This window comes from Podarcis cretensis (assembly GCF_951804945.1).
Source record: "Podarcis cretensis genome assembly, chromosome: 12".
Lineage (NCBI taxonomy): Eukaryota > Metazoa > Chordata > Lepidosauria > Squamata > Lacertidae > Podarcis > Podarcis cretensis.
Window position 1 is genome coordinate 49919281 of NC_137181.1, and position 111851 is coordinate 50031131.

Genomic DNA, 111851 nt, shown 5'->3' on the forward strand with positions numbered 1-111851 from the left:
CATCGCCTTGCAGAAGCTAAGTCAGAGTCTAGATTGGTGGTTGCCTAGGACAGAGGCGGAGCTAGCTGCTCTGGAACCCAGAGCGGCACACATGCTGTGCACCCGGGGGCGGGGCTAGCCACCCGTGAGGGCGGGGCTAGCCACCCGCTGCAAGCGGTCAGCATCCTGGGGGGGGCGTCTGTGATGGGCCGCCCCCACTGCAACCACCTTCCTCCACCACTGGCCTAGGAACCACAAGTCTTCTTTTTTTTTTTTGAATATTTTTTTATTAGGAATTTCAACATAACAATTTATCAAAAACAAATCTTCCTCATTTCCCTCCCTTTCCCCCTCCCCCCAAAAGAAAAAAAAAAACCCTCCCACCTCCACCCCAACTTCCCTCAGCTCCTCCCTCTGGTTTTTCAGCATGTGTTATTCTCTGCATGTTATAAAATTATAAAGCTCCTTAATTTATCTATCTGTATGTTATCAATAATAAATTTGTGTATGTGTATTCAAAACCTGCCAAGGAGTCCAGTACATTTTGTTGTTTCTTTAAGTACTTGGTAAAAGGTTCCCGTTCTTCTTTAAAGTCACAGTTGTCCTTATCACGTAGTTTGTACGTCAATTTCTCCAGTTCCAGGAACCACAAGTCTTCTGCAAGGTTCCTGATGAAAGTGAGACGGAATACAAGGCAATAATATATATAAAAATAACATTGGGGAAGAATGTCCTGACCCTTTCTCAGGACTCAGATGAACACCTGCCTTCCTTTCTAGGGTAAGAAACAGAAGGTCCCATGTGGCTTCTCCCTCCTTACTTGATCGAGAGATGTAAACAAGATGAATGTCAAGAGGAGGCAGAACATTTTGTTTTCTCTGACCCCTCCTTTTCACTCTGGAAATGCATACATGCTGCTAGTAGGTGACCAGCGAGAGAGAGAGAGAGAGAGAGAGAGAGAGAGAGAGAGAATAACTAGTACTTGCAGATTCTGTTTCATGATGTTGCTAAAGATCAGCCACCCCCCAGGATTTAATAAAGATGTTCTAAGGCTGCAGTCCTATATACACATAACTGTGGAAGTTAGTCACAATAGGACTTAATTTTGTGTAGACATGCATAGGATTGCACTGAAAGTGACTTCTCCATTTCTCCTTAGATATGCAATGTAAGAAAGCTGCATCCTGGCTTAGGATCTTATATGAAGTCAGGGGTGGCCCATCCTATTTTGCCACCTGAGGCAAGATGGGAAGAAGCTGCCTCCCTGCCCCCACGCCTGGCCAAAGCCTCACTTTCTGGGGTCGGCTCTGGAGAAGTGAGAAGAAGCAGTGGCGGTGATGAAATCTTGTGAGAGTTCCACATGATCTCACCAGAAACCTCTGCTGTTGTTTCTTCTTATTTGTCAAGGGGTGGCGGCAGGGGCAGGCAGGGCACACATGGAGGCACTGCCCTTAGCATTCTGCCACCCAAAGCGACTGCCTCAGTTCGCCTCATGGGTGGGCCAGCCCTGTATGAAGTAGACTACCAAGCACAATGGATGTAGGAGAGAATGCTTTCTTTTTGCTGCAGGATAGCTCTGAGCCTCTAATCCATAAAAAGAGGGGAGAAGTTTAAGAAAAAACTATATTAAGTGTCTGGGAATCTTGCTCAATGCCAGGTCAGTTTATTTGTTCATCTGTTGTTGTTTAGTCGTTTAGTCATGTCCAACTCTTCGTGACCCCATGGACCAGAGCACACCAGGCACTCCTGTCTTCCACTGCCTCCCGCAGTTTGGTCAAACTCATGCTGCTGGCTTCGAGAACACTGTCCAACCATCTCGTCCTCTGTCGTCCCCTTCTCCTTGTGCCAGGGTCTTTTCCAGGGAGTCTCTTCTCATGAGGTGGCCAAAGTATTGGAGCCTCAGCTTCAGGATCTGTCCTTCCAGTGAGCACTCAGGGCTGATTTCCTTATTTGTTCATCTACACAGTATTAAATCTATTCTGATTGGAGTCACTTGTACTGGCTTGTATTGGCTCTCCAGCAGAGGTCTTTGTCATCACCATGACCTAAACCTGGAAATGCCAGGGACTGAGACCAGGACTTTTCTGCTGCCAAACCTTCAGCTTGAGCTGTGGAGGAGACCAGGCAGATAACATTTGCTTCTGGGCAGGAAACATAAGCATGTTTTAATTTCTGTGAATAGTCATACCGGAGAGTCGCAAGCTGCAATCAAGCTGTTTAACGGCACTGGAGATATTGGAATGTTAAGGCATTTCTTCTGGGCATCATTTACATTTACTTTTATTGTCACCATAATTCTGCTCCTTTACTAGGCTGTCACAAAGTCCCTTGTGAAACAATAATAAGCTGAGCAAACTGTAGAGCCATTTCTTTTTGCAGTGGCTCAGGTGGTTACAAAAGAAGTCAGATCTTGGGGGTGGAAGTCTGGGTGAAAACAATGTAAGTTTACCTTATCATTTACCCTCTTTCTAGAGGTTTCAGGTGTCTTGGCTACTCTGGCAAGGCATAGCTGGGATAGCTCTTAATCTGAGGGTCATGGGTTCCAGCCCTACACTGGACAAAAAATCCCTGCATTTCAGCAGTTTGGATTATATGACCCACAAGGTCTCTTCCAACTCTACAATTCTGTGATTTTGTGATAGCTGTGGATCATTGTTGGAAGGAAGAGTTCATCAGGTACAGAACGAAGAAGGGAACGGCAGTCAGTTTAAGCTGGGGAAACTTGCAGAACTGTCCAGATTGGATGCCATTTTGAATCAAGATGGCAGACAGAACCTTTCAAATCCACACTGATTTTAACTACTGATTTCAAAGCTGCAGTATTTTGGGGGTTTCTCACAATTCGCAGAATTCAGCCTCGGTCCAGTATGCCTAAAGGAGCGTCTCCACCTCCATCGTTCTGCTGGGACACTGAGGTTCAGCTCCGAGGGCCTTCTGGCGGTTCCCTCATTGTGAGAAGCCAAGTTACAGGGAACCAGGCAGAGGGCCTTCTTGGTAGTGGCACCCACCCTGTGGAACGCCCTCCCACCAGATGTCAAAGAGAAAAAGAACTACCAAACTTTTAGAAGACATCTGAAGGCAGCCCTGTTTAGGGAAGCTTTTAATGTTTAATAGGTTATTGTATTTTAGTGTTTTGTTGGAAGCCGCCCAGAGTGGCTGGGGAAACCCAGCCAGATGGGCAGGGTATAAATTATTATTATTATTCGCAAGCAATGCCAGGACTGCTAGTTATAAATACACCTTTGTTAAATCTATTCCATATTTTGCCTTCCTTCTTTGGTCCAAATGCATCGGTTAATTTAGTGTTAACAGCTTATTTGTGCATTTGAATCTCCCATTCTTGTACCATAGCTATTGCTTTTACCCTTCAATACTGAGCATAACCTGCATGATAGCATTTATTTATGTTCTCACCTAAGTCAATAAAAAAATAGCAATAGTTCCAGGCTTACTGCCATTCTAGTTATTCTAGCAATTGCTCTATTTAAACTGGTGCAATATTTTTGAGCCCATAGGCGGTCCCACTAGAAATTCTTAAAGGAATTGTGGGCACTGTAATTAACCCCTTCCAACTTACAGTTCCAAGCCACCCTTAACAAACAGACCCAGTAAGTGAGGCTTTTTCCAGATGTGGAGGCAGAGGCAGGAAGGCAGCCAAAATTGTACCCTCCAGTTTTTTTAGACTAACACATCATCCCTGGCAATTTTCCATGTTATCTCAAGCTGAATGCACACCTGGAGGGTATCAGGTTGGCCTATGCAATGAAAATGAACAACTCCCACCAGGAAATCTATGTCCCCACTGTGGAAGGATGTGTGGATCCAGAATTGGCCTCCACAGTCACTTACGGACTCACTGCTAAGACCATGTTTTGGAAGAGAATCTTACTCGGCCAGAAGAAGAAGAAGACCTTTACTGGATCCTTGGGAGGACTAGTTCCCCACTCCTGCCTAGATGAAATGACAACGGAAATCTTACTTTCCTGTGATCAAGCAAAACTGAACCCAGTAGGGCTCACTTTACAGTAAGCATGCATGGGTTTATATCAGGGTCGGCAACGTGTGGCCCATGGGCTGGATGCGGCCTACGAAGACCGTTTTACTGGCCCATGAGCCACCCCTGAACCAAGTCACCTGCTCGGTGAGTCCCCCACATGCTGCACTAAACTGGTGCAACGCTGCGTGGGGACTCGCCGAGCGGTGCTGGAAATCGCATCTGCGCACACGCAGATACCAGAAATCACATCTGCACGTGGCCAGATGCCGAAAATCGCTTTTGCGCAGGTGCAATTTTCGGAGTTTGGGCATGCGCAAAAGCAAACTCTGGCATCGCGCTGCGCCAGTCCGGCCCACAGATGATCTCCATGAGACTGATCCAGCCCATGGCCAGTAAACCTTGCCAACCCCTGGTTTATATCGTAACCCTACTAACAACACGGAGGGAAGAGAAACTGGACAAAATTTACCCCTTTGCCTCTAAGCGGCTGTTGTAGAGTTCACATGCGCTTCAATAGGGAAATACAACAAAATTTGTAATAGGCAACAAATGATACTCCTAACACTATAAGTTCTCTGTGTGTCTACACAACAGAACTGTGCTTTATATTGGAGACTGATGCTCTTCCTCTTAAGAAAAGAAAATCACAGACCCTGAGAGATGTTGAAATCTTTGCCATCCATTTAGGGCGCCTATTGACATTGTGATGCATGGGTCAATTATTTCAAAACATTCAATTTATTAGAGGAGGTTCACAAAAGGTATGGCCGTGCCTAGACACAATATTCAGAAGAACCCTATGAATCTTGACTCAGAAGTAAGGCCTATTGATTTCCATGGGACTTCCTTCCAAGGAAGTGTGTGTAGTAATACTCTAATATTGCAGCCTTCAAATGAGTCTTGGCAATAGAGTCTTGGATGGCACTGAACAAAAAGACGCCATGTATATTGGTTGTATTTCTTCTTCTTCTGGTATATATTGCTTTAATCTTTCCTCAAATCTTGGCACAATTGCTGGTAAAGAGAATGTTTTATGACAGGATTTTTATTTGCTATAAAGCAAAAATGCAGGACTGAGAGAATGGTGCTCCAGCTCATGTATCAGGGGAGGTAAATGCTTGAAAACAAATGAATTTTTTAAAACTTAGGTTTTCTCAACAGCTATCTTGAGATCAGAGCAGGCAGTTTTGGACCTAATTAGGTTTACAGAATAAAATGAGAGCATGTGTGTGTGTTAAAAGATGAAAACAAAACAACAATGTTCATTAAAACTAATAAGGCACCAAGGCAGGCCACTGTGACTGGGGACATTAATGCTATATAAAGAGTTGTCTTTATTGGGGAAATTTCCTGTTTCATCTTGGACAGCCCTTATCTGATGCCCACCATTTTGCCAAATGCCCATGCCATAGGTAACTCGCAAACAGGGATGGGGTGGAAATTTGATACTGTTCACATTTAAAGGTGAATATTCCTAAGTCAGACTTTCCAAAACACTATGTCATTTATGTCCATTAATTTTTATGGGTCTACTCTTGAGTATGACTAGTATTGAATACCACCCAGTATATTCAAGTCCTTGGCACACCTTGTTTTTCGTTGGTGTTTAATGCTATTTTCGAATGATTTTTGAAGCTTGCATTGATACTATTATCTTACGGTAATTTTAAATGGGGGGTAGCAGTTGACGTACTGGTTCAGGAAACGTGAATTAGACAAACTTAATGAATTTCTCACCCCATACTTATATAACAACAACAACAACAACAACAACAACAACAACAATTTATTATCTATACCCCGCCCATCTGGCTGGGTCCCCCCAGCCACTCTGGGCAGCTTCCAACAAAACACTAAAATACAATAACCTATTAAATATTAAAAGCTTCCCTAAACAGGGCTGCCTTTAGATGTCTTCTAAAAGTTTGGTTCATGGTTCTTACATTCCATGTAAGAAAGATGGAGGGCACAAGGAGAAGGGGACGACAGAGGACGAGATGGTTGGACAGTGTTCTCGAAGCTACGAACATGAGTCTGACCAAACTGCGGGAGGCAGTAGAAGACAGGAGTGCCTGGCGTGCTCTGGTCCATAGGGTCATGAAGAGTCGGACACAACTAAACAACAACAACAAAAAAGTTTGGTAGTTATTTTTCTCTTTGACATCTGGTGGGAAGGTGTTCCACAGGGCAGGTGCCACTACCGAGAAGGCCCTCTGCCTGGTTCCCTGTAACTTGGCTTCTTGCAGCGAGCAGTGGCGTAGCGTGGGTTGTCAGCACCCGGGGCAAGGCAAGTAATTTGTGCCCCCTAACCCATGGATTTGCGCCCCCTAACCCTAACCCCCAGATGTTGCGGCCGGTGCGGCTGGCCCCCCCTGCACCCCCCACGCTACGCCACTGGCAGCGAGGGAACTGCCAGAAGGCCCTCGGTGCTGGACCTCAGTGTCCGGGCAGAACGATGGAGGTGGAGACGCTCCTTCAGGTATACTGGACCGAGGCCGTTTAGGGCTTTAAAGGTCAGCTCCAAGACTTTGAATTGTGCTTGGAAATGTACTGGGAGCCAGTGTAGGTCTTTCAAGACCGGTATTATACGGTCTCGGCGGCCGCTCCCAGTCACCAGTCTAGCTGCCGCATTCTGGATTAATTGTAATTTCCGGGTCACCTTCAAAGGTAGCCCCACAATGGGTCAGCTATAGGCCTGCATCTTAGCCGCTTTTTAATGTGAGGATTTGCCTTGCCTCAGTCATAGATTTTTAAAGAATTTGCAACAAGATACTACTTTGGTTCTGTGACCAGCAGTGAATTTCAAGGGATTCTGTAATGTTAAATCATATAAGATATAATGTAATGTTGCCTTAGTACAATTTTCGGTGTCTTGAGTAAAGTTTGCATTTTCCCATGCAGCGAGGTTAGGAAGTGGGCCCATAAGACAGGGAAAAGACATTGGGGAAGAATACAATGATTTTACAAAAGTATGCCTATGGCACAGAAGGGAAAAAAGCGATAGGTATTTCTTTTACAAATGCAGATTAATTCTATATAGCTTACCGTTCTCAGTGGAGGAGAATGAACAAGCGCCAATAACAGTGGTAGATTTCCCAAGGGGAAAAGATGAATATGACAGTTTGCTAAAGGAACTCAGAGTCACAGTCAAAAATATTACCAAGCTTCAGAAGATCGAATGGATGGGCTAAAATGAACTCATTCCCACAGGTGAGAAAGAAATGAGACAAGATTCACTCCTGTATTGATAAACTACAAAGGAACTCTGGACAAAGCAAGAATGAAAGTCACAAAAACTTACAGAATGTCTAAGGGGGTATAGGGAAAGAACTCATAATTACTGAAAAAAGTGTTCAATATTGCAGGTGAGGGGTAGATGTTAGGAGCGTGAGATTCAGATTGGAAGATGTACATTTTCTTGAAATGGGGTCAAGTGTTCATTCACTGTGGGGCGTCTGCATTTGCCAGCCTCTCGCATGAAACCTGGGGGTGTGGGGAGAAAGAAAGCACAAATCACTTACATTTCTTTGGAGGCAACTTCCTATGTATTAGCAGCCATGCCTTTTGTTATGTATTGGGTTTAACACATTTTATGTTACAAGGAGCGTTCTAACCAATCGTAGAAGCATTAGCAGACGAACGTTCTAATGGCAAGTAAGCGCATGCTCTTTCAACTGTCAACTGTCAATGGTCAGTTCATGCTTGGGATTATTATCGTGTTGTCCAGTCAGTTTGGTTCTTGTGTTCCTATGAGTGAGCTGTTGCGTGTCAAGGTCCCCAAGCCACCCCAAATAAACACACACTTCACACAGAATTTTGTTTAAGGTTTTTGGCATAATTTTAGCCACAGCTTTATTAAAATACAAAAAATGTGAGTGGTTGCTTAGGCATTGGTTGCGACTATCTGACCCCGGTGGGGACAGACTGACATTTTGCACGCCCGCGAAAATCAGAAAGGGGAATACATTTTGGGAATAGCGACAGAGCAGGGAACCTGCCCCCAGCCCTCCCCAAATGCACCCAGGGGCTCTTGCGTGGCCCTAGCTCCTTGACAGGTTTCGGACAAAAGCAATGGTGAGCCCCTGTATTCCTTTAATGGAATCCCTTGCTGCAGCAGCATTAGAGGGGCAGGCACAGCCAATCCATGCCCCTCGACCAACCAAACCAAAAACCAATCCCTAACTGCAACCTTACAAGTTGTGACGATTTGCTACGTGGTAGGCGAAAACCAAATGGGCACCAGCCAATCAGCCAAATGGACAAATTTCCCACCAGGCCCCTGCCCCAAGAGCAGACGATCCTATGACAGGCATAGCAAGGTCAACACTAACAGCTCGAAATATAGGGAGGGAGGGTGGGCAATCCGATGCACGCAGCAAAAAGAGGAAGCTCAACGCTGCGCGCAGGGAGTTTTAACATTTCTGGCTGTCAATCACAAAATGGCAACATTAACTTCTCCCCAACAACAAGGGAAGCCCAATCACAACAGTGGCCAATGACTACTTAGCCCGCCCAAGAACTATGGGGTGTCTTGCCAGCCCCCACCGCAACACGTGGTCTCCATGAAGGAGAACACGCTTTGTCACTGACAAATGTTGAATAAACTTAGTTGAGGAACTTATACTGCCCTGGGCTTCTGACTTTTCCCGAACATTTAACACCTTTCTACATACAGGCCACTCTCCATGCAAACAGATAAATGGATGCAAATCTGACATCAGAAACAGCAGCATTCTGAAACCAGTGGGCAGACATTTCCAGCTCTCCAGATCACCTGGTTACTGATAAATTGACCACTACTGAAGAAAGGACCTTCAAAGAGGGATTCCAGCATGAATCATGGCAACTTATCAGGAAGTTCCATTCTATCACCTAAGGAATGGAGATAGAGTGTTAATTGGCTAAATGTGGAACATGCCACCTTAAACATGCCCACATTTCATTGGATGTCTCACTTCCATTCTGAACAGGTTGAGAGAACTTCTGACTGTGATCAAGTGCAGCAGGGGAGGCCAATATAGGTGCCCTTTCCCCCATTTATGGAGCATGCCTGCACCACTTTGGGGCCCTGTCTTTTTTCCTGCTCTTTCAGAGGTGGCAGCCATTTTTTGTTATGCCATATCACAGCGTCAGCCATTTTGTAATCAGAGCTCCCAACTCTGTTTGAGCATTCTAAATGTGCCTACTGGCACAAAAGGTTGTGGTCTCTGCTTCACAGAGCCATGCCGTATTTTCATGCTTCCTCTGTTTTTATTTTTGTGGCCCTTGGGGGAGAATGGAATAATATTTTCTTCACCACACAGTGCTAAATAGCAAACAAGTGATGGATTTACATTTCCCCATATTTTATTTATTTTTATGTTCAGGTGCATTGTCATAAAAGGAGCAGGGGTGAGAATAAATCCTGTATCCTTTGACACAAGGACTGTCTTAAGTAGAAATTACTTCTTTCTTGTTTACTTTCCTTTCTCTCTGGCCATCAACAGGTCTCTTCTTTCTCAATTTGCTACTTTCCCACAGTATCTTGAAACCAAAGGTACCCTTTAAAGATTGTTCCTTCATTGTCTTTAAACTCAAAAGGTATGAAAGTGACTGAAAGTTGGAGATTGCACATCTAGCTGTGTACACACACAGGAGAGGAATGATTTTTCTTTTTTGGCTTCTGGGCAGATATAGAAAGCTATTCTCAAGTTTCTTTTATTTGTTTCCTTGGGGAATTGATTGTGTCCACCTCTTGTCACATAGTGTGCAACCTTATTCCTTTTTTTGCTCAACCAAGTTGAGAAGTTCCATTACTAATAGGGATGTAAGACATTGTTTTCCATTCCACTCTGTATCTGTGGCATGCACCACTGCTTCCATTCCACTGCAGTTTATCTTCTGCCAAAAACTACATCATGCACCTTGCTGTCCACTGTGTTGAAATGACGCCATTTATGTAACAAATTACATAAATTATATTATTACTTTATTCCAACCCCATTAATTTCGGTGCAAAGGAAATGCAGTGCAAACGGAGGCAAGGAATTTAATCAATTACATATTGGTGATAAACAAAACCTCCAGGGTCAGTAGCAGTATGCCTTTGAAAACCAGGTCCTATGGGTTAAATAGTGCCCAGAATAATTGGTCTGGACATTAATGGAAACAAGAGGATGAAACAAAGCATCCTCAAGCATTTCAGTTTGCCAGATAGAACAATCTCCAGTCTCCTCCTCATACGCCGACAAGGTTCGTTGGGTTAATTCCACCCTATAATTATTTACATTTCTCAGTAGCTATATACAAAAGAAAGAGTCGCGAAGCAACTGGACAAGATTAAGCAGAGTTCTTATGAGTCTTTCCCCACTCGTGCTGATTTGGGAAGTCTATGGCACCTTCTGATCTTCTCAGATCTTTCTTGTTATGTATTCAGTGGTCCGTAGTGTCTTGCCTCGAATGAGTCGTGGGAACCCACCTACACTTAATTTCTTACCCACAGAATTGAAGTCGACGGAAGCATGAATATGAAATTAATGCAAACACTGAGTCACTAGCTTGCTAGTAACACTACTGAGAGAAGGACTTTATTTAGAATTATGCATTCAGCCTGGTTTGGTGCATGTTACTTTTATGTTTTTCCAGTTACTCATGCTTCCCTGAAGGAGATATGAGAGTGGTATCACTTGGTCACACACACAACCCCACACACATCAAGCAGAATAATTTCTGGGAAATGTGACAACATTTTTGTTTGGAGAAAGATAGCAATTAGATGATTAAAAGTAAGGTGTCAACTGCCGAATTTGATGAAATCCACTCAGACAAGGTTTGGGATGAGCAGGATATTTTTTTAAACTGTCCTAAATAATAAGCTATAAAATGGAAGAGTGATTTGGGCTGTCAACTTATACGGTTGTACCTTGGATCCCAAACACCTTGTGAGTCGAACATTCTGGCTCCTGAATGCCGCAAACCCGGAAGTGAGTGTTCCATTTTGCGGACGTTATTTGGAAACCGAACACCCGATGAGGCTTCTGCAGCTTCTGATTGGCTACAGGAGCTTCCTGCAGCCAATTGGCAGCCGCGCCTTGGTTTCCGAACGTTTTGGAAGTTGAACGGACTTGCGGAACAGATTCTGTTTGACTTCCGAGGTACCACTGTATATACTTACCTGAGAATGGAACTTACTTCTAAGGAGACACATCTAGGATTGTGCTGATATTGAGGCAACCATGTGTCCGAATTTACAGGAAAGAGACCCCTGTTTGGAGGAGTCTTCTATCTGAAGGCCTATCTGGTTTAAGTCCAGTTTAAAAGATAAAGGAACTATAAGAAGGGAGAGATGGAGGGGATGGATGTTGCCTGTTGACAGCAGATTGAGTAAGCACATAGGTCCCCTGTTCTCAGTCTTCCCCACTATGGAGAGAGGTATTGTCTTTCTATTGAAATTCATAGAATCATAGAATCATAGAATCATAGAGTTGGAAGAGACCACAAGGGCCATCGAGTCCAACCCCCTGCCAAGCAGAAAACACCATCAGAGCACTCCTGACATATGGTTGTCAAGCCTCTGCTTAAAGACCTCCAAAGAAGGAGACTCCACCACACTCCTTGGCAGCAAATTCCACTGTCGAACAGCTCTTACTGTCAGGAAGTTCTTCCTAATATTTAGGTGGAATCTTTTTTCTTGTAGTTTGGAACCATTGCTCCGTGTCCGCTTCTCTGGAGCAGCAGAAAACAACCTTTCTCCCTCCTCTATGTGACATCCTTTTATATATTTGAACATGGCTATCATATCACCCCTTAACCTCCTCTTCTCCAGGCTAAACATGCCCAGCTCCCTTAGCCGTTCTTCATAAGGCATCGTTTCCAGGCCTTTGACCATTTTGACCAAATTACAGTAGTTATTTCTCAATTTGCATCTCTCTATATAAATCAACACACGAACACTTTATGCAAGCCTATACCTTCCTTCCTTCCTTCCTTCCTTCCTTCCTTCCTTCCTTCCTTCCTTCCTTCCTTCCTTCCTTCCTTCCTTTTAGGACCAAAAGCTAGGTCTGAAGAACTGTGGTCACACAAGCCAAACAAAGCCCATGGTGGCTTACCAGGGATGGGCAGGGGGACATTCTGTGGAGCTGCATGAAGTATTTGGCACAATACATGACTGGCTGGCTGATTTGAGCATGGGGAGGGGGATCAGATGCTGAGGAAGCAGGAGTGGGAAACACCAACAAAAGAATATAAGCATAGATCTAGTGAGCGATAGAGAGCGGCTGCAGAAGTGGGAGAATTGTACCAATTAGGAAATGAAGAAATGCCAAGAGGAGAGGAGCTTGTAGAAGTGTGTTGAGAGGACTGAAAAGTGACGAGTGTCACCAGCTCTGTCTGCGCAATATACATTCAAGGCAGTATCATGTCACTTCAAAAAGTCATGCCTGGGGATTGTAGTTTATGAAGGGTACTGAGAGTTTTAAAAAGGGTAAAGGACCCCTGACAGTTAAGTCCAGTCGCGAACGATTCTGGGGTTGCGGTGCTCATCTCAATTTACTGGCCGAGGGAGCCGGTGTTTGTCCGCAGACAGTTTTTCCTGGTCATGTGGCCACATTGACTAAGCCACTTCTGGCGAAACCAGAGCAGCACACAGAAACAGAGACCATTATTCCCCTTACGGAGTTACAGTTCTCATGGCGCTTTAACAGTCAATCCCCCTTCCCAGGGAACTCTGGGAATTATAGCAGAACAACTAATATAAAGCTGAATGATGTGCCGATGATGGAATAGAAAGTCAACACTTGCACACTATTATTGCATCAACGACATGTTGCAGAATACACCCGCCAGAAAACCCACCAGCTTGGAGGGGCCCCAAGTCAAATTCTGCTGCTTTCGGTGAAAACGAAAATTTGTGCATGTGGGAAGGGGGAATACTGATGGTGTATTCCACTGATTTTCCTCAACTTCCTCTGGCAACTGACTCTTGCTTCTTTCCTGGTGTCAGATTTAAAGGGAAAGGACCATAAATGGCATACAGGAAACTCGCTCCATTATTCCACATGAGTATACCCCACGTGAACTCCATGGAAACATTCTGGGAGTTTAATTCCACCAGCCATGCTGCGTGCATTAATGCTCAATTCCCTGTGAAGTTAATTTAAAAAAGCAGGACTTTGCTAATATGCTATGACTGTGTCAACAGAATGGAAAGAATTTCAGTATCACTGGCCCTCAAGTGCACTGAGGAATTTTCTGTGGGACTCTCGGAGGACAATAGGAGAGGCCTTTTGCACCTGGAGATGACAGAGGTTGTGAGAATGCTGTAGCAAAAACCAGGGAGGCAGCACCAAGCATTTATTTAGGCATTCCAGTATTGGAGAACCTGATCCTAAAGAAACAGGGTGGTCTTGTGTTCTCCTTTATGAAGCAAGTCTTCCATTTGAAGCAATGGCACTGCCTTGCCCCTGTGATTGAGGGGGCCAGAGCCATGTGACGTCAGCACGTCATGTTCTCAAACCCCGTGGCACGTGCGCATGACGTCAGCACACCCCGTGGCATGCGTGAGTGGTGTCAGCATGCCCTGTGGCATACTCGCGGTGCACGCCCATGCCTCACAGTGTATTGATGTTACTTGCGCATACCACGGGCCATACTGATGTGTCGTGTGGACGCCCCTCTGTCGGGATTCACAGAATGCTGTGTGAGATAGTAAGTCCACAGGCTTGTGCAATCAGCCTGCAATATTTTCTATGGAAGTGCTGGGTCAGAATGACTCAGCAGTAATGTGCTGTCAGTTGATTGGCTGTCATCGGTTTAAAAGGGAAACCTGTCCAGCAGGAAAGGGGTGGTGTAGAAGAGTGTGGTCAGAGAGAGATAGAAAGGTCTTCCTGTTTGCCTTAAGGTGCAGCCAGGTATTCTGTTTGACTGTATGAACTGCCTGTAGATATTTGTATATATAGCTCACAAGAAATATACGGCACTGAAGAACCTGGAACTCTGAGCATTTCTGCTAAAGCGCCGCAAAGAATTCACGACACCTTTGGTGTGCATTCGCAGCTGCTGCAGAACTTGGGAGGCAGCCCTTTTATGAGAAATATTGAAGGGGCTGTGGCTCCTGGCCCCCTCCCACTTGACACCTATGATTTGAAGGGTTGTCCCATCTGAGTCCAGGTTAAAAATACCTCAGGTTAAGAACTTAATTCGTTCCAGAGGTCCATTCTTTTTTATTTTTTATTGATATTTTATTAATTTTCCATACATTCATACCACATTACAATTTCTATTAAATTTTCCATTTTTGACTTCCTTCGGCTTCTCTGACAATCATCCAAATTCTAAGCTCTTTAATTCACATTTCCAAATTTTGCTATTGCCTTTATACCTACCCCCCACTTCTATTTTGCCTTTTTACAATATTTCTTAAACTGTTACAGAGCTTCTCTGAATGCCACTAGCGTTATTCCATTATCACTTATACATTCCCAATATTCGACCAATTTTCCCCAGTCCTCGATGAACTTTTGATCTCGTAGATATCTGATCTTCCCAGTCAGTTTATCAAGTTCTGCATAGTCCATCAGCTTCATCCTCCACTCCAACGTTGGTATTTGTTCTTGTTTCCATTTCTGGGCCAGTAATATTCTTACCGCTGTTACTGCATATTGGAAAAGTTTGTGGTCCTTTCTATTTATTTCATTACCGACAATTCCTAAAAGAAGGTCCAGAGGTCCATTCTTAACCTGAAACAGTTCTTAACCTGAGGCGTGCTTTTGCTAATGGGGCCTCCTGCTGCGGCTGCACTGCTGGTGCGCGATTTCCGTTCTTATCCTGGGGCAAAGTTCTTAACCTGGAGCAACCACTCCCTGGTTAGTGGAGTTTGTAACCCGAAGCGTCTGTAACCCGAAGCGTCTGTAACCTGCGGTACCACTGTAAAGATTTATAAGAACCGTTAACATGGTCGGCATTCTTTGGCACAGAGTCAGAGTTCTTTAGATGCTGTGCGAGCCATGGGGTTGAGTGCCACAGTCATCTCTGCTTATGTGCTACAGAGACTATATGACAGCAATGTGCTTGTAAAATATAAAAACACGTAACCTTCTACAAAAAGCCTGAATTCTTAATAGACTTTTCTCCAATTCAAATCAAAGAGAAATGGTATACAACTAATGGTTTATGAGGACGTTTGCATATAAAACCTGAGTTAAACATGAGTTTAGACATCCTAAAAGCTGCTCAAATGTTTGGCAAGTTCATAAATTCCCTGAAAATGTTAAATAACTTGTGAAAAATAGCAAAATGTCACTCTGCTGTTAAATATGCATTGGTTCAGCAAAAAACATTATAAACCCGAGGAAAGATTATTGATTGTCCCAAACACGATCTCAGCTTCCTTGTTAATAATTGGTAGATTGTTGAAATTATGAGCTCTTCAGAAAATAAAGTTTACTGCAGGTTTTAATCTTTTTTTTTTTATTATAACAACTGCATTTAAAGACCATTGGGGGAGTTGTCTGCTGTTTGTTAAATGGTCCAGAGCAGAGATAATGTTTGAACTTGGAGCCCATAGGAAGAAGATATGGGGTGGGGATTTGATTCAGATCACAATGAAAGGAGAACCTTCCTAATCCACACTTTTCAGACAATATGCAACTGAAAACACACCCATCCTTTAAGATTTGCACACCTCCAACTTTTCAGTGTTGTTCTCCAGGTAAAGCAATGTGTACAAAAATACTTATTGCTGCAAGCCACCCCAATCTCTGAGTGGTGCAAGTTTCCAGGTGTTCTAGGCACACTTACCCAGGGTCTGTGATTCTTTTAGGAAATGAAGCACAGTGGAGACTGTGGTGTCTTTATGATATATGATTTATTTACACTGAGCCTACGATAGAGGGATTCATGGCATTAATAAACCAAGATTATATTAGAGGCAATTGCTTTGCAAAAATAGGAATATTATGCATATATTAGGCAAAATTTACACTAAAATACTGGTGATTTTTCACAAGAACATTTTTTTTAAAAAAAATGCAAACTTACCATATTTTTCGCCCTATAGGACGCACTTTTCCCCCTCCAAAAATGAAGAGGAAATGTGTGTGTGTCCTATGGGGCAAATGCAGGCTTTCACTGAAGCCTGGAGAGCGAGAGGGGTCAGTGCACACCGACCCCTCTCACTCTCCAGGCTTCAGGAAGCTATCCGCAAGCCGTGGGAGACGCAGCACTCCCACGGCTAGCGGAGAGCTTGCCTCCAGCCAGAAGCTTGGGGTGCGCTTGAAGCGCACCAGCCCCACACCTGGGGAAAAAATAATTTCCCCCCCTTTATTTCCCCCCCAAAAAACTAGGTGCGTCCTATGGGCTGGTGTGTCCTATGGGGCTAAAAATACGGTATGTGGAAAGAACTGAAGACTAGTGAAATGGGAAATTGGGAGAAACCAAAACTGTCAGATTCACTCATTCCTAGTAAGAAGATCTCCATACTTTTATCTGTTTTAGTATTTTAACTTTTGTATGTTTTAAAGTATGGTTGTGAATTTCCATCAGTTTATTGTTTTAACTTTTTGTAAACTGCATGGAGGTGTTTTTTCTTCTTTTTTCAATCAAGCGGTGTATACTTTTAAAAAAAGAAATACATACGTACACTAGCAATGACTTGCGGAGTTCCCAAACATTGTGGCAACCATGATATCCGACAAATTATACCTCTTTTCAGGAAGCTAAATTTATTCCTTCCTGTGAGAATTGGAATCTAGTTGCACAGAATTCTGCATGAATTCTACTCGGGTTCCATTCTAACTCTGGTGAAAAGAAAGTCTCTTCCTCTACAACCAACGTGGAAACTAGCAGAAAGGAATGGATTGCTCTGTGCCTCTTGCACTAGCCTAGTTGGTTGAAGACAAGTATTTTTTACTAGCCTGCTAAGAGGTAGGAGCCAACAATTCTGCACTGGCTGTTGAAGAAGGGATGCCCCTCCTCTGCAGACAGCATTCAAATAAATTTATAAGACCCTTAAGGCAAAGGGACACCTGACCATTAGGTCCAGTCGTGACTGACTCTGGGGTTGCGGCGTTCATCTCACTTTATTGGCCGAGGGAGCTTCTGGGTCATGTGGCCAGCATGACTAAGCTGCTTCTGGCGAACCAGAGCAGCGCACGGAAACGCCATTTACCTTCCCGCCTATTTATCTACTTGCACTTTGACGTGCTTTCGAACTGCTAGATTGGCAGGAGCAGGGACTGAACAATGGGAGCTCACCACGTTGCAGGGATTCGAACCGCCGACCTTCTGATCGGCAAGTCCTAGGCTCTGTGGTTTAAATTTTCAAGCAAAAATATAACACCGGCTCCTGTTCACAGCCTAGGTTTTAATTTGAGGAAAGAGAATGAGATGAATAAGGGTGTCTGCACTTCCCTCAAAGAAAGGCATGGCCCAAATTATTTGTGATGTGGTGCTGCAGAAAAAAGTTGGCTAGACTTCTGAGCACATTCTTGGTTCCTGTGCAGGGACCATGAGGCCAAACTAGCCTGATTCAAACTGCCCCACACAAACTGAATGCATATTCTAGAACATTCTGCAACTTCATGGAATTTGCACAACAGAAAAGTCGTCAAGGAAAGAGTTCCCTCCAGACAGAAATATGAAAAACTTTGGCCTAGAACAGTCTACACCATAAGGACTTAATGGCATTCCTCTGTCTTGTTTTTGTCATCTATTACAATATTCGCCAAAAATTAGAGCTTCAAAACATGAATAAAAATTAGGTCTCTTTCTGCTCATTATGTAAACAAACACTAGTTAAGGCTCTCTATGCCCAAGAGAATATTTGTTTTAGACATTTACGAGAACATAATGCCATCACCAGCAGATGGTTATAGTCCATATGTTACAGCTGCAAAAGGGGGAAAATATATATAAAACAAGTTGAACACTGTAAAAGTTTCTCTCTCATTTGCAAGCAAGGTCAAAAAAACAAGGCTCAGGGGAACAGCTGTTGTGAGGGACTAGTTTGCAAATTAAGTAGAATGATTTTCTGGGGGTAACACATTCTTTAATTTCCACTCAAAAATGAGCCCAAAATCAACTTAGTTCCCTAACAATGGCATCCCCCTGTCCTCAAGCTCTAAAATTAGTGTGTTGCAAGAGACAGTTGCTAAAACCTTTGTTCATAAAGGTAACGTAGACAAGAGACTCTCTCACTCGCTTGCCCACTTCACATGGTTGTTGTATATAAATATATACAGTGGTACCTCGGGTTAAGTACTTAATTCATTCTGGAGGTCTGTTCTTAACCTGAAACTGTTCTTAACCTGAAGCACCACTTTAGCTAATGGGGCCTCCTGCTGCCGCCGCGCCGCCGGAGCACGATTTCTGTTCTCATCCTGAAGCAATGTTCTTAACACGAGGTACTATTTCTGGGTTAGCGGAGTCTGTAACCTGAAGCATGTGTAACCTGAAGCGTACCACTGTACAATCATACCTTGGGATAAATACGTTTCAGGATAAGTATTTTCGGGTTGCACTCTGCGGCGACCCAGAAGTAACAGAGTGCGTTTCTCTGCTCGTGCATGCGCAGATGGTCAAAATGACATCACATGCAGGTGCGGAAGCGGCGAAACACGACCAGCGCACGCGCAGATGCGCAGTCGCGTCTTACGTTCTGTTCAGGATGCGAATGGGGCTCCAGAACGGATCCCGTTCGCATCCCAAGGTACCACTGTACAACATTCCACCTGAATTTCGTTTTCTGCAAATATGGGTAGCAAGACCCTCTCCACCCTGTGGAAAACCCTAGGTCAGGTGAAAGCAAGAGAGGTTGCTGATGGCACTGGAATTATGCGATGAAAGTTACGGATGATACTAATGGGAAAATTGCCTTTGGCCACCATCACGTACCCTGGCGAGAGCTTGGATGTCTGGCAACATCTGTATCACAGTTGGTCCTCTGGTGTAAAAGGCAGAAGAGAAATGGTCTTGCCTGTTGTGGCTGAGGTGAGGAGGTGGCCCCAAATCCTTCCCACTGAGCGAGTGCCAAGGTTGTGACTAAACAGTTCTTGCTCTTATTTGGCTCCCAAATTCAATTCATGGGCGTTGGGCTGGGGGCTGGGTGTGCACTGGGATAAAAGAATGCAATTGGCTGTAATGATAATGCTGATGATCATGATCACAAAATTTTCCCAGTCTGTATATAAAATAGTAGCTATAATGAAACCTGCCACTTTATAAATGATCGATGATTTATGTAATTCTTCACAATTGTATGAGTCCAGATCTAATGGCTTTGATTCCTCCGACAATAGCATGTGCTTATTCAGTTATGACACATTCTATTATAGTCATCTTCATTTAGCTCTGCTTTTCTAAATGAAAGCAGGATGCAAACCTAGATCTGTCACAGCTGATGAACTTATTATTGGGCATATAAATTTCTGCATTTAATTTCTCACTGTATGTATCATCTATTGGTTCCTCTTTCTTTGCATACATTTGCCCTGTCGTTATGAGAAGGATTAAGAAAGGACCATCAGTACCAGAAGCTGTGAGTGTTGCTGGACTTGTTCTTGTTTTTTTGTGTTAAGCTATCTCTACCTCCGACTTCTTTTTCTTTGCCTTTATCATTTATCTGCTTTGATGTCACAGTGACCCTAGTTATGCAGATTTGTCACAGAACCACCTCTGAATGCCATTGGTTTATATGCTCTGATGTCATAAAGAGGTTTATCAACTTGGAGCAGATGCACATGGTAGCTAATGAACTTCTGAGAGTGCTCTGAATACTGTGGTCCATGAACAACTTATAGGAATGAACATCCTCATCTCCGTGTTAATATCCAAAGTGCCTTTAAAGGCTACTTTGGAGATATTCAATAGTTCTGGCATATTTTGATGAAAATAAATCCCAAATGCTGAAGACAGTTTGGAGACTTCAGCTGGAGCAGAATTTGGCGACCACGTTGTGTGTTATTTCACCGATCCTGGTCCAGCTACACTGGCTGCCAATTAGTTTCTGGGCCCAATTCAAAGCGCTGGTTTTGACCTATAAAACCTTAAACAACTCAGAACCACAGTACCTCAAGGACCACTTCATATGAGCTGATCCAGACCCTGCGATCATCACGAGGCCCTTCTTCATGTGCCTCCTCCACAAGAGGAGGTCCAGAGGGCGGCAAGACAAGATCATACCTTTTCTGAGGTGGCTCCCCAGGGAAGCTCAACTGGTGCCTTTATTACATATCTTTAAGCGCCAAGTGAATATGTTTCTCTTCAGTCAGATGTCCAGCTGATTCTATGGCCTTCTAAACATGTTTGTGGCAGGGGTGTTTTGGGTTTGTTTGGTTTTTTTAATGTATTTTGTATTCTCCTTTTGTATTTTTCTGTTGTGAACCACCCTGGGATCTTCAGATGAAGGGTGGTATAAAATTTGTTTTTATATATGCTGGAAGCCACCCAGAGTGGCTGAGGCAACCCAGTCAGATGGGCAAGGTACAATTATTATTATTATTATTATTATTATTGAAATAATTTTTATTTGATTTTACAAGTTGTCAGAGCTGCCTCTAGGTCCCAGCTCACAGAGGACCAACGCTAGGCTGTAGTTATGTACAAAAGTCTTTATTGAGGTTCAGTTTCCATTTTAAAGCCGCAGCGCGCAGCTCTACGTCTCAACCCTAGACCGGCGAAGTCCCGTCTGAGTCTCCTCCCCTTCCACACCAGTTTAAGACTCTCGCTTTGCTCCACCTCTTCCTAAGTTCCTTTCTCCTCTGGGCCCTCCTGCCCGCTAGGGTTTCATCCTTTCTGGACTCCTCTGACGCTGACCCTGATGATTCTTCCCCCTCCTTCCGGCGGGCTTTAGGACCTGGTTCCCTATCCGGGCTACCTTCTGTGCCGCTCGCCTGTACATTTGAACTTGGCGCGCGTGCCCAGCCTGCAACTTTCCTCTTGACCGTTCCCTCGCTCTCCGATGGAGGCGTGGCCACCCCTGACTCATCTTCTCTCGCTGGTGGTGAATATGTGGGCTCTGATACCTGGGACTCCTCCCCCCCACTACGCTCAGGTGGGGAAGCTGGTCCTGATTTCCAACTGCTGCTCTGGGAGTCCCCGCTGGCCCCTTGTTTCTGGGGTGTCCCCCTTGGGTCCCCCCTTGCCCTGCCCATTGGCGCCCCCTTCTGTGAATCTTCCGATTCGCTGGAGAGGCTCACGGAATCTATCGGGCTGCTGTCATCCTCTCCTACGCTGCCCTCAGATTGCTCCCCCTCGCTCTCCATCTCCTCTCCTCCCTGCGCTCCCGCTGAGTCCCTGACACAAGTGTAGAGTTATAACAATACTAAACACATATCCATATTTAGAGATTTCTCTGAATCTCCAGACTTCCCACCCTCCTCTCCATGTCAACATTTGTCAACCTTTTCAACTGCATATTATTTCATAAACCATATTTTATGTCTCTCCATATTGTCCATAACATTTGTTGCATTACAAGTGTTATTAGAATCCTGCTAATGTTTTCATCTGCTTACAGTGCTCTCCTAAATAAATTACAAATTTTCCCCATTCTTTCTTGAAGTTTTGTTCTCTTGCTTCCTAAGTTTTCCAGTCGGTTTTGCCATTTCGGCATTGTCCAACAGCTTGGTTTGCCATTCCTCTCCAGCATGTATGTTTTGACCTGGATGATTCACTTGAACTAGAGAGGTATCTCTTTGGAAAGGGTTAATGTATGAATGAGACTTGCACTCTCCCCCAAATATTTTGTTGTTTCCTTTGCTCTTTGCCCCTCTGCCGACACTGGAACCACTCCCGGTCTCCTTAGATGTGAGTCAAATCAGCAGAATGAACCTCAGTGAATGAAGTGTTGCTTAAATTCTGCTATCAGTATTCCCCCCCCCCCCCCCCCGTTTAAGAAAAGGATGATTTATGAGCTGTGTGACATTTGGTGACAGATTGCCTCTCTTTGCTTTTTAACAAAATCTTTTATTGCTTCCCAAGGATACTTCAGTGACCAAGTTATCACTCTTATATTTTATCCCTAGAGCTGCTCATAGTTGAATTCATTATTCCCTAGGGAACTCATTATAGCAGAGGGGTTTTTTTCTGGTTGGAGGAAGCAAAGTGGCCACTGTTCATTCTGCTCTTTCACATGTGTTGCATTGCAGCAGAAAAAAAAATACTGCAGTATTGCAAATGGAAACCGAGCAATGAGACATCTTGAATGGTTAAGGTAAAAGGTAAAGGTACCCGTGCCCGTATGGGCCAGTCTTGACAGACTCTGGGGTTGTGCGCCCATCTCACTTAAGAGGCCAGGGGCCAGCGCTGTCCGGAGACACTTCCGGGTCACGTGGCCAGCGTGACATCGCTGCTCTGGCGAGCCAGAGCCGCACACGGAAACGCCGTTTACCTTCCCGCTGGTAAGCGGACCCTATTTATCTACTTGCACCCGGAGGTGCTTTCGAACTGCTAGGTTGGCAGGCGCTGGGACCGAGCAGCGGGAGCGCACCCCGCCGCAGGGATTCGAACCGCCGACCTTTCGATCGGCAAGCCCTAGGCGCTGAGGCTTTAACCCACAGCGCCACCTGCGTCCCCTTCTTGAATGGTTACTGAAGCCCAAAGATCTGAAAAAGGAATTTGTTTCAAACAGCCTGTATTATGAACCTTTTTACATATACAATAAGCTAGATATAATTCAGTCTTGTCTGTATTAGGCCACAATCACATGCACATTCACCTTGGAGTAAATCCCATTAAATTCGGCTGGACTTGCTTCTGAGTAGGCATGCCTAAGATACTGCTATCAGTTAAAAAAAACAAATTCAGTTCCAGTGCTCACAAAAGAAAATGGATTTTTAAGGCTTTGCACAGTTATCTGGGAAATAAGTCCCACTTGACTCAATAGGACTTAATTCTGAGTAATTTGATTCAGTTCCCATTTAAAAGCAAATCTATCTAATTCGTACTCGCTGAAACAATACATGAATTGAAACACAGCCATCCTTTGAAATCCCCACTTCTTTGAATTTTGCTCCAGCTAAGTAATGTGTACAAAGATACATATACTATCGTTAAGTGGTGAATTTTCTTGAGGATTTTAACAAACAATAGTAAACTGATGTGGAAATGCAGAGAACTGATTTTAAGACTGGAAAAATGAGAAACTGAGAGAAACTGAAATGGACAAATTCGCCTATCTCGGCATCTGAGTAAACATATAGGGAGAGAAAGAAACGTTGCTATTATTTTTCTAAAAGGAAAGAAAACCTAATAACCAATGAATGTAAAATTCTTTCAAAAATGTATAAAATACTGTTGGAATGGAACATGAAAGATGAAGAGGTTAAATCGGTAATGTTAAGTTGTGGGTTGACATAGCAGACGACACAGCGATTTCTCCAAGTAGCTCTTTATTTTGTAAGCTGGAATAGAACTGACTGCAAACAGCTCAGCCGGCCTGCTTTTATAGGCAGCCGGCTGTCAACATTGTAGCAACAACAGCCCAGAGTTTCCCGCCTAAAATAACTGACGTGGACCTGAGTGAAAACTATCTAGAGACCTGAGTGAAAACTATATACAGTATCCCCCTGCTGGCCCAGGGTGAAACTTCACTACATAACACCCCTCCCCACCGAGATAAGGCGTTAGTTACAATCGTAATGGTTTCCTTATATACAGCACTACGCGTAATGGTTCAATTAGGCACAAAAGCATATCGGTTACATTTCCCATACTTAGACCAACAGTGATACATGTCCAACAACATAGTCCTTTAAATAAGTTGGGCGCTTGGAAACTCTGCCAGACCGCCGGGGACTGGTAGCCAAGTCCGGAGGGCCACACAGTTCTTGCTGAGGCTGTGGTGCGACCCTAGGTGGCGTTGGAACCAACTCCCCTGGATCCGCTGCTGTGGGTGGAGCCTCCGCAAGTGGAGTGGTCTGAGTCTGTGGTAAGTCTGGCAGACCCTCTGAAGCGGCTTGGTTCGGCTCCACGCTGGCAGTTTGTGAGGGAGGTGTAGGTGGGGCCTCGCCATCTGTATGTGTCTCTTCTGGAGCCGCAAGCGCAGTTGGGGGCACCTCGGTAGGGTGCAAGTCCCCAACCCTGCGCCTAAGCTGGTCTATGTGCCGTCGCCACAAGCGTCCGTCTTCGAGGGCCACCTGGTACGAGCGAGGTCCAGTGACTCCCACTACTGTGGCTGGCACCCAAGGAATGTCCCTCACATAGTTCCGGGCAAAGACCTGGTTTCCTGGGACAAATGACTGTGGCGCGTTGGCACAGCCTGGGGGTTCAGCCACGGCAAAGTCCGGGTGTAGCCGGTCGAGCGGTGACCTGAGGCGGCGGCCCATAAGCAGTTCAGCAGGACTCCGCCCTGTGGCCGCATGAGGGGTGATGTGTTGCACGAACAAGTATTCGGCGACCCGTTCATGCCAGTCTCCCCGGTCCAGGCGCGCCAGTGCCTCTTTTGCCGAGCGCACCATTCTTTCCGCTTGCCCGTTGCTGGATGGATGACAGGGTGCTGTTAGGGCATGGCGGATGCCCAGTCCCAAAAGATACCGCTCAAACGTGCCTGACGTGAACTGCGGTCCGTTGTCAGAGACAAGGACATCAGGACACCCATGCATTGCAAACAGGCCTCGCAGCACCCGGATGACAGCTTCGGTAGTGGTGGAGGGCATCAGGGCGACCTCCAGCCATTTGGAATAGGCGTCCACCACTACCATAAAGGTCCGGCCGTGAAAGGGGCCAACCAGATCGATGTGCACCCTCGACCAGGGTGTCTTTGGCGTCTCCCAGGTGTGTCCCTTAGCTGCCGGTGGTGCAGGCCTCGACTCTTGGCACGCTTGACAGGCGGACACCCAGGCAGTGATGGCATCGTCCATATTAGGCCACCAGACGTAACACCGAGCCAACGCCTTCATTTTGACAATTCCCGGGTGGCCAACGTGCAGAGCCTCCAGGACGCACTGACGGAGTCCCTGGGGAATCACGACACGGTCTCCCCACAGCAGACAGCCGTGATGAGCTGAGAGTTCATGTTGTCTGGTTGCGAAGGGCTGGAACTCCGATGCAAAAGGCCCTTGTGGCCACCCCCTCCACACCCAGTTGAGCACCCGGCTGATGGTGCGATCCTGGGCAGACGCGGAGGCCACAGTGGCAGCCGATACAGGCGCTGCCGGAAGATCCTCAATCAGAAGGAGCGATGAAGCTGGAGCCGGGTCTTCCACAAATGCTGGAAGAGGGCAACGGCTGAGGGCGTCGGCATGGCCCATCGATTTCCCCGGGCGATGGATGAGCCGGTAGTGGTAGGCAGCCAGGAAAACAGTCCATCGCAGCATGCGTGGCGAGAGGACCGGTGGAGTTGGACGATCACCGGCGAGGAGGCCCAGGAGTGGCTTGTGGTCAGCGATGAGGTCAAAAGTCCTGCCATAGAGGTATTCATGGAACCTCTTCACTCCAGCCACAAGTGCCAGTGCCTCCTTGTTGAGCTGGCTGTAATTCCGTTCCGTCGGAGATAGCGTCCTGGAAAAGTAGGCGAGCGGTGCTTCTCTTCCGTCTGGAAAACGGTGACTAAGGACAGCACCGATGCCAAAAGGTGAGGCGTCGCAGGCAAGGATCAGCGGCCTGGATTCACTGTACTGTACCAGCACACTGTCTGATGAAAGGAGAGCCTTGACCGCGTTGAAGGCCGCCGTCTCCTGATGACCCCAGGCCCAAGGCGTCTTAGTGCTAAGGAGTCGGTGAAGAGGCTCAGCCACTGTGGCTTTGTGGGGCAGGAACATGTTATAAAAGTTCAGCAGCCCCAGGAACGCCTGCAACTCCGTCTTGTTCTTTGGGGTGGGGGGATAGCGTGGATCTTGGATGTGGTCGGGTGAAGGCCGGAGGCATCGATAAGATAGCCCAGGAACTCTACCTGTGGAACGGCGATCTGGCACTTCTCCCTCTTTACCTTGAGCCCGGCCTCTTGGAACCTGGTCAGCACGGCACGGAGGCGCTCGAACAGCTGCTGGTGTGAGTCTGCAGACACCAAGACGTCATCAAAATATGGTACCACGCCTGGAAGCCCTTGCAGGAGACGCTCCATAAGGCTTTGGAAGATGCCAGGAGCCACACTCACCCTGAACTGCAACCGGCGGCAACGGAATGCCCCCCCGGTAGGTGACGATCATCTGGGCTTCAGCAGTGGCATCATCGACTGGCAGTTGTTGATAGGCTTGGGCAAGGTCCAGCTTAGCGAAGACCTTACCCTCACCCAGGGAATGCAGCAGGTGTTGGACAACAGGAACCGGATAAGCGTGCTGCTGAAGTGCCTTGTTGATCGTGCACTTGTAGTCAGCGCAGATTCTCACCGACCCATCTGGCTTGACAGGCATGACGATGGGGGTTTCCCACTTGGCGTGGTCAACCGGCTCCAAAACTCCTTGGGCGATCAGTTTGTCCAGTTGTTCGTCCACCTTAGCCTTGAGAGCAAAGGGAACCCGGCGTGGCTTTAGCTTGATGGGGGCGACTTGTGGATCAAGGCTAAAGGAGATGGGCGTACCTGTATATTGCCCCAAGGTGCCGTCAAAAACCTCGGCAAAGTCTTTGACCAGACCCTCAGTCTCTGCGTTAGAGATGCAGTTGATGCCGGTGACTTCCAGGCCGAGGGCATCAAACCAGTCTAGCCCTAGGAGGCTTGGCCGCTGACCTTCGACCACCACCAACCGGAGCAGGCCCGAAAAATACTTGAAGGCGATCCGGAACCGGCCAACGCCTACCACGGGAATGTTGTTTCCCTGGTAGTCTCTCAGGTGTACACGGTGAGAGTCGAGTTGCCTTTTGGACACTCTGGGTACCAGTCTTTTGATGGTGCTCCATGACACGATGGACAGGGCAGACCCGGTGTCGATCTCCATGTCACATGGAGCTCCTTCAATGAGCACCGTGACGTTCAGCTTGCATCGCGTAGGCGAGTCGGTTTGGCCAATCGTGGTTCCAGACGGGCAGTGGCAGTTGGTGAGAGCGAAACAACTTTCCTTGGCAGACTGGAGTGAAGACTTGGACTTGCGAGTCGATGAAGGGGGGGTGTCAGACGGAGCCGATCGGCAGACCTTAGCGATGTGGCCCCTTCTGGAACACTTCCTACAGATGGCGTCTCTGAATCGACACTTGGCACGGGAATGGTTGCCTCCGCAGCCGGCACATTCCGGTTGGCCCTTGGACTTCTGTTGGAACTTCCTGCGCTCCCGCTTTGTCTGGTGCACGTCATTGTCTTCACTGGAGGATGCCTCATGACTGCTGGCCTCTTCATGATGCACCGGAACTGGCTCCCTAGCAAGACGCGGGCTGCTGGACTTGCGGATCTCCTGGGCGGAGCGTTCAGCAGCTTCTGAGGCCACAGCCTCCTCAATGGCTTTCTGTAGCGTGAGGTCTGGCTTGGCGAGGAGACGCCGTTGCAGATGGATGTCCCGGACCCCGCAGACGATTCGATCCATCAGGGCATCGTCTAAGTCTCAGAACTCACAGTGCATTGCAGCCTGTCGCAGGGCGGTGGTGTAGTTGTTGATTGACTCCCCCTCTGCCTGGTTCTGGTGGTAGAACGCATGGCGGGCAGCAATCTTGGACGGCTTTGGTGCATAGTGGTTGCGGAGCTTCTCTTGGATCGTGTCCCATGATGTTGCCTGGACTGCTTCAGGCGCAACCAATGCTCGGGCCGTCTCAAACACCTCAGGCCCACAGAGGCTGAGGAATAGGCCCCGCTTCCGATCCTTTGATACTGCTGTCAGCTCATTGGCTTGGAGGTAGCAGTCGAACCGAGCGAGGTAGGAGTCCCATGATTCAGAGGCTGGCGCAAATGGCGGTAGAGGCACAAGTGAAGCCATGATTCCGATGCCGGCGTGAAGGGCGATGGATGGAACACAGTGCTCTTAGCCAGAACAGTCAGCTCTGAATTGGTTCTGTCCAGTGATTTCGCTCAGTGATTTCGCTCTGTGATTCAGCTCAGTGATTCAGCTCAGTTCAGAGGCTGGCCGCATCTGGCTGTGCTCTGATGTCCATCGATCCCATCCTCGTCGCCAGTGTTAAGTTGTGGGTTGACATAGCAGACGACATAGCGATTTCTCCAAGTAGCTCTTTATTTTGTAAGCTGGAATAGAACTGACTGCAAACAGCTCAGCCGGCCTGCTTTTATAGGCAGCCGGCTATCAACATTGTAGCAACAACAGCCCAGAGTTTCCCGCCTAAAATAACTGACGTGGACCTGAGTGAAAACTATCTAGAGACCTGAGTGAAAACTATATACAGTATCCCCCTGCTGGCCCAGGGTGAAACTTCACTACATAACAGGTAATGATACAATGGGCCAAAGACTTTGGGTATAATATACAATTTGATGATTGGGAAAAATTTTGGAAAGAAAATTAGAAATTTACTGCATGTACTGCGTTGAAGGAAAATGTTATGAAAATGTTTTGCAGATGGTACATCACGCCAGTAAAATTAGCAAAAATGTATAAGACATGTAATAAGTGTTGGAGATGTAAAGAAAAAGAAGGAACATTTTATCATATGTGATGGGAATGTAAGAAAGTGAAAGGTTTCTGGGATGTGATTTATAATGAATTGAAAAAGGTGTTAAAATTTACCTTTGTGAAGAAACCAGAAGCCTTTCTTTTAGGAATTACAGGAAAAGAAATAAGAAGAAAAGACTGTAAACTCTTTCTGTATGCAGTTACAGCAGCAAGGACTTTATTGGCTCAAAAATGGAAACAAGAGGAAATACCGACAATAGAAGAATGGAGAATGAAATTGACAGATCATGCGGAATTAGATAAACTAACTGGGAAAATCAGATATGCCCGAGACCAAAACTGGGGAAAGTTTGCAGAGTATCTGAAAAACGTATGCGATATACAAACAACGCTAGTGGGGTTTCGAGAGGCGCTGTAAAAACTGAGAGATATTGTCAAAAAAGAAATAGAAGGGAGAGGGAAGACAAATGGCAATATGTATAAAGGGAATGCATAATTAAGAGATAAATATGGATGATTGCCAGAGAAGCTGAAGGAAGTCCAAAAGAGATGCTTTGTTATAATTTGGATAAAAATGTACAATTGTATTGGAAAATTAATAAAAATTTATTTTTTTAAAAAAGGAAAGAAAACCTATCCTTTTCTGCTCTGAAACTGCCAGGGGCTCTGAAGTGGAGCTGAACTGAGTGAATAGATTTCACACACACACACACACACACACACACACACACAGAGAGAGAGAGAGAGAGAGCGCAACTCTAAGCTTTTGAGAATAACTGTTCCCTTTTGTAGTTTCCATTGTTTTCCAAGGCAACTGTGATAAAACACACAGTAGGGGTTTTAAAAGAAAAATATATAATTTGTGATTGCATAAAACAGTTCCTATGTATTAAACACTTCCCCCTTTTTTGAAGTCGGTGCATTAGCTTCTTGAAAGAATATGCAATGCATGCATAAACTGAAACCTGATATTCCTAGAGTAGATGCTGCTAGCAGCCTACATGCCAATCTGCACACTGTTCCATTAATATTAAAGACTTTTTGGTATAGATTTTCAAGTCTCAGCTTACATGCCGGCTAAATACACAGGCATTAGTTACACAAGTAGATGGGCTGGGTGTAAACAGAAACAACAATGTTTGTTTGCTTTCCAGATATATATCACTTCAGAACAGGGTTAGGAAACTACAGCCAAAGTGCAGCAGCTGCTCCTCTGACCAATTTCATGCAGGTGGGATGGAAAGAGAAGCAAGAGAGGGGGAAGATGGAACCAGAAAGTGGGAGGGAGAGAGAGGGATGTATATGAATGTAATGAACCAGCCCTTCCTCGCCCATCTGGCCAGTATTCAAATTGGGTTTCTTCCAATGTAGATGCATTCAACCCTAATTTAGACGAGTTGCATTCAGATCAAAGCAATGCAGATAAGTTGTGTTCTTCAAGTTCATCCCATCTTTTGCCTCGGGGTTTCATTTAGGTACATTGCTGGGGGGTGGGGAGAAATTTGATTCAGTGCACACTGGTGGGCGAATCTAACTAATTCACTCTTTCTGAAACAATTCGCGAAACAAAACCCAGCCTTTCCTTCAAAATTTGCACCTCTCTGAATTTTGCAGTGCAGTTCTCCTGAAAAGTAATGCGTACAAAAATTCATATACTAGGGTAAAGTGTGAAAATTAGTGAACAAAGCATAAAAATAATTGTATAAGGGGGATTTACGTTTTTTGCAAAAATGTGTATATTAGGCAAAATGCGTACAAAGATATTAGGAGAAATTCACACTAAGATGATGCTGAATTTTCATGTAGACTTGATTTTGTTTTGTTTTGTTTTTTTAATTCATGTGAGGGAAAATATCATTTTGTTTCAAAATTAGTAAATTAATATTTGCTGTGACTGTTTTAGCTATGGGATCACAAAATCAGTGTTGGATGGGGGAGGGAACACAATTTTAAGCTGATCTAACTTGGACAGGACACTTGACAATGTGTGTATCTTTGCATAATGGTGATCAATATGCTAACATTTGCATTGTTCTCAAGCATGAGATATGTATTGATATAGGACTGTCATAAACGATGGATGATGGTTCACAGGATTAAAGAGCTAAGGTAAAGTATCCAGGTCTTAGTTTGTTCCTTGCTTTGATCAATTGTCCTACATGATGAATGGGAAAGTTCAATAGTAAAGGACATCTATATTCTATAGTAATATTGTTGGGATAATTTAGTTACACAAGTAGATGGGCTGGTTTACTGTTTTTTTTCAGGGTGGGAGGCTGGTTTACTTTAATCACTCTGGTTATTCACTTTAGTATATACCTCGAAAGAACCATATTATCCAACATTCTACATGGAACTAGTCGAAATAAGATTACATGCTACAGTGGTACCTTGGGTTAAGAACTTAATTCATTCTGGAGGTCCGTTCTTAACCTGAAACTGTTCTTAACCTCAAGCACTGCTTTAGCTAATGGGGCCTCCTGCTGCCACCACGCTGCCTCCATGCAATTTCTGTTCTCATCCTGAAGTAACCCAAGGTACTATTTCTGGGTTAGCAGAGTCTGTAACCTGAAGCGTCTGTAACCTGAAGTGTCTGTAACCCAAGGTACCACTGTACTTGTAAGTATTTCATAACATTTGAAAATGTTCATTGACCATGGTCTGTGGCAAAAACAGAGGCCACATTTACATGGAAAGAAGTTTTAAATGTGCACCAAGTAATTCAACATTAACTGTTTGGAGATGCCAGAATTGAATCTGAGACCTCCTGCATGCAAAGGAGATGGTTTATCACGGAGCTGCAGCCCTTTCTCCATGTGGAAAATGGCATGTTAGGAACATCATTCGTATTATTTCCTTCCATAATTTTGTGACACACCCACATAATTGTCAGGAGCTCGTCCTACTCTCGAGTAGGGACCTGGCGAAGACACATGCCCGACTGGCATGTTTTCTCCCTCCTGGTCGATCGTTTGGAAGCTTCAAAAGCTTTCTTCTGCCCAAACATCACAGCAACCAATGCCAACAGACACCGGCATACCTAGGGATCCACAGAGTCTTCGCAGCTTGCGTAACAGACCTCAGCAACTCAGCATTTTGGCTAATCTACTTTATTTACATATAAACACACACGGAGCACTGCAACATGGCTCCCTCCCTCTCTAGCATCAGACAGCAAAGAAAAAAAGAACAAAGGACAATAGTCCCACTTCATGGAACACAGTAACACAAAACATCCTGTCTCCGTCACTTCCCACTCTGTGGAGTCAAAGCATATATTGTCATGTGATAGACAAAAATCCCATGACTGCAATCATGGAGCAGGAATTCTAACAATAATATTCTTTTGGAGGTCAGAATGATGCCCACTGTGAAGAGGTTGATCACCAGCAGAAAGGAAGGCAAGAAATGGATGGAAGAATATAAGCAGCAGGATTTATTTGGTTGCCCTCCCTTGGGCACCCATGTTTACATGGGGGCTGCTTAGCAGGAGTGTAGCTCAGCAGCTACTCACGGGGACACCTAAGTAATCTGGAGAACTGGGAACAATCAAGTAATCTGGAGAATTGGGAATGATCAAATCTGTTGCTGCATCCCTTCCCTGATGATAAATCCTGAAACTGGCAACGTTGAACTGCTTTCTCTTTCCTCACCACTGTGGAACCCACCAGCACCAAAAGAACATTTGAGGCATAATGGCCAAAATATTGCACCATTAGACTAGCATAGATGGTACTATAACAGAGAGTTTATAGGCTCAAATCTCTGTTGGGGATTATTTCCTCTTTGTTTAGCATGGCAAATCTAACCATAACTATTTCTGAATATTTGAGCATCTCTTGTCTAGGCAAAATTGATATATAGCTCCCTTTTCTGTTTCATTTTCTTACTATTGTGTTTTACCTGCAATTTTGTTTTCATTTTATTGCTTACAAATTATTATCTTACTTATCTTTTTTAAAAAAAAAACAGAAACAAAACAGCTTTATTAAATTTTAAAGAGTTTGCAGAGTAAAAGGAGGCATTAAAAAGAGAGAAAGAGAGAGAGCTGTTTACTTTAAATGGGAGCCATCAAAGCACGGCTAGTTTTCCCCTTAGTTGTAACTATACTTCAAATTTAGAGAAATGCGTCCTTCATCATGTTTACAGAACAAGATACATTCTAGGGAACGACTACTATCAGGGGAAACCAAAAAGTCATAAAGAACAGGGGAAAGAACATAACAAGCACATAAAAGTTTTGTTCTGAAGTGATAATTTTTACCTGACAGAGCTGTAGAAATCAGTTTCACCTGCACTATACTTTTAAAGCAGCATAACACCACTTTAAGTGGTTGTGTCTTTCAAAAAAATAATAATCCTGGGAACTGTAGTTTGTTATGAGTGCTGAGAGTTTTTAGGAGACCCCTGTTCCCTTTACAGAGCTACAATTCTCAGTGCTCCCTGGAAAAGGCATTGATAGTTAAACCCAGGCTTTTTTTCCAGCTGGAACTTTCTGGAATTCAGTTCCGGCTCCTCTCAGGTGGGCACCATTGCCATTCTAAGAGAACGAGGGAGGCATTCATGGTGAGTTCCGGCACCTCTTCTTCTAGAAAAATAGCACTGGCTAAGCACCTCCCACATTGCAGCATCTGAAATGAGCCCAAAGTAGCATACAGTTATAACTCATGTTACATCTGCTTCATGTTACGTTCTCTCAGGTTACCTCCTGCGGCGACCCGGAAGTACCAGAAAAGGGTTACTTCTGGGTTTTGCTGCTTGCGCATGTGCAGACACGCAAAATGACATCACGTGCATGCGCCGATGCGGCAAATCGCAACCCACGCGTGCGCAGGCGCACCGCTGCAGGTTGCACTCTTTTCAGGTTGCGAACGGGCCTCCAGTATGGATCCTGTTTGCAACCAGAGGTACCACTGTACACCTTCAGTGAAGGTTCCCTATGTCATGAAGGGAGGGAGTCTTCTGTCTCAAGACAGAGAGAAACCAGCTCCTTTAAGTAGTCTGCGAAATCTCAGTACCTGGGGAACAATGTTTCTGAAGCTAAGCAGCCTGAATCGATCACCATTGGCCTTTCCATGTGAGAGTAGGATATGTATATAAACACATATTCCACATCCTCCAGCATTTTAAGGGTGACATTAGATTAATTAATGGTATCTTCGACCTGGCTAGAAGGAAAGCAGTGCACTGGGAAGCCAGAGGTGTAGATTCCTCACTTTCTGATCACAAGGTTGGCGGTTTGAATCCCTGCAACGGGGTGAGCTCCTGTTGCTCTGTCCTAGCTCCTGCCAACCTAGCAGTTTGAAAGCATTCCAGTGCAAGTAGATAAATAGGTACCACTGTGGCAGGAAGGTAAATGGCATTTCTGTCATGGTGTCCCGTTGTGCCAGAAGCGGTTTAGTCCTGCTGGCCACATGACCTGGAAAGCTGTCTGTGGACAAACGCCAGCTCCCTTGGCCTGAAAGCGAGATGAGTGCCACAACCCCATAGTCGCCTTTGACTAGACTTAACCGTCCAGGGGTCCTTTACCTTTTTAGAGTCCTCACAGAGCTACAATTCCCAGAGTTTCTTGTGAAATTGATTGTTAAAACACTTTGGGAACTGTAGCTTGGGCAGGGAGGTAAACAGGGGTTCTCCTAATAACTCTCAGCATGCTTAACAAACCACAGCTCCCAGAATTCTTTGGAGGAAGCCATGGTATCGCAATGCTTTAAATGTATGGTGTGAACACACCCCAAGAGTCTCTTTTGGCTAAAGCTGCAATCCTATGCATATTTACCTGGGAATAAACTCCACTAAAGTCAGTGGCATTTACTTTTGGAAATTTGTAGGACTCTGCTGTAAAAATCGACGTGGTCTACTTCTGTTTCCTCTTTAGGAGCAGTACTGGGCAAATTTCCCTTTTTTATTGTTTTAACAGGGACGGCTATTATTCCACAATATCACAGATTTACAATACATGGTGTCATCTTCCAATCACTGATGTCTGCAGTTTGAGCGGTCTAACAAACACCAGTTCCAATTCATGACCACAAGATGTATTGTTGGTCACCAGTTTGGATGACATTGAAAGGAGTTCCTGAAGGATAGTTCCATTGGTGGATGCTAGCACAATTGCTATGTTCCACCTTCCTGCTGGAGGCAGAACACCTCTGAATACTAGTTGCTGGGAATCACAACTGGGGAGGGAGCTGATGTACTCATGTCCTGTTTGTAGGCTTTCTATAGGCCACTGTGAAAACCTGAAGGAGTGTCTCCACTCCCATCGTCCAGCCTGGACACTGAGGTTCAGCTCCAAGGACCTTCTGGTGGTTCCCTCTCTGCAAGAAGTGAGGTTACAGGGAACCAGGCAGAGGGCCTTCTCAGTAGTCGTGCCCACCCTGTGGAACACCCTCCCATCAGATGTCTAGGAAATAAACAACTATCTGGCTTTTAGAAGACATCTGAACTTCCCGTATAGGGAAGTTTTCAGTGTTTGATGTCTTGCTGTGTTTTGATTTGTTTGAAGCCCACCAGAGCGGCTGAAGTAAGTCAGTCAGATGGGCGGCATATAAATAAATAAATTGTATGCTTGTGAAATGTGGACCACTTATAAACGCCATCTCCAACTCCTCGAAAGATTCCATCAACCGTGTCTCTGGAAAATTTCACATATCACCTGGGAAAACAGGTGAACTAATGCCAGTGTACTGGAAGAAGAAAAGATCACCAGTGTCAAAACAATGATTCTTCAACATCAACGTCAACTTCAGTGGACTGGTCATGTTGTGTGGTTGCTTGATTATCATCTTTCAAAGCAACTACTCTACTCTGAACTGAAAAATTGAAAGTGTAATGCTGGTGGTCAACAAAAGAGGTTCAAAGACTCTCTCAAGGCAAATCTTTAAAAATGTAGTATAAACACAGACAACTGGGAAACACTGGTCTGTGAGCACTCCAGTTGGAGAACAGTTTTTACCAAAGGTGTCATGGGCTTTAAAGATGCTCGAACTCAGGACAAAAGCATCCTGGTCACTGTCTCTTCGAGCTCCTGCCGTCGGGACGGAGATACAGGACGATGAAGACAAGAACGAGCCGTCTCAAGAACAGCTTCTTCTCCAGAGCGATCTCGGCCCTGAATGAGAAACGTGGACTTTGAAAGTCATCTAATCTTCCTTGCTGTATTATATTGTATTGTTTTAATTAGGGTTTTTATAGTTGTTCTGATTTTGTGTGGAGTGCCCTACCTGGGTGGATGGAGCAGCCAAGTAAATTTCGTTGTCCCTGAGAGGGGACAATGACAATAAAGATATTATTATTATTATTATTATTATTATTATTATTATTATTATTATTATTAAAAGGGAGAAACGTGCTAAGAGGAAGGCCCGCTTAGCAAACCCTCACCGTGATCAACTCCTGCCCGGAGAATTGGCCTCCACAGCCACTTACGGACTCACTTTTAAAACCGTGTTCATGGAAGACAATCTTACTCGGCTACTCATGATCGCCAAAGAAGAAAGAAGAAGATATAAATAAATAAGTTGTTGTTGTTGTCACTAGCACCATCACTATCGTCTAGCTGGTCTTGTCTTATGCTCAGTGTAGAAAATCTCCCTTTTAAGATTGGGATCCAAATGACTAAAATGACTAAAACATAAGTTTTCCTACTAATTTCTCTGCCAGCATTGATGCCTGGCTGCCTTCTTTTTTTCCTCTTTTTTCTTTAATACATACATTTATGGAATACAGAAAGCCAAAAAGAGAATAAAGCGAGGAATAACACACAAAACCCCGCCATATATACATAAAGTGCTTGGCAAGGATAAATCCTTTTGTATTATTGTTCTCATATATTGCCTATAGCAAGACCTGCTGAATTCTAAGAACTTCTCCCCAGAATGATTGCATTCTTAACCATAAACAGGACCATAGCAAGTCTAAAATGGCAAGGCAATAATACCTGTCTATCAAATGACAAATTCTGCGTGGCACAGTTTAGCAGTAGGAAAACAGAAGCAATCCTCTGGGGCCTCAGCACTCTCCTGATGGCCTTGACAAACACAAATATTCAGTAATAGATTTGCTGTCTCATCCTATTACACTAAATTTTGTTTGACAGCTTCTGAATTTAAGAATGTTCACCTGCCGCACTCGTAGAAGGAAGAACTTATCTGAAGGGTCACAGCAGAAAGAAGCAGAGCACATTCCATATGGCTCTGATCTTTGGCCAAACTTTTCATTGGCTTAAGATACAATATTCCCAAGACATAGCTTGCAGGTCTAGTGCTAACCTCAAATCCATATACAACCATAAACCATGTTAAGGGAGTCAATGAGATACAGCAGCTTGAGCAGGCGTGGGGAACCTGTAGCTCTGCAGATGTTTTTGGACTTCCATTAGCCCCTGCCAGAATGGCCAGTAGTCATGGATGATCAGATGATCAGAGTTGTAGTCTAGGGCCACAGGTTTGTCACTACTGGGTTAGAGTGTCAAACTAGGACCTGGGAAATGAATGTTCAAATCCCCATTCAGCCATTAAGCTAACTTGGGCCATTCAGTAATGCATTCTCAGCCTACCCTACATCATAGGGTTGTTGCAAAAATAAAATGGGAAGAGGCAGTGGTGTAGCGTGGGTTGCGGGCACCCAGGGCAGGGCAAATGTTGTGGCCCCTTGGTGGACTGTGCAGCTGGGGTTGAGGAGCCATGAGCGGCATGCACAGAGCCCATGTGGAGGGTGAACGGAGCCTCCTCCAACAGGCCCCTTGCGCACTGCCCCTGTTACACCTCTGGGAAGAGTGGCAAATGCGTGTGGCACCTTGAGCTCACTGAAGAGCTGGCAAGATATAAAATAAATGAACAAAACCTCTTTGTGTTTGAGGGAATCGTGTCCTCATACCTCGTTTACCAAAGGTGGTCCTGAGAGCATGAACACTCACAGCGAGACAATCTTTTAAGTGAATGAGAACCCGTGTAAGTAAATTATGGTGCAAATGGTCTCTGTTCACTCAGATCCTTCTGCTGCAAAAAAAGGGGGGGGGACACTCAGTTCCAGGTATGGACTGTAGTTCATGCTAAAAGCGATTGCACCGTCAGGAAAGAAAACCATTCTAAATCAAAGCCTAAAATGTGCTGGAAATGTAAAGAAAAAAAGGGTACTTTTTATCGTGGTGGTCATGTAAGATGATAAAAGACTTCTGGGAAATGATATATAATGAACTGGAAAAAAATGTCGAAAATAACTTTTCCTAAGAAACCAGAAGCTTTTCTTTTAGATATTATAGGACTAGAGATCCTGATGGACCAGACAAAACTATTTATGTACATGACGACAGCTGCGTGGATTCTCTTAGCCCAGAAATGGAAAGATGGTACAACTCTGACCAAGGAAGAGTGGCAGACAAAATGGATGAACTACGCCGAGATGGCAAAACTTATAGGAAGAATTAGAAATCAGGAAGAGGAGGTCTTTAATAAAGAATGGGGGAAAGTTTATAATTTATTTGAAAAGCTATTGTAAACAACTACATACATTGGTAGGATTGACTTGTAGTAAAAATTTGAACTATGGATTGACAAAGGATTTATAAAAATATAGTTATGACAGAGATGCAGAGAAGAAAATCATTACATCAAAATCCACAGTTGGGGGGGGGGGAGTCAGAGGGGAATCGGAAGGAACTATATGTCATTTCTGGTAACTGGTATTCCAAAGTATATTGCCTCTGAGAGTAGAACTAAATATGGACTCTTAAATACAAATGAGACTGTTAATGTACAGTCACAATGAATTAATCCCCTTCTGTAACTTAGCATAACAGACTTACAGCACAAACCTCACAATTCTAACTGAGCCATAAATCTTATTGAATTCAATGGGGCTTACTCTTAGCATATAGGATTGCAGCCTCAGTCAAATTTGCTGTTTTTTGCACTATTTCCTGGAAAGTTTGTCTAAAATTGAGTTTAAGCAGTACTTTCTTCTTCTTCTTCCGGGGGTACTCAATGGTACACAGTACTAGTACCTCTTTTTTGTTGTTAAAAAGTGTTAGCACTTACTGTAACAACTTCATGGTGAGTACCTATTTTCCTAGGGGGAAAAGCACTGGGTTTAAGTATGCTGACTTAAAAATATATATTCGTATTCACACTGTGGCTTGGGTTGCTTGTATAATAATGCCTTTGATCTGCTGGGTTTCTTAGCATTTGCTCTTGTCATGCAATCTGTCTGCTTACATTAGAATTTTCTGTTGTCTTTGTTGAGGTCTTGGGATAATTCAGTTGCGGCAGTTTGACATTTTCTGTTCTTGTTTTCATTTAGACTAGTGAAATCACAGCTCAGAACAACTTTGCTTTGGCTAAGATGATTTCCTTTTGCAGCTTTGATCTGGCTTAGTTTTGTTTTTTTTTAATCAAAAAGAAGAGCTTCAGTGTGGGTAACAAAGTTTGTTCTATAATCACAAATTCATAGCCAGCTTGTGTTTGGATTTCCCCGAGTACACAAGACGCCTGGAAATGGACTAATATTATGAAGCAATGGACCATCATATTATGAAGACATATAACTTTTGGATTAAAACAAAACATAAAAGTTAGCTTTCAAAAATGTTTCTACTGCTTTTTGTTAACACAAATAAGGGGTTAAATGCTGATACCACAAGCTAATAATAACTCAGGCTGCAATCCTAATCCCACTTACCTGGAAGTAAGTCCCATTGAATTTAATAAGACTTACTTCTGTATTGACATTGTGAGGATTACAACTTTGCTTGCCCCCCCCAAAAAAGTAGTTAAGCAGGCTAATAGAGTTGTCAGGGGCTTATTGAAGGAAGGATAAAAGATCAGTAATAACAAGGGAGACATGTAGCGAAATATTCTATTCAGATGTTCAGGTAGTAACTCACAAGCTGTGTGAGTGGTTAAAAAACATTGTTTCTGATGAGACCTGCGTACTGTCAAATATTTCTGCATTAGAAATTGGGACGTCCTATTTTTATTATTATTATTATTATTATTATTATTATTATTATTATTATTATTATTATTACCCCGCCCATCTGACTGGGTTGTCCTAGCCACTGGACGACTTCTAACATATATAAAAACATAACAAAACATTTTAAAACTTCCCTATACAAGGCTGCCTTCAAATGTCTTCTAAAGGTTGCATAGTGACTTATCTCCTTGGCTTGCAGGTTGCATAACTCCATACCCTCCAACATTTCTCCAATGAAAATAGGGACGTCCTAAGGAAAAGCAGGACATTCTGGGACCAAATCAGAAACCAAGGATGGCTTCTGTAAATCGGGAAAGTCCCTGGAAAACAGGAACGTTTGGAGGGGTATGTTATGTTATAGGTGGGCTCTAATCAACCTGGAACAGGAGCCCCATAGTGCTCCTGGCAATGTGGAGTTTCAGAAGGGAAGGGAAGGGAAGGGAAGGGGTAACAGTAGATGTCATCCTCAGCTGTGCTATCTAACTTCATAGATGGGGTTCCTGGGAAAAGGACAGGGCCCTTCTGTTCATGAGGCAGACTGAAGCAGCTGCCTCAGGTGGCAGAATCCAAGGGGTGGCTGCAGCAGCTTCCAGGTTCTGGTGAGATCTCCTGAGCCCCATGAGATTGTGAGGAGGACTCTGAGAGATCCTGCTGGAAGTTGCAGCCCCATGACCCCAGTAAGCGAGGCTTTGGCAGGGATGGGTTCTGAGAACACAGGGCAGCAACTTCCCATTTCACCTCAGGTGGCAAAACGGGCTAGCCCCGCCCCGGAAAGGGAAGCAGCATCCTTTTCCATTTCCTTCCATCTTCTTTATAATGCAGGAAGAGTGGCATGTCTGAAGGAGCGTCTCCACCCCCATCGTTCAGCCTGGACACTGAGGTCCAGCTCCGAGGGCCTTCTGGCAGTTCCTTCCCTGCAAGAAGTGAAGCTACAGGGGACCAGGCAGAGGGCCTTCTCAGTAGTGGCACCCGCCCTGTGGAGTGCCCTCCCATCAGATGTCAAAGAGAAAAACAACTACCAGACTTTTAGAAGACAACTGAAGGCAGCCCTGTTTAGGGAAGCTTTTAATGTTTAATAGACTATTGTATTTTAATATTCTGTTGGAAGCCACTCAGAGTGGCTGGGGAAGCCCAGCCAGATGGGCGGGGTATAAATAAATTATTATTATTATTATTATTATTATTATTATTATTATTATTATTATTAGTTTGTTTTTTACACTACTGATATATATCCCCAGTGCTATTTTTCCAGAAAAAGAATTTACCATGAACGCCTCCCTTGTTCTTTTATAATGACAATACTGCCTGTCTGAGAGGTGCCGGAACTGAGTTCCAGCAAGTTCCAGTTAAACAACAACAACATATGCCCCAAACCCTGACTTTCCCCTTCAAATTTAATTTATTAAGAGACTGAGCCGATCAATTAATTCCTTCCTCCCCTATCCTCCTGTTTTTTCTACCACCTTTAAATCCCACTTACAGGTCCAGTCAGATTGGGGAGGTGTTTAAAATGTCTTAATTTACAGCCATATGCTTCTGTATAGCCAGGGAACCCCCTAATTATACAGAAACCACTATCTTATTTTTGGACAGTCCTGGTTTGCTTCCCAACCGATAGGAACTCAGCCACCTGAGTTCAATGTTAGAGAAACTGTTGCTAGCAATAAATTCATAAGGAATCGCAAATGCCAGCCTCAGATGTGCAGACACATCGCCAAATTATTCGTATCTTTTAAAGTCAAGCTCAAACACTGAGAGACAAATGAGGCCTGGAAAGTCCAGTAGTGTTAGAAAAATGTTGGAATGAAATTACACGGCTTTAGTAGAAATGATATAAGGAGTTAAGTACAAATAAGTTTTATGGTATTAATGGTAAGATAAGGTTAAAATAAATTAAGATAAGAATGGATTTGCTGAAATAATTAATAACTAGAATACAAAAAAGGGAGGTGTGAGGAGGTCGATGAAACAAGTAAATGAAAGACAAAGAAATGGAAAAATTGGATGTGTTTTTAACTGTTTTCGCTTTTATTTTTGTTTTGGATGTATTGGGTTTTTTTGTTTTTTTTGTGTGTGTATTGTAATGTATTGATTTGTTTTGCTTAATTTTTTTTTTTATTTCTTCTTCTTTCTGTAATCTTTAAACATTTAATAAATATCATTTTTTAAAAAAAGGAAAGTCCGGTAGTTTCCTTTGAATGAAGAGCAGCTATAGTTTTCCAGACTCATCGCGTGCTCCGTACAGTATCTTTTCGCACAGCATCAGGCAATTATGTGCTTTTTAAAAAACCTGTTGAATGATTTGTCCTGGTTTCATAATGCTATTTGGAATAATTGCTTGCCAGCGCAATGCAATAGTATACTGAGCATCTGTCTGTTAATATCTTATTAAACGATGGCCTGACTTACACAACAATTCTTCAAATAGCTGCTGTTTTCTGTGATGTTTCATTGAACTATTTTGGGGAGAATGATTGTGGCATTTATGCGGTGCATGGGAACAGAACAGGGCAGGGAACATTACAGGACAAACTGGAAGTGTGAAGTCCTTATAAGTTTTCTTGGAGGCTTTTTAATCCAGAAAAGTCCCTCCCATCTGCATTGAATCAGCCTTAACCCAGTTGTGTCATTTTATCACTGTCGAGCTACCAAAAAAAGAAGAAAAATGGAGCTGTCTGGGAAAAGGGAAACCACACTACTGAAAACCTCCACAAAACTGCTTCAATCGTGTGACATTTGCAGACAGAAGAATCGCAGAATTGTAGTGTTGGAGGGGATCCTGAGGACAACCTAGTTCAACCATCTGCAATGCAGGAATATGCAGCTGTCCCTTGCAAGAATCGAACCTGCAACCTTGGTGTTATCAGCGCCATCCTCTAACCCAGTGTTTCCCAACCTTGTGCCTCCAGCTGTTTTTGAACTACAACTCCCATCATCCCTGACTAGCAAGACCAGTGGCAAGGGATGATGGGAATTGTAGTCCAAAAACAGCTGGAGGCACAAGGTTGGGAAACACTGCTCTAACCAACCATCCTCATGACAATGTTATTTTATAACTGTTTTTTATTTTTATTTTCTGGTGCACCGCTTCATTAACTTTGGGTTGTGCTTTATAAATCTGCAAATATGTAAAACAAAACAACCCACTGTTCTTGAAAGGAGGACCTTTCTTGATCAGCCCTGTGAATTCCCCCTCCTCACCTGTTACAAACCCATATAAATATCTATCATAAATCTCTTTGGTTCACGGAAATACATCTTTTAGTTCTCCTAGAAACTTGCAGGTGGGGTGGGGGTGGTAAATGAAGAGAAGTCTGCATATTTCATTCATTATTCATTTATTCGTTCATTAAATTTATATCCTGCCTCTCCTCCCAAAGGCACCCAGGGAAGCAAACGCAAATAAGTTAAGACAGTACAAATGGCAACAAAATAAAAACACATTTTAACTACAGTGGTACCTTGGTTCTCAAACGCCTTGGTTCTCAAACGCCTTGGTTCCCAAACACCGAAAACCCGGAACTAAGTGTTCCAGTTTTCAAATGTTTCTCAGAAGCTGAACCTCTGATGCAGTTGTCGGCTGTTGTTCCTGGGGCGCCTGCACCAATCAGAAGCTGCGCCTTGGTTTTCCAACATTTCGGAAGTCAAATGGACTTCTGGAACGGATTAATTTTGGTGCTTTTGTTTTTGCTATTTATATTGCGTTTTTCTTTTTGAGGCTTTTTGGTTAATTTGTTTTTGTGACTGTGTGGAACCCAATTCAGCTACTGATAGATTGATTGATTAATTGTGTGACTGCAGAAATGGATAAAAGCCCCCCATCTAAACAATGACGATCATCAGTGCAGGTAAGAAAAAAAAATAATTTTAATTTTTATCATCTACAATACTGTCTTATTTATTTTATAGTACAGCACATTGATTATTGCCTTCATTTTATGGATCAATGGTCTCATTAGAAAGCAAAAATCATGATAAATTGCTGTTTTTAAAAGTTGGAACAGATCAATCTGTTTTTCATTACTTTCTATGGGAAAGCAAGCCTTGGTTTTGGAACGCACTTCCGGTATGGATTAAGTTTGAGAACCAAGGTAAATGTAAAGGCACCCCTGACCATTAGGTCCAGTCGTGGCCAACTCTGGGGTTGCGGCGCTCATCTCGCTTTATTGGCTGAGGGAGCCGGCGTACAGTTTCCGGGTCATGTGGAAAGCATGACTAAGCCGCTTCTGGTGAACCAGAGCAGTGCACGGAAACGCCATTTACCTTCCCACCAGAGTGGTACCTATTTATCTACTTGCACTGTGTGCTTTTGAACTGCTACATTGGCAGGAGCAGGGACCAAGCAATGGGAGCTCACCCCGACGCGGGGATTCGAACTGCCAACCTTCTGATCAGCAAGTCCTAGGCTCTGTGGCTTAACCCCCAGCGCCACCCTTACCACTGTATTAAACACATCGAAAAACAACCAGACCCCCGCAGTTCATTAGAGTCATATGAACATAAAAGAGCCTGCTGAATCAGGTCAATGGCTTCCTTTTCTCACACTGGCCAACCACGTGAGCCTGTGGGGAACCCGCAAGTGGGCTCTGAGTTCAAGAGCAGCTCTCCCCTCCTGTGTTTTCCAGCAACTGGTGTTCAGAAGCTTTACTGCCTCTGTGGAAACTTCTCCCTGCTATGCACAATGCATAATGTTATAAACTTCCACAGTGTGACCTTTTAACTGGTCTTTCCTTTAAATGGAAAAGTCCCAAATTATGCAACCTTTCCACCCACTTCATCGTTTGGGCTGCCCCTTTTCAGCATGTTCCTTGCTGATGCCCACATTTTGAGGGGGGGGGGTGGAAACATGGCAAAGACTAAATTCACCCCGTCGACTGTCAAAGAGCACAAAGAGAACAGAAAAAGCTGGATTTAAAGGATAGGAGAGCAATCATGGACTCGGAGAAAGGAACAGCAACAAGCTACGCATCTATCTCTTGTAGACAAAGCCAGCTAGATGTCTGCCCCTTCTCTCTTTCATGCCCAGCGGCCTTTATCAATTAATGTTTTAAAAGTCTCATTGAGACCTCGCTAAATAATTGAGCATGGGAGGTGATCTTCCTTTATATTTTACTAGTAAATATTTCATGGGCTTCCTTGGATTCAGAGCGAAACGGAGAGCGAGAGAAGGAGAGAAAAAATAAAGAAAATGCTGTTTGTTTTTTTACCAGCAGTACTGCTTCTTTGAGATACTTGGCCCATACGTCTCTCATGACAGTACTATGAAAAAGAATAAATTTTCCAGAGCTAGAATTTCCTATTAGACCTATTTATCTAGCTATCTTGGGTTTGCTCTGTAGTGAGGTCTTGGCTTGAAAATCTTTCAGCAAGTTTTCTGCAGAGTTGTGTGCCAGAACAGTGTTGTGGTGTGTCTTTCTCATGTGCGGTTAAAAGGAAGAACATAGATCAAGCACCTGGCTCCTCCACAGTACCTTTTGCAAGAGACTTCCATCTTGTTTCCCCAAAGGTAGCGCAGTTTGCCTAGAGTTATCCAGACACATAAAACAGATTTGCTAAAAGCTTTTCACTGAACTCTGGCGAGCAGTCCCTCTGAAATCTCCCCAACACGCTCTCCTTTTTGCCAAGAATGATGCTGTTTAAATTGTATACCATTTCAGGGTTCATGAAACAGATGGAGACATTAGCCTATGTGTACACGAATTGAGAATGGCCCATTTATAGGACCACAGGCCTTCCAGGTGTCCCTATTTTCCAGGACAGTCCCAGATTTACAGAAGTCGTCCCAGTTTCTGGCTTGATCCCAGAATGTCCCAATTTTGCTTAGGATGTCTCTATTTTCATTGGGAAAATGTAGGAGGGTATGGAGTTATGCGATCCCCAAGCCAAGGAGACAAATAACTGTACAACCTTTAGAAGACATCTGAAGGCAGCCCTATATAGGAAAGATTCTTAATGCTTAATGTTTTATTAAAGAGTGGCTGGGGCAGCCCAGTCTGATGGGTGGGGTGTAAATAATAAAATTATTATTATGGCATAGGATGTCCCTGTTTTCCTTGGAGAAATGTTGGGGTTATTTATTTATTTATTTATTTATTTAATATACTCCGTTGGGATGCTGTCAGCAGCTCCCGGCTGGTTGCCCAGGAAAGTACAAAGACAAGGAAAAGTTTATTGCCGTCTTTTTATTTCAATATTACAGAGAGAGGCTATAGAACCCAGCCTCTTGGATAATGGCATTGTCCCAAGTGAATCTTCACCTCCCGTCTCTCCCACTTCCTCATTCGTCATTCTCATCACCTCCTCTACAGGTACTGCTACGTGCCCTCTGTCTTTGAGCTCTTTGCTCTCCTACTTTTAAGGCTCGCTGGGTTCTGGGAGATGGAGGGTCTGGAATGCTTTCTAAAGACACCGTGTCAGCCGGGTGTTGCTCCGGTTCTCCTCCTCCTCCCCCATTATATCCCAACTTTTCCCTTCCTATGCCTCTGAGTTGAGACCTCCCGCAAACCCCTGTTGTAAATCTATACGGTCTCCCTCTTCCTCCTCCCTGGAAGGTTCGGGATGAACCATTCCTCCTCTGCCCAATCCCTGACAACCTCCTTAGACCCAGAGGTATCAGGGCGGTTCATAGACCATGATACCTAAAAAGCTTGTTTCACTCCTAATATACCCATTCGATTGCTGCACTCTGCAGGACAGGACCTTCTGTGGAGATCATCTCATCAGGAGACATTCTGTAAGATGCAGAAATTGAGCCTGTAGTGTGGCTGTAGTTTTGGAACTCCCTCCTGTTACATCTCAGAAAAGTGCCACCTCTATTGTCTTTTCAGCATCTGTTCCAGACCTTCCTTTTTCAACAAGGCTTTTTACCCCATTCTACATGTGCATTTGGAATAGGGTTTATAGATAGCATTGCTCTAATTGCTCTTATATGCAGCAGTGTCTGATGCATGTTTTTAATGGTGATATCACTTTGAGATGGTTCATAGGAAGTGATTCAAAAATGAAATAAATACATCAGTGTTCAGTACAGTGGTACCTCTGGTTACGAACTTAATTCGTTTTGGAGGTCCATTCTTAAATAAGATAACAACAACAACAACAACAACAACAACAACAACAACAACAACAACAATTTATTATTTGTACCCCACCCATCTGGCTGGGTTTCCCCAGCCACTCTGGGCGGCTTCCAACAAAGATTAAAAATACATTAAAATGTCACACATTAAAAACTTCCCTAAACAGGGCTGCCTTCAGATGTCTTCTAAAAGTCTGGTAGTTGTTGTTCTCTTTGACATCTGGTGGGAGGGCGTTCCACAAGGCAGGTGCCACTACTGAGAAGGCCCTCTGCCTGGTTCCCTGTAGCTTTGCTTCTTGCAGTGAGGGAACCACCAGAAGGCCCTGGGCACTGGACTTGAATGTCCGGGCAGAACGATGGGGGTGGAGATGCTCCTTCAGGTATACTGGGCCGAGGACATTTAGGGCTTTAAAGGTCAGCACCAACACTGAAACCGTTCTTATCCTGAGGCGTGCTTTCGCTAATGGAGTCTCCTGCTGCGCACACGCCTCTGGCACACGATTTCCGTACGCATCCTGGGGCAAAGTTCGCAACCAGGAGCAGCTACTTCCAGGTTAGCAGAGCTCGTAACCTGAAGTGTTTGTAACCAGAAGTGTTCGTAAGAAGAGGTACCACTGTATGTGCTTGACTTCATTTGCCTGTCTGGGCTGAATATGTGATCACCTGGGAACACTCCAACATAAGCCCAGGCCTCCAATTAGCCTGGAAAGTGCTCATCTTTTGAAAGTGGTAAATCATTTCTGTTAAGTTTGGGGGTCCTCCTGCTCATTCAGCTGCGTGGGACACTGGATGGGACCTGGACCCCAAAGTCCTGCCCCAATAACAGCAGTGGTGGCTTACTTCCAAGGAAATGTGTAGGGAGTTGTGTTATGTACCTTGGGAATCAATTGGAATCCCTTCCGGAAGTCCGTTCGACTTCCCAAATGTTCGGAAACTAAAGCGCAGCTTCTGATTGGCTGCAGGAAGCTCCCACAGCCAATCAGAAGCCGCAGAAGCCCCGTTGGATGTTCGGATTCCAAAGAAGGTTCGCAAACCAGAACACTCACTTCTGGGTTTGCAGAGTTTGGGAGCCAAAATGTTCAAGTTGCAAGGCGTTCAGGATCCGAGGTACCACTGTACAGTGGTACCTCAGGTTACATACGCTTCAGGTTACATACGCTTCAGGTTACAGACTCCGCTAACCCAGAAATAGTGCTTCAGGTTAAGAACTTTGCTTCAGGACGAGAACAGAAATCGGGCTCCGGCGGTGCGGCAACAGCAGGAGGCCCCATTAGCTAAAGTGGTGCTTCAGTTTCAGGTTAAGTACGGACCTCCGGAATGAATTAAGTACTTAACCTGAGGTACCACTGTACTGGATTTCTGGCAGAAACTGTCAACAAGCTGGGGGTGAGTGGTTCAAAAAAATTTTTTATGAGGCCTGGGAGCCTGCTCAGAGCAGTAACAACCCTTTCCAACCAAGCCACACTTCTGACTCAGTTCCCCAGGAGATGGTTGTTTTTTCTTAAAGGGCCTAAATATTCAATGGATAATGCAATTATAATACAATTCTGACACCTTTGGTTTTCATTCTTCCTGTGCTTTTTTTTGGCATTGTCTTTTATGAAATTATTTGGAGGTGCCTGGGGCAAGTTTATAAAAGTTGGGATGTAGGTGTTTTAAAACACTGGTGGCTCCTGGATGTTTGGACTACAGCTTCCATCAACCTTAGCCAGCATGGCTTTGCCGGTTGGGGTTGATGCGAGTTGCACTACAAGAAACATCTGGCGGGCACCAGGTTGGCAAAGGCTGTTTCAAATAAGCAAACAAATGAACGAATGTATCTGTAAGATCCTTTCGGGACATGTGCAGCCATAAAACTGAGAGAGAATGGCAAGTGAAAAGAAAAGACAAGAATGGAGTGGGAGAAGGAGAAACATGCTGTATTTTTCGCTCCATAAGACGCACCAGACCATAAGATGCACCTAGTTTTTGGAGGAGGAAAACAAGAAAAAAATATTCTGAATCCCAGAAGCCAGAACAGCAAGAGGGATCTGGCTTCTGGGATAGCCTCTTGCTGTCCTGGCTTCTAGGATAGCCACGCGAAGCCTCTTCAGGGCAGCGGGATGAAGGCTCCCCCAAGAGCCGCACTCCCTTTAAAGAACGTGCAGAGCGTGTGTGTGGTTCTTGGGGGCTTTTCCCCGAGGAGGGAGATGGGCAGCCCTTCTCCCTCCTTGGGGAAAAGCCCCCAAGAGCTGCACACACACTCCACGGGGCTCTTTAAAGGGAGCACTGAGCAGAGCCTCCCACCTGCATTCACTCCATAAGACGCACACACATTTCCTCTTACTTTTTAGGAGGGGAAAAGTGCATCTTATAGAGCGAAAAATACGGTAGTTGGACAATATGGTACAGTTTTATTCAGTAAAGCCACAAGCTGGCAGAGAGCCACCTACAGCATATGCCAGGTTGTGGCTAGCGTGACATACAGAAGGAGAGAAACAACTGGGGCATTTGGATCCCAGATCTCTGGTCCAAATACCTATGGCAAACAACATAAATAATTGACAGTATCACTTAATGAATCATTGGTCTCAATATCCTAAAGGCACAGATATATCGCTGTGAATGTATCACCCAAGCTACATCAGGAAGTTGACTTCAAGAGGCAATTATTTCTGTGCTTGATACAGTAAGAAGGAGCTGTTCTCAGTTAAGCTGAGCAAAAAAGACAGTTTCGATTCGTTTTATTTGATATAGGTGCATAAATACTGCAAGCATTATTAAATCCCTTTTGAATTTTAAATGCATCTGCTTGAAAATGAGTTATAATTGGAGAGAGAAATGAAACAGCCCCTTCCCCAAGGAATAGAGGGTGAGGAGGGGCAAAGGACACAGGAGAAATTTTCCCACCGTCTACTAATAGCATTTATATAACACATATTTCAAGACTCTTCACATAAATTATTTTGTCATAACGAATGCACACTAGCAAATTTCGTTTCAGCTGCCACCTCCTTGAGATGCACAGAGAATTACCATTCTGATTTATTCACAAGAAGGAGGAAAATCAGAGGCTCTAGTGCAATCCAAGGTGCGTTGTAAGGGTGTCACTTAGATGATGCCTTCTTGTCTCCACACTTCCTAAGAATTTGGCTGCTTCGTCGCATTTCCAGATATATGAAAAAAAGATTTGGACAAACCTATAGCTCTCCAGGGCCCATAGCTGACCTATGACACATGCTGGAGCATTAATGACAAGTTAGATGGTTGCAACACAGTGGCAATTTTTTTTTTAAAAAAATATCATATCTTTATTTACTCCTTTCCAACCCATGCTTCTGTTTAGACCTTTATTTCTATTCCATTGTTAGAGCACTGGCGTTACATGCCGAATGACAATTGCGCAGCCATTCTGACTACTCTGTTTGTTTCCTCCCTTAATCTGTCTGTGTTCTGATGTGGTTAGTTTAATTTCCAATGCTCTGTTTTGAATGGGACAAACAGCAATAAATCGGGCTTTTAGAGCAGCCTTGCATTTAGTGGCTCACGAGATTGCCACAGGTAACCAGAAATCCCATGCAGACACATCTCTCCTCCAGCAGCTGTATCTGCTAGCCGTAGAACAAAAAAGAGCCTCTTCCTCCACAACCAGCATGGTAATGTTAGAATTCCCGCTCCATGATTGCAGTCATGGGATTTTTGTCTATCACATGACGGTGTGTGTTTTGACTCCAGAGTGGGAAGTGACGGAAACAGGATATTTGTGTTACTTTGTTCCGTGAAATGGGACTATTGTCCTTTGTTCTTTCTTTTTGCTGTCTGATGCTAGAAAGAGAGGGAGCCATGTTGCAGTGCTCTGTGTGTGTTTATATGTAAATAAAGTAGATTAGCCAAAATGCTGAGTTGCTGAGGTCTGTTACGCAAGCTGCGAAGACTCTGCGGATCCCTAAGTGTGCCAGTGTCTGTTGGCATCGGTCACTGTGATGTTCAGGCAGAAGAAAGCTTTTGAAACTCCCGAATGATCGACCAGGAGGGAGGGAACATGCCAGTTGGGCATGTGTCTCTGCCAGGGTCCTACTCGAGAGTAGGACGAGCTCCTAACAGGAAATACATCAGAATGGCTTGGTGCGATGAAAAAATGTGGATGGAGGAAGAATCACTCTATCCCCCAGCCCACTAGGTCAGCGGTAGCAAACATGGCGCCCTCCAGATGTTTTGGACTACCACTCCCATCATCTTTTACCACTGGCCATGCTATTTTGAGCTGATGGGAGTTGTAGTCCCCAGCATCTGGAGGGCATTGTGTTTGCACACACACGACTGAGAGGCTAGAAACCTGATTTTTTTTATACTAGCTGCAAAGCAGGGTCTTCCTCTCCTCTATGGCCAGCATGGAAATGCAGGTTATTTTCCTCTAAGCTACTAAGGTAAAAGACAAAGGACCCCTGGACGGTTATGTCCAGTCAAAGGTGACTATGGGGTTGTGGCACTCATCTCGCTTTCAGGCTGAGGGAACCGGCGTTTGTCCACAGACAGCTTTCCGGGTCATGTGGCTAGCAGGACCAAACTGCTTCTGACGCAACGGGATGCTGTGATGGAAACCAGATCATACGAAAATGCCGTTTACCTTCCCACTGCAGTGCTACCTATTTATCTAATACTGTGTGCTTTCGAACTGCTAGGTTGGCAGGAGCTGGGACAGAGCAACGCGACCTCACCCCGGTGTGGGGATTCAAACCTCCAACCTTCTGATCGGCAAGCCCAAGTGGCTCGGTGGTTTAGACCACAGCGCCACCCGCTAGTGTTCTGTGAGTGGGTCAGGACCCACTAGCGCTTCACAGCCTGATCCAATGTGTATCCTGATCCATGGGTTGGACTAGATGATCCTCAGGGTCCCTTCCAACTCTATGTTCCTATGATCCTATGATCCTATGTTTGGGTTAAAAGTAGGTCCTGGGTCTGAAAAGGTTGAAGACTATTGCTGTAAGAAGGTAAGGAAAAAGGAAAAAATGCAAACTAGTAATTTTTTGTGGGCTCATTAAAGGCTGCTTTATTTATTTTTTACCTGCTAGGCTTCTCCTCCTCCTTAACATTTTCTTTTTTATTATTATTTTTTTATTATTATAATTTTTATTGTTAAAATAATTCAACATTAATACACATACAAACATACATTTCATACAACATACCTACATACATACAACATACCTACAACATACCTACACTCAATCCCACAGATAATTCCCATCACTATCCACCACCCCTCACCCTTTGTGTTAGACTTCCAATCTACTCAATTGCAATTTCTTTCTACTTCTATTACTTTCTTTCACACACCTTTAACCTAATTTCATATTTCTTTTTCTATTACACATTGTTATCCATCTTATTTAGTATTCCAATATTTGAAACGAAACTTGTTTAATCAGAACATTTTCAAAATAGTACTTTAAGATGTTCAAATCCCTTGACATAAATCTCTCTCTCTTGTCATTACAACAACTCAGGAAGGTAGCTCAGTATTCTTTTATGCTGCAGATGGAAGGCTGACTTAATAATGGCTTTTCTTGAGGTCACACAAGAAGCTGATGCGTGTTTCATCCATCCATTAGGTTGCAATCTTAGGCATGCTTACTTAGGAGTCAGCCCCATTGAATACAGTGGCACTTACTTCCAGGAAGTATTTGTGGCTGCCTTCCGTTTCCAAATATTTAAAGGCTGAAATTATTCCCAGCTGTCTCATGCAAATGTAAACATGATCTTCCCTCTTTCTTCTCTAGTCCTTCAGATCTTTCCCCATTCCATGTATATTTTTGATGAGGCCTTTCAACCTGTGACCTCTCCAGAGACTGTCAACACATTTTGGTAGATCTGAACTGCTATGTCAACAGCCTTAGCTATCGAAACCTGATAGCGAGGTGGCTGCTTGCGAGATCCGACCACAATGTCTTCTTGTCACGGTGGGATGTTCTATAAATTGGTGAGCAATGGCTTTTGCATTCTGACCCCAAAAACACGGTTTCTGGGGCAGTTGACTGGAAGGTTTTCTCATATCGCCTTTCAGAGATGTGCAGCAGGTTTTGTATTCCAAATAAGAGCAAGCAAACAGAGCGAAAGAGAGATTCAGATATTAATCCATTCAGTAGACACATGGCCTTGCTGCCCCTTCCCTCAGAATATGGGACAAAATGTATAATGGATTTGCTTCTCAAAATAGTCAATAAATACCAGAATCGTCAAATTACCTAAAACCACAAATCATTACATAGCAATTTAAACAAAGAAAATACGTAACATCCCACATAGGTCAAGCTTCACAATAGCATTGTAAGGCAAATTGCTACATCTCCAATTTTATTGAGGGCCAATTCAAATCTAGTCTAGTCAGTTCGTTTCGATGCAAAGAGTGCTCTGTAGTTTTTTAAGGGTAGTCCATTTGTTAAGCGTGCTGAGAATTGATAATAGACCCCTATTCCTCTCAAATTTCAATAGAATTTTATTTCCTATTTCAACTCTTGGCTTATAGCGTCTTCAGACACAACATTGAAATGGACAGGAAATGAACGTTCCTCACACATCCTGTTTTCCCTTACTGACATTAACTGAAATATCCTGCTCCCCATCCTTTTTCTTCCAAACCATAGTAGGAGGACTGGCCCCACCATTAGGCAGAGTAAGGCAACTGCCTCAAGTGCCAGAGTCCCACCGCCAACCAGTATCTCCTTAGCCTCCAGATAATGGTTGGACATCAAAGCTATGTGAACCACAGGACTGTCACGCATCCGCTAAACTAGCCCGCTGCCCCCAAATTCCCTGAAAAATGCTTTCCTATTGCCCGTGTTGAAGGAAAAGATAACAACTAGTTCATTCATGGAATGGGCAGGACATCATGTTATTTGCTAGGGTTGCCATATTTTGAAGGGCAAAAAAGAGGACGCTATGATGACTCTCATTTTAAATACCCTACTGGATGTAGGCTATAGGAGCTGTGGTATATTGCTGAGGAAGGCAGGAGAAAAGAAGAGGAAAGTATTCAGCCACCAGTTATGTCTATGTCTAATCCAGAAAGCATGTTGTTTAGTCGTTTAGTCGTGTCCGACTCTTCGTGACCCCATGGACCAGAGCACGCCAGGCACTTCTGTCTTCCACTGCCTCCCGCAGTTTGGTCAAACTCATGCTAGTAGCTTCAAGAACACTATCCAACCATCTCGTCCTCTGTCGTCCCCTTCTCCTTGTGCCCTCTATCTTTCCCAACATCAGGGTCTTTTCCAGTGAGTCTTCTCTTCTCATGAGGTGGCCAAAGTATTGGAGCCTCAGCTTCATGATCTGTGCTTCCAGTGAGCACTCAGGGCTGATTTCCTTCAGAATGGATAGGGTTGATCTTCTTGCAGTCCATGGGACTCTCAAGAGTCTCCTCCAGCACCACAATTCAAAAGCATCAATTCAGCCTTCTTTATGGTCCAGCTCTCACTTCCATACATCACTACTGGGAAAACCATAGCTTTTACTATACGGACCTTTGATGGCAAGGTGTTTGTTGGCAGAAAGCATAGTCAGAGACAGTTTGGCAAATTTTAAAAATCCACCTGGACAGAAATTTTACCCCTGAAAAAGAGGACATGTCCTGGAAAAAGAGGACACATGGCAACCCTAAAAATTGTCTTGGGCTGGTCCTGTAGGTAGATATGGAAGCTGTCTCTGCATTGATAACACTGGGCAACAATTTTTTACTTTTTGAATGTTGTCTAGATTTCTACAAATGATTTAGGGTATTTTTGCACTGCTGAATCAGGAAATGGCACCCGTTTCTCTCCATCAGTCAGGTTTTCTGTAAACTGAATGGTGGGCATTGATAAAGGTAAGTACATGTAAATTGCATGTTGCTTCACCATTTTTCAAACTTCAGGGCTTGAACTTCCATTTCTTGGAACTCCTGGAATGCTCAGCGGCAGGGAGGTCTCTCTTCAGACTCCAACAGTAGTCAGCCATCATGACTGCATCCCAGCGACCCTGATACCTGGTCTCCATCTCTTTCATGTCCTGATGGAATCTCTCCCCCTGCTCGTCACTCATTGAACCCAGGTTTTCAGGAAACCGGTCCGTATGTGAAAATAGGTAGTGCATCTTGACGCTCATGTTGCAGCCCAGGTTTCTGAAAGCAGTCAGCATGTTGTTGACAAGTTCTGTGTAGTTTCTGGCCTTATTGTTGCCAAGAAAGTTCTTCACTACCAGAACAAATGCCTTCCACGCTTCCAGTTCCACTTCGTTCATTGAGTTTCCAAACTCTGGATCTCTGATGAGCTGACAGATCTGAGGACCGTCAAAGATGCCAGCTTTCAACTTCTCCATGGTCAATCCTGGAAAAGCCTGGCACAAGTAAGTGAAGCAGTCACCATCCTTGTCCAGAGCCTTGGTGAACTGCTTGATTAAGCCAAACTTGATGTGCAGCGGTGGGAAGAGTATTCGGTCTCTGTCCACCAGAGGGTCGTTGATGACGTTCCTTTCTTTGCAAGGCACCAATTCCTCCCACACAGGCCAGTCCTTCTTCGTGTAATGCTGAGCACGGTCCCTACTATCCCACATGCACAGAAAACATGGGTACTTGGTGAAGCCAGACTGTTGTCCCAACAAAAAGTTCACCATTTTCAGGTCCACACAAAGAAACCACTTATGCTGATCACAACCAATTTTCTCCAGCACATACTTCACCGCTTCATAGTTCTCCTTCAGTGTACTCGAGTGAGCCAGGGGTATAGAGGCAAACTGGTTGCCGTTGTGTAGCAGAACACATTTCAGTGATCGCTTGCTGCTGTCAATGAACAGTCTCCAATCTTTGGGTTCGTACTGTGGCACTCCAAGCTTGAGCAGAAGCTGCGCAATATTTGCACAGTACACCAAGTCCTTCTCTTCCGAGAAAAAACGGAGGTACTCTTGATGCCTGTTGCGGAAGAGGCTAATGCGAGCACTGTCAGAGAGGAGGTTTTTCTCCTTCAATCTGGATGCCAACAGTTCGGCAGAGTCCTTTGACAAGCTGAGGTCGTGAACTAGATCATTCAACTCCTTTTGGGAAAATGGATGTGGACCATCATCTTCAAGAACCACTTCTTCTTCTTCATGTCCTTCAACACTGGAGGCATCTTTGTCACTAATGTCAGGAAGTTCTCTGAAGATAGGCACTGGAATTTCATCACAATGAGCTACAGGACGATGTGCTGATTGAAGATCAGGATACTTGAGGCTGCTCTGGTTCTTTCTGTTGATCCCAGCCACACCAATTTATGGAAGATTTCGAGGTTTTATGACTTCAAACTGATCCCTTTTCGACATAATCACCCAGAACTATCGGACCTGAATACTTCTTGTCATTAAAATAAACATTTCCAATCAAAACAATTATTTGACATGGCATTTTACCCCCACCATCTTCTTCTAAAATGCTCCACACAAGCGTACATGTGAACAAAAACGTAAAAAAAGACATGTGGCCATAGCTCAAAAACTTGACCTGATTCAGCAAAACCAATGTGATTTTTTGATTCAGCGCATCAGATTCGTCCTAAATCAGCTGAAAAAACGCAGACAACAAATTTATTGTTGACCAGTGTAATTTATCAATTTCTTGGTGATGAGAGGGTGCAAATCGAGGTTGTTGAGTGTGTTGGGAATTGTAGCTCTGTAAGACATAAGGTACAGTTCCTAGGATTCTTCGAAGGGAAGTGCTTTCGGTGTGCATTATTATTATTATTAATTGGATTTATATACCTGCAGGTTTTTCCTCAACCTACGTCTTAAATGGTTTGTTTAAGGCAGACACATTCAAGGGCTGGGTACCAAAGAGCGTTCTTCAAGTATTAATAAATATCAGTCTTAATATTTCATGACAAAAAGCACCTCTTTAGCTATGATTAAATAAACCAACTCCTTACCTATTAGTTACTGACATAAAGACCGTGAACTACAGACTATGCTGTTCCAACAGCCAAGAATCTGTCCCAATAGCTGTCATGAGGTCATCAATCCTCAGTAATTGCATTCATCTTTTTCATTGAGATATTTTTCTGTCTGGTTTACAAAATGATGCCCCAGGTGGAGAGTTAAGGACTGATTCCCACCCCCACGCTGGGAACGAGCCCTTCAAAAGTAGTTCTATTAAAGAGGCTATGCACAACTTCATAATCCTATGAGTGATCATTGCAGAATGCATCTTCAAGTTAAATTACCAGCATGGCAAGAGTTATTTATGTGAGTTTTAAAAATACATAACAAATGCATTCTTAAAAAAAGAAGAAGTGGAAATATACCAGAAATTTAAACTCAATAACAGGACCTACTGATTGATTTGCCTGACCTTTAGCTTTTTTGCTGTTCTCTGACAGGAGAGATGCTAGTTAAATGTCAACTATTCGCAGTTCGAAAGCATGTCAAAGTGCAAGTAGATAAATAGGTACCACTCCGGCGGGAAGGTAAACAGCGTTTCCGTGCGCTGCTTTGATTTCACCAGAAGTGGCTTAGTCATGCTGACCCGGAAGCTGTATGTCAGCTCCCTCGGCCAGTAAAGCAAGATGAGCGTCGCAACGGGACTTAACTGTCAGGAGTCCTCTACCTTTTATTATTTCCTTTTAACTTCACTATGGATATGTTTGTTATTGGATCAAGAGGGAACACTGATCATCACATGGATTTAACTGCTAAACTTAAGGATGATACTAGAAAGTCTCAAGCACATTTTCCATGCGCACAAAACATATTTGGTGGGTTTCCCCTCCTGCCTACCTAAATGTAGCATTTTACAAATAAAATGTGAGCTTCATTTATGCTATATAGATATGGGAAGAAGAGAAATATTTAGCCTGGTTCAGTCCATGTTTGATGAAGAAGCACATAAACTGCTTTCGGAAAACCAAAGAATTTAAATTTTACCTTCTGAAAATGTCAGGTAATGCTAAACAACAAACAAACAAACAAACAAACAACTGCAAGTACTGGGCAATTATTTTAATGATTTCTCTGCTATTTTACACACATTTTACCTACCAATAAAAACTAAATGATATTAATTTAACCAAAATATATTTTGAATACCCAAGTCATGTTACAACTGTTTAGCACCCCTCAGTTTTGGACTTTTGAAAGTTGCCAAATTCAACATGCCCTAACTTTGGTGCCCAATCACAAAGGGATTAGGAGAATGGTACTGATCACAACTGTGGCATAAAGGGAAAAGATAACCCTCCTTTCTTTATGCCAACATCAAAATCCTGGCCACACACACCCTTGCGACTGTTAAGGAAAACCCAATTGTATCAAATGCATTCACATATTTAAAGTCTTGTTTGGCCCTAAATCGAGGAGGACAGAAGAAAGTGTCAGACATGGGAAGAAAAATCCATGGTATCAGTCCTTGCTCTGCCTCAGGGAATGACATTAATCAGGATTGTGGGGTATAGGGTGGTAGAATTAAGGAATTAATTATGATTCACCATCCCTTTTCCATTTATCAAGCTTAATGGGCATTTTGCTAGTAAAAAAATAATAATGCTTTGCTTGCTTCTGCTCAAATCATTGGGGCATTAATATGTTGGATATGACTGTTTCATACCAGAATTTTCAGTAGGGTCTGTTTGTCTGTTTCTCCCATCTGCCCCGTGATGTTTTTGTGCCGCAGCTGCTCTTCTTGTCCTTGGTTTGATGCAATGAGAGAATATTTTAAGGCTGCCCACTGTGGAATCTGGAGAAGCGGAGCGATGACACAGCACCAAACAATTTAATTAAAAACCATCCTGAAATAGCCAACCGCCAAATTTAAGAAGAAAGAAGAAATGATGGGTAAGAAGAGCCACGGATCTATTTTTGGATACACATCATTTCAAAATGTATTGACTCACGATGTTCTGAAGCCTTCTTCTGGCTATATGATATTGTGGTTTTCTGAAGTGAAGCACTGCTTTCATCCTTCATTATACAATACGTTGAAACTTAACTTTACAAGGGCAGTCAAATAATACTTTTAGTTATGTCAACCATTGCTGGAAGATTTTCTCCTACGAGGACACTATGGGCTCCCCTCCTCCATATCATTTAACCCTACTTACATATTGTGCTAAAAAGAGAGGCACCATTATACGGCCTCTCTTTTCATCGCTGTGGTAGAGAGCTGTTTCAATTTAACAGTCCTCCTGATACACAGCAACCGGCCTCCCTCATCGGTTGTGATGATCTCTTATTACCCAGAAGGATCAGCTTGGACCTCCAGCACTAAATGGCTTGGACTGCTACTGCCTCCAACCTTTGGATGATTAATGATTCCAGCGAAAGAGGAGGACAGCTAGGTTGCCCTGAAACAAAGCCACAAAGACTTGCGAACTACCCAGCCTATAACGTCTGGTTTCAATAGATTTTTTAAATGCTTAAGTCAGTCTTAGATAAGTTCATGAAGATACCAACAAAAGGTAAGTTCGGTGATATTCACAATACTGAGAGATGCTAGTAGAGTTGTAGAGACAGGGGGCCGGCGTTTTGTACCTGTTTCGCCACTGTTTGCCCCCGACGGGGCCCTTTAACTGGGGCTTGCAGGTAGCACACACCCAAGATAGTTTTCCCGGCTTCTTCAGTGGTCTAATCTCAAAGTCTTGATACTTATATTGATATTCAGTCTTATAGAGAATACTCTTTCTTGGCTTAAGTTTAAGAGACTTTGAGATTAGACCACTGAAAAAACTGCACATGCACAGATGTGTACAAAAACAGGAACGGTTTGGATTCTTAGATCACGGACTGCAGTTTCTTGAAGATGGACTTCTGGCAAGCGATGGGCTGCACCTCACAACGGTTGGGAGGAATGTTTTTGCCAAAAATCTCAGAAACCTCATCAGGAGGGCTTTAAACTGACTAATGTGGGGGAGGGAGACAGCGCTCCTGAAGGTAGGAGTCTATCAATTGATGAACATGATCATCCAAATGTCATAGACCAAATGGAGCAAACAGCATGCAGACCTGGTGGTGGGAGGAAAAAATCCTTAAATAAGGGACACGGGGGAATGATTAATGGACTTCAATGTCTGTACACTAATGCGCAAAGCATGGGTAATAAACAAGATGAGCTTGAGCTCTTGGTACAGCAAACTAAATATGACATAATAGGCATCACTGAAACCTGGTGGGATAAGTCCCACGACTGGAATGTAATAATGGAGGGTTACAATCTATTTCAGAGAAACAGACCAGACAAGAAAGGAGGAGGAGTGGCGTTATATGTCAGGGATGTGTATACCTGTGAAGAGATCCAAGATTTAGAACCTCAAAGCCAAAGTGAGAGCATTTGTGTCAAAATTAAGGGAGAGATGAATAACAGGGACCTCATTGTGGGAGTTTACTATAGATCCCCAAGCCAAACGGAGGACATAGATGATGCCTTCCTGGAACAGATGGCCAAGCATGCAAAAGGAAGGGAGATAGTAGTAATGGGGGACTTCAATTACCCGGATATTTGCTGGATGTCAAACTCAGCCAAGAGCATAAGGTCAAACAGATTCCTCACTGGCCTTGCACACAACTTCATTGTCCAGAAAGTGGGAGAAGCAACAAGAGGAACAGCCATTTTAGATCTGGTCCTAACCAATGTTGATGACCTGGTTAGTGGGGTAGAAGTGGAAGGATCATTAGGCGCGAGTGATCATGCTCTTCCGAAGTTTACTATACAGCGGAAAGGAGCAGCCAAGCATACTAGGACTCAATTTCTTGACTTTAAGAAAGCCGACTTCATAAAACTTAGGGAAGTGCTGGGTGAGATCCCATGGACAGTAATACTAAAAGGAAAGGGAGTTCATGATGGCTGGGAGTTTGTTAAGAGGGAGATAGTAAAAGCACAACTTCAGGCAATACCAATGAGACGGAAACATGGAAGGTGCCTAAAGAAGCCAGGGTGGCTATCTAAAGAACTTTTAACTGAGTTAAGATTAAAAAAGGATGTGTACAAAAAATGGAAAAGGGGGGAAACCACCAAAGAGGAATTCAAACAAATAGCCAGCACGTGTAGACACAAAGTCAGAAAAGCTAAAGCACAGAATGAGCTCAGGCTTGCTAGACAGGTTAAAAGCAACAAAAAAGGCTTTTATGGGTATGTTCGTAGCAAAAGGAAGAACAAAGAAACAGTGGGGTCACTCAGAGGAGAAGATGGTGAAATGCAAACAGGGGACACAGAAAGGGCTGAACTCCTCAAATGCCTTCTTTGCCTCAGTCTTCTCCAATAAAGAAAACAATGCCTGACCTGAAGAATTTGGAGCAAATGATTCAGCAGAGGAAACACAGCCCAGAATAACTAAGGAGATAGTACAAGAATACTTGGCTAGTTTAGATGTATTCAAGTCTCCAGGGCCAGATGAACTGCATCCAAGAGTATTAAAAGAACTGGCAGATGTGATCTCAGAACCACTGGCAGTCATCTTTGAGAATTCCTGGAGAACAGGCGACGTCCCGGCAGACTGGAGGAGGGCAAATGTTGTCCCTATTTTCAAAAAGGGGAAAAGAGAGGACCCAAATAATTACCGCCCAGTCAGTCTGACATCAATACCAGGGAAGATTCTGGAGCAGATCATTAAGCAAACAGTTTGTGAGCACCTAGAAAGGAATACTGTGATCACCAATAGTCAGCATGGATTTCTGAAAAATAAGTCATGTCAGACTAACCTGATCTCATTTTTTGACAGAATTACAAGCCTGGTAGATGAAGGGAACGCAGTGGATGTAGCCTACCTTGATTTCAGCAAGGCATTTGACAAGGTGCCCCATTATATTCTTGTAAAGAAGCTGGTAAAATGCGGTCTTGACTATGCTACCACTCAGTGGATTTGTAACTGGCTGACTGACCGAACCCAAAGGGTGCTCATCAATGGTTCCTCTTCATCCTGGAGAAGAGTGACTAGTGGGGTGCCACAGGGTTCTGTCTTGGGCCCGGTCTTATTCAACATCTTTATCAATGACTTGGATGATGGACTCAAGGGCATCCTGATCAAATTTGCAGATGACACCAAACTGGGAGGGGTGGCTAACACCCCAGAGGACAGGATCACACTTCAAAACAACCTTGACAGATTAGAGAACTGGGCCAAAACAAACAAGATGAATTTTAATAGGGAGAAATGTAAAGTATTGCACTTGGGCAAAAAAAATGAGAGGCACAAATACAAGATGGGTGACACCTGGCTTGAGAGCAGTACATGTGAAAAGGATCTTGGAGTCTTGGTTGACCACAAACTTGACATGAGCCAACAGTGTGACGCGGCAGCTAAAAAAGCCAATGCAATTCTGGGCTGCATCAATAGGAGTATTGCATCTAGATCAAGGGAAGTAATAGTGCCACTGTATTCTGCTCTGGTCAGACCTCACCTGGAGTACTGTGTCCAGTTCTGGGCACCACAGTTCAAGAAGGACACTGACAAACTGGAACGTGTCCAGAGGAGGGCAACCAAAATGGTCAAAGGCCTGGAAACGATGCCTTATGAAGAACGGCTAAGGGAGCTGAGCATGTTTAGCCTGGAGAAGAGGAGGTTAAGGGGTGATATGATAGCCATTTTCAAATATATAAAAGGATGTCACATAGAGGAGGGAGAAAGGTTATTTTCTGCTGCTCCAGAGAAGCGGACACGGAGCAGTGGTTCCAAACTACAAGAAAAAAGATTCCACCTAAACATTAGGAAGAACTTCCTGACAGTAAGAGCTGTTCGACAGTGGAATTTGCTGCCAAGGTGTGTGGTGGAGTCTCCTTCTTTGGAGGTCTTTAAGCAGAGGCTTGACAACCATATGTCAGGAGTGCTCTGATGGTGTTTCCTGCTTGGCAGGGGGTTGGACTCGATGGCCCTTGTGGTCTCTTCCAACTCTATGATTCTATGATTCTATGAACTTATCATAAAGTAAAATTCCAGGCCAATTTGGAGAGATCCTCACATCTCTGAGAATTGGGCAAAGTGCAAAGAAGGCAGCGGGGGGGGGGGGAATCTTCTTGAATTCTTGACAAAAGGGATAAAAAGTTAACCAAAAGGAAAGGGTGGAGGTTCTGTTTTCCTACCCAACCACGTCATGCATGGAAAGCAAGAGTCATCTGACACTCGAGAATAAGACCCAAGAATCAGGAACAGAAGGAAAGTTTTGTGACGCAGTTTCAAATAGACAGGGGGAGGAGGACCGTGGTCATCGGAATGTGAATGTATGGAATGAATGGAATGTCAATTTGACCCGGCTGGGCCCCCCTGAGATACAGTTTCGCAGGCTGGTGGAAATCATGGACAGACTGTAAAAATGTTGTTTACGGAGGTGTGGAAGTGGCGGCTGTCCTTTACGTGATATGGTTCCTGGAGAGTGTAAAATCCACACAGGACATGTTTGTTTTCAACCCTTGTGAAGATTATCAGAGATCTCAAAGAAAGGAATATATGATTACAACAAGAAGATGAGGAAAATAATAAGGAGACTATCTGGACAGAACTGGATAGAACTGTGAAATTAAAGCAGCAGCAAGAGCAATGTTTGGTTCCCTTTCGGAGCGCGAAGTATGGGTACCCCCAATAAAATTTTAAAAAATTTGGCTGTATAATTTGGAACTGATGTGATTTGGAATTAATGTGATTTGATTGGCCTGTTAATAAAAATTATTTATATATATTAAAAAAGAATAAGACCCATGCAATGAAGATACATTCTAATTGGGGAAGGCTCTCAATTGTGCACCCCAGCACACAACATCCAAAGTGATGCGTCAGATTGCTCCTGTTCAGAACCTGTTGTCCTGCCAACATCACGGTCGCCTCAATTTTTCTGCTCCTCCCCTATAATTCCCAGAGCGGTTTAACAACCAATCCCTCTTCCCGAGGGATTCTGGGAATTGCAGCTCTCTGTGGGGGGAATAAGCATCTCCTAACAATTTTCAGCTGTCTTAATAAAATACAGTTCCCAGCATACCTTGGGGGAAGAAGCCATGACTGTTTAAAGTGGTGTGATACTGCTTTAAATGAATGACGGTGCCTAAGGGTCTGTGCAATTTTAATATGAGCTTTATAAAAAACCTTTATAATGAGCTGTCATTTAATCACTGTTGGTTAACTGCTGTCAAGACATTATGATCTTTGCATATTTTTACACCTCTGTTGAAGTTGCACTTTATCACTGCTTTCTCAGTGCTTTTTATCATTCCTCATTTGTTGCACATTCTTTCTACAGCCAGGTGATTGACAGGTGGACAGGTGGACAGGGAATTTTGTCTGCTTTTAATTTTTTAGTTTAAAGCAATAGCGCTATTGAAAGTGCAACTCTTTGTGCAGAAATGAACCAGACAGAATTCGCCCCCCCCCCTTTAAAAATCGCCCCGTTGCTTCAAGTATTTCATGTCTGAAACTTGAGACTCCGTCGGACTACTCCACATAAACTGTTCTAAAGGACACAACTAAGCAACAAAGGGCAAACCCCTGCCAGCTTTGAAAAAGAACAGCCCTCGCAGGAAAGGATGAATTTCTGTTAATGAGGACCAGAATCCCGCAGAGAGAAAGATATCACAGAAGAATGCTTAAAAGAATGTCCTTCAGTTATAAACCATTTCCGCTACAGATTGAAAGATCAGTATTCCATTTCAAAACATATCTTAATTCTAGTGCAATGAAATCAGATTTGTGCTCTGAATGAATTTTCATCCACCTGGGACTCAGTTCTTTGGTAGGCAGTCTCAAGAGTTATGATCTTATTTTGTTACATGGCATGGGAGTTATGAAGGCAGCTGAGCCTAAATTTGATGGCGTGTTCAATGTGGTTAAAAAGTTAGCATGTGCTTTTTCTGTGTTACGGTTCATTCTTGTATGTCTACATGGGCCTGTTATGAACTGACCTTTATATATTTTGAATTTTTTTTTAAAAAAACAACTTTGGATTTGTTCTTGGTTTGTGCTGTTGTGGGGTTTGAAGCCTTAGGGGTCTCCTGTAACTAGGATATTTAATCAAGTAGCCCTTCTACATCTGCTCTGCGAATTGTTGTTGAACCACCACCACCTTCCATGAGGGAAAATGATCAGTTGCTCCATTGTCACATTTCTGCTTTGCATTTTGCTCAGCATATTGTGAAATCTCTGGTGCTGCCCTATGAGATGGTAAGCTATTGGGTCTCTGTTTTGGGCATCCTAAATGAATGAGGCTGTGATGGCCCACTTAACTGGGCACTCTAGGGAGTGTTACCACATTTCTGGAAAGACTGTGGTCTCCAGTGCTTGCTTTCAATTCTTTTTTAAAATATTTTTTATTAGGAATTTCAACAAGACATTTTATCATCCTTAATTTCACCCCCCCCATAAAATAACCCCCTCCCCTACCCCCACCGGACTTCCCTCACCTCCTCCTTCTGGTTTATCAACAAATGTTATTCTCTGCATGTTACAAAATTATATAGATCCTTAATTTATCTAACTAGCTGTTATCAATAAAAGGTTTGTGAGTGTTTATTCAAAACCTGCCATGGAGTCCAGTTCATTTTGTTGCTTCTTTAAGTACTTTGTAAAGGGTTCCCATTCATCTTTAAAGTCACAGTTATCTTTGTCCCGTAATTTGTGTGTCAATTTTGCCAATTCTGCATAATCCATCAGTTTTTCTTGCCATAGTTCTTTAGTTGGGATTTCCTCATTCTTCCATCCTTGTACTATTAAGACTCTTGCCACCGTTGTCACATACATGAAAATATTTTTCAATTTCCTTGGCAGGTCTTTCCCTACAATCCCTAACAAAAATGCTTCAGGTTTTTTAACTAATGTTAGATGGAAAATTTTCTTCAATTCATTGTATATCATTTCCCAAAAGGTCTCCAGTGCTTTCTATCAATCTGCGAGGTCTGGAAACTTAACCTTATGCCTTTGTCTTTCTGCACATTGTGACTTCTTGGCCCCAGTTTCAGGCTGGTTTAATATTATTTGCCTTGACATTTTGGTTGCTTATATGTTCCACTCTGTTTCTCTTTTAGCTGCTCCTTGGTTAGGTGACACTAGGTGGGCAAACTTTTTTGATGCCCATGTTAAATATAATTGTTTAATTGACACCGAAATGAAGAATGATTAAATGTGCATTGCTAACTCTAGGTTTTTTCCATGGCTGCATACTGGATTTTAACTAGCTGATAATGAACTGTGAATGTTCTCTGCTCTAATGCTGAATATTTACCTTTGAACGTGGGACAAAGGAATTTGGTTGCAAATCTCCATTTTGAAAGGGAGTAAGTAGCCTTTGGTTTTTCTTCCCAGGCTCTGTGGAGTGAGGATGTACATTGGTGCCTCGCAAGACGAAATTAATCCGTTCCGTGAGGCTCTTCGTCTAGCGGTTTTTTCGTCTTGCGAAGCAAGCCCATTGACAGTTTAGCGGATTAACGCTATTAGCGGTTTAGCGGCTTTTAGTGGATCAGCTGATAAGCAGCTTAGGGCTTAGGAAAAGGGGGGGGGAGGGGAAAAACCCCGCAGGAACTCGCAAGACATTTTCATCTTGCAAAGCAAGCCCATAGGGAAATTCATTTTGCGAAGCGCCTCCAAAACGGAAAACCCTTTCGTCTAGCGGGTTTTCCGTCTTGCGAGGCGTTCGTCTTGTGGGGCACCACTGTATAAATGAGTCTCATGAAGGGAGAAAAATCACTCTCGGTTTGGCATGGTTCTCTCTCAGCCTTACTAAGAGATGCCGCGAGGCTTTTGATGGACGAAACAGTATTTGACCCACGTCTTATGCACAAGAGCAGACAGGCAAGTCCATTCCATGTTCATGCAGGTTTTTGAGGGAAAATCCCCCCCAAATCCACATGCTTTCAACTGATCAGTGGTGGAGCAAGCTGATTGGGCGCCTGGGGTGGCACGCATGCCCTGCGCCCAGGGGTGGGGCCAGCCGCCCGCGGGGGCGAGCCGGGGCAGGACACTCCATGGGGCCTCTGAGGAGCCTGCCTGCCTTCTCCCCCTCAGCCGTCCTACAGCTGAGGGGGAGGCGGTGGGCAGACCATTTGGGCACCACGGAGCCTGCGCGCGCCCAAGCCACAGCATCTCTCCCAGGAGAGACGCGTGGCTCAGGAGCGCTGCAGGCCCTGTGGTGAGTGCCGCCTGGCATTTTGTCACCCCCCTCAGTGGTGACACCCAGGGCGGACCACCCCCACTGCACCCCCTTCCTCTGCCTCTGGAAGTGAGAACATAGTGCAATGGAAACACCTGCCTAATATCCTTTTTTTAAAAAAACAATTTATTATTATTAAAATAATTCAACATTAATACATACATGTTACGAATATACAAACATACATTTCATACAATCCTTTAAAAAAAGAAGTAGAAAATTGGTTTAAAAGTGTGTGAAAGAAAGTAATAGAAGTGGAAAGAAATTGCAATTGAGTAGATTGGAAGTCTAACACAAGGGTGGGGTGAGGGGTGAGGAGTGAGGGATGGTGGTGGGAAAAGGAAGTATCTGTGGGATTGAGTGTGGGTATGTATGAATATTTTTAACACCTGCCTAATATCCATTGGCAGAGAGTTCCAAAAAATAGGTGGTCATGCTAAAATATTGATTCCTTGCAAATGTGGAACCAATATCATATGCCATACAAATACAGCAGAATCTTTGACTAGAATAGCTTCTCTTCCATCCCCCAACCTATTTTCTAGATATTAATCCAATTCTTTTGAAATGCTATTTTTACTGATTCATCAATCTGCTCTGTGTCAGCTATGCCATTGTTTCAGCACTCTACCTTTCTCCCCAGCCCAGTTATTCTTACCATAATTTGGCTGCGATTAAATGAAGACCCCCTTTGCTGAATGCAATTTCAATTAACGGTGACAATGCACAAGCTGTCCCTTCTTAACCTAAAGGCAGCCGATTTCCACATTTTGACATTTTCATTATCCAAACTGTCAAGACTAATCTGGAAAGGAATAGAAAGTTATGATTGGGAAGGAACTGCTCACCCATCTTGTAATCTAATAATTCATGTTTCTAAGAACACACCATGATGACAATATATTTTATAATTATTTCATCTCTTGCTAACAAAGGCTTTTAATGTTGAAAACTAGGGCTAGTGTAAGGAACACTCATTAAATGTCCCCACAGACCTAAAAGCGTTGGCAACCCCCAACTTTTGAATCAGTCTTCTTCACGTGTTTTATTTATGGGCAGTGGAACTGATGTCCAGAACAGACAAAAGAACATAATTCTTCACAGAGCATGTAATTATACTAAAATTTGGTGGATATAGTAAATATGCATATCTCTGATGAGGAGCCAATACACCCTAGAGCTTTGGGAGTTATACCTGTGTTCCCCTAGGTTATTTATGTATGCTACTACTGCAGCACGTGTTTTGTTAGCCCAAAAATGGAAAACTTAAGTTGACAGAATGTGCACAACTCGCAGACTTAATCTATAGAATAAGAGAACAAGAACATACCTTTAAGAAGATTGGAAAACATCTATTGAATATATGGGAACAATTGTGTACAGCTGAAAATGCTGGCAACGTTAAGATAAATTCAACCGTGTAAACAAGTTATGATGAATGCAATAATGGAATGCTGAATGTTTTTGTAAAATATGCAGGGATTTATGATATGCAAAATGAACTATGGAAAGAGAAGAAGGGGAGGCATTGATATCTTAAGGATGTAAAATGAGTATTTTAAATTGTAAACAGAAAACTTAATAAAATTATGTACAAAAAGAAAAGAAAAGAATGTGTAGAGTAACCAGCCTGATATAATCAGCATGCTTGAGTCTAATTAATACATGAAAGGGTTAATGCCATAAAGTACTGGTAAGCTGCCCTGCCAAACTTAGCCTATGTCACTTCCTCACCTTGGGAGAAAATGGGCAACCAAGTCTTCTGTTGTACTCAGTCTACATGTGAATTCAGTGTCTGAGAAGCTCTGAGAAGCTGCATGGCTTTTGTTCCAGATAAGAACGGAGTCTGAAACTAATGTTTTCCTATGGTTTAGGAACTTTTATCATTTTGTAACCAAGCAATGTTTTACTGCCTGTGCAATTTAGGGGGACTGCCATATGGAAAAAGCACATGAATCTAACCTTTGAAGAGTTTTGTAAGTAAACCATTTTATAACTTAGCAAATGTGTGGTCTGCCTTTGTGCTAGGGAACCTAGCACAACAGCTATTAAAGTAGGATACATTGGAATTCACATTTAAAAGGTTTCACAGCCTATATTTGCATGCCTTTATTTCCTCCATGTTTTGCAGTTTTAAATCTCTGCTGTGGTTCGCCCACAAAAGTGTCAGTGCCCTAAACCTGGGTTTTGGCTTCTAAGATTGCCAACAGAATGTTTTTAAAAACGGTGGTCTTCAGAACTTCAGGCTGAAGGTCCCCCAGTAAGCTTCATAGCTGGGTGGGGATTTGAATTCAGATCTTCCAGGTAGAACACTCTAACCATTTTGTCACACTGGCCCTGGATTTGAAAGTGATGCTGGTGTACCTGAATTGGGCTCAGACTCTCTTTCAGTCCTGATTCTGGGAAAAGCTAGAGGGGAACGCAGAGGGGCTGCCAATTTTGAAGTGACTGCCACATATTGATTTCCCAGCTCCCTTTTGCGACAACAACGTCCCTGAAACTCCATTGTGTGCCTGCTCCCATTTAGCAAAGACCCAAGGAGAGGGGCTGCATTCTCCTGTGGCCTCAGCCAGTCATCACAATGAAACCTTATTGAGCGGTGGAGAAATGGAATTAATGAACAGATTCTTCCTGCAGCACGAAGGGGCTGAAAATAGTATGCCTGCGCTGCAGAAGTTCTTCACGAGAGAACATTTCATTCCTACATTTAAAATCCGAGTTAAAAAAGAAAGGTTTCCACTTGCTTCTGTTCCAAAAATACAGGTTCAAAACTGCCCGTCCCCCGAAAATCGAATCGTATTGTTGTAAAACTCAGAACCAGCATGACTCATTTCAACAAGCATAGAGCTGTTCTTTAGAGAAGCCATGAGACGAGATTAAAAATTATAAACAACATTCCATAACTGTGTGTAACCGATGGCAATAAATATATCCAATATGTTTAGGGGCCACTTTCGGACTGTCACTGAATGAAGGAATCTTTATTTGCGTCAGCCATCGGCCATAACAATAAAACAGCAATATGATATACAAAGAATAGAAGTAAAAAGTCAATTATATAAAATACATTTTAGGGTTTTGAGTCAAATAGTGGATCTTATTCTGATTGCCCCAGCTAAAAACCTTGCAACCTTTCAAACTGTCACTGTTTTGCTGGTGGGATTCAACACCACCCCATTCCATAGTAGAAATAAACAGGAATTTCTTTTCTTTTCTTTTTTAAAAAAAATGGTTTGTTGGTTTTCAAACATTTACAAAGGTGATAAAATAGAAAGGAATCAAAAAGTTGCAACACTGGTGGAATCTACGCGCATGTTAAAAACACTGTGAAAATCCTTTTTTAAAATTTTTTGAAAAATGTTTTAAATTTGCTGTAGCTCACTGTGGCCGTCTAGTGTCACAATTTGTTTTATTTGCAGCTGCATAACTGAGTCCATTGGCACCCTTGAGGAAAACTGGATCTCTGCACTTTCCTAAATAACACTGGGCAACAATTTTTTACTTTTTGAATGTTGTCTAGATTTCTACAACTGATTTGGGGTATTTTTGCAGTGCTGAATCAGGAAATGGCATCCGTTTCTCTCCATCAGGTCAGGTTTTCTGTAAACTGAATGGTGGGCATTGATAAAGGTAAGAACACGTAAATTGCATGTTGCGTCACCATTTTTCAAACTTCAGGGCTTGAACTTCTGTTTCTTGGAACTCCTGGAATGCTCAGTGGCAGGGAGGTCTCTCTTCAGACTCCAACTGTAGTCAGCCATCGTGACTGCATCCCAGCGACCCTAATACCTGGTCTCGATCTCTTTCCTGTCCTGATGGAATCTCTCCCCCTGCTTGTCACTCATTGAACCCAGTTTCTCAGAAAACCGGTCCATATGTGAAAATAGGTAGAGCATCTTGACGTTCATGTTGCAGCCCAGGTTTCTGAAAGCAGTCAGCATGTTGTTGACAAGTTCTGCGTAGTTTCTGGCCTTATTGTTGCCAAGAAAGTTCTTCACTACCAGAACAAATGCCTTCCACGCTTCCAGTTCCACTTCGTTCATTGAGTTTCCGAACTCTGGATCTCTGATGAGCTGACGGATCTGAGGACCGTCAAAGATGCCAGCTTTCAACTTCTCCATGGTCAATCCTGGAAAAGCCTGGCACAAGTAAGTGAAGCAGTCACCATCCTTGTCCAGAGCCTTGGTGAACTGCTTGATTAAGCCAAGCTTGATGTGCAGCGGTGGGAAGAGTATTCTGTCTCTGTCCACCAGAGGGTCGTTGATGACGTTCCTTTCTTTGCAAGGCACCAATTCCTCCCACACAGGCCAGTCCTTCTTCGTGTAATGCTGAGCACGGTCCCTACTATCCCACATGCACAGAAAACATGGGTACTTGGTGAAGCCAGACTGTTGTCCCAACAAAAAGTTCACCATTTTCAGGTCCACACAAAGAAACCACTTATGCTGATCATAACCAATTTTCTCCAGCACATGCTTCACCGCTTCATAGTTCTCCTTCAGTGTAGTTGAGTGAGCCAGGGGTATAGAGGCAAACTGGTTGCCGTTGTGTAGCAGAACACATTTCAGTGATCGCTTGCTGCTGTCAATGAACAGTCTCCAATCTTTGGGTTCGTACTGTGGCACTCCAAGCTTGAGCAGAAGCTGCGCAATATTTGCACAGTACACCAAGTCCTTCTCTTCCGAGAAAAAACAGAGGTACTCTTGATGCCTGTTGCGGAAGAAGCTGATGCGAGCACTGTCAGAGAGGAGGTTTTTTTCCTTCAATCTGGATTCCAACAGTTCGGCAGAGTCCTTTGACAAGCTGAGGTCGCGAACTAGATCATTCAACTCCTTTTGGGAAAATGGATGTGGACCATCATCTTCAAGAACCACTTCTTCTTCTTCATGTCCTTCAACACTGGAGACATCTTCTTCACTAATGTCAGGAAGTTCTCCGAAGATAAGCACTGGAATTTCATCACAATGAGCTACAGGACGACGTGCTGATTGAAGATCAGGATACTTCGTGGGGCAGCTGCCCCATTAACTTAGTTTTAATCCCCCAACTTTATGCTTTGCTGGACCAATTTATGGAAGATTTCGAGGTTTTATGACTTCAAACTGATCCCTTTTCGACACTATCTTTTTTTTTTTTTTTTTAATAAATATTTATTAAGATTTTTTTTTTTAAAATACAAAATGCAAAAATAATAAACAATATAACATGGGTCATGACATATTTTTCAGAGCTTCTTTGGACTCCCTCACGTCTCCCACTCCCACTTACATCGTTATAAATTTTTCCAGCAATTTATCATCTTGTTTATATTCTTAAATTTTGTTCAATTAATTTGATCTAATCTCCGCAAATTTTATATTTCCCTCAATCTCACTTATCGTCAATTTCAAATCTAATTCAATGATAGGCAATTATTTATGATCTAGCATCCTTCTTAGCCTTCAACCAAATTACAATACTTTTGTAGATATATCTTGAATTTCTTCCAATCTTCTTCAACCCTCTCTTCTCCCAGGTCTCGGATTCTGCCCGTCATCTCGGCCAGTTGCATATAGTCCATCAGCTGCATCTGCCACTCTTCCAGTGTGCCCTTTTCGACACTATCACCCAGAACTATCGGACCTGAATACTTCTTGTCATTAAAATAATCATTTCCAATCAAAACAATTATTTGACAAGGCATTTTACCCCCACCAACTTCTTCTAAAATGCTCCACACAAGCGTACATGTGAACAAAAACGTAAAAAAAGACATGTGGCCCTAGCTCAAAAACTTGACCTGATTGAGCAAAACCAATGTGATTTTATGATTCAGTGCATCAGATTCATCCTAAATCAGCTGAAAAAATGCAGACAACAAATTTGTTGTTGACCAGTGTAATGCATGTAGTTCAACTATACATTAAAATGAAATGGTTTTTAAGATTTTCGCATGTCAGTGTTCTATTGTTTTGTTCTGTTATGACAAGATGAGTCATAGGTGGAAACTATTATCAGTATCTACCTCATGGTTTGTTTCCAACTGTTTTTTGAAAGTTGCTAACTTATGAGTCTCTAATTTATTTTTCTTCCAGCTATAAACTTTACCCTCTTAATCATCTCTAAAATCCCTCTGGATTTTTTTAAATTGTAGACCTTGCATTCTGGTTAATTATTATATGACTCCTTGATGAGCTCACATGGTTGATCAGATCTGCTATTATATTATCCGTTTTTCTTTTAAGTTCTTTCTTAATCTCTTTAGTCCCCTTTATATTTTTTAAACTGATTATAGAATTGTAAAGTTGGGGGACCTGGGGGTCATCTAGTCCAACCCCCGGAATGCAGGAATCTCAACTAAAGCATCCATGACAGATGGCCAATCATTTGTTGAAAATTGCCATCCACTTATTTTTAAATTCCTCATTTAATGGAAACATGCCTTGTTCTTTTAGAATACTCAAACTTCTTGGGACAAGAGTCTTCTTGCAATAATCCCACTGTGCTTCAGATTTCATATATTTCATTTTTAAGAGCTCGTATTTATCTCAAAGAGCTGATGCATTAGGTATGATCATTTGGATTACTGCAATGTAATGGGGGCTGCCTTTGAAAAGTGCTCAGAAACTTCAACCGTCAAAGCTGTCAGTCTGCTTTGGGGCACAATTCAAAGTGCTGGTTATGACCTATAAGGCCAACATGGCTTAGGTCCAAGCTATCTGAAACAAGCTATTCCCTCAAACAAACCTGCCCGTGCTTTGAGACCTTTGGGGAACTCCTTTCTCTCAGTCCCAGCACCTTCATGGGAACGCTTGGTGGGAATGCAGAACAGGGCCTTCTCAGTGGCTGTTCCCACACTTTCGAACTCCCTCCCTAGAAAGGCTAGACTGGCTCCCTCCTTGCTGTCCTTCTGCCAGTGAAGACGGTCTTCTTCCAACAGGCTTTGGGGAACTGACTGCTTTTAACGAATGGGCTGATGCCATGCTGTTTTTATTGTAATTCACTGTATGTTTTTGATACTCTCTCTCTCTCTCTCTCTCTCTTTTCAGGTCATGTATCCACAGCAGGAACCAGGCAAGGAATGACTGCTGGGAGGAGTGCAGAAAGAAGAGATGTCATGGTATGCATGCATCAGCATAGCCAGACACCTCCATCTGCCCCAGCTGCAACAAAACATGTCACTTCTGCACCAGTCTCTACAGCCACAACTCTCCAAAAGTTTGACTTCACCCCATGAATCTGTCTGGGGAAAATCTGAACTTGTACAAAGATAATTATGAGAAATTATGGAATGAAATCAAGAGAGATTTGGAGATATGGTCAAATTTAAAATTGTCATTAATGAGCCGGATTTCAGAGGTTAAGATGAATGTGTTGCCAAAGATGCTTTTTTTGTTTCAAGCCCTCCCAATTATAGACAATGTGAAATATTTTAAAGAATGGCAGAAAGCTTTATCTAGATTTATCTGGCAGGGCAAAAAACCCAGAATTAAATATAAATTACTTACGGATTCTAAAGAAAGAGGGGACTTTCCCTGCCAGATTTGAAAATCTATTTTGAAGTAGCAGTGCTTTGCTGGATTAAAGAGTGAATACAACTGGAAGATACTGATGTATTAGATTTGGAGGGATTCGACAATGTGTTTGGATGGCATGCATATTTATGGTATGATAAGGTAAAGGCCCATAATGCATTTAAAAATAATGTAATTAGGACACCGTTGTACAATGTTTGGATAAAATATAAAGATCATTTAGAAAGGCAGATGCCCAGATGGCTTTCACCAGTGGAGGCAAAGGCCCAGAAAAAGTTAAATATGGATACCAAATGGTTCAGATATTCAGATTTATTATTGGAGGATAAAGAAGGATACAAGCTAAAACCATTTGATCAAGTTAAAGATAAGTTAAATTGGTTACATTATTACCAAATTTATGAATTGTATAAATTAGATAAGAAAAACGGATTTTTCTGTCTAAAATGTATAAGTTACTGTTGGAGTGACATACAAAGGATGAACAAGTTAAATCAGTGATGATAGATTGGGCAAGGGATGTATGACATAACATAATGTTTGAGGGTTGGGAAAGATTGTGGAAGAAAGGGGTTAAGTTCACTGCATGCACAATGTTAAAGGAAAATATAATGAAAATGATGTATAGATGCTATTTGACTCCTGTTAATCTAGCAAAGATTTATCATAACTGTGATAATTTATGTTGGACATGTAAAGAAAAAGAAGGAACTTTTTATCACATGTGGTGGACCTACCCCAAGGTGAAAGACTTCTGGGAAACGATTTATAATGAATTGAAAAAAAATGTTGATATACATTTATTAAGAAACCAGAGGCCTTTCTTCTTGGAATAACAGGTTTGGAATTGCCCAAAAAAGATGTTAAATTATTTTTGTATGCCACAATTGCTGCTCAAATTTTACTAGCTAAAAAGTGGAAAATGCAAGAAATACCAACTGTGGAAGAATGGCAGGTGAAGATGATGGATTTTTCGGAGCTAGCTGACCTGACCGGAAGAGTCCGCGACCAGAACGAGGAGGAGTACCAGGAAGAATGGACGAAATTTAATGAATATTTAGTTAAATACATTAATTGGAAAAAGCTTGCAATTACCAGTTAGGTTTAGGATTTAAATAAGTTATGTGATGAATTAACATGTTTAATGATAAGTTGGGAAGATAGAATGATGTCAAGTGAATAAGTTAAGTTTATAAGAATTTTGATTTGGAAAACTGTTAAAACGATATGCATTGAAATTCAACTAGGGGGATATGAGGAAGTCACTCAACAATGTTAATAAGATTAGTTTAAATAAGGTTATGATTTATGTTTGTTTTTGTTTTTTTTGTTAGTGTGTTTATAATTTTGTGAAAATCAATTAAAAAAAATTGGGGAAAAAACAAAAGTTTGACTTCACCCCTGAAGGCACACTCTTGCATTGTCTCCTGAGACAGACAGATACTACACAATTTTACACACACACACATACATATAGTGTATATTTGTTGTTGTTGTTGTTTAGTCATTTAGTCGTGTCCAACTCTTCATGACCCCATGGACCAGAGCATGCCAGGCACTCCTGTCTTCACTGTATATTTACGTAATATTTAATTCTATCAATATTTAATTGTGTTGTTTTTTTCTTGTCCCCCCCCCATGTTTTTATATGTTCTTTTATTTTTCTGTAAGACACATTGAATCCCTATCAGGGAAAAAGGGAGGGTATAAATAAATAAATAAATAAATAAATAAATAAATAAATAAAAGTGCTGTTGAAAAGGAGGAAGTATCTAATAGTTGTGCTATCAGTTCTTCTGTGTAACTAAATGTATCTATTTCGTTGGCCATTAGGACCTTCCCAGGAAACCCACAATACAGGTTGAACATAAAAGGAAATATATCACATCAAACTGAAGACATGTGATTAAAAAGAAAAGATTGGGTTATAACTGTGGCTGGGGGCGTCAGAGAGACAGCAAACATCACATTTTTGCACACACAACAGCTAAAGAATTCCAGGATGTCAAGGGTAAAGTGTTAAAAACACAACCTACACCCACGTAAGTCAGATTTTTACTGACAGAATAGTTTCCGAATTTCAGAGTACCAATCCTGAAATGCATGTGAACATGTCGGATATTTACTGGTTGAATACCAAAATGGAGAAGGGCGATATTTTGGGGGGCAATATTTTAAGGAGCAGATGTTCCATTAGAACACATAACATAACCCGGTCTCACTCTTCAAAAAGGGTAGGAATCACTCTGATGGTGTGGGGGGCAATGTGAGTATACTTCTATAAACAATCCATCTGGTTGGACCACAGTCATTGTTTCTGACATGCAATATGACGTTTGCTTTCATGCTCTCTCTATGATTATCCTAAATCTTCTATAGAACCCTATCAATATCACTACCATGATAGTCCAGGGACGTAATTGGTCTCAGTTACGCTAGTGAAGTGCCTTTTGTAACTTTTCTATCCTTCCTTAATATGAACATTTCTTTGCAATGGCAGCCTGGTTAAGATTGATTTTCTTTTCCCTCTGTTGCTTATCTCAAGTTCATACGTTTGGCTTCTGTTATTGACTTTCATGTTGGCTCATATATCATCCCATTAAGAGCGCAGGCAAATCAATGTTTCTCACTAAACATATGCTGCTGAATTGCTTTTTACATGGAGAGCGTTTACAGGAACAGAAATCAGTAGGACTCATACTGACATTGTGTAACCAGCAGCTGTATTCTTAACTCCACTGTGGTCTGTGAAACTATTCCAGTGGCTGTAACTTAGCACAGACTTTGCATCCTTTTCTTCTTTCTATTGAAAAAGAGAGCGTACCTTACTTTGATGAGGAAAGGAAGGCTTTTTGAGGCCAAGCGAAAAGCTCTCCTTGAATATTTCATCCCCAGCTGGTGTCAGTGAGCTCACAGCTTATGATATCAATGATTTTGTAGCTTTAGGGAAAATATAGGTTTAGCAAGGTTCAGGGCAGATGATAGCTTCCCCTGCTTTCACCATAAGCTCATTTTGCAGGTTTTTATTGTGTTTAAAGAACCTGCTAGACTTGTTTGCCCAAAAGAAAACAGGGAATGAAAAGAAATGTGCATGCACAGAATGGAAAACGAGGCCTCTCTATAAACACAACCAACTATTTTGAAAGCTATTATCTCCAGAATTGTAAGAATTGTGATACCTTGCCAAATCACCACACACACACACACACACACACACGGTTGTCAGTTGAAGTTGGCATGTTTCTGCTTAGTTTTCTCCTGTTTCCAACAGACTACATGCATCTGGAAAAAGTGTGTGCACGCATACAGACAACACTCATGCGCACATAAGCTGCATTCTCACATAGTGATAAGCCAAACGATGGCTTCACTCAAACGTGTGAATGTGTTGATTCCTGTGAAGGAGACTGCAGGTGTTTTGTCTATCTCCTCCCCAGGCTGTTTAGGTCGGTGTAGCAGCTAAGCCATGGTTTAGCTTAGCATGTCACCCAAACCTTGGATTGTGGTTAAGGTATCTGCTTCCACGATCTACAGCCAAGGTTTCTCCCATGGTTATAGATTGTGGAGCAAAGACCTTAAATCAAGATCCCATGTTTGGATGACACACTAAGCCAAACTATGGTTTAGCTACCTTTCTGCACTCAGCTAAAAAGACTGGGGAGGAACAAAGCACTTGCAAACCTTTTGCTGAAAGCCAGCACTCTCACAGTTGTGGTAAACCATACTGCGACTTATCGAGGCATGTGAACCAGATCACTATTATATCTCCCTCCCTGAGCACAACACAGCCAAAAGGAGCTGATAAGCTGCCTGTGTGGACAAAAAAACCTCAAAAAAACCCAACTTGAATATTTGTGGAACAAAAAAAGTGGCCATTTTTTATTGCAAAGAGGAAGAAGAAACACTTGAGTTTGTTGAAGGCACCCATGCTGGAATCTGCCAGTTGGTTAGCTTGGCTCTAGTTCAGCAGCATCCACAGTGTTCAGCTGCTGCCTCGATTGCCTCTGTACTTCCACTGAGTGCTTAACCTCTCTGCTTCTGCAGCAGATGGGCTGAAATCTCTGTAGGGAACGTGTGTGATATTTACGGCCAGATTAGCTAGAATATAAGAACAGCCCAATCCATATGAGATAATCGATGGGTACCAGCAGATGTGATAGCACCACAGTAATTAGAAATGGAAAACTACTGATGCAACTTTAGTTATTGTGGGGAGAGGCAAATTAGAAAACCCGAAGCTTAAGGGCATTCTGTTTATTTACCAGAGACTTGACAACTGTATGTCATACAATTGATGGGCCCTCCCTATACAAGAGTTCGCTGGTGACTAATTTTATCTGTGGCTGTAGATCTGTTTGGTTGTCAGGTAAGTACTTCTCTTCATGTCAGATAGTTTTAAGGGGGAGCAGGAAACACTCAGGGCCTGGCGCTCATTTGTCTTTGTGCCTTTGTGTCTTTGACATGGAAACTCTGTCCTTCCACACCAGAAGCACAACTGTTCATAAGAAGAACCCTGGAGGAGCAGGTCAGTAGTCCACCCAGACCAACATCCTATTCTCACAGTGACCAGACAGATACCTATGGGAAGCCAGCCACCAGAGAGTGTGAGTGCAACTGGGCAGAGTGCCTCCAGTTGTGAAGGTAGAACAAAGCCATAGCCTTTGTGGAAAATGGAGAGGAGAGAGCTCACTGCACATAGTTCGGCGCTCTCTCCCGCAACCAGTTTGGAGCTCCAGAGGAAGATACTGTTTTTTCACCGGTGCAGAAGCGATTAAGGTCTTAGGTCCCCATACGATGGAGCCTGCGCTTAAAGCAAACTTTGGCAAAGACCTACTTGCAGCGAGCCTGCCAAACTGACAGCCAGTCAAAATATGTCATGGAAATACCATCCAGCAACCCATGACATTGGTAGCACTAGGAAGCGGGTAGCGCTGTGGTCTAAACCACTGAGCCTCTTGGGCTTGCTGATCAGAAGGTTGGCGGTTCGAATCTGCACGACGGAGTGAGCTCCCGTTGCTCTGCCCCAGCCAGTATGGTGTAGTGGTTAAGAGCGGTAGTCTCGTAATCTGGGGAACCAGGTTCGCGTCTCCGCTCCTCCACATGCAGCTGCTGGGTGACCTTGGGCCAGTCACACTTCTTTGAAGTCTCTCAGCCCCACTCACCTCACAGAGTGTTTGTTGTGGGGGAGGAAGGGAAAGGAGAATGTTAGCCGCTTTGAGACTCCTTAAAGGGAGTGAAAGGCGGGATATCAAATCCAAGCTCCTCCTCCTCCTCCTCCTCCTCCTCCTCTTCTTCTTCTTCTTCTGCCAACCTAGCAGTTCAAAAGCACGCCAGTGCAAGTAGATAAATAGGTACCACTGCAGCAGGAAGGTAAACAGTGTTTCCGTGAGCTCTGGCTTCCATCCCGGTGTTCCATTGTGCCAGAAGCGGTTTAGTCCTGCTGGCCCCATGACCCGCAAAGCTGTCTGTAGACAAACACCAGCTCCCTCGGCCTGAAAAGTGAGGTGAGCGCAGCAACCCCATATCTGCCTTTGACTGGACTTAACCATCCAGGGGTCCTTTGCCTTTACCTTTTACCTTTCTGGGCTGTTCCACTAGCCTTTCCAAAGAGTTATCATACAGTAGAGGTCAGAATGAACCAAACTCCATTGTTACTGAGCTAAATGGCAGCATGACTTCTAGTTAGGCAGTAGCATTAAGAGATCATTTCTGGCCCAGAACAACTTGATTTTGGGTGCGAGAAACGCTCTGGTTTTTTTCCTTAGTGATTTGGAAATTTCTCTGGATGTTCACCTAGCAGTCAAAAGATCCCTACCACTCCACTCTGTTTCTCTTGAAACATCTGGTCCTTGGGAATCTCAATTCAATTCAAAAAAGTCTGAGCAACACACTACTTGGGCCCACAGCAGTCAGTACCAGGAGGCACCCCAAAGAAAAAAGGCAATTTTGAATGCCATTTCCTGCCATTTGTAAGCAGACTATTCATATTAACTTGGCATTCCCCAGCAGAATACTTTTTGGATTGCCCAGTTCCTTTCAAGGCTGTTTCACTGATTTTCTATCCCCATCTGTTTGAATATAGAGCTGCCAAATGGTAATAGGTCAAGAGGCCATTCATTCTTCCCTGCCTCTGACTATTTTGCCTTCCACCCACCAGCCCACCACTTAAAAAAAATACAATTAATTCCTCAGTGTTTTCAAACAAGCCCAGCAGAGGTGCATTGTGAGCCAGTGCCTGCAAAGTGAATTTATCGTGTGGGTGATTTAAGCAGTGGTGGGCAACCTGTCACTCTCAGCCTAATTTCATGGGTGGAGTTGTGGACCTTGGAAGAAGATAAGGAAGGGGGAAATGGGAGGGGGGGAGTCAAAATGGATGGAGCAGTGGAAGGGAGAAAGTGGGAGCTCTCTCCAAGTAGCCAGTTCAGACCTCTGCAATAGTGACTGGTCCTTCCTTTGGGAAAGAGAGAGGAAGGGAAGGAGGAAAGGGGAAGACAGTAAGCAGATATGGATGAATCTGTCCATTTTGGTTCCTCCCAGCCTGTCATGCTTCCAATTTTAAATTCAGTTCCTCCACAGTTCTGCAGCAATTTGCCCTTTTTTTTGTAAAAACAAATGAACAAACCATACACAAAATCCTTATGGAAATCCATCTGCATTGTTGTGCCAATTTCTCCCAATAAACACATTTTTATCCAGAAAATATCTAGCATTTAGTGCTTAGTCACAATTAAGCAGGGGTGGGGTGGGGAAATAAGATAAAGGATGTTTTCAAAGGTCTATCAGTTGTTGCTGAAGTAACGCAACACTAGGAAACATAAACATATGTTAAAGTGGAATGAAGGAAGAGACACCAGGTGATCTTTCTTTCTTTCTTTCTTTTTAATTTGGGAAAGGCTCAACATTTTGAGCGGTGAAAACCTAGAAGGAACGCTGCTTTAAAAATGTCAATACAATTACGCTGGATACCATGGAAGAGTAAAGTGACAAGCTAGACAGGGGGTGTCAAATCCTGCCCCTATAAGCAAATGGAAGAAAATAGGAGTTGGGTGGTTGTTGTTTTTTCATTTATGGTTGGAATGCTAGACAGAAAGGAAATATTAGTGAATGGCTATAAAAAGGTAAAGGGGTAAATAGACCCCTGACCATTAGGTCCAGTCATGACCGACTCTGGGGTTGTGGTGCTCATCTCACTTTATTGGCCGAGGGAGCCGGCGTACAGCTTCCGGGTCATGTGGCCAGCATGACTAAGCCACTTCTGGCAAACCAGAGCAGCGCACGGAAACGCCGTTTATCTTCCCGCCGGAGTGGTACCTATTTATCTACTTGCACTTTGACATGCTTTCGAACTGCTAGGTTGGCAGGAGCAGGGACCGAGCAACGGGAGCTCACCCCGTTGTGGGGATTTGAACCGCCGACCTTCTGATCAGCAAGCCCTAGGCTCTGTGGTTTAACCCACAGTGCCAACCGCATCCCATGTGAATGGCTATAATTATAGTCAATTTTTTAAACTGATAAATTTAGTTGTTAACCTACTATTGTGCCTTTTTAATTATAGTAAAGGTTACTGGATCACTAGGAAAATTCAGGTGCAGACGGTACAATTTGTTTTGCAAGGAATCTTTATGCTAAATATTGGAAGATAGATTCTAAACCAGGCAACATAAAAGTAGGTGGCAAGTGGTAGGAACAAGCTAAGAAACACTGAGTTGATGTGAAGAAAACACATGGCATATAAAGAAATAGGATAACTTCTAGTTAACTCATATTCAGAATAAACTAACTGAAATAAATGGACTTAAAGAATTCACATTAATTTAGATGCTCTTCTCTGACTTGATTGGCTATCACCCTTTTTAAGCAAATGGAATCCAGTAGTCCAATTTGCACAGCTATTTAAATATTTTAGATGTTTAAGATCTTTAGGGTACTTTAATAATACTTCTTATTCTTATTTTATTTATATGCAACCCATCTGTCTGGGTTGCCCCAGCCACTCTGGGGTGGAATCTACACACATTTAAAAAACCATTCTGTAAAAGCATTTTAAAAATACATTGAATTTTCCACAAGGCTCACCACTGCCATCTAGTGTCACATTGTATATTGCACTTAAAACACACTTAAACTGTTTTATTGGTAGCTATATAGCTGAGTCCTGGGTGACTCCAAACAAAATATTAAAAGCACAATGAAACATGTACAAAAACTATTGAAGATACTTAGGATGTTTAAACAAAAAGTTTTAATAAGATAGGTTTATATGCAGTCCTTTTTTCTTAAAAAAAAGTTTAGGGGTACTCTCATTTTGACTCAAGAAAATCACCATTTTATAGTTCAAATTTGGAAAAATAAATACAGTAAATGGACAAAAGTACAAAGATTCACAAAATGTTTAAGGGTATGAGTACCCCTGCGTACCCCAGAAAAAAGGTATGTTTATATGTATGGCTATTTTTGTAAATTGATTAGCTCCCTCCTTTTCTGGTTAAAATAATGAACAGCTCCCCCCCCCCAAAGAGAGAGAAATAACATTGATAGGCTAGAGACTTTCGCCATATACAGCAAAGGACATTTTCATAAGGATTATTGATCATCATAGACAGCAGAAAGCAGGGGTGGCGCATCCTATTTTGCTGCCTGAGGCAATACAGGAAAGTGGTGTCCCGCTACCACTGCCCTGCAGCCGAAGACTCCCTTACTTGGGTTGTGCAGCAGCACCCATGAAGCAATGAGGATAGGTTCCGTCAAGATCTCATGGCACATATGAGCTCTCACGAGATTTTGGGGACAGCTATTGTAATGGTTGTAAGGGGGTTACTTGTGCGTAAATTGCCTTCGGTTTAGTTAGATTGTCTGCCCAACCATGCTTAGGCTCACAGCTCGCCCTCCGTGACCTGTTAGCCACTTACAGAATCCGTCAGTGGGCGTCTCTTGAACCTCTTCCAGCATAAGAGCTGTTTGACGCCAAGTCTCCTCCTATGCTCCCTGCGCAGAACTCGTCTGCGCAAGTAAGGGGAAGGCAGGGGCGTGCCAGCGCTCTCTCCACTAGTTTCTGTTGAAGGGTCTTGGAGCCCTGTCTCCAATTCCTCCATCTCCCTCTCTCCTCTACTGGTGTTACGTTGAATTCCTTCCCCCCTGCTGGTCCCCTCTCCGGCATCGCTCTGGAGCCCTGCCTCCGCCTCTCGCTCTGGTGTCAGTTCCCTGACAGCTATGCAGAGATGAAATCTGTGGTCTGTAATGATCCAAAATATTTAAACATGCACTGTACACAGTGTCAGATTTACGTATAAGCTAAACAAGTTATAGCTTAGGGCCCCACTCTCTTGGGGACCCCCCAAAAAATTAAAGGGGAAAAAACTGGATGTACATTTCCAAAATATAAGATAAAAAACAAAAAATAAAAATAAAATAAAACCTATATACAGCAACAGTGTTTTGTTTTGTTTTGTGTTGTGTAGGCTCCTATGATGTAAGTAAAATACATATTTTGTTATGTGCAAATGGCTTTAGATACCTATTAGGTCCATAAATTACCACATAGCATATATTCAACACAAAAACAGCAACAATTTGTTGTTGACAAAGGACAGCTGGACATATAAAGGGCCCCATTACCTTCAGTAGCTGAGGGCCTCATCAAACCTAAATCCGGCCCTGACTGTACACCAAAAGCTGTTAAGTGCTAATGACACACACATACACACACAAATATATATAGTAATATACAGTGGTACCTCAGGTTACATACGCTTCAGGTTAAATACGCTTCAGGTTACAGACTCCAATAACCCAGAAATAGTACCTCGGGTTAAGAACTTTGCTTCAGGATGAGAACAGAAATCGTGCTCTGGCGGCACAGCGGCAGCAGGAGGCCCCATTAGCTAAAATGGTGCTTCAGGTTAAGAACAGTTTCAAGTTAAGTACGGACCTCCGGAATGAATTAAGTTTCTAACCCGAGGTATCACTGTATATATAAAAAGGTAAAGGACCCCTGACAGTTAAGTCCAGTCATGAATGACTCTGGGGTTGCACGCTCATTTTGCTTTACTGGCCAAGGGAGCCGACGTTTGTCCGCAGACAGTTTTTCCGGGTCATGTGGCCAGCCTGACTAAGCCACTTCTGGCGAACCAGAGCAGCGCACGGAAACGCCGTTTACCTTCCCACCAGAGCAGTACCCATTTATCTACTTGCACTTCGACATGCTTTCGAACTACTAGGTTGGTAGGAGCTGGGACCGAGCAACGGGAGCTCACCCCATCGCGGGGATTTGAACCACCGACCTTCCAATCTGCAAGCCCTAGGCTCAGTGGTTTAGACCACAGCGCCTCCCGCATCCCTTAACACACACACACACACACACACACACACACACATATCTAGGCTTCAACATACAGAGGTGGGAGCAAGTTATTGAAAGATTAATATCATCCTGCTCTGATGTGACTCTTGCAGAGGTTGCAGTAAAACAGAACCAGCCCTGCCATCTTGTGGTATTCATAAGGCAGTAGGAGCCGACTGTTTCTACTTACTCCCGAGAAACAGGAATGAAAAAAGCAATTTGCTGTTATACATGGCAGAACCTTAAGCCACGATGAATGAAACAAAAGAACTTCTCAGATCATAAATATATGATAAGCTTTGTATTCAAATGCACCAGCTGACGAAACAACAAAGGATTGCCTTTTGGAATGTCGTCGCAGTCCGGGAAATGGAGTGCGAAGCATTGCAGTAAAATAGGCGATAGTCCCAAGTTTGTGCTTGGGGCAGCTAAAACAGGAGGAGGAAAGACAGGGGCTAGGGTAAGAATTTACGTAAATGCAGTTACATTTATTGTTGTCTTTATTACACTTACACCCCCAACTTTCCACCATGTAGGTCAAAGCAATCAAAGTGCCCACCCTCCATTTTATCCTGTGAGATAAATCAGGCCAAGAGATAGTGAGTTTCATGGCTGTGTGGCGATTTCAGCCTAGGTCTCCTCAATCCTAGCCCAACACTGTAACCTCTATATGCCTCTGGCTCAGGGCTCAGTTTTTGGATGAGGCTGACTTGGGCCAGTTCACAGAGAGTGGAAGCCCCCAGGCCCCTGAGATCACCTTAGAAGCCAGCATTAATTAGCACAACCGGATGTCTTCATCTGCCCCAGCTGCAGTGAAACATGTCTCTCCCCTTTCAGTCCCTGCAGCTACAGCAGGCTCTGTAATTCTCTGCAAAGCGCATTCCTCCCGTTGTCTTCCAAGACAGAAGGATGCCAACCAAGTCCCAATGTGTTCAGTTGGGCTTCTGTTCTGGCAAGGGTTTTTTGTTTGTTTTAAGCAGGAACTCAGGGGAACTGAGTTTTAAAATTTTTAATTTTTTTAAAAAAATTTATTATTATTATTATTATTATTATTATTATTATTATTATTATGTCTGGGGAGGACTGGAATGGTTATACACCCAATTCCTAAGCCAAAAATTCACCTATATCAGTAATCAATAAAGTTGTGGCCATTTCTAATACAGATTGTTGTCTGCTTGAGTTTATTAATCCCATTTTACATTTAGCCTCTCTCTCTGTGTGTGTGTGTGTGTGTCTGTGTGTGTGTGTGTGTTTGTCACTGCAACTGGGCCCACAATACACAAACTAACTAACTTTGTGGTGAGTTTCCCTTTTTTTCCAGGAAAAAAAAACTGTGTTCTAGTATGGTTTTGGATTACAGTCTTAAGGATCTGCCTAACTATCCACTATCAAAGTCAATGTCCTTGGCTTTTTCTTGGTGGGGTGGAAGAAGCCCAGCTTAAGGATCACTTTCAGTGCAGTTAAAAACATATGGATGCTGTTTGGGGAATCTGCAAACCTCTTCAAATAAATAGATAAGGAACACCCTCTAGCGGCACTTAAGAACTGAGCTGCGTGCACAAAATAGATTCTGATAAAGAAGGCTGTTACTCAAAGTAAGTAGCCTTGCATAAAGCATTTCCTCAAATATATTCAGCACACGAAGGCCAAAAACATAGATAAACACAGTACCATACCCTGAAAGAAAGCACTACAGAAAAATGCCAGTTGCCATTTAAATTTTAAATCCACTTAGGAAACAGTGGCCTCTATTGGAAAAACAATGTAAGTAGTAGTAGCCTGGGATCTGCAAAACCTCTGCAGAAGGCATGTCAACATCTCATCCATCAAACATCAGGAGGCAAAGCAGAGACACACAACTGGTGGAAGTTATTGTTGTTATTATTATTAAATGTATTTAATAAAAGAGGGAGCCCAGAGGGAAGAGGTTAGGGACCCCTGAGAAGGAGGACAGCTGCCCTTCACCCAGCTGGTGACCAGATCTTCTCACCAGGAGGAGGAGGGAAGGGGGTGGGCAGGACCCTCCCAGAATGCGCAGCCCTGCCAGACCTCGGAGGCTGAGATTGCACCCCATCATGGGAGACACCCCATGCTGCAGCAACACCAGCAACTCACCAGAAGCCATTGTCTTCCTTTGACTCTTGTTCCTGAGGGTCATCAGAGGGGCGATGGAATCAGCTTGGATCAGTGGCCTAAAGGAAATGACTGGCAGAATCCGAGACCAGGGAGAAGAGTCGGTAGAAGAAGATTGGAAGAAATTTAAAGACTATTTACAGAAATATTGTAAAATTAAGGAATGTTAGAAGGATGTTGGAATGAAGATATGTGGTTTTAGTAGTAATGTTACAAAGGAGTATTTAAAGATGGATTATTAACAGATGAGAATGTAAAGTTATAACATATTAAGATAAATTAGTAAGATAAAAGTAAAAATGGAAAGGATTTGCTGAAATAATTAATTGAACTAGAATACAAAAAAGGGAGGTGTGAGGAGGTCAGGGAAACAAGCAAATGAAAGTTAAGGCATTGAAAGGTTGACTTGTTTTTAATTGTTTTTATTTTTTGTATTTTGTATTTTTTGTTTCTTTTTCCTTTTTCTGTTCTTATTCTTGTAACTTTTTTTTTGAAACTTTAATAAATATTATTATAAAAAAAAGGATCAGTGGCCTAAAAATGAGGGACAGAGACATCCATCAGTGGGGGGGGGGGGAACTAACCCTTCACCACCCCAAGCCCAGGGGGGACCTCTTATGGAATATGCATGCTTTTAACCACTTTATTTCATTCTAACTTTGTAGATTAAGTTTTAAAAGTTGTTCCTATAAGCCAGATGAAGCCTTAAGTTGTATGCTTTGCCGAATAGAAGGCATCAGCCCTGATGATATGGAAGAGTTCAAGGCTCAATGACAGCAGAGCAACCAGGACAGGACCATGGCATCCACATGTGTTCGTGTTGTGTGCGCATGCACTGTGTAGGGCATAGCTGTCAGCTTACAGATTTTTTAAAATAAGGGACCAGCAGCCTCGAAAATAAGGGATCAGCAGCCAAAATAAGGGATTTTAGACAACCAGCTCCTTTCCTTTCCCCCATAACAGTCAATCGAAGGAGCCTCCAAAACAAATCCAAAAGGCCCCCCCCCCAGAGATCGCCGCCCGCCATTGTACTCAACCAGCTCCTTTCCTTTCCCCCCACCATGTACCCTCACTCCAGACAGACCTTTTCCCCGGCAAGGGTGAGTGGACCGTCAATGACATATCCATCCGATTCCGAGCACAGGTATGTTCAACTTCTGAGCCCCTCCGAGCCAAAGGCAGAAAGCCCAGCCAACAGCCAAACGAAGCCTCAAGCGGTGGTTCCCACAGCGCAGCAACCCGGCAAAGGGGATGCAGCAAGGGAAACCACTGTCACCTCTCCGCTGGGAAGCGCTGAGCAAAGGCGAGTCCCCAGGCAACGCGGCTGATTTGATCAGCACAAGGCATGCAAGCTCCACCCCCCAGTCGTTCTTAGACTTCTTATTGGGTGAGCAACGCAGCCAAGCAACACAGTTGGAGCCTCCCTCCTCCCTGGCCGGCAGGAAGGGAGGGAGAGGAGCTGCTGCCTTTGAAACCCGGGAAATTTAAGGGACATCATCAATAAGGAACAGCAGCAGGACGCGGCGTTGGGATAAGGGACTTTCCCGCCAAATATGGGACGGTTGACAGCTATGACAGTGTAGGGGTGCTATTTGCTGAAGGTACAACTGAAATATGAAGGGGAGAGGGGAACAATGGGGCTTAAAAGGGAGACCCCTGCCTTCTTTCAGAAGCATTTCAACTGCAGGCGCCGACTCTTCGGCTTCAGGAACACTATGAGATCTTTCAGAAGCAGGGCGTTCAGGCCTAACACAGAGACAGACAGGCAGACAGACAGAGTGAGGGATTGTTGCTCCCCCGCTCCACTTATCCTGAAGAGAACATCTAGGTGCCAGGCTACAGAACCAGGTCAAAGGCCCAGCAAGTCAGAGAGACAAAGGCAGCTGGACCAAATCAGGCCCTTGAGCCCATCTAGCTCTGCCTGGCCAAAATGGCTCTCCAGGGTCCCAGGCAGGGAGTCTGGAGATGCCGTTGAAGCTGGGACCTTCTGCATGCCTAGCAGGTGTTCTGCCCTGCAGCTACAAAGGCCCTTCTTCCAGCCAAACACGCTCTCTCTGGGAGAGTTGTGATCTGCGGCTTGTTGTATGAGAGCTCTAGCTACCCATGAAAGTTGGACGCTTCAACAGCCAAGGTTCTACTTTGTTTTAGGGATTGTGTTCTAAAACTGCTTGGTTCTCTTCATCTTTTCAAAAGCTGCCTGGCGACCTTGGCTTGGTCTAGCTCAGCCCTGTCTCCTCTTGCTAGACCACCAAATTCATCCCAGATGTACAATTTCACCAATTTCGCCGTCAGTCTTAAGGAACTAGAAAAAGGCATGGAAGAAGTGTTGGCTCCCACTGACTGTCGACTGAGGCCAGACATCAGACACATGGAGAATGGAGAAATTGATCTGGCTAGCAAAGAGAAAGAGAGACTAGAAGAGAAGCAGAGAGCTGCTCATAAGGAACGTGCAGAAGATGAAGCTGAATGGAGAACAAGATGGTTTTATCAGGGCACCAATCCATACCTTGGGACTCCTGACTGGTTATACGCAGGAGGGTACTTTGACAGAAACTTCTTTGACTGTCCAGATATATACTGAAATCCTGAATGCAGCTGCTCCTTTGCCCAGGTTTGGCAGACTTTACTCCAGTGACTCTGGCACTGCCATGTCCAGAAACCATCCTTTTTCTAAAGCTAGATTTTAATGAAAATTATCAGTCATCGGTGAAGGAATTGTCACAATTTTGATTACCAAACTGTCTCCTCTCGCTGGCAGCAGTGGCTCTCCAGGGCTTTTAGACTCCAGAGTCTTTCTGCCACAAAGCCACAACCCCTCCCCTTTTTGATTCCTGTCTTAATAGAAAGGGGGGGGGTCTAAGTGGCAAAGCCAACTGCAGAGGACGAGCGCATGCCCCTCCACTCTATGAGAGACCTGTGCCACGTATGTGTGTGTGTCTTGGCAGAAGAGGTTGTTTCTTTCACGTGCCCACAGTCTTCTTCTTGCTGATGCACAGATGCAAAGGCCCCTCCTGGATGAGTTGGTGCTCCCTCAGGTCAAGGTTCTGCACAGCAGGGACAGAAAAAGGCAGCATTTCACAGAGGGGAAGAGCAGAACAAGGACAGGTCTTATGTACTGAGTTGAATAGGATCCAAACTGCAGCAGTCTGATTGGTCCTAGAACAATAGGATTCAGAATGCAGCAGTCTGATTGGTCCTAGAACAATAGGATTCAGAATGCAGCCGTCTGATTGGTCCTAGAACAATAGGATCCAGAATGCAGCCGTCTGATTGGTCCTAGAACAATAGGATTCAGAATGCAGCAGTCTGATTGGTCCTAGAACAATAGGATCCAGAATGCAGCCGTCTGATTGGTCCTAGAACAATAGGATTCAGAATGCAGCAGTCTGATTGGTCCTAGAACAATAGGATTCAGAATGCAGCAGTCTGATTGGTCCTAGAACAATAGGATTCAGAATGCAGCAGTCTGATTGGTCCTAGAACAATAGGATTCAGAATGCAGCAGTCTGATTGGTCCTAGAACAATAGGATTCAGAATGCAGCAGTCTGATTGGTCCTAGAACAATAGGATCCAGAATGCAGCCGTCTGATTGGTCCTAGAACAATAGGATCCAGAATGCAGTAGTCTGATTGGTCCAGAGGAGCCACCCAAACCAACTCCAGGTGGAAGTGAAGTCGCAACCTGATTGGCCTACAGGAGAATCCCGGAATTAGCCAATCATGTGGCACGCAACCATTGCGTAAATAATGTACATAAAGCAGACATTTCGGGGGAATTTCCATTCCTCACTACTATGAGCTGAATAAAGAGCATGAAATCCACATTCGACTCCAAGTATATTTCAGGGATTGGAGGGAAGGGCAAATTCCTACCTGGAATTGCCTGGCCAGTGGGTGACCGTTCTTCCGCAGAGACCTGGCATCCAGGCTCTTTTGGTAGGCGGCCAGCTGCTGCTGGTACTCTGCCTGCCTCAGCTCCTCCTGCACGAAACTCCTTAAACTCCTTGAGTGCCAGGCAAAGGCACTGGTGCTCACAGATTGACTCTGAGCAAGGAAGGTGCATAGAGAGAGAGGGGCATAGAGGCTGCCTGCAAAGTTGGTTTCATTTTATTAGCTTGAAACCCAACGCAGATCCCAGCACAAACTAAGAACAAGGCTGCATTGAAAAGCAAACAGGTCTGAAAGGCAGATCAGCAGCAGCAGCAGCAGCCCAGATGCATGAGGCAAAGGGATCCTTGTTTGCTGATAGGAAAGTGGGCTGCTGAACAACACCTATGCACTGCAGACACAGCCCTATGGGCACTAATGCAAGCAGACAGGGGTTGTATAAACACAGGACATCATCTCTCCCCCCACCATCACCCTCCTTGGGCGCTGGCTTTCCCTAGTAAGGCAGGCTCAATGCAGCTCACAACCTCCCAAAGTTAGGAAGCATATCAACATGGGATCATGGAGAGATACAGCTCTCCTGGGACACCCTCCCCACCACACAAATATATGGAGAAGGAGGAAGAGTGTGCTGGATGATATTATTCAGCAGCAGAGGGTAACTGGCCAGGCACCGCATCTTGCAGTCCAGGAAATTGGTCAGCCAGCGGTGGTGGCATTCAGAGCCAGCAGACAACAAAATGGATGAGACTTAACTGAGAGTTGAATCAAACAGGAACTGAACTGAACCAAAATGGCTGTGTGACTCTGCTTTTATAGTCACACTCATCTGGTGAGTAACTTACAGCAGGAACAGGTAGTTACACACACACACACACACAGCTCTGTCCACTCTAGGAAGTAAAGCATGTTGTAACTGACTGCACTGATGTAACACATCCTACAACAACAACCCTGTGAGGTAGGCTAGACTTAGAGGCAGCAACTGGCTGCCACCTCCATCCTCCCCTGCCCAAGGCAGTGGATGTCTCTGTATAATCCCCATTCCTGGGGGACATTGCAAGATTGGCTGGGTCCCTTGGGCCTGATCCTGCTGCAAAGCTCTTAGGATGCTGTGCTCCGATTTTTGGGCTTTCTCCTGACCCGCCCAGGAAGAAGCGGAGACCTGGGCCAGCCACAGAATGGGGACCAGTCTGGAGGGGAAGCAGACTTACTGTGGATCTTGAGCAATTCTTGTAGGTTGGGGAAAATGAGGGCCAGCTCATCCTGTTAAAGGAGTTTTTATTTATACATCCATTGGTAAAACAGGGCCACCAGACTATGCAGCGAGTGTAGGTGAGATACCTCCGTCGTAAATAGCTCTGTGCAAAGAGGGCAGAAGAAGAAGAAGAGCAGGTTGAGGCCGAATCCCAGCAGGGTCTGGAAAAGAGGCAGCTAAAGTGGGTTCTTTCAAAAAAGACTTGGGCTCTGCCTTACAAGGAGAGATGGATCCTGCTCTCCTCCTGAACTGGAAGCAAAGATCAGAGTGGCCACTGGTGGGGCGCCAAGGAGTTGCCTTGTCCAGTCAGACCATGGGTCCACCTGACCCAAAGTGACCTCCACGGCAGGTGGCTCTCCAGTGCGTCACGCAGGGGTCTCTCCTTCCCAGGCCTTCCTGGAGATGCTACTGCACTTGGGGTTCATGCAGGCAAGTCAAGTGCTCCACTGCTGACCTATGGCCACTCGCCAGCCTAGATACCAGGAAGCACCCAATGGCTCTGCTGGTTTTAGGGTGGCATGACTTGGCAGTCGAAACAGAAGGCTTTTTATCACAGGACAAGAAATCAGACCTCGACAACTTAAACGGCGGAAGAAGATTTTTTTGAAAAAATCCCTAAGCCCCGGGGTCACAATTTCAGAAAAAAAATCTGATGTTCGGCAATTCACTCAAAAATGGTGCCCAACGATTGCAAATGCTCCCCTGAAAGGTTTGGCGGCCGAAACAGAAGGCATTTTAACACAGGACAAGAAATCAGCCCTCGACAACTTCACTGGCGGTCACAATTTCAGAAAAAATCTTACTTTCGGCAATTCACTCAACGGTTGCAAATGCTCTGGTTAAACGTTTGCCGGTTGAAATAGAAGGCGTTTTATCACAGGACAAGAAATCAGACCTCGACAACTTCACCGGCGGGAAAATATTTTTTTGTAAAAATCCCTAAGCGTCTTAGGGATTTTTTGAAAAAAAAAAAATTCTGCCGATTAAGTTGTCCAGGTTTGATTTCTTGTCCTGTGATAAAAAGCCTTCTGTTTTAACCACCAAACCTTTCAGGGGAGCATTTGCAACCGTTGGGCGCCATTTTTGAGTGAATTGCCGAAAGTCAGATAAGTTTCTGAAATTGTGACCCTGGGGCTTAGGGATTTTTTGAAAAAAAAAAAATTATGCTGATTTCTTGTCCTATGATAAAAAGCCTTCTGTTTCGACTGCCAAAACATTCAAGGCAGCATTTGCAACCGTTGGGCACCATTTTTGAGTGAATTGCCGAAAGTCAGATTAGTTTCTGAAATTGTGACCCTGGGGCTTAGGGATTTTTTCAAAAAAATATTCCTCCGCTGGTTAAGTTGTCAAGAGGTGATTCCTTGTCCTGTGATAAGAAGCCTTCTGTTTCGACCGCCAAAACTTTCATGGGAGCATTTCCAACCGCTGGGCACCAGTTTTGAGTGAATTGCTGAAAGTCAGATTTTTTCTGAAATTGTGATCCCGGGGCTTAGGGATTTTTTCAAAAAAATATTCTTCCGCCGGATAAGTTGTCGAGGGCTGATTTCTTGTGCTGTGATAAAAAGCCTTCTGTTTCGACCGCCCAACCTTTCAGTGGAACATCTGCAACCGTTGGGCACCATTTTTGATTGAATTGCCGAAAGTCAGATTTTTTCTGAAATTGTGACCCTGGGGCTTAGGGATTTTTTTAAAAATTATTTTTCTGCCAGTTAAGTTGTCGAAGGCTGATTTCTTTTACTGTGATAAAAAGCCTTCTCTTTCGACCGCCAAATCTTTCAGGGGAGCATTTGCAACCGTTGGGCACCATTTTTGAGCGAATTGCCGAAAGTCAGATTTTTTCTGAAATTGTGACCCCGGGGCTTAGGGATTTTTGCAAAAAAAATTTTTTTCTGCCGCTTAAGCTTTCGAGGGCTGATTTCTATTCCTGTGATAAAAAGCCTTGTGTTTGGACCGCCAAACCTTTCAGCGGAACATCTGCAACCGTTGGGCACCGATTTTGATTGAATTGCCGAAAGTCAGTTTTTTTCTGAAATTGTGACCCTGGGGCTTAGGGATTTTTTTAAAAAATTATTTTTCTGCCAGTTAAGTTGTCGAGGGCTGATTTCTTGTCCTGTAATCAAAAGCTTTCTGTTTCGACCGCCCAACCTTTCAGTGGAACATCTGCAACCGTTGTGCACCATTTTTGATTGAATTGCCGAAAGTCAGATTTTTTCTGAAATTGTGGCCCCGGCCTTAGGGATTTTTTGAAAAAAATAAATTCTGCTGCTTAAGTTGTCGAGGTCTGATTTCTTGTCCTGTGATAAAAAGCCTTCTGTTTCGACCGCCAAACCTTTCAGGGGAGCATTTGCAACCCTTGGGCACCAGTTTTGAGTGAATTGCCGAAAGTCAGCTTTTTTAAGGAAATTGTGACCCCGGGACTTAGGGATTTTTTCAAAAAAATATTAATCTGCCGGTTAAGTTGTCGAGGGCTGATTTCTTGTGCTGTGATAAAAAGCCTTCTGTTTCGACCGCCAAACCTTTCAGGGGAGCATTTGCAACCATTGGGCACCATTTTTGAGTGAATTGCCGAAAGTTAGATTTTTTCTGAAATTGTGACCCCGGGGCTTAGGAATTTTTTGGAAAAAAAAAATTCTGCTGGTTAAGTTGTCGAGGGCTGATTTCTATTCCTGTGATAAAAAGCCTTCTGTTTCGACCGCCAAAACTTTCATGGGAGCATTTGCAACCGTTGGGCACCATTTTTGAGTGAATTGCCAAAAGTCAGATTTTTTCTGAAACTGTGACCCCGGGGCTTAGGGATTTTTTCAAAAAAATGTTCTTCCGCCGGATAAGTTGTCGAGGTCTGATTTCTTGTCCTGTGATAAAAAGCCTTCTGTTTCGACCGCCAAACCTTTCAGGGGAGCATTTGCAACCGTTGGGTACCATTTTTGAGTGAATTGCCAAAAGTCAGTTTTTTTCTGAAATTGTGACCCCGGGGCTTAGGGATTTAGTGAAAAAAAAAAAATTCTCCTGATTTCTTGTCCTGTGATAAAAAGCCTTCTGTTTCGACCGCCAAAACTTTCATGGGAGCATTTGCAACCGTTGGGCACCATTTTTGAGTCAATTGCCGAAAGCCACATTTTTTTCTGAAATTGTGGCCCCGGCCTTAGGGATTTTTTGAAAAAAAATATTTTGCCGGTTAATTTGTCAAGGTCTGATTTCTTGTCCTGTGATAAAAAGCCTTCTGTTTCAACCGCCAAAACCTTTAGGGGAGCATTTGCAACCATTGGGCACCATTTTTGAGTGAATTGCCGAAAGCCACATTTTTTTCTGAAACTGTGACCCCGGGGCTTAGGGAGTTTTTCAAAAAAATGTTCTTCCGCCGGATAAGTTGTCGAGGTCTGATTTCTTGTCCTGTGATCAAAAGCTTTCTGTTTCGACCGCCCAACCTTTCAGTGGAACATCTGCAACCGTTGGGCACCATTTTTGATTGAATTGCCGAAAGACAGATTTGTTTCTGAATTTTTTTCTGAAATTGTGGTTAGGGATTTTTTCAAAAAAATATTTTCCCGCTGTTGAAGTTGTCGAGTGCTGATTTCTATTACTGTGATAAAAAGCTTTCTGTTTCGATTGCCAAACCTTTCAGGGGATCATTTGCAACCGTTGGGCACCATTTTTGAGTGAATTGCTGAAAGTCAGATTTTTTTTCTGAAACTGTGGCCCCGGGCTTAGGGATTTTTTGGAAAAAAAAATTCTGCTGGTTAAGTTGTCGAGGTCTGATTTCTTGTCCTGTGATTAAAAGCCTTCTGTTTGGACCGCCAAACCTTTCAGCGGAACATCTGCAACCGTTGGGCACCGATTTTGATTGAATTGCCGAAAGTCAGATTTTTTTCTGAAATTGTGACCCTGGGGCTTAGGGATTTTTTGAAAAAATTATTTTTCTGCCAGTTAAGTTGTCGAGGGCTGATTTCTTGTCCTGTAATCAAAAGCTTTCTGTTTCGACCGCCCAACCTTTCAGTGGAACATCTGCAACCGTTGTGCACCATTTTTGATTGAATTGCCGAAAGTCAGATTTTTTCTGAAATTGTGGCCCCGGCCTTAGGGATTTTTTGAAAAAAATAAATTCTGCTGCTTAAGTTGTCGAGGTCTGATTTCTTGTCCTGTGATAAAAAGCCTTCTGTTTCGACCGCCAAACCTTTCAGGGGAGCATTTGCAACCCTTGGGCACCAGTTTTGAGTGAATTGCCGAAAGTCAGCTTTTTTAAGGAAATTGTGACCCCGGGACTTAGGGATTTTTTCAAAAAAATATTAATCTGCCGGTTAAGTTGTCGAGGGCTGATTTCTTGTGCTGTGATAAAAAGCCTTCTGTTTCGACCGCCAAACCTTTCAGGGGAGCATTTGCAACCGTTGGGCACCATTTTTGAGTGAATTGCCGAAAGTTAGATTTTTTCTGAAATTGTGACCCCGGGGCTTAGGAATTTTTTGGAAAAAAAAAATTCTGCTGGTTAAGTTGTCGAGGGCTGATTTCTATTCCTGTGATAAAAAGCCTTCTGTTTCGACCGCCAAAACTTTCATGGGAGCATTTGCAACCGTTGGGCACCATTTTTGAGTGAATTGCCAAAAGTCAGATTTTTTCTGAAACTGTGACCCCGGGGCTTAGGGATTTTTTCAAAAAAATGTTCTTCCGCCGGATAAGTTGTCGAGGTCTGATTTCTTGTCCTGTGATAAAAAGCCTTCTGTTTCGACCGCCAAACCTTTCAGGGGAGCATTTGCAACCGTTGGGTACCATTTTTGAGTGAATTGCCAAAAGTCAGTTTTTTTCTGAAATTGTGACCCCGGGGCTTAGGGATTTAGTGAAAAAAAAAAAATTCTCCTGATTTCTTGTCCTGTGATAAAAAGCCTTCTGTTTCGACCGCCAAAACTTTCATGGGAGCATTTGCAACCGTTGGGCACCATTTTTGAGTCAATTGCCGAAAGCCACATTTTTTTCTGAAATTGTGGCCCCGGCCTTAGGGATTTTTTGAAAAAAAATATTTTGCCGGTTAATTTGTCAAGGTCTGATTTCTTGTCCTGTGATAAAAAGCCTTCTGTTTCAACCGCCAAAACCTTTAGGGGAGCATTTGCAACCATTGGGCACCATTTTTGAGTGAATTGCCGAAAGCCACATTTTTTTCTGAAACTGTGACCCCGGGGCTTAGGGAGTTTTTCAAAAAAATGTTCTTCCGCCGGATAAGTTGTCGAGGTCTGATTTCTTGTCCTGTGATCAAAAGCTTTCTGTTTCGACCGCCCAACCTTTCAGTGGAACATCTGCAACCGTTGGGCACCATTTTTGATTGAATTGCCGAAAGACAGATTTGTTTCTGAATTTTTTTCTGAAATTGTGGTTAGGGATTTTTTCAAAAAAATATTTTCCCGCTGTTGAAGTTGTCGAGTGCTGATTTCTATTACTGTGATAAAAAGCTTTCTGTTTCGATTGCCAAACCTTTCAGGGGATCATTTGCAACCGTTGGGCACCATTTTTGAGTGAATTGCTGAAAGTCAGATTTTTTTTCTGAAACTGTGGCCCCGGGCTTAGGGATTTTTTGGAAAAAAAAATTCTGCTGGTTAAGTTGTCGAGGTCTGATTTCTTGTCCTGTGATTAAAAGCCTTCTGTTTGGACCGCCAAACCTTTCAGCGGAACATCTGCAACCGTTGGGCACCGATTTTGATTGAATTGCCGAAAGTCAGATTTTTTTTCTGAAATTGTGACCCTGGGGCTTAGGGATTTTTTGAAAAAATTATTTTTCTGCCAGTTAAGTTGTCGAGGGCTGATTTCTTGTCCTGTAATCAAAAGCTTTCTGTTTCGACCGCCCAACCTTTCAGTGGAACATCTGCAACCGTTGTGCACCATTTTTGATTGAATTGCCGAAAGTCAGATTTTTTCTGAAATTGTGGCCCCGGCCTTAGGGATTTTTTGAAAAAAATAAATTCTGCTGGTTAAGTTGTCGAGGTCTGATTTCTTGTCCTGTGATAAAAAGCCTTCTGTTTCGACCGCCAAACCTTTCAGGGGAGCATTTGCAACCCTTGGGCACCAGTTTTGAGTGAATTGCCGAAAGTCAGCTTTTTTAAGGAAATTGTGACCCCGGGACTTAGGGATTTTTTCAAAAAAATATTAATCTGCCGGTTAAGTTGTCGAGGGCTGATTTCTTGTGCTGTGATAAAAAGCCTTCTGTTTCGACCGCCAAACCTTTCAGGGGAGCATTTGCAACCGTTGGGCACCATTTTTGAGTGAATTGCCGAAAGTCAGATTTTTTTCTGAAATTGTGACCCCGGGGCTTAGGAATTTTTTGAAAAAAAAAAATTCTGCTGGTTAAGTTGTCGAGGGCTGATTTCTATTCCTGTGATAAAAAGCCTTCTGTTTCGACCGCCAAAACTTTCATGGGAGCATTTGCAACCGTTGGGCACCATTTTTGAGTGAATTGCCAAAAGTCAGATTTTTTCTGAAATTGTGACCCCGGGGCTTAGGGATTTTTTCAAAAAAATCTTCTTCCGCCGGTTAAGTTGTCGAGGTCTGATTTCTTGTCCTGTGATAAAAAGCCTTCTGTTTCAACCGCCAAACCTTTCAGGGGAGCATTTGCAACCGTTGGGCACCATTTTTGAGTGAATTGCCGAAAGTCAGATTTTTTCTGAAATTGTGACCCCGGGGCTTAGGGATTTTTTGAAAAAAAAAATTTCTGCCAGTTAAGTTGTCGAGGTCTGATTTCTTGTGCTGTGATAAAAAGCCTTCTGTTTCGACCGCCAAACCTGTCAGGGGAGCATTGGCAACCGTTGGGCACCATTTTTGAGTGAATTGCCGAAAGTCAGATTTTTTCTGAAATTGTGACCCCGGGGCTTAGGAATTTTTTGAAAAAAAAAAATTCTGCTGGTTAAGTTGTCGAGGGCTGATTTCTATTCCTGTGATAAAAAGCCTTCTGTTTCGACCGCCAAAACTTTCATGGGAGCATTTGCAACCGTTGGGCACCATTTTTGAGTGAATTGCCAAAAGTCAGATTTTTTCTGAAATTGTGACCCCGGGGCTTAGGGATTTTTTCAAAAAAATCTTCTTCCGCCGGTTAAGTTGTCGAGGTCTGATTTCTTGTCCTGTGATAAAAAGCCTTCTGTTTCAACCGCCAAACCTTTCAGGGGAGCATTTGCAACCGTTGGGCACCATTTTTGAGTGAATTGCCGAAAGTCAGATTTTTTCTGAAATTGTGACCCCGGGGCTTAGGGATTTTTTGAAAAAAAAAAATTCTGCCAGTTAAGTTGTCCAGGTCTGATTTCTTGTCCTGTGATAAAAAGCCTTCTGTTTCGACCGCCAAACCTTTCAGGGAGCATTGGCAACCGTTGGGCACCATTTTTGAGTGAATTCCCGAAAGTCATATTTTTTCTGCAATTGTGACCCCGGGGCTTAGGGATTTTTTGAGAAAAAAAAATTCTGTCGGTTAAGTTGTCCAGGTCTGATTTCTTGTCCTGTGATAAAAAGCCTTCTGTTTCGACCGCCAAACCTGTCAGGGGAGCATTGGCAACCGTTGGGCACCATTTTTGAGTGAATTGCCGAAAGTCAGATTTTTTCTGAAATTGTGACCCCGGGGCTTAGGGATTTTTTGAAAAAAAAAATTTCTGCCAGTTAAGTTGTCGAGGTCTGATTTATTGTCCTGTGATAGAAAGCCTTCTGTTTCGACCGCCAAACCTTTCAGGGGAGCATTTGCAACCGTTGGGCACCAATTTTGAGTGAATTGCCAAATGTCATATTTTTCTGAAATTGTGACCCCGGGGCTTAGGGATTTTTTCAAAAAAATCTTCTTCCACCGGTTAAGTTGTCGAGGTCTTATTTTTTGTCCTGTGATAAAAAGCCTTCTGTTTCGACCGCCAAACCTTTCAGGGGAGCATTTGCAACCATTGGGCACCTTTTTTGAGTGAATTGTCCAAAGGCAGATTTTTTCTGAAATTGTGACCCCGGTCCAAAAATAAAAATTTCTGCTTATTAAATTGTCGAGGGCTGATTTCTTGTCCTGTGATAAAAAGCCTTCTGTTTCGACCGCCAAACCTTTCAGGGGAGCATTTGCAACCATTGGGCACCCGTTTTGAGTGAATTGCCGAAAGTCATATTTTTTCTGAAATTGTGACCCCGGGGCTTAGGGATTTTTTGTAAAAAAAAATTCTGCCAGTTAAGTTGTTCATGGGAGCATGCCAGTTAAGTTGTCGAGGTCTGATTTCTTGTCCTGTGATAAAAAGCCTTCTGTTTCGACCGCCAAACCTTTCAGCATTTGCTGAAAGCATTTGCAACCGTTGGGTACCATTTTTGAGTGAATTGCCAAAAGTCAGTTTTTTTCTGAAATTGTGACCCCGGGGCTTAGGGATTTAGTGAAAAAAAAAAATTCTCCTGATTTCTTGTCCTGTGATAAAAAGCCTTCTGTTTCGACCGCCAAAACTTTCATGGGAGCATTTGCAACCGTTGGGCACCATTTTTGAGTCAATTGCCGAAAGCCACATTTTTTTCTGAAATTGTGGCCCCGGCCTTAGGGATTTTTTGAAAAAAAATATTTTGCCGGTTAATTTGTCAAGGTCTGATTTCTTGTCCTGTGATAAAAAGCCTTCTGTTTCAACCGCCAAAACCTTTAGGGGAGCATTTGCAACCATTGGGCACCATTTTTGAGTGAATTGCCGAAAGCCACATTTTTTTCTGAAACTGTGACCCCGGGGCTTAGGGAGTTTTTCAAAAAAATGTTCTTCCGCCGGATAAGTTGTCGAGGTCTGATTTCTTGTCCTGTGATCAAAAGCTTTCTGTTTCGACCGCCCAACCTTTCAGTGGAACATCTGCAACCGTTGGGCACCATTTTTGATTGAATTGCCGAAAGACAGATTTGTTTCTGAATTTTTTTCTGAAATTGTGGTTAGGGATTTTTTCAAAAAAATATTTTCTCGCTGTTGAAGTTGTTGAGTGCTGATTTCTATTACTGTGATGAAAAGCTTTCTGTTTCGATTGCCAAACCTTTCAGGGGTTCATTTGCAACCGTTGGGCACCATTTTTGAGTGAATTGCCGAAAGTCAGATTTTTTTCTGAAACTGTGGCCCCGGGCTTAGGGATTTTTTGAAAAAAAAAATTCTGCTGGTTAAGTTGTCGACGTCTGATTTCTTGTCCTGTGATAGAAAGCCTTCTGTTTCGACCGCCCAACCTTTCAGGGGAGCATTTGCAACCGTTGGGCACCAGTTTTGAGTGAACTGCCGAAAGTCAGATTTTTTCTGAAATTGTGACCCCGGGGCTTAGGGATTTTTTTAAAAAATATTTTTCTGCCAGTTAAGTTGTCGAGGGGTGATTTCTTGTCCTGTGACAAAAAGCCTTCTGTTTCGACCAACAAACCTTTCAGGGGAACATTTGCAACCGTTGGGCACCAGGTTTGAGTGAATTTCCGAAAGTCAGATTTTTTCTGAAATTGTGATCCCGGGGCTTAGGGATTTTTTCAAAAAAATATTTTTCTGCCAGTTAAGTTGTCGAGGGCTGATTTCTTGTCCTTTAAAAGAAAGCCTTCCGTTTCGACCGCCAAACCTTTCAGGGGAGCATTTGCGACCGCTGGGCACCATTTTTGAGTGAATTGCCGAAAGTCACATTTTTTCTAAAACTGTGAAACCGGGACTTAGGGACTTTTTTAAAAAAAAAATTCTGCTGTTTAAGTTGTCGAGGTCTGATTTCTTGTCCTGTGATAAAAAGCCTTCTGTTTCGGCCGCCAAAACTTTCAGGGGAGCATTTGCAACCCTTGGGTTCCAGTTTTGAGTGAATTGCCAAAAATCAAATTTTTTTCTGAAATTGTGATACCGGGGCTTAGGGATTTTTTCAAAAAAATATTTTCCCGCTGGTTAAGTTGTCGAGGGCTGATTTCTATTCCTGTGATAAAAAGCCTTCTGTTTCGACCGCCAAACCTTTCAGGGGAGCATTTGCAACCATTGGGCACCCGTTTTGAGTGAATTGCCGAAAGTCATATTTTTTCTGAAATTGTGACCCCGGGGCTTAGGGATTTTTTGTAAAAAAAAATTCTGCCAGTTAAGTTGTTCATGGGAGCATGCCAGTTAAGTTGTCGAGGTCTGATTTCTTGTCCTGTGATAAAAAGCCTTCTGTTTCGACCGCCAAACCTTTCAGCATTTGCTGAAAGCATTTGCAACCGTTGGGTACCATTTTTGAGTGAATTGCCAAAAGTCAGTTTTTTTCTGAAATTGTGACCCCGGGGCTTAGGGATTTAGTGAAAAAAAAAAAATTCTCCTGATTTCTTGTCCTGTGATAAAAAGCCTTCTGTTTCGACCGCCAAAACTTTCATGGGAGCATTTGCAACCGTTGGGCACCATTTTTGAGTCAATTGCCGAAAGCCACATTTTTTTCTGAAATTGTGGCCCCGGCCTTAGGGATTTTTTGAAAAAAAATATTTTGCCGGTTAATTTGTCAAGGTCTGATTTCTTGTCCTGTGATAAAAAGCCTTCTGTTTCAACCGCCAAAACCTTTAGGGGAGCATTTGCAACCATTGGGCACCATTTTTGAGTGAATTGCCGAAAGCCACATTTTTTTCTGAAACTGTGACCCCGGGGCTTAGGGAGTTTTTCAAAAAAATGTTCTTCCGCCGGATAAGTTGTCGAGGTCTGATTTCTTGTCCTGTGATCAAAAGCTTTCTGTTTCGACCGCCCAACCTTTCAGTGGAACATCTGCAACCGTTGGGCACCATTTTTGATTGAATTGCCGAAAGACAGATTTGTTTCTGAATTTTTTTCTGAAATTGTGGTTAGGGATTTTTTCAAAAAAATATTTTCTCGCTGTTGAAGTTGTTGAGTGCTGATTTCTATTACTGTGATGAAAAGCTTTCTGTTTCGATTGCCAAACCTTTCAGGGGATCATTTGCAACCGTTGGGCACCATTTTTGAGTGAATTGCCGAAAGTCAGATTTTTTTCTGAAACTGTGGCCCCGGGCTTAGGGATTTTTTGAAAAAAAAAATTCTGCTGGTTAAGTTGTCGAGGTCTGATTTCTTGTCCTGTGATAGAAAGCCTTCTGTTTCGACCGCCCAACCTTTCAGGGGAGCATTTGCAACCGTTGGGCACCAGTTTTGAGTGAACTGCCGAAAGTCAGATTTTTTCTGAAATTGTGACCCCGGGGCTTAGGGATTTTTTTAAAAAATATTTTTCTGCCAGTTAAGTTGTCGAGGGGTGATTTCTTGTCCTGTGACAAAAAGCCTTCTGTTTCGACCAACAAACCTTTCAGGGGAACATTTGCAACCGTTGGGCACCAGGTTTGAGTGAATTTCCGAAAGTCAGATTTTTTCTGAAATTGTGATCCCGGGGCTTAGGGATTTTTTCAAAAAAATATTTTTCTGCCAGTTAAGTTGTCGAGGGCTGATTTCTTGTCCTTTAAAAGAAAGCCTTCCGTTTCGACCGCCAAACCTTTCAGGGGAGCATTTGCGACCGCTGGGCACCATTTTTGAGTGAATTGCCGAAAGTCACATTTTTTCTAAAACTGTGAAACCGGGACTTAGGGACTTTTTTAAAAAAAAAATTCTGCTGTTTAAGTTGTCGAGGTCTGATTTCTTGTCCTGTGATAAAAAGCCTTCTGTTTCGGCCGCCAAAACTTTCAGGGGAGCATTTGCAACCCTTGGGTTCCAGTTTTGAGTGAATTGCCAAAAATCAAATTTTTTTCTGAAATTGTGATACCGGGGCTTAGGGATTTTTTCAAAAAAATATTTTCCCGCTGGTTAAGTTGTCGAGGGCTGATTTCTATTCCTGTGATAAAAAGCCTTCTGTTTTGATCGCCAAACCTTTCAGCGGAACATCTGCAACCGTTGGGCACCAATTTTGATTGAATTGCCGAAAGTCAGATTTTTTCTGAAATTGTGACCCCGGGGCTTAGGGATTTTTTCAAAAAAATATTTTTTTGCTGGTTAAGTTGTCCAGGTCTGATTTCTTCTCCTATGATAAAAAGCCTTCTGTTTCGACCGCCAAACCTTTCAGGGGAGCATTGGCAACCGTTGGGCACCATTTTTGAGTGAATTGCCGAAAGTCAGATTTTTTCTGAAATTGTGACCCCGGGGCTTAGGGATTTTTTGAAAAAAAAAATTTCTGCCAGTTAAGTTGTCGAGGTCTGATTTCTATTCCTGTGATAAAAAGCCTTCCGTTTCGACCGCCAAACCTTTGAGGGGAGCATTTGCGACCGCTGGGCACCATTTTTGAGTGAATTGCCGAAAGTCACATTTTTTCTAAAACTGTGAAAGCGGGACTTAGGGACTTTTTTTAAAAAAAAATTCTGCTGTTTAAGTTGTCGAGGTCTGATTTCTTGTCCTGTGATAAAAAGCCTTCTGTTTCGGCCGCCAAAACTTTCAGGGGAGCATTTGCAACCCTTGGGTTCCAGTTTTGAGTGAATTGCCAAAAATCAATTTTTTTTCTGAAATTGTGATACCGGGGCTTAGGGATTTTTTGAAAAAAAAAATTCTGCTCGTTAAGTTGTCGAGGTCTGATTTCTTGTCCTGTGATAAAAATCCTTCTGTTTCAACCGCCAAACCTTTCATGGGAGCATTTGCAACCGTTGGGCACAAGTTTTGAGTGAATTGCCAAAAGTCAGATTTTTTCTGAAATTGTGACCCCGGGGCTTAGGGATTTTTTCAAAAAAATATTTTCCCGCTGGTTAAGTTGTCGAGGGCTGATTTCTATTCCTGTGATAAAAAGCCTTCTGTTTTGATCGCCAAACCTTTCAGCGGAACATCTGCAACCGTTGGGCACCAATTTTGATTGAATTGCCGAAAGTCAGATTTTTTCTGAAATTGTGACCCCGGGGCTTAGGGATTTTTTCAAAAAAATCTTCTTCCGCCGGTTAAGTTGTCGAGGTCTGATTTCTTGTCCTGTGATAAAAAGCCTTCTGTTTCGACCGCCAAACCTTTCAGGGGAGCATTTGCAACCGTTGGGCACCATTTTTGAGTGAATTGCCGAAAGTCAGATTTTTTCTGAAATTGTGACCCCGGGGCTTAGGGATTTTTTCAAAAAAATATTTTTTTGCTGGTTAAGTTGTCCAGGTCTGATTTCTTCTCCTATGATAAAAAGCCTTCTGTTTCGACCGCCAAACCTTTCAGGGGAGCATTGGCAACCGTTGGGCACCATTTTTGAGTGAATTGCCGAAAGTGATATTTTTTTTCTGAAATTGTGACCCCGGGGCTTAGGGATTTTTTCAAAAAAATCTTCTTCCGCCGGTTAAGTTGTCGAGGTCTGATTTCTATTCCTGTGATAAAAAGCCTTCCGTTTCGACCGCCAAACCTTTGAGGGGAGCATTTGCGACCGCTGGGCACCATTTTTGAGTGAATTGCCGAAAGTCACATTTTTTCTAAAACTGTGAAAGCGGGACTTAGGGACTTTTTTTAAAAAAAAATTCTGCTGTTTAAGTTGTCGAGGTCTGATTTCTTGTCCTGTGATAAAAAGCCTTCTGTTTCGGCCGCCAAAACTTTCAGGGGAGCATTTGCAACCCTTGGGTTCCAGTTTTGAGTGAATTGCCAAAAATCAAATTTTTTTCTGAAATTGTGACCCCGGGGCTTAGGGATTTTTTGCAAAAAAATCTTCTTCCGACAGGTTAAGTTGTCGAGGTCTGATTTCTATTCCTGTGATAAAAAGCCTTCTGTTTCGACCGCCAAACCTTTCAGGGAGCATTGGCAACCGTTGGGCACCATTTTTGAGTGAATTCCCGAAAGTCATATTTTTTCTGCAATTGTGACCCCGGAGCTTAGGGATTTTTTGAAAAAAAAAATTTCTGTCGGTTAAGTTGTCCAGGTCTGATTCCTTGTACTCTGATAAAAAGCCTTGTGTTTCGACCGCCAAACCTTTCAGGGGAGCATTGGCAACCGTTGGGCACCATTTTTGAGTGAATTGCCGAAAGTCAGATTTTTTCTGAAATTGTGACCCCCCGGGGCTTAGGGATTTTTTGAAAAAAAAAAAAATTCTGCCAGTTAAGTTGTCCAGGTCTGATTTCTTGTCCTGTGATAAAAAGCCTTCTGTTTCGACCGCCAAACCTGTCAGGGGAGCATTGGCAACCGTTGGGCACCATTTTTGAGTGAATTGCCGAAAGTCAGATTTTTTCTGAAATTGTGACCCCGGGGCTTAGGGATTTTTTGAAAAAAAAAATTTCTGCCAGTTAAGTTGTCGAGGTCTGATTTATTGTCCTGTGATAGAAAGCCTTCTGTTTCGACCGCCAAACCTTTCAGGGAAGCATTTGCAACCGTTGGGCACCAATTTTGAGTGAATTGCCAAATGTCATATTTTTCTGAAATTGTGACCCCGGGGCTTAGGGATTTTTTCAAAAAAATCTTGTTCCACCGGTTAAGTTGTCGAGGTCTTATTTTTTGTCCTGTGATAAAAAGCCTTCTGTTTCGACCGCCAAACCTTTCAGGGGAGCATTTGCAACCATTGGGCACCTTTTTTGAGTGAATTGTCCAAAGGCAGATTTTTTCTGAAATTGTGACCCCGGTCCAAAAATAAAAATTTCTGCTTATTAAATTGTCGAGGGCTGATTTCTTGTCCTGTGATAAAAAGCCTTCTGTTTCGACCGCCAAACCTTTCAGGGGAGCATTGGCAACCGTTGGGCATCATTTTTGAGTGAATTGCCGAAAGTGATATTTTTTTTCTGAAATTGTGACCCCGGGGCTTAGGGATTTTTTGCAAAAAAATCTTCTTCCGACAGGTTAAGTTGTCGAGGTCTGATTTCTATTCCTGTGATAAAAAGCCTTCTGTTTCGACCGCCAAACCTTTCAGGGAGCATTGGCAACCGTTGGGCACCATTTTTGAGTGAATTCCCGAAAGTCATATTTTTTCTGAAATTGTGACCCCGGGGCTTAGGGATTTTTTCAAAAAAATCTTCTTCCGACAGGTTAAGTTGTCCAGGTCTGATTTCTTGTCCTGTGATAAAAAGCCTTCTGTTTCGACCGCCAAACCTTTCAGGGGAGCATTTGCAACCATTGGGCACCCGTTTTGAGTGAATTGCCGAAATTTTTTTTGCTGGTTAAGTTGTCGAAGGCTGATTTCTTGTCCTGTGATAAAAAGCCTTCTGTTTTGACCTCCAAACCTTTCAAGGGAGCATTTGCAACCGTTGGGCACCATTTTTGAGTGAATTGCCAAAAGTCAGGTTTTTTCTGAAATTGTGACCCCGGGGCTTGGGGATTTTTCCAAAAAATATTTTTCTGCCGGTTAAGTTGTCCAGGTCTGATTTCTTGTCCTGTGATAAAAAGCCTTGTGTTTTGACCGCCAAACCTTTCAGGGGAGCATTTGCAACCGTTGGGCACCAATTTTGAGTGAATTGCCGAATGTCATATTTTTCTGAAATTGTGACCCCAGGGCTTAGGGATTTTTTCAAAAAAATCTTCTTCCACCGGTTAAGTTGTCGAGGTCTGATTTATTGTCCTGTGATAAAAAGCCTTCTGTTTCGACCGCCAAATCTTTCAGGGGAGCATTTGCAACCGTTGGGCACCATTTTTGAGTGAATTGCCGAATGTCATATTTTTTCTGAAATTGTGACCCCGGGGCTTAGGGATTTTTTCAAAAAAATCTTCTTCCGACAGGTTAAGTTGTCCAGGTCTGATTTCTATTCCTGTGATAAAAAGCCTTCTGTTTCGACTGCCAAACCTTTCAGGGGAGCATTTGCAACCGTTGGGCACCATTTTTGAATGAATTCCCGAAAGTCATATTTTTTCTGCAATTGTGACCCCGGGGCTTAGGGATTTTTTGAAAAAAAAAAATTCTGCCAGTTAAGTTGTCGAGGTCTGATTTCTTGTCCTGTGATAAAAAGCCTTCTGTTTCGACCGCCAAACCTTTCAGGGGAGCATTTGCAACCCTTGGGCACCCGTTTTGAGTGAATTGCCGAAAGTCAGATTTTTTCTGAAATTGTGACCCCGGGGCTTAGGAATTTTTTGAAAAAAAAAAAATTCTGCCGGTTAAGTTGTCCAGGTCTGATTTCTTGTCCTGTGATAAAAAGCCTTGTGTTTCGACCGCCAAACCTTTCAGGGGAGCATTTGCAACCGCTGGGCACCATTTTTGAGTGAATTGCCGAATGTCATATTTTTTCTGAAATTGTGACCCCGGGGCTTAGGAATTTTTTGAAAAAAAAAAAATTCTGCCAGTTAAGTTGTCGAGGTCTGATTTCTTGTCCTGTGATAAAAAGCCTTCTGTTTCGACCGCCAAACCTTTCAGGGGAGCATTGGCAACCGTTGGGCACCATTTTTGAGTGAATTGCCGAATGTCATATTTTTTCTGAAATTGTGACCCCGGGGCTTAGAGATTTTTTCAAAAAAATCTTCTTCCGCCGGTTAAGTTGTCGAGGTCTGATTTCTATTCCTGTGATAAAAAGCCTTGTGTTTCGACCGCCAAACCTTTCAGGGGAGCATTGGCAACCGTTGGGCACCATTTTTGAGTGAATTGCCGAATGTCATATTTTTTCTGAAATTGTGACCCCGGGGCTTAGAGATTTTTTCAAAAAAATCTTCTTCCGCCGGTTAAGTTGTCGAGGTCTGATTTCTATTCCTGTGATAAAAAGCCTTGTGTTTCGACCGCCAAACCTTTCAGGGGAGCATTTGCAACCGTTGGGCACCAGTTTTGAGTGAATTGCCGAAAGTCAGATTTTTTCTGAAATTGTGACCCCGGGGCTTAGGGATTTTTTCAAAAAAATCTTCTTCCGACAGGTTAAGTTGTCCAGGTCTGATTTCTATTCCTGTGATAAAAAGCCTTCTGTTTCGACTGCCAAACCTTTCAGGGGAGCATTTGCAACCGTTGGGCACCATTTTTGAATGAATTCCCGAAAGTCATATTTTTTCTGCAATTGTGACCCCGGGGCTTAGGGATTTTTTGAAAAAAAAAAATTCTGCCAGTTAAGTTGTCGAGGTCTGATTTCTTGTCCTGTGATAAAAAGCCTTCTGTTTCGACCGCCAAACCTTTCAGGGGAGCATTTGCAACCCTTGGGCACCCGTTTTGAGTGAATTGCCGAAAGTCAGATTTTTTCTGAAATTGTGACCCCGGGGCTTAGGAATTTTTTGAAAAAAAAAAAATTCTGCCGGTTAAGTTGTCCAGGTCTGATTTCTTGTCCTGTGATAAAAAGCCTTGTGTTTCGACCGCCAAACCTTTCAGAGGAGCATTTGCAACCGCTGGGCACCATTTTTGAGTGAATTGCCGAATGTCATATTTTTTCTGAAATTGTAACCCCGGGGCTTAGGGATTTTTTGAAAAAAAAAAATTCTGCCAGTTAAGTTGTCGAGGTCTGATTTCTTGTCCTGTGATAAAAAGCCTTCTGTTTTGACCGCCAAACCTTTCAGGGGAGCATTTGCAACCGTTGGGCACCCGTTTTGAGTGAATTCCCGAAAGTCATATTTTTTCTGAAATTGTGACCCCGGGGCTTAGGGATTTTTTCAAAAAAATCTTCTTCCGCCGGTTAAGTTGTTGAGGTCTGATTTCTTGTCCTGTGACAAAAAGCCTTCTGTTTCTACTGCCAAACCTTTCAGGGGAGCATTTGCAACCATTGGGTACCATTTTTGAGTGAATTGCTGAAAGTCAGATTTTTTTCTGAAATTGTGACTGGGTGCCATACTGCAGGGGGTGCCCAAACAATGCTTTGGAACAGAGAACAAGAGGCAGTAGTGGGCTGGAGGCAGGGGGGGTGTTGCACAGGGCGGTACTGGAGTTTTGGAGCCCAAAGTCCGCCACTGCCATTCTGGGTCTCGTTTGGAGAAAAATTCTCTCCTGGCCATTTTCGAGAACTCCAAAGTTCCAGGCTACCCTTGGGAGGGAGAAGGAAAGAGATTATGGCTCTTCTGTGGAAGAAGGGAGAAGCAGGGGTCTCAAGTCTGTGCTATAGGTCTCCAGCCCTTGATCTGGGGGCTCTCTTGGAGTTCGGCATTTTAACAGGGGAAGAAAGAAGACATGTATTTTCCTTGTTGCATCACTGATAGATGAACACTTTCAGTTTGGGGTGCGGGAGGTTATTTATATATGCTATTACTGTGGCCTGTGTTTCATTAGCCCAAAAATGGAAGACAAGTAAAGTCCCTACTAAAAGTGATGGAATATGTGCAGCTTGCAGACTTAACATATAGAAAAAGAGAACAAGAAGAACATATGTTTAAAAAAGATTGGAAAATGTTTATTAAATATATGGGTGAAAATTGTGTACATATGAAAACGTTGGCAGCATTAAGATAAATTCAACAGTGTAAATCAATTTTCATAGATGTAACAATGGAATACTGAATGGTTTAGTTTAAGCAAAATATGCAGGGATTTATAGTATGTAAAACGAACCATGGAAAGAGAAGGGAAGTCATTGATATTTTAAGGTTGTTTAAATGAATATTCTAAAATGTAAAACAGAAAAACTTAATAAAAAATATACCAAAAGGGGGGGGGGGAGGTCAAATAACCAAGGAGCTTCTTTAAAAACTAGGCATGTGGCAGGGGCATGAATCTTCATGATGTCTCCCCCCTTTCCCATGATTTTACCTTCTGCGAAACCAGCAGCACATTATGCAACAGGTCTGAAAATATCCAGAACAGAAGTGATCTGATCTTCAACCAACTGGGCTTTCAACTGACCCAGGGATCCTTTCAAACAACTCACCTGGCCTCCTAGGAAACAAAACATTCTGCAGGATTCCACAGCTGGTTGTGAGGTCAGAGCCTGGCAAGGACTGGAGCCAATGGGCTCTGGGCTCCAGGAACACTCTGCCACACCCACTCCAATGGGCTCTGGGCTCCAGGAACACTCTGCCACACCCACACCAATGGGCTCTGGGCTCCAGGAACGCTCTCTCTGCCACACCCGTCACCTGGACAATTCAGGCAGCTGCCAAGCGTCTGGCCCCGCCCTGCATTGACCCCCAAAGCAGAAGGCTCAGGCAGCTGAAACCCCTGAAACCCCAATCTTCCCAATTTTGCACCCCTCTGGAGAATCGAAGGAAATAACGCAGGCCATGACTGTGATCCAGTTTCTGGCACCTCTTTAAAACTCTCTCCAAATGATCTTCACAATAACTCTGTGAGGTTGGCTAGGCTAAGAGCCCAAAACCTGGTCCAAGGTCACCCAAGGAGCTTTATAGCCAAGAGTTTTGAACCCTGGACACCTGGGTCCTAGTCCAGTCTGGACACTGCAGTACAGTGGTGCCCCGCAAGACGAATGCCTCGCAAGACGAAAAACTCACTAGACGAAAGAGTGTTCCGTTTTTTGAGGTGCTTCGCAAGACGAATTTCCCTATGGGCTTGCTTCGCAAGACGTTTCGTCTTGCGAGTTCTTGCGAGTTTGTTTCCTTTTTCTTAAAGCCGCTAAGCCGTTAATAGCCACTAAGCCGCTAAGCAGTTAATAGCCGCTAAGCCGCTAATAGCCGTGCTTCGCAAGACGAAAGAAACGCAAGACGAAGAGACTCGCGGAACGGATTAATTTTGTCTTGCGAGGCACCACTGTACATTAACAACATGGATGGCTTTAAAGGAGGATCAGACTGAAGGAGAAGGCAAATCATGGCTACTAGCCATGGCTGCAATATTTGCATTCACAATCAGAATTAGCAAGGCTTTGGAACAGGGCTGGCCCAAAATATTTTGGCACCTGAGGTGAACCATGAATTGGCACCACCTACCCACCCCTAGGGACGCGGGTGGCGCTGTGGGTAAAAGCCTCAGCGCCTAGGGCTTGCCGATCGAAAGGTCGGCGGTTCGAATCCCTGCGGCGGGGTGCGCTCCCGCTGCTCGGTCCCAGCGCCTGCCAACCTAGCAGTTCGAAAGCACCCCCGGGTGCAAGTAGATAAATAGGGACCACTTACTGGTGGGAAGGTAAACGGCGTTTCCGTGTGCTGCGCTGGCTCGCCAGATGCAGCTTTGTCACGCTGGCCACGTGACCCGGAAGTGTCTCCGGACAGCGCTGGCCCCCGGCCTCTTGAGTGAGATGGGCGCACAACCCCAGAGTCTGTCAAGACTGGCCCGTACGGGCAGGGGTACCTTTACCTTTACCTTTTACCCACCCCTATTTGTGGAGGGGATGGTATGGAAGAAATTTGGCTTCATTTGAAAAGTGTACAAACCCAGGCTTTTAAACACAACACCGTAGTCTCCACACAATGAAGCCTGCAAAAAAAAAGTTGTAGTGTTTTGTGCCCTTTG

At 43.4% G+C, this 111851-nt stretch overlaps 1 protein-coding gene across 11 annotated transcripts; it reads right to left on the minus strand.

Moving 5' to 3' along the window:
* Nucleotides 1-397: 397 nt before the first annotated feature.
* On the minus strand, nt 398-110305 carry LOC307199533 (rho guanine nucleotide exchange factor 12-like). 11 transcript variants are annotated; one of them, XR_013831994.1, is made up of 6 exons: nt 110199-110305; nt 91675-91821; nt 90446-90616; nt 88233-88318; nt 86555-86631; nt 77946-78158 (listed from the first exon to the last, which is right to left on the minus strand). XR_013831994.1 is itself a non-coding variant. In XM_079947496.1 (4 exons), exons 2-4 carry the CDS (start codon nt 91723-91725, stop codon nt 89533-89535), a joined length of 306 nt encoding a protein of 101 aa, XP_079803622.1. In that variant the 5' UTR covers nt 91726-91821; nt 110199-110305; the 3' UTR covers nt 88538-89532. The 11 variants fall into 11 exon arrangements, 1 of the variants encoding a protein (XP_079803622.1); XR_013831995.1 differs by having other exon boundaries at nt 77946-78195; XR_013831997.1 differs by lacking the exon at nt 77946-78158 and adding an exon at nt 84636-84864.
* Nucleotides 110306-111851: the final 1546 nt, after the last annotated feature.

Excerpts from the sequence above, each read along its gene's own strand:
- LOC307199533 (XM_079947496.1), bottom strand. The coding sequence starts at position 91,725 with ATGAGCTGGCCCTCATTTTCCCCAACCTACAAGAATTGCTCAAGATCC. Across the intron at positions 90,617-91,674 it reads AGAATTGCTCAAGATCCACA|AGTCAATCTGTGAGCACCAG; the intron begins GTAAGTCTGCTT and ends TTCCTTGCTCAG. Across the intron at positions 89,617-90,445 it reads CACTGGCCAGGCAATTCCAG|AACCTTGACCTGAGGGAGCA; the intron begins GTAGGAATTTGC and ends CCTGCTGTGCAG.